The 129935-nt window shown below is 32.4% G+C and overlaps 5 protein-coding genes and 1 long non-coding RNA gene across 7 annotated transcripts; 4 read left to right on the top strand and 2 right to left on the bottom strand.

Moving 5' to 3' along the window:
* The first annotated feature begins 34992 nt into the window (after nt 1–34992).
* Nucleotides 34993–36800, top strand: LOC129877258 (probable methyltransferase At1g29790). The gene is made up of 2 exons (XM_055952749.1): nt 34993–35480; nt 35808–36800. The coding sequence occupies exons 1-2, from the start codon at nt 35075–35077 to the stop codon at nt 36578–36580; spliced, it is 1179 nt and encodes a 392-aa protein (XP_055808724.1). The 5' UTR covers nt 34993–35074; the 3' UTR covers nt 36581–36800.
* Nucleotides 36801–38570: 1770 nt separating this feature from the next.
* LOC129880775 (potassium channel SKOR-like) lies at nt 38571–55153 on the bottom strand. The gene is made up of 13 exons (XM_055954967.1): nt 54337–55153; nt 48194–48418; nt 47882–47945; nt 46943–47282; nt 44224–44519; nt 43398–43478; nt 42619–42717; nt 42030–42251; nt 41631–41819; nt 41108–41183; nt 40735–41029; nt 39541–39662; nt 38571–39138 (listed from the first exon to the last, which is right to left on the bottom strand). Exons 1-13 carry the CDS (start codon nt 54567–54569, stop codon nt 38897–38899), a joined length of 2484 nt encoding a protein of 827 aa, XP_055810942.1. The 5' UTR covers nt 54570–55153; the 3' UTR covers nt 38571–38896.
* Nucleotides 55154–70515: 15362 nt separating this feature from the next.
* LOC129880776 (tRNA threonylcarbamoyladenosine dehydratase) lies at nt 70516–80332 on the top strand. Its single transcript, XM_055954968.1, has 12 exons — nt 70516–70801; nt 71950–71993; nt 72082–72160; nt 72876–73023; nt 74403–74615; nt 75409–75543; nt 76139–76273; nt 76471–76686; nt 77485–77609; nt 78349–78406; nt 78626–78792; nt 78895–80332. The coding sequence occupies exons 1-11, from the start codon at nt 70689–70691 to the stop codon at nt 78734–78736; spliced, it is 1377 nt and encodes a 458-aa protein (XP_055810943.1). The 5' UTR covers nt 70516–70688; the 3' UTR covers nt 78737–78792; nt 78895–80332.
* Nucleotides 80333–94238: 13906 nt separating this feature from the next.
* On the top strand, nt 94239–95941 carry LOC129880777 (aspartic proteinase PCS1-like). The gene has a single exon (XM_055954969.1). The coding sequence runs from the start codon at nt 94274–94276 to the stop codon at nt 95591–95593; it is 1320 nt and encodes a 439-aa protein (XP_055810944.1). The 5' UTR covers nt 94239–94273; the 3' UTR covers nt 95594–95941.
* Nucleotides 95942–97960: 2019 nt separating this feature from the next.
* On the top strand, nt 97961–100336 carry LOC129877270 (uncharacterized). Its single transcript, XR_008763506.1, has 2 exons — nt 97961–98093; nt 100038–100336. It is a non-coding gene; the product is annotated as an uncharacterized LOC129877270 (long non-coding RNA).
* A 9591-nt stretch (nt 100337–109927) lies between these two features.
* Nucleotides 109928–114639, bottom strand: LOC129877279 (glutamine synthetase-like). 2 transcript variants are annotated; one of them, XM_055952761.1, is made up of 12 exons: nt 114517–114639; nt 113097–113136; nt 112887–112990; nt 112740–112788; nt 112410–112516; nt 112059–112146; nt 111493–111621; nt 111249–111323; nt 111086–111139; nt 110947–110984; nt 110599–110758; nt 109928–110416 (listed from the first exon to the last, which is right to left on the bottom strand). In XM_055952761.1, exons 1-12 carry the CDS (start codon nt 114588–114590, stop codon nt 110264–110266), a joined length of 1071 nt encoding a protein of 356 aa, XP_055808736.1. In that variant the 5' UTR covers nt 114591–114639; the 3' UTR covers nt 109928–110263. The 2 variants fall into 2 exon arrangements, with proteins under 2 accessions (XP_055808736.1, XP_055808744.1); XM_055952769.1 differs by lacking the exon at nt 110599–110758 and having other exon boundaries at nt 110296–110356.
* Between the last annotated feature and the right edge of the window lie 15296 nt (nt 114640–129935).

Raw genomic sequence — 129935 nt, forward strand, 5'->3', positions numbered from 1 at the left:
TTGCAAACGTTGCTAATATTACTACTATATATATAAGAGGCTACAAGTAGGGGGTAATATGGGAATTTACGTAATGTTTTATGCTTAAACAATATTGTACTTGACTGCTTTATTATTTGCACTTTCTCATTTATTAGACAGAAAAACCAGTCTATATTTTATTTTTTCTCTAGCCCAGCCGAAAAATAGGCTGATTTTCATGCATGTGGCCCACCTTTTTCCAATTTTCTTTTCATTATCCAACCGTGCAATTCCCTCTCTTTATTTCTGCCACACAACTTCTTTAATTTCTTTATATTGTGGCAGATTAACTTTTTCAAATTTAATTACTCCATCTATTATATTTTAGCTATATACAAAATATATTAGAGGTACAACTTTGAAAAAATTAATTTTTTTAAAAAAATTTAGCTGACTCTTGAAATTCTGTCAATGTTATAATATGAATTTAAATTGATGGAATAACATATATTATTAAAAGTTACATAAAAAAAATACTATAATCACAATAATTAATAACTGAAAATATTTTTAAATTATAGAAAAAATTTGGTTGACTCTCTAATTCTATATGCACCATGTATATTGAAACAGTAAAAGTAACATATTGTTTGAAAATGACGTCAAAAGTTTTAGAATTCACAATAAATTAACAACTGAAAATATTTATGATTATTTACGTGAATTGAAACAGGAGTAACACATATTATTTAAAAGTTATGCAAAAAATACTATAAATCACAATAAATTAATAAAAGTTTGGTTGATTCTTTGAACTCCATGTGTATTACCTTAATTGACACAAAAAAATAACATAGCACTATCTAGTATAATAAGAGGAGTCCTCCTTAAGCATTTAAATAGAAACTTAATTAATATCCACTAAATTTTATATTATCAAGTAATGTTTATCAGTAATTGTAGATAATTTAATTTATTTTTAAAGCGCTCAAAATTTATTTATATTGATGATAATATTTAGTCACTTATAGGTAATTTCGAGTCTTGACCTAGATGTAGTGCAATCGTAAAGCACATATACTAATTGTGAGCACCATTTTTGAATTCACAACAATGTGCAATTCGAATTTATCGAGACTATTTTGGAAGTGACAAAGAAGCAATGAACTTTCACGGAATGTTAAATGAAAGAAAACTCTTTCATCCTAATCTCATGTTCTGGAGATGTGGGTGAACGTAGCACGTTCTTTTTTGGGATACACGTGATGTTACAGGCGTATCAAGAAAAAAGACTTTTCAATATGCGGATTTTCATAATGAAATCATTGCGGGAAAAAGGTACTCCCTCCATTTGATTTTATTTGATCATATATCAAAAATAGATATTTTATTTCACCTGTTCGTTTTAACAAATCGAGAGAATTTTATTACTTCTTTTTCATACTATCCTTTGTATTAAATAACTACTGTGTAAAATAATAGTAATAATCAAATTTAAATTCTAAAACATTATTAATAAAATTAATTTAATAAAAATATATCTTTAATTAAAATTTTCTTAAGGAATATATCAAGTATAACACATGGAAACCAAAACATGATTGAGCTTTTAAATATTCCAATGAGTATTTGTTCTAGCTCCACACTAATAATAGATTTGTACCCATATTTTTAAATATATACAATGAATTCAAAATTAAAAAACTTTTAAAAATAATTAAATTAATAAAATTTAAATTTTGAATCCTGAGAGGATGCCATATTGTCTCCTTCATGTTACTCTTTTTAGTGCTACAAGCTATAGAGACATATATCAAATTTTCAAAAAGTCAATTATCTTTGAGATAATAAAGTGAAGCACTATAATTTCATTGCTACACCACCTAATTCAAGACTTTTTTTTCTTTGGCATCACAGCCTTTTTAGACTTGGACCTACTAATTGTAATTAACTAGAAAGACTTTTATTTAAATAACAGTAGGCTAAATACTAACAAGATGATTAACAAGGATTATATTAAATCCACTAGAAAGTGGGATCATTTACCTAGGTTATTCTCATGAGACATGAATATGGCCTTCCAGGTATATGATTTTATATATTTGTATTAATTTATTATGATTTAGTTGCCTAAAGTCTAAATAGGATTATAATTAATCATTAATTTCCATATGGGTGAATTTGTGTGGTCTAGATTCTAAAAAGAGATGACCACTTGACCAAAATGCACCTACCAACTTTTTCTCTGCGTAAAGCTGCTTTTCTTTTATATTCTATCCATTTCATATTAATTCAATTTCTAGAATTTTTTTTATTGTTTAAAATAATTAATTTGTTCAATATTTAAAAAAAATGTTTAAATCTTTTTATATATTTATCCTTTGCATTAATGAAGTTTTATAATTTTCTATGAGTTAAACTACACTATTTATAAAATTATACTCCAATAAAAAACTATTTGTATTTATAATTTCATGTTTAATTATTTTTATGAGACTGATTAAATAAAAGGAAAATAGAGAAAAATATAATTCAAATTTTGTCCTTAAATATTTTCCTTATTATGTGTGTATTACTTTAAAAATTAAGTTAATATGGAATAAAGGGAGTACTTTTATTTTAAGTTTTTAAACAATTTAATATAACATAACAAAATCACCTAGTATAAATTTTCTTTTTCATGAAGAGTTAAGTGTTAGAATTATGAATTTGACCAATTATAGCAGGTTAATTGTTCTTTTCTTTGGACATTAATTTCACTTGTTAAGGACAATTAATTATAGTTATGTTTTCGGTAATTTAATAGCATACAAAGTATTTTACACATCATTAATGTATATATATACATGGAAACTAAATCCTTAAAAGTAATATGTAATTAAGTACAAGAAAGAGTGAACATAAGTCTTACCTATAATATATTTATTAAATTAGTGTAAACACATAATGTTATTAAATTTTTATTGATGCAAAGCGAAATTATTAGATTCAACCTTTAATTAGGACCTTATATATATAAATAATTAACTTCAAACTTCATAAATCAAATGATTGTGATAATTTTTCAAATTCTAACACATAAAATTTAAATTCTTAATCCACTTTTTATTAAATTATATTGCTATATCATAATGTATGTTGTGTTTACATATGATCAAGACTTAATTAAAATATGTAAATCTAAAAGTGATGACGTGTCATTTTGTCAAAACTAGATAAGATTTATTGAGATGCATGCATGAGAGACCTTAAAAAGTAGTGTCAAAAGTTTCAAGTTGTACAACTATTTATCCTCCTTTATTAGTATCTTATCTCCTCAACAAACTCCTACAAAATTCTCTATATGGATAAGAGTTTTTTAAAGTTATATATATGGATGATACAAAAATTACTCATAGAATTAGGTCACTTATGAGTTATTAATTGCAAAGAAATTTCTTGATAATCATTAATTAAGAATACAATAAAATTATAATTAACATGTTATAACTAGAGGTGGACATGGTACGATATAAACAATTCTGGTTTGGTAATTTTATTTTTTTTAAAATTATAACATTCAAATTAATTTGGTATGATTTGATATTTTGCAGCATGGTAAAACGATAATTATAGTTTGTTTGTCTTTGATTTACATATACTCATATAATAAAGAATTATGGCTTTGACTTTTCAAGAAATATTTCAATTATATCATAATAACATTTTACACGTGTAGAAATATTTGAGGAGGAGAAGGGGGGTGGGGGAGTACAAGCAATTGTCTTTATTAATCAATTACACAAAAAGATATTTCAATTAAGATAAAGTAATAAACGTTTCAACGTTTAAATAATTACTAATGCTATTTTATATATTTGATAGTATTATAATAATATGAATTATATCTGTAACTATATAATTCGGTAGAATATTTGATATTTTGATATTATTTTTATATATACCGATTACAAAAAAAAATTCAGTCCAAATATTATAATACTGGAAATTGAGGTTTAAAAAAAAAAGACTTCCAATATGATAGATATCGAACAATACCAAATATTTATTAATTTTATTGATCGGTCCGCCACCATAACTTAAATCCTTTTAGATAATTATGTGCTTCTTCTTTTGCTTGAGAATTCAATCTCTTATTTTCCTTTCTTTTTCTGTCATCACTACAAAAAATAATGCAAAACAATAATGTAACAATCGACAGATAGAATCAATTTAAAACTAAAGAAAAAATAGGATTCTTGTTTTATTTTTTAAAAAAAAATTAATAGAAAACCGCCGGATTTTAAAAAATTGACGGACATTGGCGCAAAAATATGCAAAATTATAATTTTTTAAAGAAAACAGATGCAGTCCCTCAGTTTTTTTTTATTTTTCACAAAATCGATGGACAAGATCAATTTTTTAAGTGCAAAATTGCAATTCAAGAGTATAAATAAAAATAATAAAAATATTTTATGAAAGAGCAAGTGTGATCGAGTGGTAAAATTGTTCAAAGTCATAAAAGATATCTGAATTCAATTCCAAATAGCTATGACAGGATCGACAGTCCATCAATTTTATCCAACCCTGTTTGTCGATTTCACGAATTAAGGAAGACAAAATTAATAATATACAGTCCGTCAATCTGATGTCGATTTTTCTTAAAAAAATAATGTCCGTTGGTTTTAACCCTCAATTTTGACACATGTTTTAATAGTGTCACACCCAAAAATAAAATAAAATATGAGCATATATTGGGGACAAAATGATCAAAGCATTTCCTAATCGAGTTCAATTTGCTCTTTGCATCTTTCAAAAATTGAATTTATTAAATCTAAATATTAAGAAGTTAGAAGGGAAAAAAAGGAGCATAAATTGGGGGACCAAATGATCACTAGTATAATTAGTTAGATCTAAAAATTAAGAAGTTCTTTATTATTTGAATTCATCATACATTTTAATTTGTGGAATTGTAACCAATCGTTTTTCTTCTCCTTCTATATTTTCACCATGAGCGATTTTCACGAGTGTATTTGGTATGGAGGAAAATAATTTCCAGAAAATGTTATACGATTTTTTTATGTTTGATTTGTTAAAATATTTTGAAAAACATTTTTTCTAAGAAAACAAATTCCTTAAAAATGACAAAAATGATTTCTCTAATGAAAGTAGTAAAAAACAAGTTCTATAAGTGACATTCCAAGTTCATCCTCTCCTCCCCACTCACCCAACATTCCAATCGCCACCCATCACCCCCGAACCCCCGCTCGTTAATCATTCCATTCACATAGTATTTTACTAGATTACATATATTATTATTTTTTACTTGCCAAACATTAAAAAAAAGAAATAAGAAACTCACTTATTTTTCAATAAAATCCGAAGTGTCTTGGATGAAACAACGGGAAGTAATGAAATAAAATGTCATAACGTAACAAATAGAAAGCATCTATAGACCGACAAAGGTTATGATGGAGTAGTAAGTAATCTTTCATCCTTAACTAGAATTCTCGAGTTCGAAATCCACTGAATACGAAATTGCCTTTATTAAGGAGCTCTTTATCCCCAATGTGAAATTTCTCAATGCAAATTCGAATTTAAACTTGCTCCAATATGGCTATAGGACATTGATTGCCCCCCCCCCCCCCCCCAAAAAAAAAAAAGAAGAAGCGTTGTGAGTATAGATATTTCTAAGGACCAGTCTAGTGTTTACATGTATTATTGCATTGCATTTCCCATTACCCTGTGTCTTTGCATTATTATTATTATTATTATAAGCTATGATATATAGGTGCAAGTGGCTTATTATAGAGGATGAATCTAGTGCAAGTTGAAATATTGTACCGTATGTATTTCTGTGCACGAAAGGACACAAAAGAGAAAAATGGTCCCCAAAATAAAAGGCATAAGTACCTGTTTAACACTAATGATGATAGCTAATATACATTAATTATAAATGTATAGATCTAACAGAATTATAAATGTACAGATCTAACAGAGAAATAAAATATATCTATGAAATTCTTTGGCATCTTTGAATCATTCTACTTGTAAGCAATTGGCTTGCAAATATAAACAAAGACATCCGGGATTTGAAGTGTATCATGAATTCTTGCAGCGATCTCAAGTTAATATTACTAATAATAATAATTGAGTTTATGGTTAAATATTTATAAATTTTATGAATTTGCTTTATATATGATTGGGTAAAAATTAATAAGTTCACATGAACCAGTAATCAATCCTCTAGATCTTACTCTCCTTATAAAATGTTGCGGTGAGATGAATATGATTGATCATTCCACCTTCAATAAGAAAGAAATCTCGGGTTCAAAGTATTTGAAACGAAAAAGAGGAATTGTTTTTCCCTTTAATGAATTTTACGTGTAATTGAAGCCTTAAAATAAATAACAAATATAAGGGTAAAAATTAGATGAAAAACTTGGGGGAAATTATCTCAAGAATGAAACAAATTAAAACATAACGCAAAAAGAACGAGGAAAGTATTTTAATTTTTCATCATTTAACTAGTTATAATTAATTAACGACATGTTTGAAATTGACATAAAAGTGACATTTTGGATATATATCATAGAAAAAGAAACGTATAAGCATTCTACTCCTTTGAATTATTATTTTTTTTAAAAAAAGGTTTGCAAATGGAAAAAACAAAAAGGAAAGCAACTTCTAAGGATTACTATTTTAGATCTCCTTTTCAAGATCTAATTTTTTTGTTGTCGTTTGACTTTTTATGACGGCCAGTCTAAGGATAAAAGATTGGCAAATTTTGTCAAATTTTTTAAGCATAATTATTGTATGTGAATATAATTTTTTTAATTACTTATAATGACAAACATAAATTTTGTCATTATATAAATGTTGTAGCGAGTTATATAAAAATTGTAGCGAATTATACAATTGCTATACTCACAAATTATTTGTATATCAAAATATACAAATATTAGTATACATATGTATTTATATATTTGATAAGCGAGATTGAGAGAGAGAGAGGAGGAGAGAGGCGAGCGAGAGGCGAATTGTATATGTATATCTGTCGAATTATATATGTATATTTATCAAAAAATTGTATATATGTAACCGATATACATATGTATTTGTATATCTAGCAAGCGAGATTGAGAGAAGAGGAGAGAGGCGAGTGAGATCAAGAAGGAGGAGAGAGGCGAGCGAGATCGAGAGAGGGAGGAGAGAGGCATATTGTATATGTATATCTGTCAAATTGTATATGTATATTTGTCAGAAAAATTGTATAATGGTAACTGATATATATATATGTTGTAAATCTGACAGCGAGATTTGTCATACCGAGTAAATCTGTTTACTGCAAGCCGTAATTATTTTAAAATATACTCATACCGCGTAATATAGTAAAAAGGTTTGTCATACCGCATAATTTTCCTAATAGATTTTGGTGCATTCAGAATCGATGAAAATATTTTTCGTGGGAAATGTTTTTTGAAAAATATTATTAACGATAAAGTTTTTTCAAAAATTATTTTTAAAAAAAAACTGAAAGGATTTCTTATATTTTCTTTTGTTTGGTAGTAGGTAAAAAAAAATTTAAAATTATTTATGTATAATTTAGATAAATACTATAGAAGGTAGGACTGAGGGTAGGGATTGTGGGGGTAGGGCTACAGGGTTTAGGATGAAGATGAGCTATTTTTGAAGGCTGGATCAATGTGAAATGTTACTTGTGGAACTCATTTTCCTATTTTCACTAAGAAAGTCAATTTTCTTACTTTTAAGAAACTTATCTTTTTGAAGAAAGTATTTTTCAAAAATTTTGATCAATCGAACATGAGAAAAATGAAAAATTGAGAAATTTTTTCCTCTACCAAACACACCCTTTCTTTCTTCTGGAATTTATTTATATTATTTATGTTTGAAGATATTTATAATAAAAAATAAATATAAAATATATTTATATTTAAATATGTTTAATTAAAAACTGTTGTCCAAGTTTTAATTTTGTTTTATTTTATTTTTGTTATAAATTAAGTATAATCCATGCATGTAGATAGATGAATAACAGCCAGGATATTATTAACTAATAAGGAAGCAGACACATAAAGTTAAGTTATTAAACTTATTAATCAGATCGAAAGCCGTATTTAATTTAGAATATAGAAGTAATGCATTGAATGTTATTGAGATTTGGTCATTTTACTCCCTCATCCAAATTATGAGCCCGTTTGGATGAGCTTTAAGTTGGTCAAAATCAATTTAAATCCCCTTTTTAGCTTTTGGATTTGTTTGCCTAATGCTAACTTTAAGCCATAAAGTTCTTAAAGTCAGTCAAAAATGAAAAGTTAGGATTTCTAACTTTTTTGTTCTAAGTGCTTAAAGCCATTTTGTTTGACCATGAAAATTACTTTTATATCCCTTATATTTTAACTAAATTCTCAATCTACCCTTTTTATTCTTTTAATCCTAAAATTCAAACACTTATTTTCAACATAAGCACTTTTATCCAAACACTCAACTGTTTATTTATAAAAATAACTTTCAGCACTTCATACATAAAAGTTACTTTTTAAGCTCATCCAAACAGACTCTATATGTCATGTCTCCTTTTTACACATTCTTTAAAAAAAATATTAATTTGAAAAGGAATTTTAATTATTTGTCTTTATTTATGTCTTAAAATAATTTTATCGCAAATTTTTGAAAGAACAAAATAATTTGATATGATTATTTTAAAAGTTACGATAGATAATTCGAGACAGAAAAAGTAGAATTTAGATCCATATATAGTATCTCTTGTCATTTTCCGTCGGCACCTGTCCTTGTATTTAAGTGTATTTAAACAATTTTACTAGCATTTAATGTACATATTTATGTTTAATAATATAGTCATGAAGTTAAGTAGGAGGAGAATAGACTCCCTTTTTTAGATTAATTACTTCTAATGTGTTGTTATAATCGATGGATTCAGAATTTAAATTTTATAAGTTAAATTTTTTAATTTTTTTTAATTTTAAACATGTTGTATGTATTTTTAATATTATGAATTTAAATTTACTAGTTATTGTAAATTTAGTAGATTTTAACATAAATTAATAAATTTTTAAATTTTTTAGTTTTAAACATGTTGTATGTATTTTTAATATTATGAATTCAAACTTACTAGTTAGTGCAAATTTAGTAGATTTTCACACGGATTAATATTCTATGGTGAAAATATTGAATTCGGATGAATCAATATTATATATATCTCTCTTCATAACAATAATGAACGAAAGAGTTTGAGATCTTTATATTAAAGTGTAAGAGCAACGACAGAATCAGCATTTTTATTCAAAAGAATGTGTCAATTAATATTATTTTTTCCTGAAATATACCATGTATCTAGGTAAATTCTTTTTTTTATGTATATGCACTACTTATTTGTTGAATATATTTTGACTTTTTAATAAAAATTTTAGTTCCATCATTATAGGAATTTATTAATATAAAACACGGGATATTTTTGCAGAATCTTTTTTCATTTCTATAGTTGGCATTTAATACAATATAATACCAGTAATATTTGATTAGTCCCTTGTCTATTCAATTTTGTGTCATTTGTTTGAAAATATATGGTCCTCCACCCTTCTAGAATTCTAAAACAGTGTACAATACAGTTATTAGCCCCTGGTATGAAAAAACCCCACATCATCTATATAGTAGTACACAACCTCTCAAGTCTAGGTTATTGTACTTCATTAAAATAATGCTTCTAAAGACTAATTTGAACACTTTTTTTTTCCTAATAATATCATTCACCGTCCTTTTAACATGTTTCGATCTTTGACTAAGAGCATTCAACATAAAAATCTTGGTATGAAAAAAATCCACATCATCTGACCATTTGATTTGAAATTAGTCTTGAAATTATAAAATAAGAAAAGTGGGAAAAGAAAAAAGGTATTAGGGTCATGGGAGAAAGAGAGATCGATTAATCAATTTTTTATTTGTAATGGTCTTTTAATTGGATTTGGGTCATCGGGCTATGGATATGGATCAGAATTGAATGGGTGAAATTTAATTTTATCTAATAGGAAGATGCCACATTAATAATAATAATAATAATAATAATAATAATAATAATAATAAAAGAAAAGGTTGTTAGTTTCAAGGATAAAAATGAATCAAAGAGGTGGAACGAGAGGTATTTTTAAGCCTAATAAGTGAATGAGAGATATATTTAAACTTTTTCAAATAGTCCAAAAGTATTTTTGGCCATTTTTCAGACAAAGAATCATACGTGAAAAGAAACATATATGTCCCAACATGAATTTTTTTTAAATTAATTTAAAATTAATTTTTCACTTTCATTAGATAAAAGATATACGTGAACCACTTTTATAATGTAGAAGTATATGTGAGCCACTTTTATAACGAGAGATATATCAACTCTAAATGACAAAATTGAGAGGTATATCAGACATTTTTTATAGGAAAAAAGGACAAATATACTCCCGAACTATCGTAAATGGTACACGTATACCCTTCATTATACTATTGAGACACAAGTGTCCTTACCGTCCAAAATGTAGAGCATTTCTATCCTTTATACCAACGGACAACTACATGTCCTAATTTTGTGCCTTTATCCGATATTTTATTAAATTTTAGCCAAAAATAAAAAAATCGCCTGGATTAATAAAAAACCCGCCCAAATATTCCTCGGATAGAGGCACAGAATTAGGACACGTGATTAGGCCTAGCGGGATAATCTCAATTTTTGTCGTCTTTTATGTTGCTTGATTTATCACCTTTTAAACAATAAGAATATCTAGCAAGTTGTTGTCAAAGTTTTACGGAAGCATGCATGATATCTTTTTATAATTTTTAATTGTGAATTTTACATAACATTTTTTAGAAAATAGCGAATCATATTGATATTAAAGAGAAACTAGAAAAATGGACGGCTTCGAAAACTCTAATTTTAGTTATAAAATTAAATAACCAAAAATTGATATAATATAAATTTTATAAAATACCATCTGAATCGTATCATTAACACCCATACTTAAAATATAACCCTACCATAGATTAAAAGACAATCATGATTTCCAATCTCTTAAAGATTATACTTTGCAGACAAAAAAAAAAAAAAACACTCAGTAGGAAATTTTCTTACGTCATTTGGTCAAATGGTCAACATATTTATAATGGTGGGCTTGAAATAGAATTCAACAAACCAAAAAAGATACGGGGCTAATTTCATATATGTATTAAAAAGTTATTAATTTATAAAAAATATAGTCATATTTTTATTTACACAAAAATAGTTAAAAAGAGGTCAGAAGCCGAACATTACAGGGTTCAATTCGGCGCAAGATCATGAGGCCTTTTTTGCTTTCTTTCTTCTTTTTTTTCATTTTTCCTTTGCAATGTTGATTTTAAAAAAATTATTTTGCTGTTTTTCTGTTCAAAACTTTCTTCATGGATTTTTTTCATCTATCAATATTGTAAAAATATGTGTGTATATATATATACAACAATTATGTAGTGTATATGTAATGTATCAATATTGTATAAATAGTTATGTAGTGTATATATAATGTATCATTTTTTTTATAAATAGTCATGTAGTGTATATGTAATGTATCGATATTGAAAAATAGTTATGTGGTGTATATGTAATATATCGATATTGTATAAATAGTCATCTAGTAAATATATAATGTATCAATATCGTATAAATAGTTATGTAGTGTATATGTAATATATCGATATTGTATAAACATGTATCAATATTGTATAAATGATGTATAAAAATATATATATGATGTATAAATAATTATGTAGTGTATATGTAATATATTGATATTGTATAAATGTGTATAATCATGTATACACATTATATAAATAATTATGTAATGTATCGACATTTATTTAACTATCATGCATTTGCACCTTAATAAATAAAAGAATAAATAAGAAGATGTCTTGATTAGTTAACTTAATTAACCCTTCAGCCCATTTAAGAATTTCAAAAATAGGCTAGCAACCTAACTTAACATTAAACCATAAGTTAAAGTAAATTTTTTAGAAATCTTATAGTGTAAGGAACAAATTATATTTTATCCTATTCTTTTGCAATTTACAAAAAATTCTTTATATTTATGATATCTGGATACATTCCAGTCTTTCAGATATATAACAAATGATACATTAGAATAAATTTCTGTTACGATTAAAAAGGAAAAAAAACGTAAAATTGAAGATGAATTCCACAAATCACGCAAATTATGTTGTTGTCAATCTCTTCCAAAGAAACAGAGGGGACCCAATACCCATCTCCTACTCACTCTTCTCCTCCATTGAGAGTACCAAACTTCAATATCCCTCTCATTTGCCAATTCACCACAAAACAAAGCTAAAACAAAACAAGATTCCTCAATTCACATTTTGAAACAGAACCAAAGATCCATTTTTTTGTGAGTAAATCACCTACTCTCATAAACCCAAGAAGTGAATAGCTAGTAAGAAAAAGAAGCATTACGTATCATTACCCAAGAATAGGTATTTAGCGGTAATTATTTTTTCTTTCGCTCAAACCTCTTTCAAATCGTAATAGATTCAAGATTTTGAAAACACTATATGATACATGATTAATATATCTATTTTGTTGAGACATTCGAGAATCTAGGAAAATGAGGTGAATTATGAACGATACAAAAGTAATGAAATACTTGTTGGGCAAACTATTTTTTTTGTGAATCTCAAATCTGTCATTGCAACTGAATTGGAGATCGATTTGTTCAGAAAAAATCTGAAAATTCGATACATCGCATAAGGTAATTCATCTCCATTGATTATTAGAAATGACACGGGAGTAAAACTGTACGTGAAGGTGAAAAAAATGAGTCTGGATTCGCAATGTATCCACTATGCATTGATACAACATACCAAAAGGCTGGAGAGATACATTGTTTTGATTTGTGATCTCGAGATGGATGTATTAGTCATGATACATTGCTATTTCTAAAATATTTAGTAATTTTTTAAGTACTGTAATCCTACCTGATACATTAAAGTAGTAAAGTTTGCCCATAACGTATTTGGTTTAGATCGGTACATTACTATGCAGTAGTTATTATTACGTATCAAAAATATGTAGTGTTGGCTTTTATGAATGTATCATGGACAAAGATTTTCTTGATTTGTATTTTCGGTTTGAATATATTAATCATGATACGTTTCTATTCCTAAAAATATTTAGTAAATTGTTAAGTATTGTAATCCTACCAAATACAATAGAGAAAGTAAAGGTTGTCACTTGTCTGTAATATGTTTGTTTTTAGATTTATGCATTAACGTGTGGTCATTATTAGATATCAGATACATGTAAATTAGTTTTGTGTCATTGTGTGAATGTATCATGATCAAAGAATGGATATGTACTAGTAATTTGTATGAATGTATCATAGCTAGTAATGTGTATCCGATACATGTAATACATATTAGCCATTAATATGAATCAGATACATGTGGTATTAATTAAAATGTAAAAATTCTGATCAAGAAAATGGGCATGATACATACTATTTATCTATCTTGGTATGTTTGTGAATTACTGTAGTTTATTTTTGAGTGATACATGAGATAGTGTTGATTTGAAATGTATCTGATACATATAATAAATTGATAAACAAACTGTGCAACTATGACTTAAAATGTTATTCGGTGGATTGATCTTGAGTATGAAAGCATCTCGTAGGAAAATTCAGATATATTTAGATGTGTTTGATAAATGTTGTTTTTGATAGTAGTACTGTTTAAAGAAAAAATATTGTATATCTGTACTTTCTATCATGTATCGAATACATGATTTAATCGATGTATTACTGTGTTTCATATTTATTATATACATAACTGCAAGTTGTTCACATTTACTACAAATAAAATAAACTCCTGATAATGACATTTATGTATCACAATTAATGTATTTGATACTTATTTGTGTTTTAAAACATGACACTGATGTGTATCAGGTAAATTATTATGTATCAAGTATACGTTATATCTCAAAAGTATTATTATGTAGTTATGACATGTTGTTATGTATCATTTCCTTAGTTGTTCATCTATAATTACAAAAGACACTATGGACAAAATGCAATAACATGGTGTGACTAAGATAAAATATTCAAATTCAAAAACATTAGACATTCATACAAGTTTTAAGAGTAAATACTCAAAAACATAAGCAAAAGTATCTTATAAAAAAATAGTAAAGGTGTCATGACTACACAACTATAATACACAACTATTTTACATTAACCAAATCCTCTTTAGTTGTTGGTATAGAATGACCATTAGGCTTTGATGAATTATCTTTTTCTCTAACATAATCTCCTTTGGCCTTTTTACTACCATATTTTTATAACAGTGTTGCATATTATCTTGTACGAGGATCAACATATTTATAATGGTGGGCTTGAAATAGAACTCAAGCAACCCAAAAGATATATATGTGGACTCAAGTAATGAGATATCATTTAAGGTGATGTCTTGATTAATTAGCCTAATTAACACTTCAGCCATTTAAGAATTTCAGAAATGGGCTTGTTAAGATCCAATCCACCGACCGTGTGGGCACCCATTCTAAGACCTAGGTAGGAAAACCCTTATCCTCTTACATGAAAAACATTACGGAATTTATTTCAAAACTTGGGTAATTAAGCCAGAAATTATAGAATCTATAGTAATACACTTGTACAAAAATAACACGTAAAATCTCTATAGATACTAGTCTAAAACAGGTATAAGAGTTTCTAAGGGTGACAACATAATAAAAGAACAATGACACAGCTTCCACCATAAAGAAGGAAGAATAGAAGCTACGGGAGGATCGCATTCGTTTTCGTCTAAGAGACATAATTGACCCTGCAACCAAACTATGCCAAGTGACATAACAAGAATAGTATCAGTACAAACAACACGTACTTATAGGCATAATCGATCAATCTGATACCCACTATATAGTATATGAATAGAAACGTAAGAGAGATCATAATAATTAAACTTTATAAACCTGTCCATCCCAATCAAATAAGTACACTCTTTTCTCTCGCCCTTAAGGTCTTCACCACGCTACTCTCCAGAGTTACACTACCCACTCTAGTTACGAACTTAAGACCTGTGGATTTTAGGCCCACCATACTATTGTTCATTCACTCTAATAGTCACCACCCCACAACCTTAGCCACTCAATGATTTCACCCAGCCACCACTGGTCTTGATCCAACTGTCTCAGAACATAGAGGCCTAATCATTTCATAACCACACTTTCTAACTAAATCCGGTTCTAGATAACCACTACTACTACCAGATTTACTCGTGGAAACTTCAATGATAACACTTTCTGTCAACACACAACCTCCACCTCTAATCCTATAAATATAGGATACTTCATATAACACATATGTTACATCAAGGTCTAATACGGACCATTCTCTTACCTATGAATAAGTTTATACAAGCTCACAGTTCTTTATAAAACTAACACACCTCACCTTAAGGGTTCCTTCATAGGTCCTTATTCCATGGCTCATTTATCACTATCCTTATTATTACATAAAAATACAGATATCATCTGGTCCTCTCATGGGACCATCCACATACATGTACTTGGCCCTCTCAGGGGATCCAATTCAGTCATATATGTGTCAAAATGTGACACCCGATCTAATTATGCAAACCAATCACAAACTAGCAACAATAGACCATATTATATCACACGAATGATGTCATTACAGAACAAGCCAGCAAGTGATCATTTGCATAAAGTCTAGCATGTTTTCCCTATTCATACACACCTATGCATATCATAAGTAACTTAACAAGCACATGAAACACATACGAAAAATAAACCATCGCCTACATTACCAATCCCTTAAGGTTTATCTCCAGTATCCACTTATTTTATATCTCTGTACATACTACTATGCCCATTACAATTTAACTGTCTATAGCAATAATATCACTATCAATAAACTTTCTCAATCATTACAACGCTTTCTTAACCAGGTCACATTCAAATTAAACACTAATACAATCAAAATTTCTATCCGTGATCCATGACCTACAGCTTAGTTCTATGATTTCTCACTAAATTCCCTTTTATACTACATAAGGGTATAGATTTACTACTCAGAAAGAGAGAAGCCTAGCCTACCTGGGCGCCAAATAACTGTGGAGAGATAATGCGGATGAAATCCTTGATTCCAGATGTTTTACAGGCAAGGCCGGACTGAATTCTACCAGTTGGAAGCCTTCCAATGTTGAGATTCCTTCCCCTCTTCTTCTCAAGCCAAGAACAGCCTTTTGGAGGGTTTTTGCAATAACCCTCGCCTCTAACCTATCCTTGGAAGAAGTGGGGGAATTAAGAAAATCATGACTTAAATTCTGTCCTACATTATCCCGGTCTGGAGACCACATTCCCGCTCTGGAGGCGCCGCTAAAGCGGGACCATCCCGCTCTGACGGGGTGATGAGACCCAGTTGAATAAATTTCTTGCGCTTTCTTCTAATTTTAACTAACGATGATTCGGATCGTTACAGGACTAGCAACCTAACTTAAAATTATACCACAAGTTAATCCTTGAGTCTCCTTTCCATCTCATCAACTTTGTACAATTTTTATTATTATTTTTTTTTTGAAAAAGAGATTCTACTTCTACTAAAAAGTACAAAAAGTTAGATCTAAAGAAATGGACTCACAGAAATGTCCCGAGTGATGCCACAATCCATTTAACGTATAATAATTTGTTGAACTACTTCAACAAGTCTGCGGGTAAAAGGCACAGAACAAACACAAGAAGACAGCATCAAAAATGGTCAGGAAAACCACAACAATCACTTAGATTCATCAACTGATCAACAAATAGTAAATGACAATGTGGAGGATATCTTACCTGAGGAACCACAAATACAGACACCAAAAAGAACTCTCCAAACAGAAAATGCAACATCAAATTTTCAAGAGAAGGAGAATAAACAGAACAACAAAAGTACCAATCAGTCCAGTGTGAACATCAGCAAGACCACAGCCACAAGCAGAGGGGAGCAATCATCTGAGGTACATGAAAACATGGTAAAATTTCAGACCCCTGATCTAAATCAAATAGAACAAGAAAATCAAAATAAAAAATTTCATAACTGGTGGAAAGGAGAGAGACAGAAGGAAAATCAACAACAAAGAATCAATATTACAAACAATATGGAAACTGAGAAAGCCAGCCAAAGAATTGTAGAAGGAACAGACCAGGGGAAGGAATTTCAAGAGTTTAATAAGGAGCAGCAGAAACAAGGAATATCAACAAAACCAAATCTGAATATGGAAAGGAGTAGCAGAGACTTAGATGAACATACCTTAGAGCACAATCTTGAAGCAGCTTTAAGAGCAGGAGATATATCACCAAAATATCTTCAAAGAGGAGGAAAGGAAAAAAAATATCAAGAGAAACAAGTGTACCACCTGGGAATGGAGTACATACAAGAAGGCAAATTAATAAACTCAATAAACCATGATAAATGCTCTTATATGGAATATTAGGTCATTCAATACCATGGAAGCCTTTACAAGGTTGATAAAGCTTAATCAAAAATACCATTTTGGATGCATAGGTTTAATGGAACCATTTCAAGACTCAGACAAGATAGAAGAATATAGAAGAAGACTAGGCATGGAACATGCAATGGCCAATATATCAGGTAAGATCTGGGTTTTTGTGGAAGATATTTTTGACTATCACATAATAATGGATCATCAGCAACATTTAACCATAAAGCTAAAGATCAGAGGAAGTCAAGATGAGATACTAGTAACAATGGTATATGCAAAATGTACTCAAAATGAAAGAATGGAGTTATGGGACTCTATGGAGGATTTAGCTACCTCAATCAACATTCCATGGATGATTGGGGGTGATTTTAATACAATAACATCAGAAAAGGAGAAACTTGGAGGTCTATCAGTAACCATTAATGAAATTATGGATTTCAGAAGATGTATCCAGAATTGTGGAGTAGCAGATTTGGGGTTTAGTGGCAACAAATTTACTTGGTAGAATGGTCAAAATGGGGATGACTGTATATTCAAGAAACTAGATAGATGTTTGGGTAACCAACTACTACAAACAAAATACTCTAGTATTGATATCAAACATTTGATTAGAAATGGTTCAGATCATGCTCCTATGTTAATTTCTTACATAGGAGACAATAGAAACATCAAAAAACCTTTCGAGTTTTTAAACTTTTGGGTAAAACAGGAAGGATTTATGGAGATAGTTAGACAAAATTGGACAGTTGAGTTTATGGCAAATCCTTTCATACTTTTTCATCATAAACTGAAAAAGGTGAAAGCAGCTTTGTCACAATGGAGTAAAGTAACCTTTGGGAATATATTTCATGAAATTTAAACCCTTGAAGAGATTATCAAAGTGAAGGAAACTCATTTTCAGAACAGTCCAACACCTACCAACAGACAGGAATTGCACAAAGTACAAGCAGATTTAAACAGATTCCTACATCTAGAGGAAGAATTCTGGAAACAGAAAGCTGGGATGCAGTGGGTTCATGATGGGGATAGAAACACAAAATTCTTTCATGTACATGTACAAGGGAGAAGGAAAAGGATGCAGATAAGAAGAATACAAGGAGAAGATGGAAACTGGATAGAAGAGGAAGAGGGAATAATCACAGAAGCCATCAATTTTTACACTGATCAGTTCACAAAGAAAGAAGATCCAAAAGACTATAAAATCCTTAACCACTTACCCAAAATGATCTCTGAGGAAGACAACCTGTGTTTTGAAGCAGAACCTACCAAAGAACAGGTTAAGGCAGTGGTCTTCCAATTAAATAGTGAAAGTACAGGAGGACCTGATGGATTTACTGGTGTGTTCTATCAAGCTTGCTGGGAAATCATTGAAGAGGATGTCACCAATATGATGAAAGCTTTCTTTTGTGGTGCAGAATTGCCCAGGTTTGTCACCCATACTAACTTAATCTTAATACCAAAGAAAGATACGGTTAACACTTTCTCTGATATAAGACCAATTAGTTTGAGCAATTTTGTGAACAAAATCTTTTCTAGATTGATCCATGAGAGATTGGTTCCCAAAATAACTGATCATATATCTCTCAATTAAGCTGGTTTTATTAAAAACAAAAGTATAGTGGAGAATATCCTACTGACCCAAGAAATTATCTCTGACATAAGGCTAAGAACTAAAGATGCAAATGTTATAATGAAGTTGGATAAGGCAAAAGCCTATGATAGGGTATCTTGGATGTTCTTAACTAAAGTACTTCGACAAATGGGATTTTCAGAAAAGAGTATAGACATGATCTATAGAATTGTTAGCAATAACTGGTACTCAGTGTTGATAAATAGCCAACAACAAGGATTCTTTAAATCTACTAGAGGAGTAAAGCAAGGGGACCCTCTTTCCCCTACCCTATTTATTCTAGGAGCAGAAGTCCTATCAAGGAGTTTAAATACATTGCATCAAAATTCTCAGTTTAAGGGTTTTGGAATGCCTAAATGGAGTCCAAAAATCAATCATCTTGCATATGCAGATGACATGATTATCTTTACCTCAGCAGATGTGGTGTCTTTGCAAAAAATAATGGAGATTTTGGGAAACTATGAACAGACTTCTGGGCAAAATATTAACATGGACAAGAGTGTTGTCTATATGCATAATAGAGTATCAGGTGACATCAGTATCACAGTTGAGATTGTAACTGGTATCAATAGAAGAGAATTCCCTTTTGTGTATTTGGGCTGCCTTATTTACCACAGTAGAAGAAAGAAGGAATTATTTAATACTTTGACCCTTAAAATCATGAATAGACTTCAAGGATGGAAAGGAAAGATGTTATCTTTTGGAGGAAGGGCAATTCTTATTAAACATGTGTTGCAAAGCATGCCAATACATATATTATCAGCTATTAACCCTCCTATTGGAATTATCAGACAACTACACAAGATGTTTGCTCAGTTTTTTTGGAGCAATACTATTGGGGGAAGAGTAGACATTGGGTGGCTTGGAATAAGGTATGTATTCCAACCACAGAAGGAGGCCTAGGTTTTAGATCACTTCATGATGTCTCATTGGCACTGTTTTGTAAACTTTGGTGGAACTTCAGGACAAATTCTACCTTGTGGAGTGATTATATGACCAACAAATATTGTAGAAAGGATCATGCTATAGTGGTACAATGGAAACAGGGATCACAGACATGGAAAAAAATGCTAGAAGCCAGGGACCTAATAGAACATCAAATTTGATAGCAAACTAGGAAAGGGAATTCACTTTTTTGATTTGATAACTGGACTGGATTGGGAGCTCTATACTATGTAAATCCAGGGAATACCTATGATACAAGAATTCAAAATGTCAAAGAAATGACTGAACAGGGGAGATGGAATAGAAGAAAACTGATGGAAGTACTCACTGAAGACATTGTTGATCACATCATTGACAATATAACCACCCCCAGGGAAGAAAAAGATTGTGATAGACCTTGGTGGATACTAGACACAAGTGGAGGTTTTACTATTAAATCAACCTGGGAGTTTATTAGGTTAAGGGGACCACAAATGAGCAAATACAGTTTCATGTGGATTAAGGGGTTGCCTTTTAAAATTTCTTTTTTTATGTGGAGATGCTGGAATTACAAAATTCCTTCTGATGATGTCCTAAAAAAGATGAACTTTAATTTGGTGTCTAAGTGTTGGTGTTGTATAAATCCTAGAGAGGAGACGATGCACCATTTATTCCTAACATCAGATACTGCTAAAAGAACTTGATCTTATTTTTGCAAGGCTGCAGGAATAAGCATGGAAGGAGTACATCTACAACAATTAATTGTGAAATGGTGGAATGCACCAGTAACTAGCAGATTGAAGCAGATATATGCTACAGTGCCATCAATTATTTTGTGGAAATTGTGGAAGAGAAGAAATGGTATCAAACATGGGCATAGGAAGGTTAATAGCTCAGTAATTTATCTAGTCCTAATCTCTATCCAAAGACTAGTTCTATACAGAAACCCCTCAATTAGAACAATTCCTACTGGGTGGAAAAATTTGGTGCATTTGCTGGAGGAAGGCAAAGCAAGAATGAAAGTAATGCAAGTTAGATGGAATATCCCTCCACACGGTTGGTGTGCTTGCAACACTGATGAAGCTTCTAGAGGTAACCCAGGGAGGAGTGCCTATGGTTTTTGTGTGAGAAATGCACAAGGAAATTTAATATATGCTCAAGCAGAGGAAATTGGTTATGCCACCAATATAGAAGCAGAAATTGTGGCTCTACTGGAAGCCTTGAAATACTGTAAGTAGCAGGGGCTTAATAACATCATTTTTCAGACAGACTCCCAAACTATCCAAAAAATTATAACTGGAAATTGGAAACCTCCATGGAATATAGCAGACTAGATAGAAGAAGTGGAGGAATACAAGAGAGATTTGGATGTCATTTTCAAGCATACCCTAAGAGAAGCAAATAAATTGGTTGATGCTTTAGCCAATTATGCTTTAGATGAAGGACCAATGCAGTGTTACTTGTTTAAGGATTTGGATGTGCACATGAGAAGAATCCTAAACAGTGATAAAAGTCAAATCCCTTATTTAAGAATTAAGAAACACTGAAGGAGTTGGGGAAAAAGGAAAAGGGACACACAGAGAATTTCAAATACAAGAGGAGAAAAATGAAGTTGGTTTCTTATATAACTGTTTGTTCATTTTGCAGGGCTACACAAAAGGACTAAACAACACAAGCATCATGGTAAAAATCCCCCTAAACAACAACAAATCAGATTCTAGACGACAAACAAACTACAACAGAAGAGAATCAGAAAGATCATTTGGTCCTTTCATCATCTTCACACCACAATAAAAGAGAATCAACTGAAAGAAAGAAAAACAAAATTCGTCAAGGAGAAGGACCGTATGAAAATCAAGGAAAAAAACATACATGCAGGGCTAAAAAACTCATAATACAGTTAGATCAGGAGCAAATCAGAAGGGAACCATCATCAATTTGGCCTCTTCATCATCTTCACAAACAAGAGAAACAGAGACGACAAGGAGAAGAAACATCTTTTACATGAAAAACAAGGCAACAAACACACTTGCTGGGCAAATCGGAAGCAAATCAGAAGGGAACCATCATCAATTTGGCCTCTTCATCATTTTCACAAACAATGGAAACGAACAAGGAAGAAGACCTAGAGACACACGGGAGGAAGATGAGCTACAGTACTAGTGGATTGGGCATTTGTGCTGAGGACAAGAAGGAGCCACGTACTTGGCATGTAATAGAAACAAAAATAGTAGTGAACTGTAAATAATGGGTGGACCCCCCTTTTTTTTTATGAAATACAAAAATCTTTTAAAAAAAAAAAAAGTCTGCGGGTAATATAATCGAAATTGAACACACACAACTAGCATAAGAATGAGGCTAATTAGAGGGTTGAGCTTTTAGTGCCAAGTACTATTATTAATCATCATACCATTGTGTTGGTTTGTAATAATTGGGTTTTTAAAATTGAACAAATATATATGTTCATGGAAGAGAATGAATTTTCTGTAATATCATTTCTAAAGTTTTATTAATATAATCACTCTCTAAAGCAGCATAAGAAACATTTGCAAGCATAAATATTGACATTGTTGTATCTCGAAGAAAATTACTTATATTTTTTCCCAATCTGTATATAAGTGATATTTCTTTAACGAAAATCCATTTTTTTCACGCCTCAAATCTTTCTTCTTCAATTCCGATTTTCTATTTACACCTACAACTCGAACTCGATACATTTATGTGTTGTTCCAAGTGTTCCATATGACGATGTTTTTCAAATTCACATATATATTACTTCGATTTAATTTTTATTCCAATATCGCCTTAGATCTTTGCTACACATATATGCAAATTAGAGGAGATTTTTCTTCTTCTTCTTTTTGGAATGTGATTTTAAATATTTCAAATAACGCGAGGCACATTTAATATTTTGCTCATTGAATTTGAGCCTTTGGGAATGAAAAAAATTCCATTGGAAGTATCGCCTTCAAATATGGATACTCCAATGCGCGAATCTAAATTTAATCAAACTCCATTTCAATACCAAATAACAGGTGAGAAACCACAAAAAATAAAACAAACGATATTTGAGTACTACAATTCCTCCTCGAAAAAAGAATAATTGAGAATCTCGAGAATCTAAATAAAAACATAAGAGTGTAACCTAAGCCTCTTTCCCCTCCACTTTCTTAGTTGGTAGTATTACCTTCTTATATTAGGATCTTTAAATAGGCACATGTTATGTGTTCTTAATTTCCTTCCAAGCACTTTCCAATTTACCATTTGGAATTATTTTAGCATTATTGAAAGAGTATTATTGTAATAATTGTAAAATGAACATGACAAATAAAGCAACCATGGTCAAAAAAAAAAGAATAACCTTGAAAAGTTAAAGTTATAGGTTGTGTAAAAATTGTAATGTTATCAACTATTTTTAGGACATTTCGAAGTGAAAGGAGTAAGATAAGTTGTGGAGCCACAACTAAGGAAGGGTTCAACTAAATTCCTTTCTTGAAAAATTGGACAATACAAATTATGTAAAATTAACCTACATATACACTAGCAACACGTATAGAGATACTGATATATTATTCAATTTTGAATTGATATATAAATGAATTGAATCGATTTTTTATTTATAGAAGAAAAGAAGTTATTATGAGGCTTTCCACGAAGTAGTTGCAAGACTTTTCAGAATCTACTTAAAAGTCTGTTTGGATTGGCTTATAAGTTACTGATAAACTATTTTTCATTTTTTTGAGTGTTTGGTTGGCAAATTTAAAGTCATTTTGTGTTTAAAATAAGCCTAAAAAATAATTGGATTTATTTTACTTAGCTTATCTAAAGGGGCTTATAAATTGAAAGCATCTTATAACCCAGCCCAACTTTTTTTTTGACTTATAAGATGCTTTCAGTTTATAAGTTGCTTAAAATAAATTAAGTCAATTGCCTGCTAAGCTACATGCAACTTGTTTGCTTGAGCTATAGTGGCTCCTACTATTATGGAGCCTTCAATCAATATAGCGGCTCATACTCTTATAGAGTCTTCAATCAATTTTGAATTGTCAAAAATTATAGTAAAAATTATTTTTCTCCTATGCAGGTAAGAATACTATTTCTCATCTTTGAATATTGCGTATGTTATTCCACTATCAATCACACCAATGACTTTATGATGAATCGTTGATCCAAATAAAATTCAAGAAATATCCATACGTTCTTCAAGATGAAAATATAGATATAGTGAACATTATCCTCTTCATGGATGTTTGGTAGAGCTTAATCAGATGCTTTGGCTTATGACATGTAAGTGATCACTGCTCTTTCTTCTACATCAATAGTATTTATTTTAGAGAAAAGTGTCACGGACTTAGACTTCATGCTAAGACTTCCGTGCGGCACTTGACAACTTACTCACAAATCTTTCACGATCTTGCAAGCTCAAGTAAGCCTTTATGACTAGATCGCTAAGGGAATGCTAGATTATAAGAAGATAAGATAGCTTTTATGAAGAAGACTTTTTGTATTGCTTTGGAAGAATGCTTGTTTGCTTGATGATCTTCTACAAATGAATGCCCCCTCTATTTATACTACTCCTAAGGGGCCTAAGTATAAATAAAATTTACTATACAAGTCCTTCCATATTTACAAAGAAGTCCCTACTCTAGAACTCTCCACACACTCTAGAGAATTCCAAGTCTTTCAAGACTTCTCTACAAACTTCTACAAGAATCTAGAGTCTTCCACTAACCTCTCCAAGACTCTAGGTTCTTCTACCTTCTTCTAGAATTCTCTTGGACAATCTAGAGCCTTCTATTAACCTCTCCAAGACTCTAGATCTTTCCCCCGTCTTTATGATCAAGTGGCGGGTCATGACACTCTCCCCCACCTGATATGGCGACGACCTCGACGCACTGCTGCTACAAAAGCCTCCGGACTTAGTCTTGAAACTGCCACAAGTCTTCATGCCATTCTTATGTGGCCTCTTCCAGAGATTGTCCCTTCTAGTGGACGAGGAAAATGACAGTGGCCTATTGTCCCTATTCCTGCTTGGTTCAGTCAACACTGGCCTCCGTTCTTTTTGGCACTTTAGAGGCAAGTGTCTTGGCAACTTCTTCGGCATCACGCCCTTCTTCATGCAAGGTGGCAATGCCTCTCTAGCACCATTGTCTTCACTCAAACTCGCAATGGTGTCTATGAACGTCGGTACTCCCTCCTCTAGGCCCTTTTCAAGCTGCATGGCCAAAAGTTGGGTTGGTCCTTCCGTCTTTGGCCCCTTGACTAGGGGCACCATACATGATCCCTCTTGCTCCATAACCATGAGTTGTTGGAGGTAGGAGTCGATCACCGTATGTCATCGCTGAAAGAACTCCTGCCCAAGAATGATATCAAAGATATCTAAGAGAGCGACGGTAAAGTTGGTCTTACCTCGCCACTTGCCCAATGTGATGTCTACTCTTTGAGCGACTCCGCACACAGGTGTAAGGGGTGCATTAACCGTCCTGAGGCAGGCGTCACTTGGACTGTAACTTAGCCCCAACTTCATAGCTGCTGACTTGGTCATTATGTTGGCCTCTGCACCTGTGTCAACCATTGCACGAGCGGGTCGTCCATTGATCATGATGTCTACATATTGTGCGCCATACTCCTTCGACTTTTTTGATTGCTTTGCGATAGCTCCGCATAGTCCAATCAGGCCCAATTGCGTTGTGTCTGAACCTTGCTCTTGCCTTTGTGCATCTTTCCCCTTCCATTCTCGTAGGATGGTACCAAGGTTCTTCAGTTCAAGACACCTTGCATAGCTATGCCGCCCTCCGCATATGTAGCATCCATTCCCCTTCGCATTCTGTGCCTTTCTGTCGGCATCGCCTCATCGTCCAGCCTTCTTACCATCAGACTTATGGTTGTCATGGTTTTTGGGATGAGGTTGTTTCTCTTTACAATCTCCCCCACCTTGGTCATGACTACCTCTCATCTCATCTCCTTTTCCTCGGTTATGCTTGTCATGCCTGAAGTCTGTCAAAGCTTTGGCTTGTGTGATGGCCTCATCGATGGTGCTGACTTGGCGATGCTCCAACTCCGTCTTAGCCAACTCTGTAGTCCATCCATGAAGTGGAAGAGCATGTCTTCATCCGTGAGGTTGGGAATCTGAAGTGTGAGAGTAGTGAACTCCTTCACATAGGCCCGTATGCTACCTGTTTACTTTAATTCCCGAAACTTACGTTTGGCCTCATAGATGACATTGTTGGGGAAGAAGACCTTCTTGAACTCATTTCTGAACTGCTCCCAGGTGTTGATGGTGCATAGACCCTTCCCGATCTCGGACTCCTTGCGCTTCCACCACAACATAGCCATCTCCGAGAGGTATAGCACGGCCGTGTTGATCCTTGTCTCATTGCTCTTCACTTTGTTACACTTGAAGTAATTCTCCAAGTGCCAAAAGAAGTTCTCCACCTCTTGTACATCGCGGCCACCTTTGAACATAGGTGGCCTGGGAGCCTCAATCTTGGCCTCCCGGTCCGCACTGGACGTCATGCATCTCCCAACATCTATGTCTCCTTTGAGTGCAGCTATCTCGGCCTTCATGGTCTCCATCGTGCTTAGCGCATCCATGAGCCGACACTCTAAGGAAGTGATCACCTCCTTCACCTCGTACTCGACAGCCTTGCGCACCTCCAACTCCTTCCGGATGTTGTCGTTCTCCTCAAGGGTGAATTCCTCTAGAGACTTGAACTTGCCGTCGACCTTGTTCAAGCACTTGCCTAATATCTCCACAGCTTGCCGGGCAACATCCACCCTTGCAATCCATTCCATGCCGGGTGTGACGTCTACGGGCTCCTCGCCTCGCTCATCGTCACTCACCTCAGTGGCCGAGGGTGAGTAGGATGTTAGGGCCTCACTTGGTGTAGGCTCAAGCAGCACCTCCTTATTTCTCTTAGAGTTTTTCCTTTCCTTGAGGTGCTTCCTTCCAACATCTTGCTTGACGTTGGTGGTGGTAGTGGCGTTGATGTCTCCCTCACTTGCCATATCCCTTTGTAGAACTTGGCTCTGATACCACGTTGTCACGGACTTAGACTTCACGCTAAGACTTCCGTGCGGCACTTGACAACTTACTCACAAATCTTTCACGATCTTGCAAGTTCAAGTAAGCCTTTATGACTAGATCGCTAAGGGAATGCTAGATTATAAGAAGATAAGATAGCTTTTATGAAGAAGGCTTTTTGTATTGGTTTGGAAGAATGCTTGTTTGCTTGATGATCTTCTACAAATGAATACCCCTTCTATTTATACTACTCCTAAGGGGCCTAAGTATAAATAAAATTTACTATACAAGTCCTTCCATATTTACAAAGAAGTCCCTACTCTAGAACTCTCCACACACTCTAGAGAATTCCAAGTCTTTCAAGACTTCTCTACAAACTTCTACAAGAATCTAGAGTCTTCCACTAACCTCTCCAAGACTCTAGGTTCTTCTACCTTCTTCTAGAATTCTCTTGGACATTCTAGAGCCTTCTATTAACCTCTCCAAGACTCTAGATCTTTCCCCCGTCTTTATGATCAAGTGGCGGGTCATGACAAAAGGCTCAAATATGCTATCAAACTTTGAAAAAAGTCTCATTTATGTCATCCGTTAAAAGTTTGGCTCATCTATGCCATTGCCGTTTGAGAAAAAGATTCATTTATGCGATTATTTTTAACTCCGATTTTGCAAAAATACTCAAACAATTTTTAACACTTATCTATTGTTGTTTTGAATCAAATCTACTCTTTTTGCTTCTTCTTCTCCAAGAACACATGAAAAACATCAAGAACTCTGAATTTTTAACTTCTTCAATTTTTTATGAAATTATCTCAAATTTTAATAGTAGCATTCCTCCGAACTAGATATCAAAATTCAATATCGTTTGAGCTCGAATTCAACCTAACCCAACAAGAAACACTTAAAATTTCTTCAAAGTTTCAAAACTTTAACCTCCTTTAATGGTGAAATTTTCACCACAACTCCAAATTACTTGAAATTTTGAACATATACTCAAAAAATAATATGTTAAAGTTCACTATGTCTATGTTCAAATTTTTAAGTGATTTAGAGTTGTGAAAAAAAATTATATCATTAAAAGAGGTTAAAATTTTGAAGAGATTTTAAGTGTCTTGTTGGGTTAGGTTGAATTCGAGCTTAAAAGATATTGGATTTTGATATCTAGCTCGAAGAGATGCTACTATTGAAATTTGAGGTGATTTTGTGAAAAATTGAATAAGTTGGAAATTTGGAGTTCTTGGTGTTCTTGAAGAAGAAGAAGCAAAAAGAGTACATTTAATTCAAAACTCCAATAGAAAAGCGTTAAAAGTTGTTTGGGTGATTTTGCAAAATCAGAGTTAAAAATTAATGGCATAGATGAGCCTTTTCTCAAAAGGCAATGGCATAGATAAGCCAAAATTTTAACGGATGGCATAAATGAGCCTTTTCTCAAAGCTCGATGACATATTTGAGACTTTTTCCCTTTTTTATGAATTTTTATTTTGCACCGCTTCATACTTTTTAACCTACTTTTTAGGTGTTGAAAGTTATAATTTTGTGTAAGACAATCTCCATATATATATCTACACACACACACACATATATATATATATATAACTTTTGAATCTTTTTGATATAAGAGAAGTTTTCTTTGTAACGATAAAGCTAGTTAAAAATTGCTTTAGGATAAAAGAAGGAAATAGATTCTCTCTCTGAAAATGCTCTCGGCGTAAGTTAGCCTACCTACGCCGGTGTGAAAGCCATGGTCAGGGGTAGATGTAAGGTACGAGGGCAAGCTCGTGGAAGGATTTGTGTGAATGAGGGAGCACAAACCCCAACTATGCTAGATCTAGAAGTAGGTGGCACTTCGCTAACCTCGCACGGAGCGGCTAGGAGATTGCAACTGACTACACCACTAGGAGGCAGTATGAAAGTTCAAAAGAGTGTTGATTTAGGATTATCAGGAAAGGAAGCTACAGATCTTAGTGAAAACATAACTGAATTAGAGAAGATAGATATAATAGTTGAACCTTGGGGGAATTTGTTCAAACAAAATAGAGCTGCTGGAAGTGGTATGGCCCTAAGATACATTCCCCTCAGTTAATAGAAGGCAAAATGGTTATTCAATTAGAGAAGGAGGAGGTGGAATCTGAAGCAGAGAAATGGAAAAGATCTTTAATCGTGTATGCTATTGGGAAGTGCCCAGGTTATAATGCTATGGCGAGATTTGTGATTCAAAATTGGAATGAGCTTGAAACAAGCATCTCCATGCATGAGGAAGGGTATTTCATAGTCAGATTTAATACATTGGCAGACATGCAAGCAATTTTGATGAATGGGCCTTTTACTTTTAATTATCGGCCCTTGATCATCAAGCTATGGAGTGTTGAATTTGAGTTTAGTAAGGAGTTCCCAACTCAGATCCCACTTTGGGTGACATTCCCAAATCTACCTTTAAGCTGCTGGGGATGTAATTCACTGAGTAGAATTCTAGCTCAATTGGTAATCCTAAGTATGCAGATGAGTGTACTACCAAACAAATCAGGGTGTCTTATGCTAGAATGTTGATAGAAGTTGATGTAACTAAGAAGTTGCCAGATGAAATTTATGTAATGGATCCAGTGGTAGAGTTTTTACTCAAACTGTCACTTATGACTAGAGGCCCATGTTCTGTGAAGTATGCCAAGTCATTGGGCACAAATGTGATCCTCAATCCAGGTATCCTAAGCCTAGGAGAAGAGACGAGTGTGCAGAGCAAAAGAAGCTGAAACAACAATGGGTACATAAACTGCCAGATAAGGAGATTACTCATTCTGCTGAGAAAACACTGATGGAGAATCCTGTTAATGCAAGGGGTATGTCTGCTACTACTCCTGGGGTTAAGGAACAAAATGATAAGGGGAAGAATCAAACTGATAGCACTACATTGAATCTCACCAATTTTCCAATACTGGAATCAGTACATGTGAGTAACAGGTTTATGAGCATTCGAGAAGCAGGAGCATCCACAAGTAATCTTCCACCAGATAAAGGAAGACTCACACATTCAATATAACTTGGTTATTTTGGAATGTTCGAGGGATTAATAAGAGATATAAGTAGAAAGAAGTAAAGAAATACCTCCGTAATAAAAGTATTATATTAGCTGGTTTGATTGAGACAAGAGTGAAGCTCCACAATGCAAAGAAGATGTTAAATAACATAAGGACTGGTTGGGGACATCTTCATAATTATCACACTGCTACAAATGGAAGAATATGGGTTATTTGGGATACGGATATCTATAATGTTATACAGATTGAAGAAGAGGGGCAACTAATGCATTGCTTTATAAAAGAGTTAAGGAGTCAGGTGGAATGTCACATAACTGTTATATATGGATACAATACTATAGAGGCAAGGAAAGTTTTATGGAAAAAGCTGTGAAGTATAGCTCAAGGTATTCACAGTCCTTGGTTTTTATGTGGAGATTTCAATGCTTTACTGTACCCACAAGATAGAATCTCCAAGAATCCTATACAATTGACAAAGGTCAAGGATTTTGCTGAATGTATACATGATTTTCTACTTAATGAGATGTCATGGAAAGGTGCATATTACACTTGGAGTAACAAACAATCTGTGATGGATAGGGTGTATAGTAGAATTGATAGGGCTTTGAAAAATTATGAATGGATAATGAAGTGGGGACACTTGACATTAGAGTATGATCTGCCATACATTTCAGACCATTCTCCTATGATATTACCAATGCATAGTAGACAACAACAAGTGAAGGTACCATTTAGATTCTTTAATGCTTGGGCTGATCACAAAGATTTTAACTACATTGTACAGCAAATTTGACACTCAAGATCACCAACAATAAGCATGAAGAAAGTATGGAATAAATTGAAGTCTTTGAAACCTAGGCTCAAAATGATGAATACTGAAGCCTATAAGCCTATTACACAGAAAATGGAGCAAGCTAGAAGTGAGCTAGCAGCTATTCAACAACAAATTAGAATTCAGTGGAGTAAAAATTTGCAAAACCAGGAGAAAACTATTATGCAGTAGTTGGAGAAGTGGTCACTGATAGAAGAGAGTGTTATGAAACAAAAATCCAGGGCAAAATGGATACAATTGAGAGACTCTAATACAAAATATTTTACTGCTGTGATGAAAGAAAGAATTCAAAGAAAGCAAATTACTGAGATCACATCACTTGTTGGGGTAACATTGACTGAACCTAAGGATATCCAAGAAGAAATTATAGCATTCTAAAAAGGGTTGATGGGATCCACTGCACAGAATTTGCCTAGTGTAAATAAATTAGTAATGCAAACAGGACCTACTTTATCACAAGACCAGAGGATTAAACTATTGGCTCCAGTAACAGAAAATGAAATACAAGAGAGCCTGACTGCTATTGGTGATGATAAATCACCAGGAATAAATGGCTTTAATGTTGTCTTCTTTAAAAAATCATGGCACATTATCAAGCAAGGAGTGATTGAAGCTGTTACAGAGTTCTTTTACACAGGTACTATTTATAAGACTATTAACTGTACCACTATTACTTTGGTACCCAAGACTGCTAATATTAGAGAATACAGACCTAATGCATGCTGCTCTATAGTATACAAACTGATCTCCAAAATATTAGCCATAAGAATATAGAAAGTGATGCCTACTATCATATGTGAAGTTCAAGCTGATTTTCTATCAAAGGATACTCAAGCAAGATTATATGTCCTAGATGTCTAATCAAGATTGATATACAGAAGACCCATGATTCATTGGAGTGTCCATACCTAGAACAAGTTCTGGCTGAGTTGGGTTTTTCAACAACATTCATTGGCTGGATCATGGAATATGTTAAGTCAGTGACTTACAGTGTGATGCTAAATGGGGAGCCACTTCCTCCTTTTGCAGCTGCTAGAGGACTGAGACAAGGAGATCCGATCTCTCCATATCTATTTGCAATAGCTATGGAATACCCTAGCAGGCAACTTAACATGCTGAAAAACATGAAGGACTTCCAATACCACCCAAGATGCAGTAAGATGAATATAAGTCATCTATGCTTTGCAGATGACTTATTATTATTCTCTACAGGTAAGCTGAAAGCTGTTAAGTGTCTACAACAGGCTTTTGACAAATTTTCAAAAGCATCAGGGCTACAAGCTAATCTCGATAAAAGTTTAGTTTATTTTGGAGGAGTGTCTCAAGCAATGCAGAATAAGATTATTACTCAATTGGGATACTCTTTAGGAGAATTTCCTTTCAAACAACTCGACGTCGTCGTCACCTGCAAGATAAGATATTTAGGAGTTCCTCTATCTACTCAAAAAATCACCTTTACCCAATGGAAACCACTCATCGACAAAATCACACACAATATTACTTCATGGACAGCAAAGACTCTATCTTATGCAGGAAGGACTCAACTCATACAAACTGTCATCTTTGGGATTCAAGCATATTGAGAACAACTATTCATGCTACCTTTAAAAGTAGTAAAGCTAATTGAAGCACATTGTAGAAGTTTTCTGTGGTCTGGCAGTAACACCATTACAAGAAAAGCATTAGTTGTTTGGGAGAAAGTATGTACTCCAAAATATATGGAAGGGCTTAATATTACCAACATCAACATATGGAACAAAGCTGCAATAGTAAAATAATATTGGGACTTGGAACATAAGGCAGACAAAATGTGGATTAAATGGGTGCACATTTATTACATAAAAGATCAACAAAAAAGCAATGTGCAGGTGCCAAAGTAAGCCTGCTGGATGATCAGGAGGATCATAGAAGCAAGAGCTTATGCTATACAAGTACAAGAAGCTGGACAAGTAAAAATACTATAAGGAAGGTATATTGTCACCTACTTGGAGATCACCCAAAGGTAGTATGAAAAAATTTAATATATTCCAACAAAGCAAGACCACAGGCAAGATTTACTACATGGTTACAATTACAAAGAAAGCTATTAACGGTTGACAGACTCCTGAAATGGGGGCTGGAGATAGATGAGAAGTGCAGTCTATGTCAACTACATAATGAGACTAGAGAATATTTGTTTGTTCAGTGCTCTTTCACTAAAGTTGTGTGAGATAAAGTGTTGAAATGGATGCAAAGAACGCAATATGATTTGATCAATTGGGAACACCATTTGCAATTGGTTATTAAACTATCCAAAGACAAGACTACTCAAGCTCAATTGTTCAAAATGGTATACCCGGAAGTTATACATGCAATATGGAAGGAAAGGAATAGTAGAATATTTGAGAAGAAGAGTCACACACACGAAGCAATAGCAAAGGAGATTGTATATGTGGTATGTGTTAGAGGTCCAATCCAACTGCAATCTGTCATTCATAGCTATGTATTTCCAGTAACAATATTCTTAGGTAGCTCGTAATTGTATTTTCTTATTTTGAGATATAGCTTGATGAGTTGTAACAAGCTATTGATATGTAATTCCCTACTTTGGTGATTAATAAGCAATACTTAACTACCAAAAAAAAAATTGCTTAGGTATCCAAATTCCACTTCGCATTATACATAGGAAATCAACATTATTTTTCATGTATATATAGTAGAAGATTGAATTCTCAGTTCTTTTTTATCTTTATTTTTTGATATTTTGAATTCTTTAGTGAAAATCTTTAGCTCTAAGTACACTTGATTGCAAGTTTGAATTTTCTTAATTCCCTAGTTGACTTGTTCAAATTCCTGGTACAACCATAATATATACACACATACTAACGTATATTCCTCGATCCAAAATTTATGGAAATTGAATGCACAAAGCTCAAAATATTGTACACATTTCTAGAACATCAACAACTATGTCTTGAAAAAGAACAAGTCAATACGACTTCCAAAAAATTGCCACTAGATTCATTACTCCCTCCGTTTTTTTTTATTTGTTAAATTTTGATTTGACACACCTATTAAGAAAATAATAATTGATACAGTGAGTTTATCATTTTATCCCTATTAAATAATAGAGTTTTAAACATATTTATTCACTATATCTTTCAAAGATATTAACTCAATATTAATTGGGGGTATAATAAGAAGAAAAAAATTATTCTGATTTGTCAAAATTGACAAATAAAAGAAAAATCAAATTAGAAAATAACAAGTAAATAGGAATGGAGGAAGTATTAAACTAAACTAATCATGTGACTTAATCCGCAAAATATGCAGCTCAAAATGCGCCACTAAAACTCACACGTTACATTACATAATTTAGTGTATCTATACTTGAAACGAGACTATAGTATTATATAAACACAAAAAAAAATGCATATAAGTCAATCTTAAAGCTGGAAATGTGCTAGTTGCTTTTTGTCCTCTCTTACTTCTCATATTAAGAAACTATAAACCTTGGATTTTAATGATGATATAAGTATTATTTTTTATGAAGTAGGACTTATTGGATCTTCACATTGTGTTGGTCTCCTACAACTAGGTCGAGCACCTGATACACTTATTTATCATTGACTATATTTTGTGGGTCCAAGTAAACATGAAATCAGAGGCAGATCTAGGGAGAATTCTGAAGGTCCACCTAAACTCATTACTTTCAGCTCGAACTAGTTGTACATATGAAAGAAAAAAAGAATGTACCTATTATCAAAAATCCAATTTTAGCGACAGGAGATTTAGCAACGAATCCGTAGCTAATTTCTATTTTGTCAGTGATATATAAGATCACACTAGCTCATTCTGAATTCAGTTGACTTTAGATGCTATTATGAGTGTATATTTAATTTTGCATATCCGTAACACAACTGAGAAGAAAATTTGCACATCCTTCGCCAAATTTTTAACTCCCCACTGTCTTAATTAAGGATGAAAATACTAGTTAAATATTAAGGCAAGAAAAACAATTGCTATGCTGTATATTATATCTATAAGCATATAGATATCAGCTATCATATATTTTGCATCGTCTTAAACTTTAAGGGATCAAAGCATTGATTATCCAAAAGAAAAAACTCATGGACTCACCTCATAAGCCAAGATCTTTTTCCCCTAATCTGTTCTTTTTCTTCCTTCTTGTGTCCTCAAATCTCCTCACTTTTTCCATTTCTAACACCTTTAAGCACTCTTCTTGTTTACTATACCAACAAACATATAATGCCATTGCAGCAACTAGAGATGATGATATTCAAGAATCTGATAAACCAGCAGCTGATTTAGACCTTCCATCTGAGTTCCTTGCTTTCACATCTCCACATAAACTACCATTTGGATTCAGCAGAAACTTTGATTCTGACGAAATCAACCCTCCGGTGGGGCGCCCGTGCACCATGTTCCCGGATTTAATTCGTCGTTACATGTCATATAGAGTCAATGGCTCTTGCCCTGATGATGAGATCCTGGGACAGAAGCTGCTTCTCAAAGGTTTGTCTTCAGAACTAATTCAGAAATTGTTAGTGTGGAAAGAGATTATTCCTTGTAAATATAGGAAACATTTATACAATCAAACCTCTCTATAACAACGTCGTTTGTCCTGATATTTTTGGTTGCTATAGTGATATGTTGTTATATACAACATGTAGTATAACATAACATGAAAAATCGGTTCCAAAGGGAACTTGTCCGTTATAGTGAAATGTATTGTTATAGAGAGGTTTGACTGTATATATAATTCCTATAATTGTGTAAGTAGGAAAAGGAATTAAGTAATTTGTTCCTCAAAATCTCTTCTTTCTCTTTTTCTGTTTACAGGTTGTGAGCCTCTCCCTCGCCGCAGATGCCGTCCTGCTTCTCAACAGGAATATGTTGAGCCTTACCCTCTTCCTGAGAGTCTATGGACTACACCATCAGATTCATCTGTTGTTTGGACAGCATATACTTGTAAAAACTATGAATGTCTCATAAACAGGGTGAAATCTCAGAAATCATTTGATGATTGCAAAGACTGCTTTGATCTCAATGGAAGAGAGAAAAACCGTTGGTTGTCGACAAAGGGAGCTGGCCTTGACTTCTCCATTGATGAAGTACTAGCAGTGAAGAAACCTGGTACAATCAGAATTGGACTTGACATTGGAGGTGGTGTGGCTACGTTCGCGGTAAGAATGAGAGAAAGGAACATAACAATATTAACAACTTCAATGAATCTCAATGGTCCTTTCAATACATTTATAGCATCAAGAGGAGTCATACCTTTGTACATAAGCATTTCACAGAGACTTCCTTTCTTTGACAACACACTAGATATAGTGCACTCAATGCATGTGTTGAGTAATTGGATACCATCAACACTGCTACACTTCTTATTTTTCGACATCTATAGAGTTCTTCGGCCTGGTGGGCTGTTCTGGCTTGACCATTTCTTCTGTGTTGGTGAGCAATTTGAGCATGTCTATGCTCCCCTTATAGAGAGCATTGGATTCAATAAGGTCAAGTGGGTCGTAGGGCGAAAGTTGGATAGAGGCCCCGAGCTGAATGAAATGTATCTTTCAGCACTGTTGGAGAAGCCACTCAAGAATTCTTGGTGACAGTATTAGATGTTTCTTTTACTTTCTTACTTTGTTAGAAACAGAAGAGAAAGGAGGGATCTTTCAGCACTGATGTTTTTTCTTCTTTTTTATTATTTACTATCGATTCGTTTTAGATTACATCTCTAGATATAAACTAACAGTTTGAGGTAACTTGAGTATGAGTTTGTAATGTTTGTGGACTAAACCCTGATTAGCTTTCAAATTTGCTGGTGATGCCAAAAACCAGATTTCATATTCAGAGCGTAAGATTTTACTCTTTTAGTCGAAATTCATGAGGAAGTGATCTCATATGGTCGGTACCAGTGGCGGACCCAGGAATTTTATGAAGGGAGTTCAAAAAAAATTAAACACGCTAATCAGAAAAAAAATGTGCTTATTCGGATTCGTTATTCGGAAACTGAGACAAGGGGCAAAATATTGAACCCCATTTGCCACTAAGCTAGTCCTTTGACTTATGCTCAGGGGGTTCAATGTTAAATATATACACATAACTTAAAAATTTTATCTTATATATACAATGTAATTTTTTAACGAACACGTGGGTCCGCCCCTAGTCGGTACGGTTACAAATTGAATGGAAGAAAATAACCTTTTCAGATCTCTCAAGTGTAAAAATGAAAATCTCTCGTACAAAGGACATAAAACTAAAAACAAATTTGTAATGGGTTATAAAATCAAATCTTCTTGTTCATGGATGAAGCACCCAAGCAGTAATTAGGAAAAAGTGTTTTTTTTTTTTTTAAGTGGAGAGCCAAAGTGGAACAAGGTCTGGGGATTGAAGCGAAAAGCGAGGTGAAGCACACAATTTACAAAAAAATTAAAAGCATCTTACATGTATGGATCTAGTACTAGGTACTATAATAATCAACTCACAATTGAAATAACTAATTTCAGCATCAATGTACAATAATGCCAATACTAATCCAACCCCTCTAATTTGTGCTTCAAAGACTCAGAAGGCTGACGTTTGGATCATTTTGTGCATCATTGTTTGAAGCACATGACTTCACCTATAACCCTCTGTAGACAAAGGAATGACTTTTAACACTGTATATATTATTTTGTCCAAGAAGGAATAACATCAAAGAGTTGGAATTTAGAAAAGGAAAGCTTGGAATTGGGACCACTACACAGAGCTGAATTAGAAGAAAGCTCCACCAGAATTAGTGGGAAAAGACTGAAACCATTTTATGAGCACCAAAAAGACAATAGCATATGACTTAGCACATTGTTTTGTCTATTGGTAAGCTAACCATCACTTTTATGGGGTTGAAGAAATTTCAATCCATGTGGTCAAAGTTTAGTTTGATCATATCATATAAACACTAACAGAGTACTCCCGATCCTAACCCAAACTCAGTACCCGACTTTTGACCTCGAACACGAGACCCAACTCTCAACTCTTGATCCCCAACCCAGCACCCAACAACATGACTCTTGACCCAAAAATCAACCTGACTCCCGACCCTATCTCGAGATCCAACTTCCGACTGTGGCTAGAGTTACTAGGGACCTCATTCCCGACCACAACCTAGGATCCAACTCGAGACCTGACCCCTAAACTCGACCCTGACTTAGGACCCGACTCCCAACCCTGACCCAAACCCACTCCGAACCCCAACCTAGGACCCGAGATCCAATTCGACACCAAATTCTGACCCTCAAACCCGTTTCCTGACCCAACCCAAAACCTGATTCTCGACCCTGACCCTGATCCCGATCCCGACCCGATGATTGCTGACCTCAACTTGAGACCTAACTCCCAATTATAGTATTTTTTCAAATTATAATGTTTTCAGGTTCGGTTTCATATTATTTTTCCAGATTATACCTACATGTTCTTGGGATAATATTTTCTTTCTACAAATCAAACACAAGAAAATAAATAAGAAGAGAAACTATTTTCAAAGAAAATACTTTATATGAAAAGATTTTCCTTCATACCAAACACACCCAGCGTCAATATAGGATTTCTAGACAATTGGAGTAAATAGAAAAATCCCAAATATGGAATCTCAGCTCAAATTTTTGACAACTATAGTAAAACATTGCAGTAATGGCAGATCCTGCCGCAAAAACTGCCTTGTACAGTAAAATTTAGACTTCAGGTTACAACAACAGAAATTGATATTGCAAGGTACATGTACCAAATCACTACAAACAACACTCGAGTTGAGAAGCATAGATTGCTACAGTGGGAAGATTTCTCATCTCAGCAGCAGTGACTAACTATTTATTTTCCTCTTCAACTAGGTTGATAAAATATACAAACTCCAAAGCTGCACGGGGTAACTATGTATAGACGAGATATTCTCAAGTTGTTTCACTGATCAAGTACAACTTCTGACCATCAGATATCATATCTATATCAAGAATTTTACCTGCATCTTCTGATAAAATACAAGAGCCGGATGGGAAATTGAGGTGTTCCGAAGATGCAGTAACAAGCTCTTCCATACTAAAAGGTACCCACAGTAAAACACCATGTTTCCTGAGGTCCTTGGGCTCCCATGGGTGGAAAGGGAATATTGTACACTTACGAGGGTGCTTTTTTCCTGTTATGCACAGAGATTATATGGTTAGCAAGCTTGAAACAGCTTAGCCAATAAAATTTTTAAAAAATGATGATAAGTAACAATCTAGCCAGTGACAAGAGAAACTTTAGTTGAAAAGAAGTTACAGCCCCTGTTGTTGTTGTTTTTTTTTTGGAAGAAGAGTAATGATTCATGACTTACAGGTAATAATGAACATGAAGTTAAAGCTTTTCTTGTTCCTCCTCAAGTCACTTTTTACTGTTTATTGGCATTTGTTGTAGGTCACTAGTAAAGGGAAAGCAAGTGGAGCAAGGGAGTCTCCCAGAGAAAATAAGCAGTGGTACCACAAAAAGGGTATAATTTAATCTCCTAAAGGAAAAATATACTCCACTGCCCTTAGTGACGGCGTTGCTTCTGCAATACCTGAGATCTCGTGTGAAACACTGGGGAATTCCGATATTTGAGCTGATATTGCTTCTTCCAGAAGCTTGATCAACTGATTGTTTCCACTTAGTCTAGCTTCATCCATTGGAGTATTTCCCCATCTGCAACATAACAAGTTTCCTTTAAGTTTTAAGCTGCTAGCCATACTTGCAAAATGAGTACAGATATGCACAATTCAGCTAGTACAATGTAATGTTTTGAAAGAGTAACCACGATGATCTATTCACCTCGAGTATCCTGAAAACTTGAAGGAAAGAAACTACACCAAGCTCAAGAAAAAAATTGACTAAGCATCTAATAATCTCGATATGGAAACAAAACTACCACTGTGACCAATGATCATGTATGATTCAAGGCATTTTCAGCTTGAACTGGGATGGACTTGACAATAATCTCATCTAGGTCATCAACAAGTTTTTTTAAAAAAGAACAGGTTTCACTAAAAGAAAATTGTGTCAGGATTTTCCTCACATTTGAGAAGTCATTCTCATTCTTAATTCGTCTCTATCTCATTTAGTTGATGACAGGAAAAATAGAAAAAGCAATTAGTGCAACTTTGAGTTCACTGATGAGAAAATTCAGAAATTTATTCTGAAAGCATTCATTTTTTACATGAGGCCTCATATTCTCAATATTTCATTCTTAATGCCTAAGGAAAAGGGAAAAGATCTATTTCCCCATTTCACTGAAGAACATAGATAACTTTCTCACATGTCTAAAAATAAGCAAAGTGTTAATGTGATTTCAAATCGATTGGGTATCATATTCAAAATTAGCAAGAGTAAAAGTTAGATATTAGCTGTAAGGATAATCATATATAAAAAGAAGATTGTGACTTTATACATGTCACGTATGATAAAAACAAAAGTTGAAAACCTTCCAACCACAAAACGAAATTTTGAAAAAGAAAAAGAATAAGAAAGGTCCACAGGTAAACCTAATTATGCCTTGGCTATATGAACCCTCACTATCCAGTTCACCCCATTTGGAATCAGATGAAAGATTCAAACAATCATCAAGAAAAAAAACTACTCCCCTCAATGAATTCTCCAAATACTGGTAGCAACAATATAAAGTCAATTTTTATGACAAAGGTTGCTTGCTCTAAATTAAAGATTGCATACCCTTAAGGAAGTGACTACAGTAATATAGCAATAAAGATACAACTGGTACCTGTCCTTTGAGAAAACTGAAGCACCAGCTCCCAGAAGCAATCTCGCCATCGCGAATAATCCTTGAGAAGCCGCTACGTGGAGTGGTGTTCGGTGATCATAGTCGTTGGAGTTTGCATTAATACCATTGGACAACAGCCTTCGTAGTAGATCTGAATCCCCTTTTGTAACCAACATACACAAGAAGCTACCAACATTTTCAATCTTCAAGAAGGCACCTTCCTTAACAAGTAATGAAGCAACACGATCGTGTCCATTCTTGATAGCTTCAAAGAGCGGTGTGTTGCCAAAGTTGTCTACTTGGAAAAAAGCATGAGTAGTAAATATTTGAGAACAAGGAAGTTCACCGGTCAAGTACAGGTTTTAAAACCCACCTGAAGCATTGAGATCGACACCTTCTTTGATAAGGAAAAAGGAGATGTCTTCATATCCTCTGGATGCTGAAAGATGCTGTTCATAAACAAGCCTTGATTAGGAATAAGTTTCCACTCTTTTAAAATTCAGCCTTCTTTTAGGATCATTCTCTTTGTTTATTTTTCTTAAAGACAGAATCAGTATTTTGATGGAAGCAGCATCTGAACTACAACCAATAATACCTGCAGAATTTCAATCTGGAATTCCTTATTTGTTATAACAGCTAAATACTACCAAACCATGCTGCACGATTTACAAATTTACACGCTCAAGAAAGACATTCATGAGCTTGGAAAACAAACAACTCCATATGAACAAAGAGTTAAGGTCCACTCACGGACTGATAAACATTCAAATGGCTTTGATTTCACAATAGTTTAATGGTTACTCAGAAAATAACTTCCTTTAAAATAAGCAACTCGCTGAAATATCAAAAAGTAATGAATCAGAAAAACTATATGTTTCTATTAGTTAAGATCATACCAGAGGTGATCTTCCATCATAATCTTTCTTGTTGGGATCAGCTCCAGCTCGAATCAGACTCTTCAGATGGTGCAAATCACCATGATAAGCTGCACTGTTCACTTTCAAAGCAAGCTCAGCCTCTTGTTTCCCGATATGGAATGTTATATCTGACTCCAGTTGCTTCACACGGATATCAGAATCCTTTCCCTGTCAGTTAATATTGCTTTTAGACCTTTTGAGTGATTAAGTACTTCTAATGCAAAAAGATGCTAATTTCTAAAAGGAAAAGAACAATTAACATTTATGAACTTACTAATTCAGATGTACTTTTCTAGTCAACTTTTGTACTACTGCCAAGAGAGACAGAAGCAATAGGTGGTATGAGTGGAGAATGGCATGCTGCCCAAGAGAGATTACCTCTAGTAAGTTCGTCAAGATTCTTTTCCCGTCATGAAAATAGATCTCCAAAATATTTGAAAATGACTGCTTATCAATCCGTATGAGTCTGCATAGTTCACAAACACGGACAGTATATGGTTGTGAAATGTTGCAAAGAATGGATATTTCTCCGAACGAGCTATTAGGCTCAAGAAGAGCTACTGTCTCTTGTGACCCATCTTCTCCTATACCAACTTCTTCCTGGATCAAAATAATCACAATTAGTCTCACAATATTCGCTACAGCTAGATGCCAAACATGAATTGATAAGTCAGCAGTTGTAAGATCTGCAGAAGTTTCGGAGCAATGGGAAACTAGAGAACAGGTATATTGTATTTTTCTCTCCTTTTCTAGAGTTTCTAATCACACCATCACAGTCTAACAATTTCCTAGATCCGGTTAGAGAACCAAGCCCATAATAGATCCAGAACTAGTGATATTAATATGGTTTGGAGACCTCTAATAGGATATACATTTTCTAAGCCACAAATGAATATAAGCTTATTATAACATAAAAGGTTGCGTCATAGAAAATGCCAAGCAGCAATAATAAAAATAAAAGAATTACCAGGACACCATGACAGACAAAATAAAGTTGGTCAACTACATGCCCCTGTTCCATGATCACTTCTCCTGGGAGGAAAAATTCTTCACGCACTCGAGTTACCTGAAATTTTTTCAGAAAAATCAGCTCCTCAGCGCTAGATTTACTTTTTTCTCTTTGACTGGGACCAGTAGGAACCAAACAGAAAGGTGTGAAGAGGCAAACATCCAAAGGTATACATTAAGAGAGTAGAGAAGAAGAATGCATGTCGAATTGTTTCTAAATTCAGCAGAGTGTGGCAATGCAGGTTGATTTGACAGAAAAGCATGTCTACATGCAGAAAAAACCCATAAAGTTACCTAGGACCATTTCACAAATATGTTCTCAACCTAGGATCCCAACCTTGTATCCTTGGGTGCACATAAAACATGTAAATTCATTAAGCACGTTGAAGAAGTAAAATGTGCTATACAATTTAATTAAGCAAGCGAACTTTAAATAAAGATGAATTATGTAAGCTGTTCACAAGATTCAGAACATGAGCAACTCTGGATCTTAGATTTATAGCTGACTCATTGTGGAACATATGGTGTGGGACTATTTTATTTCCTGCTTCATTAGGATCAATATAGCAAATATATAAGGATCTTATTAGCCATCAGTTTCTAGAGGTTGTGGCAAAAAATCTCATATAGTATCATGGATTTCAACTAGAGTGAAAATGAAACAGATCTCTTCAGGAAAAGGACACAAAGACTGTTTTAAGATTAAATAAACAATCATTGACAAAGAAGATAACTTACAATTTGACTTATGAATTCTGCGGAGCACTCCCTGAAAAGAGGAATATTTTCAATGCAGGACTGATATAAAGTCTGGGATATCTGCAAAAAGGTTGAAGTGCTTGTTACAATATTGCTGAAAAAATGTTATATGCATCAGCAATGAGAAGGAATGGTCAAAACAAAAGGCAAGAAAGATAACGAACTTTAGAAGGGCTAACAAAGATGGTTAATGTCCTTTCTGACAACGAAATATTTTCCCAAGTCAATAACCACCCAACCAAAATAAAACCATGAATACTGATCTTGCTTCTTTTAAAGTCATAATGCGTGATGGTTTCTACCCTGTGACGGATCCAGAGGGTCTCTGTGGGTTCAGCAATCCTATTGCTTTATGCTCAAACCCAATTCACAATTCTGAAAAATAGCAAAACCAAATAATTGTTTTGACAATGAATGCTCTTTCACAATAGAATTGAAGAACTGTAGCGAAATTCCTTGTTGCATAAGTAGTGAGCTGCACGAATGGTGTCAACTGCCCGACCACATACATATACATTTATTTATTTATTTATTTTGTAGATTTATTCTTCTGAACCCACGGCGTGTAGATTATAGGTCCGCAACTTTCTTAACATGTCAGTATTCTCTCCATCAGTAACAAAGGAAAACAAACTTATAATTAACTCCTATGGTCCAAATATAGCACCGTAAATTGAGGAAAACAGAAAAGAAACCACAGTTCAAAGAATTCAAACTAGCTGATTCTAATGTCCCTGAGTATATAAATTTAATGAATATAGAGCAAATTGCACACATATGAAGATTTTTCCTTTTGTTTATTTACCTGGGCACGAATTGAGATGGGAAGGTCCTGGAGAACGGCTCCATCAGTGTAAGCGCATTCATATTGTAATCGCAAGTGATCTTTAATTTGATTACGAATATCCCTTCCGAGTCTATTTCTGTTCATATAGTTCATAAGATCTGTCATTTTGTCCCTGTATCGCACAGTTTTTGATCCCTTGACAATCAGTGCTGTCATGTTACCAATCAAGTAAGCACCAAGAATCATATCAAAAGAGACATAAACCATTACGAATATCATTTCCCTCAGATTGACTGCATGTATGTCACCATAACCTGTAGGACCGAAAGACGTCTTCTAACATTAGTAGGATGTGATAACATATCCAGAAAAGGTATAAAAAGAATGCCATGAGGGGAAGAGAATGGTCAAATTAATAAGTAGCATGAAGAAGGAAAAGAAACCTTCCTCCAAAGCATATGAGTACCGCTTCAAAACAAACAATTTGCTTCTTTTATATATCCTTCAAATAGTTTCTTCTGGTTATAATAATCCCATTACCCAAAAAAAAAACAGTTTGGTCTGTCCATTCACAAAAAAGAATCTTTATGTTAATCCAAAACTATGTAAAAGTAGCATCAACCTTATTCTATATTTATCTGTCTTCAATAGCATCTGTGCTCTCTTCCTATTCTTTTGTTACCTATTTTCTTTTTTATCTTTTTCTTGGTGCAAGGAGGGGATGTAGAAAAGATCACATGCATGGTACCAGTGATAGATTGACGTGCACGGTCAATTATTCAATATTTATGACTACTCATCTTTAAACTGCCAAATTGATCATATGTAAATAAAGATAACAGGAAATCTCTAAAATACGATTGAGATCGAGTGAGTGACATGTATTCAGTTCCAATAATAAGCTCAAAACATGCATAAATACTGGAATAAATGGATAAGGGCAATTATTTAGGCAAATCAAAGGGTATAAAGCTTAGAGCTACCTTTAGAGGATTAAAATAGATTGAAAAGCGTGCACCTAATCTAACAAGCACTACCACTGTTTACTAAACGGTCATCATACTACCAGTCAAACCTCATGATTACTTTGTAATTTGTACTATGTCAGACCTGCAGTTGATGATACGTTTATTATTCAGACATCTGATTCAGGTATTTATATATCCTGAACTTACTCTAGTGGACACAAATTGGAGGAAAAAGGTTTCAGTTCTAGTCCTGGTTATAGAATGCCACATGTTGAATTTCAACTTCAGAGTTTTCTAACTTTATAATTGTCAAATGAATTCTAGAGTCATAACTTATATCATATGATATAAATTATAAAATAAGAACTATCTTGGTAGGCAAAATGTCTGCATCCTTCATTTACAAGTACTAACTAAAACAACAGGTAGCAGGAGAAAAGGACAGAGGCAACTTTTAAAAAAAATGGGGGTAGGGAAGGAAAAAAGGACAGAGAACTTGACAGCAAAACTCTTCACCTTGTTATCCCCCAAAATGGAAAGGCAGAAGTAATCTTATGAAACTTAAAAAATATCTAGGAAAGAGGTAGAGCTGTCAATATGGGCTGGCCCAACCTCTCCGGGCTAAGTCTATACAGGCTTTGGAACTTTACGAGTCCGGTCGGGCTGGCCTATTATTTTGGCGGGCCAAAAAACAGTCAGCCCAACCCACAACTATGTGGGTTACAGGGCGCGCCGGGCCAATCCACTTTTTTTAGAAGTATAATTTTTACAATTTAAATTCTAATTTTAAATGTTAATATAAATATCGACAAGACAATATTACATGGTTTTTACTACTTGTTAACCAAGTCTTAAATTCATAAATTAAATAATCTTGGGAATACTTAATAAGTTTGACTTCAAGTAAAGATTTGGTTGTATGACTTCCATCTGAAATCATTGTCATTTTATGTAAATATTTTGGATACAACCGTATAAGAAAATATTTTTAATATTTGGGTTTTTGAACTTTGTAATATTTATATGCATGGTTTAAGAATTTAAGTTTGGACTCCTCTTGTTAATTTTAGTATTCTATTTTATATTATTTTTTATTTTGACCCATGAGCCAGCCCAACCCACGTTGCTCAGGTCCTACAAGTTAGCGGGCTTATCCGGGCCGGACTAAAAAAGCTCTATGCTTAAATGAGCTCTAAAAATCTTAGCCCAGCCCTATCAAATCACGGGTTGGGCCGAGCTGGTCCAACGGGCCCAACCCTTATTGGCGGCTCTAGAGAAAGGGCAGAGATCCCAGCCATAAAAATCAGTACCAACTTTAATCATGGATTGTTGCTCAAACAGTCACAAAAGACAATTAACTATGAAGAATCGTTTAAGTCATTTGTAACAACTTGTGTATTGTGGATTCCATATTGTTAGAATGGGTTAGAGTCCCACTTCAGTTGGGAAATGGATGGTGGTTTGCTTATATAGACTTAGGCACTTCCCAGTTTGCTTTTGGGGTTGAGTCAGACCCAGTTGTCATGTTGTTCCTTTATTTACATAGTATCATAGCAAGGTTCATCCCAATATGGACTCCCGGTCCACAATCTAACTAGGTCTAAGTGTGAAATGGAGAAGTGGTTTGCTTATATGGATAGACAATTTAGGCTCAGGTGTCATATCTTTACACATATATCATCAATCTTCTAATTTCATCTCCAATATAATTGGAATATATTTTTCAAATAATTACAAGGGTGAAAGTAGAAAGAGAGCAATACACATACCCACAGTTGCCATAGTGACAATTGCAAAGTACAGAGAAGTTATGTACCGCCTCCAGAGATCAATCTCTCTAAAGTGTGAATAACTATAATCGCCCAGGGTCAAACTCCCAATCCATGTGTAGCCTTCTTTCTCTTCCGGCAGAGTAGTTGCCAAAAAGTAAAAGATGCAAGCTGCTGTATGCGTGCAATAGAGTTCAACAGTGATAAGCTTCACAATCCTAGTGAAGAGATAATTGATCCGAATATCTTTCTCCATCTTCTGGAAAAAGTCAGTAACCCTGCGCACCCTGCTTAACCTAATCCATACAAGGTATCTCACTCCCTCTTTTTTGCCAGAAGCCTGATTATTTCATACGGAACAGCATTAATAAGAAAGGCATTACTTGGATCAAGTATCTAACATAAAATGCCGGTATCAACTCATTTAAAATTTGGTCTTCACCAAGGGTAAAACTGATAGGAAATTAAGTAGACAAAAGAGCTGCCACTCCATTGTCTTTTTGGCAAGAAAGTTTTCATTTCTCTTTACTGGGTTTGCACTGAAGTTTATGAGAAAGGAGTATATCAAGACAAGTGAGCTTTATCAATTTATTCAAGAATTTTATGCCTCTGAGCCTCTCAAGAAAGGATGCTTACATATACAAGCTATGAGAATGTGAACAAAAAGAAGTATCAAAACTAGTTGGACAATCTCCAAAAACCTTAAATGGAAGTCACACAACACGAGTTTCCTTCCTCCTTAGTGTTGTTTTTATCATTATCACATTTTCTAACTGCTAAATACTTGTTTGCTTTGCATGTTCTAAAACATTTGGTGGTCTCCAAATTAAATAACAGATTGACTGATTAAATTGTGCTACAAAATTAAAAGCATGATCATTATTCTGATAACTCTAAAAGCATGATGTTAGAGAGAGGATTTAGGAACGAATATAGTACCTTATAAATGTTATCCCACGGCATGCAACTGAGAACATCCAAGATAAAATGAGATTTCAAGTACCTGCAACGAGAGAAATCAGCTAGTATACTTAAAGGCATACATTCTGTTGCACTTTTCTTCAGTGATGAATTCAGAATTTAGATGATGTGTGTTTTGCAAGATATATATCCTACTTTATATATATTACTTGTTTTTTTACATGTATATAAAGGATTTGACCTGAGACACTAGGTTCTGCTGAACTTGCATAGGTACCGCCATTGCCCCTCCTGTGCAAATAGTAAGGTAGAAGAGAGAAGGGGACTAACCGAAGAGCAATAGGGGTTCGTTTATACACCATCTTGTATGTCTGACTATCTCTGTAGGCTACAAAAAACTGTATGACTATGTCGATAAGAAAAGCTATTTGACCACAAATGTCTAAAAGAAATAGTTTCCTGGGCAATCCATTGAAGAATGCAAACTCCACTGGTGTAAAAAAAGTTGAATATATAGCCCAAATCAGGATAAACCTATCCCATAGCTTGTACCACCTGCATCAAGTTTTCTAGATTATCAATTTTAAAACATCAAAGATATTTTCCGGAGAGAGACTTAAAGAAGGTAATGATACGAAACCACTTCTGGCACGAAAATAATTGATTGAGAAAGCAACTGATGATACCAACAAAAACTCTCATAATACAAGTAAATGTGTTCTTTCCATCAGTGAATGACATATTACAAAGGGGGAAAAAGTCAGTTATTTATACATAATTATCAAGTCAGTCCGTTTAACTTTAAAAGTTTACATTTCAACCTAAAAGATAGTAATTATATGTAAATGCTAGCAATAAAAGAGTAGTGGTCTACAAACTAAGATACTGTAACATATTATTTGCACTTATACTGTAAGAAAAAAGTGTTATAATTATAAATAAGTTAAATCTAGAAATTACATTACTCTACTATGATATATTTCTCTGTCAAAATTGAATTTCGTAAACATTAGTATTTTGCACTTAACGACTTTATAGTACCACCTCCAAGCAGCAATGCAACCCACTTTCCACTCTGTCAACCCACTAGCAGCTCCTTTTTTCCTTTCACCCATAAACCTCGTGATCGCTTTCTAATCATTGTTAGAGTGTAAATTTTATGCACAGTGTAAACAATATTTCTGTGCAATCAGAGCATGTTGGGATATATACTATTAACCATGGAATATATACTATTAACCATTACTTTGGATATAGTATTTATTATAGAACAATTGTTTATTCAACTTTAATAAAAATTTTAATAGATCATATATTCTTTTATGTGTCTATTTACTTATATAGTAAATGATTTAGTGTATAGAGTTTTAGCTTATACACAGAGGATTAAATCATCGGTTCTTATAAGTATAAATAATTTTTGTTCACAATCTAAGATGGAAATTGAACAAGTCATCGGTATGACTGTAGCACAAAATTATATATAATTTATCTTGATTATGGGAGCGGTGTAGTTCCAACTTCTTGTGTTAGTGCATTTTGTATGTATTGAATGGGACCGAATAGAGATAGTTGTTTTAGACTAACTGACAAGAACATATTCTCTAAACTGTTAAATGTACTTATATTCTTAATCTTGATATAACTATTATGATCTGTATTTATTAATTATCGTTTTGATTTATTAAGAGGTGAAATTCTGAGATGGATATGCCTAGTAGATTGGATGATAATAATAAATGGATGAAATTACTGGAAAACAATACGCACAAATCACCAAAAGTATCAATTCTTAAACTGGTTTTGACAAGTCACTTATAAATTTTTCCAAATTACCAATCAAAACTTGCAATGAAAGTCATTTATAATTGGCCTTTTGTAACTTGATAAGTGTAAACGTTTTTTATGAATATTTATTCTATAGGAACGGATATGTATATAATATCATATTTAATCGGAACAGGGTTGAATTCAAGTGTCTATTGATTTTCGAACTAAGTGTAAAGGCGTAGATGTATTTGGACAAATTATAACAATAATGAGATTATATGGCCTCTCCCCGTACTGATCTTTTGTCTTCAAGTTTTATTAGTCAAAGTGTACTTGATTTAAAAAGGAAAAATTAAAAAGCAGCAAGAGAAATGACCCAGAAGCCGTTTGAATTGGCTTATAAATTGTAAATTGCTTTTAAGCTATTTTTAGATTTTTTTGAATGTTTAGCTGACCAATTTAAAGTTATTTTATGCTTAAAATAAATTTTAATAAATAGTTGATTTATTTGGATGAACTTATTTTAAGCAGAGTTTATGAGTTGAAAACAGCTAATAAGTCAAAAAATAAATTAGTCTGCACCTACTTTTTTATTTTTAACTTATAAGCAATTTTTAATTTATAAGTTACTTAAAAAAAAAAAATCAATCCAAATAGTCTATAGGTACATTATTTGCAATTGAAACAAAAAAACTTTGTTTTTTATTGATACATTTTTTTCTGGCAACAGCTTAAGCCGCGTACACATGTTCTTGTAGAAATTTTAATTTCATTGAACACGCGACGCATGAGTTATCTTGGCGTTTTCCAGATCAGATTAATTTTATGCTGAAAACCTAGCTACTAATTACATCTAAAAAAATTAGCCTATTTAAGAAAAAATATCTTCTCTTTTTTTGGATAATTTTTTAATTCAAGCTTATTAGTTATTAGTATCTGTAGTATTATAATTACATTCTTTTATATATTATACTTTTTTTTAGTTAATTCTAAAAAAAAATTGATACGATTCAATATTTAATAATAATTTAATTTGAAAATATGTATTTTACTTTTAATGAGATGACTTATACCAATATAAATATTATGACTTATTTTAGACCACAAATTTTTAAAATCTTTTTTTTATTTAAATTCTATATCAACTCAAATAACATCACACAAATTGAAAAAGAAGGAAGTAGTTTGTTTGACATATTAAATACGAAAAAGGGTCAAATATACCCATGTACTATTGGAAATAATTTAAATATACTCTCATTATACTTTTGGGCTAAATATACTCATCATATTATATTTTCGGTTCAAATATACCCCTCTCATTATACTTTGATACAAATATGCCCTTAATTTTAACGGAAGAACATTTGAAAAACAAAAAATTAAATAACTCATTTTCAATTTTAAATATAACCCTAAATGTGAGATGTGTCACGCTAGCAACGTATTTCTTGGCTAAAGAAATTTTGAATCTATATTTTATATCTTATTAATATAGCTACATTAATAAGAGATGTGAGTAATTCTTTTTTAAAATTTTGCGTCTTATCATTTTGTAAGAAAAAAAAGACTCAAATTAGTACTTAAAAATTTCATGTATTAATACTTAAAATTATGCAACGTATTCTGCATTAGCATTTCTAGGGGGAAAAATTCAAATTAGTACTTAAAAATTTCATTTATTCCTAAAAAAATCAGATATTTAAAATTGGAAATGAGTTATTTAATTTTGAATTTTTCAAGTGTTCTTCCATTAAAATTAAGATCGGATTTGTACTAAAGCATATAATGAAATGGGTATATTTACACCTAAAGTATAACAAGAGTGGTATATATAATCCAAAAGTATAACAAGGGGTATACTTAAACTATTTCCAATAGTACATGGGCATATTTGACCCCTTTTTTGGCTTTTCACTTGATATGGAGCTTAAAAAAATAAAAAAAACTTTGAATCTTGTGGTTTTAAATTAAAAATATGTCAAATGTATTAAAATATTCTTTAATTTTGGGGTCTTAAACATATCGTGTGAAAAGTTGAAATTAGAAAGTTATTAAAAAAATCTTTTAAAATAAAATAAAAATAAGACAAATAAATTAAAATGAACAAATATATTTCATGTAATATTAATTATCCTCTGGTATATTGAAAATCTAAAAAGGAAAGTATTGTTAGTAGCAGTTAGATCATCTCCAACCCAACATCAAAATTTACACTAAATACTATATTTCGTGTAAAATTTGATGTTTTGATGCTCCAAAACAATATCAAATTTTGTTGTGAATAGTGTTGCACCAAATTTGGTGTAACACTATTCATCACACCAATTTTGCTTTTGAATATTTTTAATTAACCATAATATAAATTAGATTTTTTAATTAAATATTTCATTATTTTTATGTAATATTTTTATAATATTAATTTTAGATTAAAAAGTTAAATTTTTTTATAAATTATTTTTCTATACATGAATTTTTTTAAATTAAATTTATGTTAATTCTACTATAAATTTTGAATTGGATATAATTATAATTAACCTTCACAAAAATTAAATATGCAAAAATATAAATTGGTGGAAAAATAATTAAATATACTTTAGAATTATCGAAAATAATAACATTCAACAACTAGTAATTGATATACATAAAAATTAAAATATACAATCACTTTTATTTGTGTTATCTATTATTATGTATAAATATAATATTTTCTAGCAATTTATATTATTTTTAAAAAAATAATTTTATATTAAATGGCTATAAAAAAATAATATGAAAATTATTTATAGTGAATATTTTTTAAAAAAAATTATTTTATGAAATAAAAAATAATAATATAAAATAAATTTAGTATAAAATTTGAAACAATGGAATGGCGTTGATTTACGCTAAAAATAGGGCCATCAAATTTGGTGTTTGGGGATTATAATCATCGTCTGTAGCCAAAACTGGGTAATATATACGCAAAATCCTCGCCCGGCCTGACGAATATGACTGAACGAAAATGATTTTCTCTGACACTCAAAAGCGACAAGTCGCCGTAACTTTTTTCGCGCGAAGGTACCGACAATATTTACTACTCCTCCAGTCTTCAGTTGTAAAACTATTTAGAGCCCGTTTGGATGGGCTTAAAAAAAATAACTTTTATGTATGAAGTGTTTTTAGAATTTTAAAGTGCTGAAAGTTATTTTTATAAATAAGCAGTTGAGTGTTTGGATAAAAGTGCTTAAATGAGGAAAATTATGTGAATTTTAGGGTTAAAAGAATAAAAAGGGTAGTTTGGGAATTTAGTTAAAATATAAGGGATATAAAAGTAATTTCCATGGTCAAAGAAAATGACTTTAAGCACTTAGGAAAAAAAAAGTTAGGAATCCTAACTTTTCATTTTTGACTGACTTTAAGAACTTTCTGGCTTAAAGTTAGCATTAGACAAACACGTCCAAAAGCTGAAAAGGGGCTTTAAGTTGATTTTGACCAACTTAAAGCCAATCCAAACGGGCTCTTAATTATTACCGTTTGCAATTTACATCTCTTTAATTTAGGAAAAAAGCTCAAATATATCATTAAATTTTGAAAAAAAAATTATTTATATCATTTATTAAAAATTTGATTTATTTATATCATTTTCGTTTGAAAAAAGACTCATTCATGTCATTATTTGTTAACTGAAATGGTATAGATGAGCCAATTTTTTAACGGATGGCATAGATGAGCATTTTCTCAAAATTCAATGGCATATTTGAACCTTTTTCCGATAACCACGCATATAAAATAATTTTACAAAATGGAAAATATTTCCAGTTAACAAATAATGGTATGGATGAGCCTTTTCTCAAACGAAAATGACATAAATAAACCAAACTTTTAACGGATGACATAAATGAGCATTTTTTCAAAATTTAATGGTATATTTAAGCCTTTTTCCTTTAATTTATGTAAATGTCCTGAGATAATTTTTATGTTTCCCTCCCAATTTACGGGCTAAACACTTCATACAATAAGATATTTATATTAAAATTAATTTAAAAAATCCATTCCATTTTAACCTCGTTTTAGTTCTTTTTGTATTCATTAAAAAATATAAAATATAATTTTATTTATTCTTATTTATTAAATATTTTTTGAGAATTAAATACTATTCGAAAAAAAAGAAGCTATTTTTTTAATGTTAATGTTAAGATATAATTTGAAATCATTATTTCTTAAATATTAAAATAATTATTGTTTTGAAATAATTTTCAAAGTAAAACTATCAGTTAAATAGGACGAAAGCAGTAGATGAAATGTTTTTACACATAAAACTCGAATAATTACTTCTCATTTATATTTTTAATTTTATTCTCTTAACCTTATCGATTCAAGGTAAACAACATTGAGTTCCACTTATCCAACTTCACGTAAAGAAAGCTTATTATAAAATAAAATTATAAATATCAATTTTGTGGTTAACTCAAAATTTCTTTATTTTTTTTCTTATTTGAATAACCATGATATTCGAATTGATTTTGAGGCATCTCGACGAATTTCACAGGCATTTGTCATCTTATATCACCAGCGCTATCAATTTGAATACTCCAAAATTCTAATTTAGAATGAAAATATCTCCTACTCCACCATAAAAACTTGTTGAACTAGAAAGACAGTGAACGGGATGACGAAAACTAATACTTCGAGACAGAGAAAGGAGAAAGCTAGAAGCGTACCTGTCATCGGGATAAATGACGTAACCTTGCGAAAAGTCTTTGAGGCCATTGATGACGTTTTCCCTGCTAAACCTCGAAGGAGTTGAATCAGCTCCTAACTCGTTCTCTATTATCGCCAATCCACTGCTACTTCTCAACGATTTCATACTATCTCTCAAATCGTGCATCTTATACTCTTTTGGTGAATTTCTTCCATTCCTCTCTTCCTCTAATCCTGATCTCCTCATCGACATCTTCACAAACACACTGTAAAATTCACAGATCTCTCACTCTGTCCGAGTGTCCGTTACTCTTCTTCTTCTCACAGTAAACACAAAATCATCAGAAAAATTCGAAAATTCAGCTAATTTGGATTGATTTATCAGTGTGTGCAGAAACTGAATCGATTTTCTGCGAATCTCACTGTATCCGTTACTCTTCTCACAGCTTTAAATACAAAATCATCAGGAAAATGCGAGCAAAATTTGGATTGATTTCTGTGTGTATGCATAAACTGGAATGATTTTCTTCGAATCTCACTCTTTCCGTTACTACTCTTTTTCTCACAGTAGCACAAATCATCCGAAAAAATCGAAAATTTTGCTCAGTTTGATTGATTGATTTTCTCAGCAATGTCAAATCCGTTGAGCGATGATCTCAGCTTCCCTGTAGTGAACTTCTGGAAAATTCTTTGATGTTTGAATGAATTCACAGTAGCTAAAGAGAGAGAAATATACTGAAGATCAGTTAGAAAATATTGATTTCACTAGAAAGATCAACTAAAATTTGCTGAATCTACAGCTATTGGAAATAGAAACCTGAGATCCAGAGAGATTGATTTATCAGATGGTGAACTTTTTTGGAGAACAGGGAGAGAAGGAGAGAAGATATTTATATGAAACTCAAACTCGTCGGGATTATTTATTTATTTATTTATTTATTTTGAATTTTTAATCTTCAACTAATTTAAATTTGAATCATGTAGTGCTTGTGCCTCATTCCAAGGAAGAATTCTCTATTGAGAATTTTTACCCAAACTCGAAATTTGAGATTTTATTCAGTGCCATTATATTTTTTGATAGTTTAATTATTTAATTTTATCTATGCGTTATTAAATAATCTGAACTAGTATTATTAAATTAAAAATTGGTTGCCGTTACGTGTAATACCATACAGCCATAGCTAAGGTGATGTAATAAGCAATACATTTGTACTCATAGAAAAATAAAATAATACGCGAGTGCCTTTCCTATTTTATGTGTCTAAGATGTGATTGGACATAAAAAAAAAAAAAATATATATATATATATAAAGTAGAGATATAAATTAAATTAAATATATATAATACATCAAGTCATCAATGTAACATTGCCCTCGCTGCTAAAAATTAAATGAGAGAGGGTGAGATAGACTTATCATAGTAATTTACTTGCAATTATTTTTTAAATGATTCGATACATTTTAAAACAATGATAATAATTTGTTTGATCAAGCTTTTGAGAAGCTTAAAGTGTTTATTTTTTAAATAAAAAAAATATTATTTTAGAAAAATAAAGTGTGTTGGTCAAGTTTTTGACAGAAAATAAGTGTGAAGCAGTTTTTCAAAAATTTTAAAAATAATTTTTCCCCAAAACACGTTTGAGAAAATCAACTTAAAAACACTTTGAAAAAATTTGATCAAACACTATTATTGCTCAAAAATGCTTTTAAAATTTATTGGTCATATAAAAATTATTTTTCATTAAAAGTACTTTCGAAATAAACTAATTTTAGAGTTTTGTCAAATAAATTATTAAACTCATAATATGATAATATACCTTTTAAAAGAAGGGAAGGTACAAGTGCAATGTGATGGCTCGAGGGAATCAATGCCTAATTTACTTAGAGCCCGTTTGGATGATCTTAAAAAAAGTAACTTTTATGTATGAAGTGCTTTTAGAATTTTAAAGTGCTGAAAGTTATTTTTATAAATAAGCAGTTGAGTGTTTGGATAAAAGTGCTTAAATGAGAAAAATTATGTGAATTTTAGGGTTAAAAGAATAAAAAAGGTAGTTTGGAAATTTAGTTAAAATATAAGGGATATAAAAGTAATTTCCATGGCCAAAGAAAATGGCTTTAAGCACTTAAAAAAAAAGTTAGGAATCCTAACTTTTCATTTTTGACTGACTTTAAGAACTTTCTGGCTTAAAGTTAGCATTAGGCAAACACGTCCAAAAGCTGAAAATGAGCTTTAAGTTGGTTTTGACCAAGCCAATCCAAACGGGCTCTTAGTTATGTTTTTATCATCTCTTTTTACGTATGAATTTTATTCTCTCTCGTGAGCTAAGTACGTAAATTATTTCTAAGTGAAGAGTGATAATAAATCAGCTGAATTCAAGACATACTCTAATATGATAGGAGTAGTTACTAAATTGTGTTATCACCTCATTAAAAGTTCAAACTAGCTGTTAGAAATGTTGCATTTTTATCTACTAAATTATTATTATGTCTTAACTCTTAAATGAAGTATATTAATTTTCATATTTGGAGATTAATCTAATGAAGAATATGACTAGCTAGTAATTATCAGAGTACAGACGAAGTTACTACTAGATCCCAATTTATTTAAAATTAATTTCACAACTGACAAATAGTATCGCAAAATAGTACCTTTTCTATTTTTTTAGGACGTCGTTGATTGGGGAATTTACAATCACTATCTGTTGGATGCGCATAAGATAAATTTTACTTTAGTGTAACAACCTAAAACCCTCACATGAAAGATAAATCGCACTAAACAAGTCTCAGATGGTGAACTCGATCAAAAAAATATGCATATGATTTCAAATCTAAAACCCTATTTTAAAGATCACACATGTTCAATCAAAATTTGCCACCCTTGAGGGTATTTTTTTTAAAAAATTATTATAGATCATTTTGTAGAGTACAACAAACATAATCACATTGGCTGTTGTCTGAATTGCAAACTAAGTTTCCATGAATTGTGTGATAAACAAACAATTAATTGGACCCATAACATGGTTCTTGCTAAATTATATTATCAGGAATGTCTCATCATCAATAAAAATATATAAGACTGCTATAACTGTAATTTGTAGAGAAAGATTTAAGATTTAAAGTTTCTGAATATAATATCTATAACGATCTCAAATTAGTATCACAACAATAATTAAGTTCACAATCACATATTTAATAAATTTCTTAATATAATTATATAATTTGATTAAAAAATAATAAATTTTCTAACCGACCCTCTAAATCCTCTCCTAATAGTATATGTCATGACTACCATGTTCCACATTATTTTAAAGCCAGTGCATTTTAGGATGGCATTTCGTGCTCTAACCTTTAACAAGCTAATTATAATTTAATTAGTCACTTTCAAAGAGACGTTTCTTTCTACTTTATTTAATATTTTTGGCCTTTCTTAATATGCGGCAAACCTTGTTTATACCTTCAAGTCAAAACCCAAATTTATTCTTGATAATGTATAACAAATGTTATGATACGCGTACATTTTGATATATATGCTTATCAACCACTCCATAAGATGATGATTACACTTCTCATTTTTTAAAATTGTGCTTGTTGTAATGTTTCGATAAGTCCAAATCATGACGATAATTAATCCCAAATATAATATTACTCCAGTATGAAGGTTTGAACAGGGATTTAATTGGATTGATTTGAAAAAAAAAATGTAAATCTGGCGCCATATACTAATACGATCACAAATATTTCGTATAATTAAAGTATGATAAATTAATCCGATACGATTATTAAAACGAAAACACTGGTAAAAATGAAAACTGTAGGCTAATTATTAAGCACCTAGCTATTGACTTTTTTTCTTTTAATTTGCCTTTTTGGTTCAAATGAGCTTGTGACAGATGTTCGAGAGGTTTTATTATATTGGGAAATTAAATTTCCTCATATGGACTTACTCTATAAAAAAATCAATAAGATTACGAGACACAACAATGGCATGTTTCTCCTTAGACCTACTTGTATAATCATTTGAATATTGATAAGAGCTAGCAAATCACAACTCTGGAGCCCCCCAAAAAAAAATGGGTGATAGCTGATTATAGTCATGCATCTATTAGTAATATATGGATTAGGTATGCAAGATTTAGTTATTCATTATTACATTCTCTATTCTGCATAAATAATATATAAATTCTCTCATAACTTATATATACATTAGTTATGCAGGCTACTAAATTGCAAAATCAAACACCATAATAATTTTATAAATAAATAATTTATCTTCTAACCATACTAAACATAATATCACTTATGCAAGATTTAATAATATCCGCACAACTCATCTTAAAAAAACTACCAAACGACCTAGCTAGGAGCATAGAAATTTGGGAGTTCATGTGATTGTCAAAAGCTAATCCAACAAAACTCATTTTTTTTTCTAGACTAGCCTTCAAAAATTTCTAGGGTTGCATTGATTCAGGCACAAAAATTAATCTGCTCCAGAATGACTACTTTGCCTAGCTTATCTTTCTGTCCGCTCCCAATTCTTTATGCTTGATTCCATAATCATTTCTAAATCCATCTAATTCGTGGAAGGTTCAATTATGCGCTATATAATTATTTATTGGTGTTAAAATATGCTTGACCGTGAGGCTGGTCCAATCCAATTCTTAAATTAAGTGAGGTTTTGCTAAAAAATTTCAGCCCATTTAGGAACGAGACTTTTTAGGCTAGCTACATTTGGTTCGCCGGCCTCATAGTCTTAATCCCCAAACCTTAGAGACCAGCCCGTGGACCGTGAATTTTAAAAATATTTATTATATATATTTTAAGTAGTGTTTTATTTTGTCAAATCTTCAGCAACTAGACGATTGAAGTTATTGTAACTATTAATTTTTGACCTCTTTTATTTTTGTGTTTATGCCTGCTTTTTCGTTTCTCCTTTCTTGTTTAGTTTACGAAAAAAAATAATTATGTAATGTATGCTGTTCTGATGAATCCTATGAATGTTGACTGTTGTATATTGTTTATTCTGTTGTTTTGTAAGTATTCCTCTAAAGTGTGTGCAACTCATGGACATGTGAATTTTTGACATATTGATGATGTGTTCATCAATGTTCGATAGTCTTTCTAAGAGGTCAATGTTGTCCATCTTTTGATTGAAAGGTCAATCCGTTCCAACCCGTAGCCTGCTTAGAACTGGATTAGGTTGCTATTTTATAGACCCTTTAATTAAAAGGATCAGTCCATCCTAACCCATTTAACTCGCTAGCCCTTTAGAATTGAATTAGGTAAACTCATTTTGACAGTTCTATAATAAATTACCTCGATATACAACATAATTGTTGGATATAAGGGCGAGTATATTAATTGACATATATATCTTGGACAAAAGTGGCTCCACCGCTAACCAATGTGAGGTTTAACATTCAACTTTCAAATACTTTTTTAATATTATTTTTTAAAAGAAATCAATCAAAATTGTCCAAAGGCCTACTTAATTGTATCAGAAAGAGGTCAATTTTTTCATTGGACTTCCTTTTTAGTTTTTGTAAAAACTGAAATATTTTTTGAAAATTTTATTTTGACTAATGTCATTAAAGAAAAGTTTTAAAATCCGGGCAAAACTGAAACGTTACTCCAGACGTAATTTTTCAAGCATGTTAGCGATTTTAAATTAAATGTACGGCATATTATTATATATATATTTCACTAACATAGCCTAATAGGTGTGGTGACATGATTGGAATTTCTCCATTCTTAATTAAAAATTTGAGATTCAAGCCTCTAGAAATAGAAAAACCTTATTAAAATACCTTGTAACGTGTGATGGTACCCCAACACTAAATAAAAAAACTAAAGTGGACCAAAACTGTAAATTTTGGATCCATCTACTTGTGAAACAAACAGAGGCCTCACACAATTATTGTCGATTGTGTATCATTTTTGTCGTAATACGAGTAAAAGGTTGTACAAAATTAGTTTATGTGGTATACATAGAGAAAGTTCAAATAGATGCATTCTCAAATGGGCCATATATGCTACTAAGGCTACATCATGTTTCAATAAAATAAAAAAATCAGAATAGAACAAATTATAAAAGGATATTGACGTGTTTGAATTTCAAAATTTTTATTTATAACCTTTTTTTTGGTGCATTTAGATAAATTTAACTCCATTTAAGCCTTCATATAGTGGAAGATGATGTTGGATTAATTGCATGGATACAAAACAGTGCCCGTCCATGTCAATTTTTGTTATCAAATAATGTTTCACGCAGTTGAACAAACATATATCTTCAACCTAATTCAAGACTAGTGTATAATATGCTTAGCTTTCTTACGGCTATATATATATATATATATATATATATATATATATATATATATATATATATATATATATATATATATATATATATCCTTTCACAATCAAGTTCATGCCACGTATTTGTCCGTTTTAGCTGATAAGCTGGCTTTTGAATTGTGCCATCATCAAATTAAAAGTGCACCTATCATAAAAAACTTGTTTTATATTTCACAGAACTCTTTATTTTCTCTTCCTTTTTTTCTTGAAGCCTACTAGTCTTTCTCTGTTACTCGCCTTTATTGGTCCGATCTTCGCTGGTACATACACACTTCCATCGGCAGGATTCAGTGGCCACGCTGAAGTTTGTCCCACTATCATATAAAGATAGTGTTCAGTTTTGATATCAAATTTATTACGATTCAAATTCATGATACATATTGTCCGCTTTAGCCCGATAAACCTCACAAATTTTTCCGTTGGACTATACTATGATCATTGAACCCAAAAGTATGCATACCATGAGTACTTGTGCTACCATGACTTATAAAACTCTATATTTCCCTCTTCCTTTTTTCTAAAGTCTTGCGGCCTAGACCTTTTTGTCATAAATGTCATATATGAAAAATGAAAAGTCAACAAAGGGAGCATTTCAACAATTCAACAAAGGCTGCAACAAAGGGAAAGCAGCAATTGAAATGCAAAAGTCAAAAAGGTAAAAAGAAGGAAAAACGCGTATGCATTTGAAAAGCAAAAAGTTGACAGAAAACACGTAGAAAATTAAACGCGTAATTTCTTACGCGTTTTCACCCGCCTATAAATAGAGGGCCTCGTGCCCTCATTTAATCTCATCCCAGAAAGAGAGAGTAAGAATCCAAAGAAAGTTATACACCAAGATAAATATTTTAGTCTTGAGTGTCCTTTTTAGTAGTTGTTCCTTTTACAAGAGAGAAGTGTTAATTGTTGTTTTCTCCTTGTATTTGAGAGCAGTGTACTCCATATTTTAATAGTGAGATCATTCTACTCTGTGGTTTTTTCCTTCTATCAGTTAGAGGGATTTCCACATAAAATTCTCGTGTCCAATTTATTTTCATATTAATTGTCATATCAAACTTTAGTTGTGGTGCTTCCTACCCCCAACAGTGGTATCAGAGCCCTTGGTTATTCTATCTATTTTATGCGAAGGTACTATTCGTGAATAGTACTATTCAAGTGAATAGTAAATTTCGGTGATGGTACAGTTTGTCACGATTATTCGCAAAATATTCAGAAATGATCTAGATTGGTGTAAAGCAAATAACAATGTCGAGTACAACAAAGTTTGACGTTGAAAAATTCAATGGGACTAATTTCTTATTGTGGAAAACTATTTTCGCAACTTACAACAATGGATTGCAAAATAGAGGGGACTGAACGTGCAGAGCTTCTACTTTAAAATCTACCTGACTCGTATGATCAACTCATCATCAACCTAACGAACAATACAGACAGTCTAGTTTTCGATGAAATTACAACTGATGTCTTAGAAGAAGAAAATCAGCGCAAAAATAAAAAAGATAGCAAGTTCGCAGCAAGATGAAGCCTTGATGATGGTGAGAGGAAGACCAATGGAACGTGGCCGCAGTGGGAGTCACAATCATGGTAGATCTCAATCAAGAAGTAAGAAGAATATCAACTGCTACAACTGCGGTAAGAAAGGGCACTTCAAAAAGATTGTCGGTTCAAGAAGAAGAGTGAACATCCTAAGCCATCAAATGCTCAATGGAATATTGCATGTACCTCGGATGATGGCGATATTTTATGTAGTGAAGCACTATCAAATAATGAAGGCAGAAAATATTTCACTGATGTCTGGATTATTGATACAGGAGCAACGTGGCACATGACGTCCCGGAGAGAATGGTTCCATCAATATAATCCTATCTCAAAAGGATCTGTGTTCATGGGAGACAATCATGCTTTGGATGTTATTAGTATTGGGTCCATCAAAATAAAAATATATGATGACACGATACGCACCATCTAGGAGGTACGACAAGTCAAGGGGTATCGGTTGTGGGATCCCACAGCCCGCAAGGTGGTAATCAGCAGGGATGTTGTATTTGTTGAAAACAAGATACAAGCAAAAGAATGTAGCACTTCGAAAGAAAAATCAGAGACTACTACAGTTGAAGTTGAAGAAATAGAAGAAGTTCCACTTTCTTCTGAAGCAGCATCAGAGCACGAAGAACAAGAGCAAGTTGAGATCGAAACTTCACAAGTTTGACGGTCAACCAGGGAGAGAAGAGAACCAGCTTGGCACTCAGATTATTCTATGGAGAGCAATATTGCATACTGTCTATTAACAGAAGATGGAGAGCCCTCAACTTTTCACGAGGCTATGAAAGGCCAAGAATTATCTCTGTGGATGGCAGCAATGGAAGAAGAAATTGAAGCTCTTCATAAAAATAAAACATGGGATCTTGTTCAATTACCACAAGGAAGGAAGGTCATTGGAAACAAATGGGTTTACAAGATCAAATACAATGGTAATGATCAAGTGGAAAAGTATCGTGCAAGATTGGTGGTGAAAGGATTCGCTCAAAAAGAAGGTATAGACTTCAATGAGATATTTTCTCCGGTGATTCGACTCACAATAATTTGAGTGGTCCTGGTGATGTGTGCTATATTTGACTTGTACTTAGAGCAGTTAGATGTTAAAACTGCATTTCTTCATGGAGAACTTGAAGAAGAAATTTACATGCTCCAACCAAAAGGTTTTGAAGAACAGGGAAAAGAGAACTTGGTTTGCAGGTTGAACAAATCTCTATATGGTCTCAAACAGGCGCCGAGATATTAGTATAAGAGATTTGATTCCTTCATTATAAGCCTTGGATACAACAGATATAGTTGAGATCCTTGTGTTTATTATAAGAGATTTGGTGATGAAGATTTTGTTATTCTACTATTGTATGTTGATGACATGTTAGTAGCAGGATCCATCAAAGATCGTCTTATAAATTTAAAGGCACAGTTGGCTAGGGAGTTTGAAATGAAGGACTTGGGACTAGCAAGCAAGATTCTAGGGATGCAAATTCACCGAGACAGAAATAATAGGAAGATTTGGCTTTCTCAAAAGAACTACTTGAAGAAAATCTTGAGACGCTTTAAGATGCAAGATTGTAAGTCAATTTCTACCCCACTTCCTATTAATTTCAAGTTATCCTCAAGTATGAGTCCTAGCAATGAAGCAGAGAGGATGGAGATGTCTCGAGTACCGTATGCATCAGCAGTGAGAAGTTTAATGTTCGCCATGGTATGTACAAGACCTGACATTGCACAAGCAGTGGGAGTGGTTAGTCGATACATGACTAATCTTGGTAAAGAGCATTGGAATACTGTTAAGAGGATCCTGAGATACATCAAGGGTACCTCAAATGTTGCAATGTGTTATGGAGGATTAGACTTTACTATTAAAGGTTATATTGATTCAGATTATGCAGGTGATCTTGATAAAAGCAAGTCCACCACAGGTTATGTGTTTACTCTTACTGGAGGAGCTGTAAGCAGGGTTTCAAAACTGCAATCTATCGTGGCTACATCTACGACGGAAGCAGAATATGTAGCAGCTATACAAGCTAGCAAAGAGGCAATATGGATGCAGATGTTAGTGGAAGAGCTCGGGCACAAACAAGAGAAGGTTGCTATGTTTTGTGACAGTCAGCGCTTTGCATCTTGCAAAGAATCCGGCATTTCATTCAAGGACAAAGCACATACGAGTTCAATAACACTTTGTTCATGAGAAGGTGGAAGAAGGTAATGTGGATATTTAGAAAATTCACACTAATGACAACCTAGAAGATATGTCTACAAAGTCAATCAACAGTAACAAGTTCATATGGTGTCGATCTTCTATTGGACTAGCAAAAACGTAACATTGCAGTAATTGAGTAGAAAGGATGGTGTGAAGACTTAATTGATTCTCAATTAAATCTTCAAGTGGGAGAATGAAAAATGAAAAGTCAACAAAGGGAGCATTTCAACAATTCAACAAAGGCTGCAACAAAGGGAAATCAACGATTGTAATGCAAAAGTCAAAAAGGTAAAAAGAAGGGAAAACGCGTATGCATTTGAAAAGCAAAAAGTTGATAGAAAATGCGTAGAAAATTAAACGCGTAATTTCTTACGCATTTTTCACCCGCCTATAAATAGAAGGCCTCGTGCCCTCATTTAATCTCATCCCAGAAAGAGAGAGTAAGAATCCAAAGAAAGTTATACACCAAGATAAATATTTTAGTCTTGAGTGTCCTCTTTAGTAGTTGTTCCTTTTATAAGAGAGAAGTGTTAATTATTGTTTTCTCCTTGTATTTGAGAGCATTGTACTCCATACTTTAATAGTGAGATCCTTCTACCCCATGATTTTTTCCTTCTATCAGTTAGAGGGGTTTCCACGTAAAATTCTCGTGTCTAATTTATTTTATATTAATTGTCATATCAAACTTTAGTTGTGGTGCTTCCTCCCCCTAACAATATACACCACCACCCTCTAAGGATTCAAGGTATTCATTGAAGTTCGCCCCCATAAAAAAAGACTGAAATGATAAAGTGGATGCACCTTGGTTTGCTCCAACTCGCAATGGAGTCTTCACCCCTACATGTGCGCCATATTGAAAGGAATGCACCAAGAAACTATTTGACCTCATACATCTGTAACAATGTCAATGGTATTATCGAAACTTACTTGAACATGAATAACTCCCTTTGGTATTCTACGTGCACCCTTACGTCGAGATAATAGTTTCTATGGTAGGGCTAACAAGATTTCTTTTACTTAAGGCTAGGCGTATAAATAGATTTCTGGATCTCGAGATTAGTTTAATTTCTCTGGCTAGGAATAATTAAAAAAACTATTAGACTGATCCCCTTAATTGAATCTCCAAGCCTGCCAAAGACTGTCCACTTACAAAATAGGCCTAAGACTATGCCAATAGACTCATGACATCCATGCACTGAGTCGTCAAATGACGTACGTTAAGAAGACCAGAGCCTACATGCACGGCCCCATCCCACAAAGTCCTACAAATGAAGCCGTTGCGCTTTAGTGCATCCCATTTCTTGCTAGGGCAAGCATGAGGTCTGGTTCAAGGCTAGTATAGCTTAACGGAATAAAAGAGAATTAGTGTATTAAGCAAGTACGGAAAAACAGTCAATTCAGATACCATATTTGTTATGATTACACACGTATTGTACGCTTTGACCCAACAAGCCTCACATATTTATCTCGATAAGCTTGATAGATTTGTCCCTTGGACTATGCCATGTGAACTTGCATTAGAGCTCTCGACTTTCCTCTCCCATTTCTGCTATGAGATTGGCCTAAAATGTCATGTGCACCCCTGCTTCAAAAGTTTGTCAGACTAGAAGCCTATCCGTCCTCCTACGTGATCTGTCCTCATTGGTCTGTTCCTCTATCATAGGCGTCACATATTCCACTTAATAAAAAAATTTATTTGCATCAAATGTTTATGCTAAATCACTAAACGTGAAATACCTGTCTTTCATACCTATATTTTTCACTCAACATGGTTAACTAATTAATGTTGTGTACCTTCACTTTAATTAATTTTTATCGGTTAAAAGCAAAATGTCTAATTTGATAAATATATCGTATGTGAATAAGTATTTACCATATACGCTACATAGTAAAGGTTCACAAAAGTACTATACAACTTACAAATTGAAAGATAATGCATACCAAAAAGTTTTTTGTCGAGATAATTACACTTTATGATCTCCTTTAGCATGAGCCTCACGCAAATTTAAATGCTCAATTGGCACTGCCTTTTTTTCCACATGTTAACTGTGAAGTTTCTTACAAGTTGTGAAATCATCTTCCCAAGTGGCATGGGAAGATATATATAAAGTAACGAGATTTCAAGTTTTAACAAAGAAATGTCTCAATTATTACACGAGGCATCCATGTGACTGTGATAACAATTTGAACTTTAAAAGTACAAAGAGTGAGACTCAGAGCCCGTTTGGATGAGCTTAAAAAAGTAACTTTTATGTATGAATTGCTTTTAGAACTTTGAAGTACTTAAAATTATTTTTATAAATAAGCAGTTGAGTGTTTGGATAAAAGTGCTTATGATGTGAATTTTAGGGTTAAAAGAATAAAAAAAGGTAGTTTGGGAATTTAGTTAAAATATAAGGATATAAAAGTAATTTCCATGGTCAAAGAAAATGACTTTAAGCACTTTGGAAAAAAAAAGTTAGGAATCCTAACTTTTCATTTTTGACTGACTTTAAGAACTTTATGGCTTAAAGTCAGCATTAGGCAAACACGTTCAAAAGCTAAAAAGGGGCTTTAAGTTGGTTTTGACCAACTTAAAGCCAATCCAAACGGGCTCTCAATCTATATGTTATGTGATAATTGAATGACTTAATTTCCCATGGCGGAAGATCTAACGATTAGAAATGCGTGTTTTTTCGATCAATGCATATTCTAGTGCATAATAACTATAACAATAATAATATAATTATTTTTGAATAATAACTGATTACTGTGAATCTTGTGATGATATAAGTAAATTCTTAGAACTTTGGAAAAAATTAGTCTTTGCTTTGCTTTAATTTATTTTGGAACTAACTAATTTATATACAACTCTTCTGGTTGTAATTTTATTATCTCTTCTTATGCTTAAAACAAACCAAAACAACAAAATGACCATATCAAGTATATCAATTTTTGTTTATTATAGTATCAAACTAGTTTCTTGGCCAATCCATTTTCTTTCACTTTTTTGTTTGCCATTGGCAATATTCTTGATAGTTGACCCACAGTTTGTTAAACAATATATATTGACCCACAGTTTGTTAAACAATATACTTCTTTAGTTTTAAAACAAGTGTCACTTTAGCAATTAAAAAAATTCTCAATATAAATGTCACTTTAGAAATTTAAGACAAATATAAATATGTTTTTCCAACTATAAGGACAGTGGACAAAAATGACCTTGTTGTACCTCACCTGGATCTGTTTTTTTTTTTGGAAGAGTATGCCAATATGAACTTAATGAGGTGCGAGACTTTGCATCTGACATTCATTGGGCTTCTCTCTTTGGAAGTCTGTGCCCACCACTACTAGAAATAATTGTTTTTTCAACCGAGAATAATTGAAACTTTGTGTTATAAAACATAATTTACTCTACCTTTTCATAGAAATTCTACCTTGTACCCTACTTTTTTTTGTAAATTTATTATTCAAATCATGAATGTGTGATATTATGTAACGATGGAGAATAATATAATCTATCCAAATACTATATTCATTAAAATAATATAATACGATTCAATACAATACATTATGAAACAATAAGTGAAAACCATCCGAACAAAGTGTTAGGAAGGGTGTTGTAGTCTCCTAAGCCTCTGCCTACCAAAATAAAATTATAAGATTTAAGGTGTATTATTAGTTAATTGATAATAAGAAAGTGATCATTATATTTTTGGGTAAACCTATGTAACCATTAATATCATGACCCATCATTAATTAAAGAAGAGATATGTACATTAGTACGAGTGTTATTGAAGGACTTCTCAAGTCTAGACAAAGAAAGTCATATTGGTGATCGGTGGCGGAAGCAGAATTTTTAATAAGGGAATTCAAAATTTGAAAAAGTAAACACACGAACTAGTCAAAGGGGTTCAACATCAATTATTTATACATAAAAAATATTTTAATTATATATAAATAATATAATTTTTTGCCAAAGGGGTACGGATGAAACCCTGGACTGGGTCTGCCACTATTGGTGATGGTGAACAAAAAGACAAAAAGTATGTTCATTTTACAGCATTTTCTTATCGTTATACAATACCTACAATAGCTCTTAAGTTTTTTGAAAAAGGGTGTTTAGCTTACATGAAATTTTTGACTTCATTGTTATTGGTAGCCAGTAAGGATACTAGTAATATTTTCAACCAGAAAGGTATGTTGTGAGTTGAACTAATTACTACCTGATCAAGGTACTCTGTTTATTTATTTTAAACGAAAAATGCTCCAATATGTCATCGAATTTTGAAAAAAAATTCATTTATGTCATCCGTTAAAAGTTCGGCTCATTTATGTCCTTATTGTTTGAGAAAATACTCATCTATGAGTTATTTTTTAACTCTAATTTTGTAAAACCACTCAAATAACTTTAACACTTTTTTATTAGAGTTTTAAATCAAATATACTCTTTTTGCTTCTTCTTCTTCAAGAACATCAAGAATACACGAAAAACACCAAGAACTCCAAATTTTCAACTTCTTCACTTTTTCACGAAATCACCTCAAATTTCAATAGTAGCATGCCTCTGAACTGTCAAAACTCATAATATTTTAAGCTCGAATTCAACTTAACCCAACAACACACACTTAAAATTTCTTCAAAATTTCAAAACTTTAACCTAGTTTAATGGTAGAATTTTTTCCATAACTCCAAATTACTTGAAATTTTGAACATAGACATAGTGAACTTTAACATAGTATTATTTGATTCTATGTTCGAAATTTCAAATAATTTGGAGTTGTGGCAAAAATTTTACCATTAAAGGAGGTTAAAGTTTTGAAATTTTGAAGAAATTTTAAGTGTGTCTTGTTGGGTTAGGTTGAATTCGGACTCAAAAGATATTGGATTTTGATGTCTGGCTCTGAGGGATGAAATTTGAGGTGATTTTATGAAAAATTGAAGAAGTTGGAAATTTAGAGTTCTTGGTGTTCTTCATGTGTTCTTGAAGAAGAAAAACAAAAAAGAGTATATTTGATTCAAAAGTCAAATAAAAAAGTGTTAAAAGTTGTTTGTTGGTTTTGCAAAAATCGGAGTTAAAAAATAATGGCATAGATGAACATTTTTCTCAAACGGCAATGACATAATGAGTCAAAATTTTAACGAATGACATAAATGAGTCTTTTCTTAAAGTTTGATGACATATTTGAGTCTTTTTCCTATTTTAAATTTTAGATAGTGATGTGCGTAAGGATGAGATTAAATATTGATAAAGAGCCAAAATTTGTTAGTTGAAATTTCATTTTCTCAAACTAAATGTAATAGACAATTAAGAGAAGGAAGACATCTACAAATTGGTATCCTCCTCCTTTTAGCCCATACAAAATGTTCAACTTTAGGACCCTCTAAGCCCATGCAAAATATTCAATTCTTTAGGAATAATTTTTTACTTTATTAAAAAATATCAGTTAATGATGAAAATTTCAAATCTAACTATAAATTATATTTCAAATTTAAAGCTATATTTAAGTACATTAATATAAACATTATTTCAAATATTTTTCACAAAAAGCATAACAACTCCATATATTTCAGATAAATACTTAGAGTGTATGGCCAAAACACAAACTTAGTATAAAGGGAAAATGACACGAATTAACAAACATATACTAGTTAATTAATATACATAGCTACAGTTTAAGTCATTTTTTATTCGTGGAAAGCCTTTTCCAGTAATTAATATACATAACTATAGTTATCCAGAATTTGTATAATTAAGCACCAAATTGTATGAATTCAGAATTTGTTTGTATAAATTAAGAATTTCCTAATTGAATAAATCCAGAATTTGTATATGCTTACCCTTGCATGTATATAATTATAATATTGATACATTTGATTTGTATAAGTTCTGAAAAATTCCTAAAATATATAAATACAGAATTTGTATATACTTATCATGTTTGTATATTGTCAACGACTTATACAAACGAATTTGTATATTTGCAGCGAATTATACAAACAACTGTTATAGCTATAGTTATAAAATATAATTATCTAAACTGTAACTATTTTGGCCTTTTAAGATTTTTACAGTAGCTATTTGTGAAATTTTCACTAATATATCGAGGAAATTTCACATTTGTCCTTTGCCTTGTTACCCATATACAGTAAACCCATTTCTTCAGGCCCAATTGGGCTTCGTCGGTCATCTCCAGCTCCCTTATCTATCCAAATGAAATCCGAATCCTTTCACTTCTTCACTAGTTTAACCTAAAACTTTGGTCACCAGAATAGTGAAGGTGGCGGCTGGGCTCCGGGAACGAAGATGGAAGAGAAAGTCAAGATTTTAACATTCATCGGAGCTGGAGCTCTATTGGGTTCTGCTGCTACTCTTGCTATCTCCAAGCTTCTTTCCGATCCGCTGCCAATAAACAATCAGTAATTTCTAAATCCATAGAAATTAGTTTTAGTTTCTTCAATTTTTCAAGTTAGCATTTTTATGTGTAATTAGATAGAAAAGCAAACATACCCATTACATTTTGCTGCAACTGTGTTGTATGTTTGTGTGTTGGAAGTATTTGAAATCATTTAGTAGATTTGAACTAATTATTGATGTGTGTTACTCAAAAGAAGTAGTGGGTACGGTTGTACTGTGTGCGTGCTGGCTTAAAATTCTGGATTCGCCGTGTAAGAAAGAGGGTGTTTTTGGGCAACAGATCAAGTTAGAATCTTTTAAATTCTGAATTCGGCTCTGTTTGAAAGAGGGAATATTTCGGCAACTGTTGAGGTCAGAGTATTTTTAACACTGGATTCGTTTTTGTAAGAAATAAGGAAGTTTTCAGAAACTGATGAAGTTAGAATCTTTTTTATTAGATAGGAGGGTTTGGAGGTTGTGGACTAGGGTATAAAGTTAGTTGGTAGTTGAGTGTTCTCTCCCTCTCTTGTGGGTTAGGCTTGTCGTACTTGGACTTTCTTTCTTACCATTGGTATTAGCACTATTGTGGTAGTTTCTTGTTTTACGGTTTTGGTTATCAATTGTTTTTTTTGTGCTTCAGTTATCACATTATTTTGTCATCATTACTATTCTTTCCTTAATATTTTGTATATTGCTCTTCATTTAACATCATTTCATTGTTACTTGCTTTCATTTTTGTATCTACTTTTTCAAATTGCTTGAAAATGTTTTTATTTTAAGTCGAGTTGTATTAGAAACAACCTCTCTATTTCTACGAGGTAGGGATAAGGTATACTTTACCCTCTCCATATCCCACTTAGGTGTGTTGTATTTTTCAAACATATTTTTGAAAAAAAATATTTTTTTGAGTCTATCAGAAATAACCTCTCTACCCCACAAAGGTTGGGGTAAGGTTTGCCTACACCCCACCCTTCCCAACCCCCCATTGTTGATGAAGTTGGGATCTTTTTAACACTTGATTCACCTCTGTAAGAAAAAGAGAAGATTTCGGCAACTGATGAAAGTTAGAATCTTTTCAACATATTTTAATTATCTTGCGCATGGGCTTTGGCTCTTTTCTACTTAAGAAGCTAGGAGTTGATATCTGATGACTGTAAACTTTCTTTTGCAGAAGTGTTGGAAAAGGGTATACAAGTGAGGCAGTAAAATCAAATGGTACATTTCTATTCTCCTTGGTTTGAAGTTTATGCTTGTTTAGTATTAACATTTCTGTTCTCTTTGGTTTAACATTGATTCTCTTCAGGGCTTCCTGGATCCAAATATAATGGAATGGATACTCCAAACCCGTTGACTGATGAAGTAGTTTCTGAACAACTGACCAGGTAAGCCATATTTTTTTCTTTTTCTTTTGAATTATATGAAGGAAAGATGATTTTATTAATGAGGAAAGGAGTACAAGGAAGAAAACTAGCTGTGACCAAGCCAAGTAAATGGCAGTTGCAGTAATAGAGAATAGTTTTCTAGTCTCTAATAAGATTGGTCAAGTGAAATATCATTGGAAAATGACCTATATCTCTATTGTGTAGAGGATAGGAAGACAAGCTCTATATCATATATGATGTAGCATGAGAAACTAACCTTCCTTTCTTTCTTTTCCTCACCATCATTCTATTGGTTGTTGGTTCTCTTTAGGTGTATGTATGATATGCGAAGTAGGGGAAAATGGAGCTATTGGGGTACTGAGAATTGAATGTACTTTTTTCTATTTTTAACCTTAGATTTGATTCTAGAAGATACAAGATCTACTAAAATATGCATTTCAGTTGACGTAAATATTTACGGAGGTACTATTAAACAAAATATTTATGAAGACAAGTTTATCCAAAGTTGGACTTGTTTAATATATGATCTCAGTCTCTTAGAGAGCTCGAGGTCAAGTCGTGTGATAAATAAATAAGCTGAATGCTTTTTCAACAAACAAAGCTCATTTACAGCTCTATACATCCATGCAAGACATTGTTTCCATTTGAGACATTGCGCTAATGGCTGTTGGTTATGGTGACACTTGCATTTTTGCACTCTTTTCTGGCCTCTTAGGAATATACAGTTCTTTGGCCTTGAAGCCCAACAGAAAGTGACTGCATCATATGTTGTGGTAGTTGGTCTTGGAGGAGTTGGAAGTCATGCTGCATCCATGCTCCTGAGGTCAGGAGTTGGTAGGCTACTTCTTGTGGACTTCGATCAGGTATAGTCTTTAATTGCAATTCGATTCACTTATATAATACTCTGCTGTAATCTCTCGCCAGTTATATTCTATTGTCACAAAATATTCTAACGTATCATTGTGTTTAATTGTCCCTTATCCTGTTTCATTTTACAACGCTCCCTTCCTCTTTACACCATTCCTTATTCATTAAAGCAGGATCAAAGTCAATAAACATGAAATTCCAGATTTCAATTCAACTTTTCCTTTGCCTGAAATTTAGATATGTGTCATATAGTTATTGAACTGCAAGAACTATAGATTATTGACATTCTACTAGAGACTTGGATATGATGAAAAATTTAAGTCAAATTGTGTGCCATAGTACCATACCTGATCATTTGATCCTTGAAGTTAGACTGCTCATTTGTGCATGACTAGGAAGGGGAAAAAAGGGAGGAAGGGGGGGGGGATTGAATATGCCTTCTGCTAATGTAGATATTTCCTTTTTGTTTCCCATCTAAAGTTGATCTATATGGTATGGATATGGCATTGATGTGGGGGCTATCTATCAAGGACATGTGTTCTGCACTATTGATAGTTCTTGATTAGGAGATAAGGCAGTTTTTTGTTGTAGTAATATGAAAGTGGAATCTAATTGAATCTTTTGCTTAGCTCCCTTTAAGCTGCTCTCTTCTTCATGTTGGCTTAAGACATGATATGGATGTTTGAATATATGTCTAATTTGCATATTGCAATGCAAGGAACTTACAAAGATTTGGAATCCATGGGATATTGCATACAGTACTTAGTTATACTAAGTGCCTCTACATTTAGAATAGGATGCGGCATCTCAAAAAATATTTAAAAACATTCCACTTTGTTGTAGTTCAACTTAATTGCGAGTAGTACAAGCTGGCATCTCCTGATATTTTAAAGGCTATAGAAAATCACAATACTATTCATTTAAACCTTCAATTTTAGGCACTAAAATTTGAATGCTAAGTTGTAGATTGTGTTATCTAATAGTGTGATTTTAGGCACTAAAATTTGAATGCTAAGTTGTAGATTGTGTTATCTAATAGTAGTGTGATTAGGCTATTCTGTGGAGATTCTGTTGTAATGTTTGTGATCACAAATCATTAAGTCTTTGGGCCCAGGGAACTAGCTGTATTTTGTATTTGCTCGCATCCACTGGATGGTTATCAATGAAATCCTTTACTTTATTGAGAAAATATATAAAGGAAAAGAAAAAAGGAAGTCTTCATGGAAAAGAAGGACGAGTCTGAAGAATGAATTATTTCTTCTCCATGCAGTTGAAGGGTCATTGTGTGGACATGATTTGCTTTAGCTATAAGTTCCCTAAAAGAAATGTTGCCTCTATGTTTCTGAATATCTGATATCTGCTAATTATGTTGAAGGTGTCGGTCTCCTCATTGAATAGACATGCTGTTGCCACAAGAGAAGATGTTGGTACCTCAAAAGCCTTATGCCTCAAGAAGCACTTCCAATCAATTTTCCCAGAGTGCCATATAGATGCTAAAGTTATCTTATATGATTCATCGTCTGAAGAAGAAATTCTGTCTGGCCACCCTGATTTTGTCCTTGATTGCATTGATAATATCGATACAAAGGTAGGTTTGTTTATGTGTTGCTTCACTCCTTGTTGCTGCTACTCCTTTTATGTAATAATTTCTTTATCTTGGCTGAAACGGGAAACAATTTATGAAGTACAATATAGCATTACTGGCCTATTATGATCTTTGAGAAACCTGCATGTTGAGTTGAATAAATTGTCAGTTTTTCAATTTTATTGCCTCATTTCCTAGGCTGCCTTGATTTTTATTCTTATGTTTTTTAATTAAATTAGAACATGCTACAATTTTGGTCTTCATCACCCCCTTTCCCCCTTGTGGAAAGGGATGATGAATTTTTCTTTCCATGTTCTCTATTTTTTTTTAAACATAGTATGCAACCAATAAGGTTGATCTTAATGTTCTTTCTTCTATGAGAGCAACTTTTCTATTAATGATTTTCCAGAGCGAATTGAGTCCAGTAACAATTTGGAACTTTTTTGGAATTATAGCAATCTCATTGCTTATTTGGATTGAATCGTATGATCCCCGTTGAACCATAAGTTTCTTTTACACTGTCTTCAATATGAATTTTTGAAAAATAGAGAAGAGCTTGGCACTTATGAATATTAGTTTATGCAGTTTTCAATGGACATTGTTAGTTTCTTTATCTTCTGTCTTGGTAAGTATTTGAGAAAGCAACTGTGTGATGCATATTATGCTTAAGCTTTCAATGGAATTATTAAATCAAGGGCATGGCTATTTTAGTACTTGTTTCTAATTAGTTATGGTTCTATACAATGCCTTTTGAATCTTCTTCGGTTAGGAATCGTTGCTATGTAATACTTTGTAGGTGGCACTTCTCGCTGCATGTGTTCGAAGAGGTTTGAAAGTTTTATCTGCAACTGGAGCTGGCGCAAGGGCTGATCCAACAAGAATTCGCGTGGCTGACTTAAGAGAGTCTACCAATGACCCTCTATCTCGAGCTGTAAGTAATTTTGTGGAGCTTTTTCGCACTATACATGCAACATGTGGAATATTTTGATTTTTTAGCTCCACATACTATAACTGATTCAATTTTTTATTGAAAGGAGCGTTGACTTCCTTTATCCACCAGATTATATAATAGATAACTTTGATTCCTTCAAACTCTCTTGGTTGGAGATGAGAACAGTTCATCTTCCAAACATTTGAAGCTAACTGAGCATCTTATGAAATCACTTGGCTTACTGCATAGCACAAAATACTTCTACAACTCTTATGTTTGAGGACATGAATCTCTCCCGTAATGGGACTACTTCTCCATATATTGGATGTATTTTTAAAGCTTGTAACAATAGTCTACCCTGATATTTCATTCACTTGAAAACCGATACATTAAAAATACTATATCTCGCATTTTTAACCTGGGCTACATGCTGTCCACTGTGTTATGTCAACAGAATCTTGATGACTTTTTTAATCTTAGGAATATTCAGGAATCACAGTTGGACCATGCATAACAAATGGAAAATATTGTTTTTAGTATTATCCATTTCTCTTGTTTACTTTGAGTTGAGTTACTTCGAAAACTAATTGAGCAGGTAAGACATCGGTTGAGAAAAGATCATGGTATTGATGGTGGCATTCCGGTGGTATTTTCTCTTGAGAAACCAAAGGCAAAGCTGCTTCCCTTTAAAGGGCCAAGCGGAGAAGAAGAAAATCCTTCAGATTATCAAGTAAGAATTTAACCTTTTTGAACTGCTAAATTTGGCAATTGCTATAATTTATAAGGACGTTATGAGAATAGTTACATTTCACTAAACTTTAAACTGTATAAGAAAGTTACTCTTTCCTACATGTTACATAATATTCATCTCTTAATCTGAAAAAATTGCTCATTGAGCATTATCTAAATTTACAATGTGGATATCAGATAGTGCCTGGATTTAGGGTCCGCATCATTCCAGTTCTGGGAACTATACCTGCAATTTTTGGGCAAGTCATGGCTTCCTATGTTGCGACTCAACTAGCTGGATTGCAAGTCCATATGGAACCAGTGGTGAATTTTGATATGGATCACTACGAAATCCTCCATCAACGCCTTATTGAGCATGAAGAGTTGCTATATGGCACATCGATGCAAGTGGAGGTATTAAGTCCTGAATTTGCACTTTCTATTTGCTTGCTTGAGTCATCAAGTAAGGAGCTGCAATGCTAATTCTCATAGTTTGCTTTTTATTTTTATGGGACATTGTTTGTGGAAGCAAACATTGCTATTTGTATCTTAAAGGAATTAACCTGCAGACTGATAACATTAAAACAAAACATGATGTTAAAGGATGTGAAGTTCTAATATCTATAGTTCTCCTACAATTTTTATTTTTTGGGTCCGGGATGGTGTGTAATGCATCGTATGCCTAATCTATTTTCTTCGTAGCAATGGATTCGGCAATGCTAGAGCGTATTATGCAATGTTTAATCCAGTGGCATGTCTTTTTTAAGCTCCCCCTCTAGCCCGACCAGAAAAATGAAGTATTATAGATTCAAGTATCATATCAAAGATAGCTCTCATGTGGATTGAAGCTTCCCGTAGCAGTGGCTCTGTTCAACTTCCACTTGATCTTGTCTTGTTTCCTTTATTGCTTGCAGATACTTCCATCTCGCTTTCGTTTTATATGTGAGTCTAGGCACGTAATAAATTGAGGCTCATGTTGTAGAGGTGTGGGATTAGGCATGCTAGTTGTCCTTAAGCGCCACTGCTGACCTTAATGATGATAGCTGATCAATAGTTGGATGGAAGATCTGAATATACTGAGTTCCTCTTAGTAGTTTTTGATCAGTAAAATAAAAATATTCATTTTTTCAATTTTTCTTTTGCATGCTATTTCAGTTTTTGTTAGTCAGCATTGTGAAACACATTTTCATCCCTGTTTTCTCACTCTTAAAGGTAGATGTTGAAGAAGTTGTGTACATTGCCAAAGAGTTGTGGCATGGGAGAAGTGCAAGGGACCTCTCTATTAAAGATGTAGGGCGAGCAATGTGGCGTTCAGTGAATGAGTTGATGCTTGTGAGGTATGGATGCTAAGCCTAATATGATGCAATGCAGATGTATTTACTTCATTTCCTGAGATAGGAAAACACGAGATCTTTTTAACTATGACAGATGGCCTCATAATATTTTTTCCTTTGATAATGTAATATTTATTGGTAATTTGGGGTAATGAAACCCCATATACTAGTATACCAGAAGTAGAAAGTAGAAACACTTATGTTTCTGTAAAAAAGACATCCAATCATCTATATGCCTAGTCACTATTTCGTTTTTGTGAAATATGATATTCATGATTATGGAGGATATAATATGTCAATTTCTTTTATTAATGTGCTGAAAACAATTAGTCTAATATAAGATTGTCACATACTATATCTTCTTTTTGTTTCACGAGTAACTAATAAAGATTTTTCACTCAACTAAAAATGGGAAATACTGAATACAAGATGTATATTGGTCAAGTGGACCACACAAAATATGTTCCACTAATGTTATCCACTCATCCATGCAAGTGTATGCATATTAATTGCTAATTGTTTGTTTGAAGTTGCTATTTTTAACTTGATATTATGTAAGGGATTGCCATTTTCACCCTATGAAATTCATGATTACTATTTTATTTCCAGATGCTCTGTCATTGCAGAGAATTTCTTAAGCATCATTTTGTAAAGTGGTCGTCATAACTATTTACATTTAGCGATGTCTGTAGCTTTTTGCCTCTCAACTCATAGTGCATTGCTTGCTTTGACACCCTTTTAGGTGGGATAAAACAAAGTCAGCCTCAGTTTCAAATCTAATCCTGCTAAGATTCAAGGAGGTATGTTTCTTGATTCATATTCACTGCATGTGTAAGTAGACAAACATTCAAGATGCTGATGTCATGAAGTAGTTCTCTGAACTTATGCTACGTATCCCACAAAATGACTTGTGAAACTGGATACACAAAGGAGGTGCTTTGATGTTTAATGAAACTATTGTTATTTTTTGTTGTATTATAAACTTTGATAGTCTTCCTTTTGCTATTCTCTGGTTCAAGGCCGACGAACATGAGTCAAGGTCACTGGAAGATATAAAGCAGGAAGAACCAGAATTTTTTGTTAGGGTGACAACTGTGCTGAAGCGAGCAGAACTGGAGTTTGGCTTTTAAGAGGCACACGTAGTCCACCGGCTACAAGAGTAGTCTGATTTAGAGATTCATTTCAGGTATTTATGCTCGGATAGGAACATTTCACTTGGCTCCCTTTGCCAGCAAGTTCTTGTGTTACAACTCCCAAGATGTCAATAGAGCACAATTTTGTTTCGCAGGAAACCTGAAAATTCACACACTTGCAGAAGTAAAACTCAAAAGCTGTCTGAAGTGGAAATCATCAAGGTTTTGAGCCTCGTTTCTTTCTTGATGATATTTAGAATACTTCAAGGAGCAAACGACTTGGAAGTAGCTGAACACTTTGACCATATCAAAAACTTATTTAGGGATTTCTTTTTGTTGTTGCAGAGGAGTGGGGGTGATGGTAATGTGGGATATAGAATTATTTCAACACTTCTATTTTTGGTATATCCTTCATCAATTCCAAATGTCAATCCTCAAAATGAAGGCCAATTTTAAAGAGTTGGAAGTTCTTAATTTAGGAGACAATCACCTCAATGACACATTCTTCATGTCGTTGAGAACTCAGCCAGAGCTGCAAGTTTTAAGCTTGAGATCAAATAAATTGCATGGATCCATTAGAACTTCAAGAATTGAAAATATGTTTCCCCAACTTTGAATTGTAGATCTATCTTACAATATCTTTTTGGAAAACTTATCTACGAGTCTGTTTCAGCATTTGAAAGTCATGAAGTCAATTGATCAGACAATGAAATCACTAAAATATCTTGGAGAAGGAAATCACCAAAGATTGGACAACAGTTGCAATCAAGGGACTTGAGCTTGAACTTGTTTTAATTTTGACTGCTTACATCAATATTGATCTTTTAAGTACTAGATTTAGAGGGCATATTTCAAATATTATGGGAGATCTCATTGTAATTCACGTGTTGGATACATCTCATAATGAATGTAATGTCATATACCATCATCACTCGGAAACTCAGTCGAGGTTAAATCTTCGAGTGATGATGGTATATGACCTTGCAATTCACTATGAGATAAAATTAATACGTGAAGTGCCATGAGATCTCCCATAATGTTTGGAATATGCCCTCAAATTTGTTACTTAAAAGGTCAATACTGGTTTAAACAGTCAAAATTTTGACATTTTTAAGCTCCAGTCACCTGGTTAGAATTGTTGTCCAATTTTTGGTAATATCCTTCTCCAAGATAAAGATATTGTAGTGACTTCCTTGTTTGATCAATTGACATGACTTTCAAATGTTGAAATAGACTCGTAGGGAAGTTTCCCGAGAAGACATTGTAAGATAGATTTATGATTCGAAATTGGGGAGACATGTTTTTCATTCTTGAAGTTCTAATGGATCCATGCAATTTATTTGATCTCAAGCTTAAAACTTGCTAGCTCTGGCAGAGTTCCCAACCACATAGGGAATGTGTCGTTGAGGTGATTATCTCCTAAACCAAGAACTTGCAGCTCTTTACAATTGACTTTCATTTTGAGGATTGATATTATTCACCTCAGAAGTTTATTTGTTCCAAAAAGATGTTTTTGTCATGGTTAGTGTGGTGCTAAGACACTTCTAACTTAATTATCTTATGTAAGATCAATAGAAGTAATTTTTTAAGGCATTTGATGTTTTATGTTTAAAATATGTTCTTTGTTTTGAACATGTCAATGAATCTTCCCTAGTAGGATGTAGTAATTTGAACGCAGAATTAAGTTTCTGATTAGTAATAACTTTCTAAATTCAATATACTAATATTTAAGTTGGTTCTTGTTTAACCCTCTGTCGATGGCACCTATATAGTGGAACATTACCCCTTGCAATGCTGGAAGCCAAACAAGGGAAGGAAGTTGGTGAGATATTGTTGTCAAACAATAAAGTACTATTGCCTATTTGTTATTTAGGACAAATATCTTAGGGACTCTACCTTGTTTTATAATGTTTATGTGATAGCTTTAGATAGGTTTTTTGGCAAGAGCATGTGATTGTTGCATACAAATTTATGAGTGAAAACTGTCATTCCTTTCAACTTTTTGGCTGTCTCAATTATTTTGACCTAAGAGGTCTTGGATTTGAGCTCCGGAATGGAAGAAGGTTTTTGGCAAGAACATGTGATTGTTGTATACAAATTTATGAGTGAAAACTGTCATTCTGGTTGTCTCAATCATTCTGACCTTAAGAGGTCTCGAATTTGAGGTCCGGAATGGAAAAAGGGTTTTGGCAACAACATGTGATTGTTGTATACAAATTTATGAGTGAAAACTGTCAGTCCTTTCAACTTTTTGGTTGTCTCAATCATTTTGACCAAAGAGGTCTCGAGTTTGAGTCTCGAAATGGAGAAACAATCTGGTTTAGATTGCTTCTTGTGTTAATTGGCCCTACATAAAACTGGATTATTTGACCCCAAATCGGGTACCAAAAATCTGGTGGGAGACCCCTACCCCTCAAAGAAAAGAAAAAAACATGAGAACTGCATTATTAAAGCAACTTCATTTCGAAAAGCATAAGCTATTCATGAACTTTTCTAGTTCAATTGTCAACACAAGTGTCAAGTTGTTATCTAAAATATCCTTCTCATGAAAATGATGATGGAACAATTATGAAAAGAGAACAAGATATTTCATATAAACTCAGAGATGCAATGGTTAGCATTAGCAAGATTTTATGGATTAGAAGAGTCATAAAAGATTTGATCTTTTTCTTGGGACATAAGTATATAGTTTCGAATCATAATATACTATAAGTTATGCCATGCACTCTTACAGCTTGTTTGGATGATGATTTTTTGTGGTATGGTTTGATTTCATGGTTTTGTAACCATGAAAACCCTCAATTTTTGAAACCACCAAGTTGGTGGTATCTCATTGTTTACTTAATTTTTTTTCAATTATATTTTTGATTTTAAATAATTCTAATTTAACCTTTATTCTTTATTAAACATTACCTTGATATATTTACTACTTTCACTGTCGTATACTCGTATTACTCATTCTCCTCCGCAACAATTTTGAATCTATTAGCGCTCGACTTTGTATCAGGTAAAATTTCTTCATGGTGATGCTACAATGACTTCATGTGGAAATCACAACAAATTCTATTGGTCTTTGGGCAATATCTTTTTTCTGGTCTGTTTTCGTTGAAACCTTGAGCGTGTTTGGCATGTAACTTCTTTGTTCACTGTCGTATTACTCATTCTCCTCCGCAACAATTTTCATAAATTTATCAGTTACGAAATAGTATCATATAGTCAAACCAAACAATAAAATTATCATTAAACAATAGCAAATCATACAGTTTATCCAAACATAGTATTATACCATACATTATGAAATCATGAGAAACCACCATTCTATCAGAGTGTTAAAGAACTTATGCCTTGTTATACATAAGTTCAAATCCCAAAAAGGCAAAAATTAAATATTAGTTCACTTGAAGTGGCAAAAATTAAAGACCAGTTCATTTGAAGACCAATCAGTTCAACTAAATGAAATTGTAATACGGAGTATAAAGAACATTGGAATGACCAGACAATGCTCAACAAAATAAGATATTAATAATTGTTGAGGAAACTTTAAACAAAATAAATATTAAATATAAAGAGAGCACAAAATGAATTCTTTTAGAACAATGTGTAATATATTATAATATCTAATACATCTGCACATCTTTTTCGTTCAAATGCTTCAAATTAAATTGTCTATCTTCACTAATTCGATGCGGAAAACAATCATCATATTGAGAACCTTGCCGACGACTTCCTCTAACAATTTCTTTCGGAATTGTCTACTCATGATCGATGTTTCGATTATCGTACGGATCGAATATAAAAGACAATAAATTCAATAATTTTTTGCGTCATATCTTCTAAAATCAAAAGTTATATATCCTCTGGTTTGTAACTTCTACATGCGTTTACGATATTTACTATATTTCATATGAGTTATCTATTATAGAGAGTTTTATGATATTTTTCTCACACCATATTTTAGTATCTGTACGATTCAATGAAATTCATTAATCGAACATACTCAAAACCCCATCCCCAATGAGGGCCCTCTTGAAGTAGAAGGATAAGCATTGCATAAAATACATTTATTAATATATTAATATGAGAATGGGTTGATAGAAAGTAATTATAAATGTGGTCCAAAGTGATTAAAATTATTTAAATATTTATATTAATTAAATAATTTAATCTTAGTAAGTACTATGAATTAAAATGAAAATAACGTTTTTTTTTGTCATGAAAATGAAAATAACTTATCTGCACGCAATGTTAAAACCAAAACCAATGGATTCAAGATACTTGTCTTTCGTATACATATTTATGGCTTAACCATAACTAAGTTATACATATTCTCATTTTAATTGTTTATAGCTAATATTAAATTATTTGATTTGATATAAATACTAGGCGCTACGTATTTTACTCTCCTTTCTAACTGTATATTAATTTTAGACAAAAATGAACTGCTGTAATTACCACAGACAACCTCGATTTTCATTTGTCGCAGAAAAGAGAAAATAATAGAAATATTTTTTAATTTAAAAATGTGAGAATACAAATTTGATGTTCTACAAATAGCCTTTGATACTTCATTTTCGGTGTTTGGATTCACATTGAGACTATCAGACTGGCCTAAATTTTAATTCGCATATTGCAAAGTTTATTTCTGAGAGTGAGTACTTTCACATGATTTTTTTAAATTCAAAACTCAAACCCAAAATTTTTAACTAAAAATAAAAAAAATTCAATCGCTCGAGCACTAACTAATGTCTCTTTGATACTTCACCTTAATTAGGTTTTCAACTTCTAACTCTTTGTAATGTAGCACAATAAAGACAAAAGCATTGTGTAATTATGTTTTATTTATTTTGGGAATCCAACATCAAATATGACAAGAATCATAAGAATATTACCTTAAAATCTATGACATCCACACTAAATATTTCTCACTATGTGCTTCCCTAGATATTATAGGGTCCCTACAATAGACAAGAATTTTTTGAGAATATTGTTCATTGAACCTAGATAAAAAGATGTAATTAAAAAATATTTTCTTCTTATTATATAATATTGTATGAAATTGTTAGACAATACCACAAGCATTCTGTGACTTTGTCTAAAACATTTACTATATTATAATATAGCAGTAGTATATATTCTCAGGATCAAAATTAATTGTTGATAGCACATGAATAACTTCCAAGATTTTATTGTTAAAATATTTCTTGCAGTTGCTTTCTTTGGCAGTAATTAATGATATGCAACCCAAAATTAGATGGGATTTATTAGGAAATTAAATTCCATTCTCTCCTGATGCTGATTCAATGCACCAATTTTGTCTTCATCACATATATTCTCAATATATATAAGATATCGAATATACTTTTTTTTTAATTCATCCATATTTTCTTTTTTTCCTCAAGTGTGAGGCAAATGACACCCTCCGACTTCCTTGGTTCATTAGGTTGTGGTGCACTCCCCAAATCACTAGGGTCTACTTCTGCAGGACCCAATTATAATTTTTCCATTACTCAAATCGTTCGAGAAATAAAATTAACTCTTCTTACATTATAAAATCGTTAAAATTCTAAATTCATCATCACTTACCGGTCAAAACTAGTCAACTTGGTTAGATTTGGGATCTAATATTCAAACGACTAGAAATAATGGCATTATTTGATTGATGTCTCCTATAAGGAAGGCAATAAATTGAATGCATACAAATGAACCTGCCATAGCTTGTTGCATGCATTCATTTTCAAATTTAATGATTGCAACTGTTGATGATCATTCCACAAATGATTAAGTGACATCTGGCCACTTCAACTAATTTGATAGTATGTACATCTTTTGACAAACAAAAAAAATAATTTTAAAAAAATGAGACATTTCGTACTACATCTATGATGAATTCTTTCTTTTTAAAAATAAAATAAAATTGGGGTGAGGAAAAGAAAAACAGGGAGGAGATTATACAACGTGAAGAATTGAATCTTTCATCAAATACAATAATAGTTTAGATAATCAATCAACTGAATTATTAAGATTTTCCATCTATAATGAATTCCAATTAAGTCTTGATCATTTTTTTTGTATAACCAACTAATATTCGATACTCACTCTTGATTAATTCAAATTTGTACATTGTAGAGCTTATAAAAAAGAGAAACATTTTTATCAAGATGTTTTTTATTTTTAAAACTCAAACTCAAGATCTTTGATTAAAACACAAAGATTTCATCCATTCTACTAAATTCTCTGGTGATCATGAAGCTAGCATTTAGCCATAAATTTAGTTAATTTTTTTAAAAAAATAATATGAATTTTTGATGTTTGCTGCAAAATGATATTTGAAATCTGAAGTTATGTTTGAACATGTATTTTTTTTTTGAAACTCCAGGATAACCCGCAGCTGTTACAACCTCTGCCATAGCCTCTATCCTTCGGGTGAGCACTCTGTGGTGAGCACTTTGTTCGTACTGGGTAAATCTCCCATTGTGTAATAGCCTGTAAACCATATAGGAGATGTAAATCGCACTAGGCAAGCCTTATGCGACAGGCTTGACTCAAAAGACATTAAAGAGGGATCGATTCCAAGTCATCCGTATGAATGACCACCCTTCAAGCCATCCCGAAGGACTGAACATGTAATTTACTTAAAAAAGAATAGAAGTTTTTTAATTGAGAATTGTTGGAAATTTAGAAGTTTTGAAAACAATTTTTCAAGAATTAACCAAATTTCAAGAATCGACAATCTTTAAGAAAAATTGAGAGCTACCAAAAAATTGAGACCCTGAATCATTGTTTTAATGGTCTTATGATCGAATTGACCACATAATATGAACCCAAGGTAATAGGAAAATTCACTCTCCGGCGGCTAAAAAATTTCCACGTGTTTCCCTACATTGAATTCAAGACATTTAAAAGAATCAAATGTTGGAGAGTTTTAAAATTAATTGTTACATTATTATTAGTGGAAGAAAGCTCGTGATAACTTGTACTATGGTGACAAATAGATGGTGAACAATTATTTATCCTTTGCAAACACTTCAATTGATTTTGCAACTTCCATTTTATTAGTACTTTTTTTTTTCTCAATTTATGATAGAGCAAATTTCATAAATAGCAAAGAGATGAAACTTAATAAGTCTTTTTAGCTATAATTTACCTAATTATGCTCTATAGTTATAATTCCATTTCCTGTGCTAACTTCCATTTGTAAATCTAGCTTTTTAAAAAAATATGATACTTGATTGAGTACTAAGTTGAAGAACATTTTTAAAAAAAAAAAGAATTGGTCTCTAACAAACATATAAATGTTATGTGACTACAAATCATCACATTTAAAATAAAATGAGGAGTTTAAAGGTTAATTAATTTAAAATACAAAAGGAAAATAATACTTATATTTCAAAAAAGAAAAATATTTACCCTTAAATGTCCCATTACTTTCATACCTCATTTTTATTTTAAAATGACATAAATTTATTTTAAAATTCGCGCACTGATGTCATACTGACTTCACTGTCCACCCACATGATACCGATAGGATATCAATATACTGACGGAGTATCACAGAGGATTAAGTTTAGTCCTATATGATACCAATATGGTATCAATATACCAACAAAGTATTACAAAGAATATATTTACAAATTTAGAGTTTAATAAATAATATTGTGATTTAATAATTCTCTTAATTTTTTATTTTTATTTCTTAAAAAAAGAGATCAATCCTATATGATACCAATATGATATCAATATATCTATGGAGTATCACATACGATTATTTCATAGCAGTGATGCGCTAAATTAAAAGGGAGAAAGTAAGGTAAGAGGATAAATAATTTGCGCAATGACTCTATTAAGGGTAAATAGTTCGGATTGAATCCAATTTAGATAAATAGTTTCACAACTGGGTCTATTTTATATAACTTCCCCCCCCCCCCCCCAAAAGTATTGTATTATTCTTTTTCTATTTAGCCGACTAAAAAGAAAATAACATCACTAGGATTTTGAACCATTTGAGAATTTTTGATCCTTTATATTCAATATGTAGGCATAAGATATTCAGAATTTTCCCTTTAATCCTATGATATATAGTGATATATAGGGGTGTGTAAAAATCGAATTGACCAATAAATTAAATCGAAAAAAATGTTATTGGATTATTATTATTGGGTTTTTAATGATTTTATAAAAAAAATTATTGGGTTATTGGTTCGATATTGGTTTTTAATATTGAGTTATTGAGTAAACCGATAACCCATTAAGACAATAGTAATTTACTACTTTATCCCTAAATAAATATTAAATATTAATATCAATATCTTATTGTCTTAGTTCTTTTATTTGTGTTACACTTGAAGAGTTCTTTTCATGCTAGTCACTATTGTTTCTATTTTATGAGTATTCCATAAAATTATATTATTGTCTTGTCGGGTCAAATTATTGGAGGAGTCATATAATTATTTTATGAGCATCTTTTTATTGGTTAAACTAAAAACCGAACCGTTAAAAATCAAAATCGATAAACCGAAAACCGATAAAAAATATCTTATTGATTTGTTATTGATTTAACATATTTTAAAATCAAAAATTGATAAACCAAACCGATAATATATAAAATTGAACTGAATCGATTGATGCACACCCCTATTAATAGAAAAGGAAGGAAAAGAAAATTCAAATATAGCTGCACGAAGTGAAGTTCGATAATGATGATTGGTGTCTATTAAATTCACTCAAAGTACTTTTCGACATCGGTGGAATTTCTTTACTCTTAATCATATCAAATTAGATTTCAAATTTGAATTCTTGAGAATAATTTTTTTTTGTTAGAATATTATCCTAAGAAATGCACTTTACAATATACAAACTTAAATTTAATTGAATTTCAGTATAAATATCAAACATCATCGGCCCAAAAAAAAACCATCATCAAGATTAAGTTGATGTAGTAAATAGTTACGAAATTTTATTGGGAGGAACCTTTTGTTACTATTTCAGAAATGACTATTCGAGTATGATTTCTCTGACTCGTGTTTCTTTTTTCTTATCTAGCTAATTTTAATTTTTTTTTTTGTGTACAATAAGTAAGGTCAAAATTAATAGTGAACTTATAAATTAACGAGCTATTCTAGAGTTTGGGTGTAACGTATAAACACTATTTAATTTTATTGATCTCAAGATTATCTTAATTAAAGCATTTAAAATAAACTCATTAACGAGCTAGTCTAGAGCATGAGGATGACATACACTGCTTAATTATACACTGCTTAATTTTACTAATATATGAAGATTTTCTTAAAGCAATAAGATTACGATTTAATTATGTGGAAACAAATCAATACAATAAGTTAAGGATGAGCTTACTCTAATTAATGTGAAATTGAGACGTAATTGATTAATTGATTGATACTTGATAATACATCATAATCAATCAGGTAATCACGCTCTTCAAATTTATGTAAAAGGGTCGATATAAGGGGCGAGACACTTAATTTTTAGCGTGAATTCAAATTTAGATTTTTTTCAATATTTTTTAATACAAAAGTTATATATTAAATGTGTTATTCCTGCAAAGAAATCCAACAAAAAATTACATAAAAATGTATAAGTTAATACAGTCAGGGGTCGTTTGGGATAAGGGATAAAAATAAATAGTTCTACAATAAAAAAATAGTTCAGGAGTAAAATTTTGATGTATTGTTTGATTGTCAAATTTGGGATAACTTATCCCACCATTTATACCATATTGATGGGATAAGTTATTCCATAATCATGATGGGATAAGTTATCGCAAAATAGCTAATCTCAGATTAATTAATATTGGATAACTTGTTCCCAACCAAACGACCTCTTAATTTTCAAAATATAAAAAGCACCACTTAAAACTAGAATGAGCAAAAGAAAATTTTTATTTGTAGGTAACAAAATTCATCCTTAATCCTATTTAGTGATAAATTAATGATAAATTATGTTAGCTACAAGCTAGTTAGCACCTGATAAAGTTCGTAACTATTCAAATCTTTTATTTATGTGAAATAGAATTTGAGAAATCACAGCATAAAAATATTTAATTTCATTAATAATATATCTCCACATAAAATAAGACAGAGAGATCATTAATATTGAAGAAGAGTTATATAAGCTTCATCTTTATTTAAGAAATATTATAACAAATAGATCATTCTAGAGTCTAGAGGTTTTTATGTCCACTAATTATTTAAATTAAAATTCCACACATGATGTTAGATTTGCTACTTTAAAAAGTCTAAAACAAGGAATGGCAAATGATGATATTGTCTGTGAATGACCAAACTACCGAGAATGGACCATGTGTAACTACTTTTTAATTTTCTATTATGTACTATACTACTACTACTACTAATAAATTATTATTATTATAGACTATATAATTTAGTGCCAAATTATGTGCACCAACATGTTTCAAAAACTTGAATCCAAACCATGTGATTGCAGCACAAGGTCCCACTATTTGAATTAGGTCTCGTGAATTGTGCTGGAAAATAGTACACACCGAAAACATTTCAGAATCTTACTGCTTACACGAATTATAAACAATAACCACAAATACATATCACATATAAAGTATGTTGGAAATTAATTCAAAAAATACCTCTTAAAGCGTAAACAAATATCTTAAAGCAAGTCAGACTTCAATTCTACGATCTTCTATAGTGATTCCAAATGAACTCTCTCAATATTGGGTGAGCAAGTATCGTATAAAAAACTATTTGTCTTTAATTTTAGGTCAGAAGAATTCCTATTTATAGAGATTTCTTTCCAATCTAAAAAGGAGAGGAAAACCACGGTCTTTTTCTTTCAAGGAATAAAACACACGTTCCTTTTTCTTATTTTTTAGAAAATAGAATTCTGAGTTCTAGTTAAATATGAGCATTGTAGAGACTACTGAATTAATTACTGAGGCTTATTATTGTGAAAATAATTCCAAAAATTAATTTGAATTATTCTTACCATAATAAATTATAAATCATTTCACTAGAAATTCGTAATTGCACTCCTCTATTTATATTTCAAAATTCTCCATTAAACACTTATGTAATTCCTCATGTTAAGATTACAGATACTAATCAATAAATTAAATTACTGATGAATTTAATTCAATGATTAATTTTCTTTAGAACAATACTTAACTTATTTCATGTGGCAGATTCATAATTCTACCGGCCGAGTTTGCACATGAAAACTTATAAGCTTCTCATAAAAAGGTGTATCATCAATTTTTATATTGAAACATGGATTTCATCAACGTAACTAACTAATTATATCATCAATATATATTACTATCATCCAATCTACCAGGTATATTGACCCATCTCAGAATCTCACCTTTTAATAAATCAAAACGATAATTAATATATACAGATCATAATCGTTATATCAAAATTGAGAATATAAGTACATTTAATAGTTGAGAGAACTTGTTTTTATCATCCAGTCTAAAACATCTATCTCTACTCGGTCCTGTTCAATACATACAAAATGCACTAGCACGAGAAGTTAGAACTATACCATTCTCATAATCAAGATAAATTACATTTAATCTCGTGCTACAATCTTTCTGATGGTTTGTCCAAAATTTCATCTACAATTGTGAACTATAACTTTTAACTTGTAAGAACTGATGATTTAATTTTCTGTGTATAAGCTCAAACTCTATACACCAAATCATCTACTATAAAAGTTGAAGACACATATACGACAAAATGATCTATTTAATGTAACACTTTATTGAATTGACTAAATAAATAAATAATTGTTCAATAAATAATACTATATCTAACAAATTGGACAATGATATTCTCTCCGTCCCAAAATAAATATTATCTTAATAACAGTTATATTTATTAACATATAATTTATATAACTATTTTTATTTGATAAATGTCTCTTGAAACATGAATATTATTAAAAAAATAAAATATAAAAATATAATTAGAAACATATGTTGATTTTTATTTTAAATTTCGAAAATGTCATTTAACTATTTTGGGACAAATTATTTTTATTAAAATGAGATTTATTTTGCGGCGGAGGAGTAATTAAAACACTAAGGATATATATGTTTGTTAGGGACGGAAGTATTTTTCTATTTTCCCGTGTTTTGTTGGTCGAAAAAGTTTTTAAAATATTTTATCTAGAGAAATAACTTCTCTTGTGAAGAGGTGGGGGTATAAGATTTAAATTTGATGACTTTCTAAATCTTAGAATGGCAGTACAGATGTTAAAAATTGGATTTTAAATTTTATTTTCATACATACTTAGTAATTTTTTTTACAAAAACAAATACAAAATCTAAACTAAAGATCGATACTTTGATCGAACCTGTCGAGTTCTAATTTTGAGGCTGAGGTAACTATCGTCGCATAGCTTTCGATATTTTTTTTATTTTTTTTTAACTATGACTCATCCTAGTAATTAGTGATTCTTTAAGTCTTCTTCATTTTAACTTCTAAAAACAGCTTACCCCCGATAAAAATAGAGAAAACATGTTTCATAAGTGATGTTTCATGGTGATGGGCTCATCTCACCCTCTCTTTCACCCCATGACCTGTTAGGGTTTGCCATTACCTAATTATTTGGATTTTAGGATAATTGTGTTTCACTTCGAAAATGATTTCTCAGTGGAAAAGGACTCTAATTTCATATCTACCTTTTTTTTGGAGGAATAATTTGGACTTCTATAAATTAAAGATCAGTATTTTTCATAATAACATGATAATATCCACAATGAATTTAAGAAGCCTTACTTATGAGAAGATTATTCTGCTAATATTGTTTATGCTTTTTATATTAGTTTTTTCGATATATAAGTTAATTACTTGATCAAATCATATTAAATATTATATTTCTTTTATTATAATTTTCTTTATAGTCTGATTTGTCGTCTTTATTAAAATTTACAATTATTAACTTCCGCATTGCATCATTTTATTTTAATCCCAACAACCCCACAAATATTTGTCTACTTACCTACCAAATATTAAAAGCACGTAAAAAAATCACTTATTTTTCATTTTTAAATAATAATAATAATAATCATAATAATAATAATAATAATAATAATAATAATAATAATAATAATAATAATAATAATAATAATAATAATAATAATAAAAAGGAAAGAAGTGAGAACAGAATATGACTTTTAGAGAAGAACTTATGAGAAGACATTTTGCTGTACACCACCTTATATTATAATTTTAAGATTGAGTTCCACTCATATGCTTCATAATAATAGTTTTTTTAATCTTTCTTAATAAGAAAGAAAAATATAAAAAAGTAAAAAGTTAAAGACAGCCAAAAGACGTGTGTTTGAGAGAAATGAATGTTCTTTTTGTTGAAATCGATTACCCATATTTTTATTTTGTTCTTAGAAGATTCCATTTCTTGATTAGGTGAACCGCAAAGGATAACTTTAGTACATAATCTAATAAAAGTGCTCAATTAAGTATCTTTGTAAGTTTTTTCTATTAAGTTGTATACACGAACGATATAAAAATAGGATTATTGTAGTTTAATCTATTATAATAAAGGAAAAAGGTTTAAATATGCCATTGAACTTTGAGAAAAAGTTTATTTATGCCATCCGTTAAAAGTTTGACTCATTTATGTCATTTACGTTTGAGAAAAGGCTCATCCATGCCATTATTTGTTAACTGAAATGGCATAGATGAGCCAAACTTTTAACAGATGACATAGATGAGCATTTTCTCAAAGTTCGATGATATATTTAAATATTTTTCATTTTAAATAATAATTTAGTTAATGACGTGGCCGAATAATAATTGACCACGTGTACAAAATAGTTTTGTAAAATGAAAAATATTTTTAGTTTACAAATAATGGCATGGATGAGTCTTTTCTCAGACGAAAATGACAAAAATGAGCCAATTTTTTAACGGATGACATAGATGAGCCTTTTCTCAAAGTTCGATGACATATTTGAACCTTTTTCTTAAAATAAATTAGTATGTGACACTCATGATGGAGGACGGATCAATAAGTGTTGATAAAAAAAATGATTAACTGACTTCTAGACTGACAAACTTTTGAAGAAAAAATGCATATAACATGCTAGATGAATTTCACATTGAAATGAAAATGAATCGAATTTTAAAGACATATAACAAATTTATATAATGTACACTTTTTTGGGCTCGATGCAAGTATAATCTAAGAAACAAATTTGTGAGATCGGTTCGACCAAAACTAACAATATAAGCCTCGACTTAGATTGTGACAGATTACAAATTAATATAGGATTTTCTCTATAATTATAATTTTTTTTATATATATATATTATATATTATTTGTGCAAAAAACTTACTCTCTCAGTACTACCACATCATTTTGTATTTGTGCATTACGGGAGGGGAAAAAGAAGAAATATTGAAAGGGAGGTGCCGAAAGAAGGCAAGAAAATAAATAAATATGAGAGAAATAGGACAAGAAGGAAATGGGGTCAAAAGAAATGAGAAGAGAAATAACTAAGGGAATTAAAGAAGAAAATAATAACTAGAGGACAAGTTTCATATGCTAATTAAATATCTTAATTTATTTGATCTCGAAAATCTCCTTATCCACAAGCCAACTAATCATTTTTCAATTTGTCCTCCAATTTGATAGAATCCTTTCATTTTTAATTAAAAAGTTTTAAATTGAGTCGAAATTAAATTTAGAGGCATGATTACGAATTTGTATGAATATAGTAATTTTTGTCGACCAAATATATATATATATATATATATATATATATATATATATATATATATATATATATATATATATATATGTGTGTGTGAGAGAATTTAGTTATTATTATAATATTACTCGAGATCATCATAGGAGCCCATAAATATCAAATATTGACTCCATTTTTTAGAACACTTTCTTCTTTAGTGATTTTCATGCGACACAAATTCAAATATATCGAGATCTCACAACAAATATTGAACATTCGGTAAAAAAATTCAAAAAGGAAAAAACCAAAGGGCAAAGCTAAGAAACTAGAACTCCCTCTGTTTCAATTTGTGTGACATATTTTATACTATGGTCAGTATAAAAAAGAACGATAAATTTTTATATTTAATAACAATTTAACTTTAAAATACTCACTTTATCCATAATAAAATAATTTGTATTCCATAAATATCTATGACTTATTTTAAACTATAATTATTTAAAAAATTCTATCTTAAATTTCATATAACAAGATGATATAAATTGAGACTCAGAGAGTCAGTAAGTCAGTACTATTTTGGTGAAAACGTAGCCAGTGTCTCACCTACAGCTCACTAAGGAAAAGTAGTTAACTGTTATCATTACAACCAGCTTGCAACCAACTAAAAGCCCTATTAAAGAAACCGCGTTTTCCTTTTTTCTTTTTCCCTTTATTTCCTCTTTGGATTTTCCTTTGTTTTTTTTCCTGACTTTAAATCCATATAAATACCCATCGATATACTCACATTCTCACCTCACTTTCCACCAAAATCTCCTAAAAAAAAAGAAATGGATTCTTCTTGTTCAAAAAAATTCCTTCTTCTCTTTGTTACATTGTTGAATTTTTTCAACATTTCATTAGCAAAAAATGCCCCTTTTTCTATGTCATTTCCTCTTACTTCAACACAATTATCACATAATTCATCATCTAAAGCTCTTTTTCTTTCTTCCCTTATGGCTACAAAAACTATGCCTAGAGTTCCATCTTTGAATTATAAATCAACTTTTAAATATTCAATGGCTCTTATTATTACACTTCCTATAGGGACACCACCACAAAATCAACAAATGGTATTGGACACTGGTAGCCAACTTTCTTGGATTCAATGCCACAAGAAAATTCCAAAAATACCCCCTCCAACGACTTCGTTTGATCCTTCTTTGTCCTCTTCTTTTTCCGTCCTTCCTTGTAGTCATCCTTTGTGTAAGCCAAGAATTCCCGATTTTACCCTTCCAACATCGTGTGACCAAAATAGGTTGTGCCACTACTCGTACTTCTATGCTGATGGTACTTTGGCTGAGGGCAATCTCGTCCGTGAAAAAATTACATTTTTGCGTTCCCAAAGTACCCCTCCTTTGATTCTTGGTTGCGCGACCGAGTCTGATGATGCTGAGGGTATTTTGGGTATGAATCTTGGACGATTCTCTTTTGCCTCCCAAGCCAAGGTACAAAAATTCTCATATTGCGTGCCGATTCGACAAGGTAACCATACCGTGAAACCTACCGGAACATTTTACCTAGGTCAAAACCCAAATTCTCGTACCTTTCGATATGTAAATCTGTTGACTTTCCCTCAAAGTCAACGCATGCCCAATTTAGACCCTCTAGCATACACTATTGGTATGCTAGGGATAAAAGTTGGCGGAAAAAAATTGAATATCTCCGCGAGGGTTTTCCGACCGAATGCTGGTGGTTCCGGCCAGACGATCGTCGATTCCGGCACGGAATATACTTTCTTGGTGGAAGAAGCGTATAATAAGGTGCGAGAAGAAATTGTTAGGTTAGTTGGTCGGAAATTGAAAAAAGATTACGTTTATGGTGGTGCGCTCGACATGTGCTTCGATAGCGCCCATCCGATGGAAATCGGACTATTGATAGGTGACATGACATTGCAATTTGAAAATGGGGTTGATATTTTGATCAATAAAGAAAGGATGTTAGATGAAGTGGAGGGTGGGATCCATTGTGTGGGAATCGGACGGTCAGAATCACTTGGCATTGCAAGTAATATTATTGGCAATTTCCATCAACAAAATCTATGGGTTGAATTTGATTTGAGAAATCGAAGAGTAGGTTTTGGGAAAGGAGAGTGTAATAGGCAATTGTAATGGGCATTATTAATTATATACTACGGTACATATTTCATGAGATTGTTATAAGGGAGAAATTCGAGCATCGACGAGAGATGTGTTCATTCAATATATATTGGATGATAATATGGAGCTGGCCGAGGCTTTAAGTCCTAATTGCATGTTCGAGGCTCAGATCAGTGACATTACGATTCGAGTTATATGATACTTTAATCAATGGTCTCGAGTTAGAGGAGAACTTAGGTCTTGTGCAGAGTAAAATAGTAATTTAGTAATAGATGATAATGAGAACATATAATATGTATGATATGTATATGTACTTGATTAAATTTGCAATTCTTTTATTATATAATATTGTTTTTCCAACATTTAAAGTTTTACTTAAATTTCGTTTGATCTTAGTTCACTTGTAAGATATTTTATAATTTCGAATATATATAAATAAGCTGCGATCAATATCTGATCGACGCATATTGCTTCATGTTTTGTTATTTCGACACCACTTAATAAGTTCGTATAATGATTTTAAAAATTAATTTTCTTAAAGAATAATGCAAAGTAAATATAAGTATAAAGTCTAATTAAAATTTAAAAGTCTAAGAGGATGTTTAACTAAGTTTATTAATTAGCTTAAATTATTATTAGCACTTTTAGTTTGATCAATCTTGTTTTTTTTACAATTTTATCCTAATATTTTTGTAGTCTCTAAAATAATCTTACTAAGATATAACTTTTAATTTTCTCTTTATTCTATTTTCATCCTTTTTATATCTATACAACAAAATAATAACAAATCCAGTAAAATTTCAAATGTAGAATTTGAAGAGCATAGATTATATGCAAATTTGTTTCTATTTAGTGGAGATGAAGAAACTGTTTTCAAAAAACTCTAATTATTTTCGAAAAACTTTCGGATTGATTATATATAGCATATCATATTCCTTTTTATGTATATTTAGGTTTTTTTTTTGGTTGATAAATATTCATGGCAAGATATTTTGTCTCAATGGACAAGAAATTAAAAGCAAATACCAAATAGCCATGTTGTGAACAATGTACATATGCATGCACGCTTTCTGGTCCATATCATTATTTAATTTGTGGGACAGTCTTCAACTAGTGGACTGTCTTGCCGACTACTGACTCATTTTTTTTCTTCTAGTTGTTGGTAGGAACATTAAATTATTGCAATTAATCATAGTTTACTAGATTAGAATGAATAAAGATAATTATGGATTGTCATGATGTTCAACGTGCTAAACACAAGGATTAACGTGAAAATTATCTTATTTTGTGAAGTAGGGGCTAGAAACAATCATGGTCTGATATAATATAAAGAAATAGATCTTGAATTTAACTTAATTTCAAAAAATAATTTAAAAAATAAGGATTTTACAAGCCATATATATAAAGAGACCATACAATCTATAATTAACTAATGTGAGACTTCTTCAACAGAAATAAAGGAGGAGAGTGAAAAGTTTTATAAGACATCGTATAAATAGACATGGTATGCACAATTTGGTGCTCGATAATGTCCTAACTGATTGAGGGCGACAAATTCGTGAGGTTTTGTAATATCCCGGATTTTTTTTTGCAAAGACTCGAACACTTCTCCACGTGTGGGTAGACTCGAACCGAAGGACTTGTAATTTTATATATGAGATAGGATTAATTCTGAAGTATTTGAAGTGTGTTAGATGTGTTTAGGGGTCACAAGGGATCTCTAACACCAAGTCGAGTCCAAAGAATTAGTTTCGACTAAGTTTTCGGATGAGTTAGTATAAGGGTCAACTTCAACGATCATGTCTCCTAAAATAGGATGAATTGGGTGTCCTATGACCTATCAAATTAAAGGTCTTTGAGTCTTCTTTCCAACGCCGCCAAGATTGTAAATTTTGGAGTTCGGAGTCAAAAGTTATGACTATCCTAAGACGGACTAGTACTGCCGGAATTTCAGGCCTGGGTTGTGACTGCAGGAAGCCTGGGCTTGGCTCCGCAGTGGCGCGACGCGCCACTATCGCGCCAGGAACAAGCCTCAGTAGTTTGGTCCCTGGCGCGGCGCGCCATTATTAGGCTTGCAGGGTTTTTAAGCCTATTTTTCAGAACCCAGAAAACTTAGGCTTGGCGTTGTAAGGGCGCGACGCGCCACTATCGCGCCGTAAAACAGCCTCAGCAGTTTGGCCCTTGGCGCGTCGCGCCACTATTAGGTGTGCAGGTTTTAAGCCAATTTTGGCTTGGCGCTGCAGTGGCGCGACGCGCCACTATAGCGCCAGCAGGAAATTTTGCCCAGTTTTCCAGATTTCAAGGAAGGGCAAACTGGACTTTTCCCCTAATTATATATACTCTAGCCTTGGATGATTTGGACCATATTTTCAGTCTTGTGCCTCTCTCTAAAAACCCTAATCTCCATTCTCTTCTCTCCCAAACATCTCCAACAAGATTTGTCCTCAAGAGCTTAAGGATTCAAGATCTTCAAGTCAAGTCTTGGTTTCCGGTGAGATGATCTTCAAGCAAGGTATGTAAGGCTAACCTAAAATATGGATTGAGTTCTTCCATATGCCCATAGATGTGTTAGGTAGAAGTTGTGAAAGATTTGAACCTTTTATGAAGATTTTTCTTAAAATATTTCTAAACTCTAGAATATTTTTATGTACTAGAAATTGATTGGCGATTTTCATGACTTAAATTCTTGAATAGTTATATTTCATATTATTGACTACAAATGAATTTTTTTATATAAATTCATATGTATTGATGGTGTTCTTGAGTTGAGTTTTGTTGAGAGTATGGATTCATGTATTCATTCACATGAACCCAAGATGAGATTTCTTTTTGGTCATAATTTGTCTTGAGTTTGAGATGGATGGTTTGTGTATATGTGTTGATTGGAATGAAAAGAATGAATTGGAATAGTTATGAATGTGAATGACATAAAAAGGATTAAAACATCGGTAGAGCTAGAATGTCACTTTTGTTGCTATAAATGGAATGTGGAATTAAATAAGAATTTTAGAGTAAATGTTTGATGATGATGTGATGACGATGTTTGATGGTGATGTGAATGATGATATTTAAGGATGATGCGATGATGGTGTTTGATGATGATGTGAATGATGATATTTGACGATGATGTGAATGAAGAGGTTATGTTGATGAGGATGTTGTGTGATGAAGTAGATTGGAGTCTAATGTGATTATGTGATATGTGATTTGCATAATTTGATTTAATTGGAGTCTTATGAGCATTTTGAAAATAAATAATCTTTTGAGAAGGAGTTTTAAATAAATGATTGTGAGCATTTTTGCATAAACTATTTATATACTATTTTGAGTTTTAAAGAATGATTATTTTCATCTATGATTTAAAAGAGTTTAAGCATGAGTTGAGTTTGAGAAGTCTTTTAATTATTTTTGAACATGAGTATTTGGAGTATAAATGAGTTGAGCATTTTTACTTTAAAATGTCAATTTTTGAGATTGAGTTGAGATTGTATAAATTTTAAAGAGAAGAGTTTGATGATTTGAGATGAGTCGATTTGAACGAAGGTCCAATGAGGCCAGATGTGATTGAGTTTTGAAAAGAGTCCAATGAGACTAAATGAGTTGATTTGAAAGGGTCCGATGAGACTAAATGAGTATTTTGAGTATTTTACTCACTTGATAGATATGAGCATATTGAGTCTTGAGAGGAGTATCGAGCACTGAATTGGGTAAGAGTATAGTCCATACTCGAACCAATAAACTACGTCGCCAAACGTAGGAGGGGATGGAACCGTTAAAGTCGGATGCTTCCCCAAAATTATTGTCCTGACATTATAGGACTTGGTTGGATTGGATCCATGATTGGTTGATTCGTCCATACCCTGGCAAGGTATGAACGGATGCGGCAACGACGTCAGTTTGTTGTACTATCACTCGCTCATATGGTGATGGTTGTCGGTTAGATAAACTCCCAAATTGAGTGGATTGTGCATGATATGATTGGTTTGATTGAGATTGTTTGATGATTGAGTTGGATTGTATAACATTACTAAGTTCTACTTTGCATATTTATTGAGTTGAGTCCTTTGATTTGATTGTTGAGTTGATTGTATATGATCGGATTGGGTTAGATGCATTGTGACTGGATGGTACATGATTGGGTTGGATGTGTGATTGGATTGGATTAGATGATATGTGATTGACTTAGAGTTGATGGCATGTGATGGATTGGATTAAATGATATATGATTGGATAGTGTATGATTAGATTGGATTGGATGGTTTATGATTGGTCTCTGTCTAAACTATGTTCTTACTTTAGACTTATGACACTTTGATTGAGTCTCTCTTATCTTTCTGATTTGAGATATTTGAACAGATGTTATTCTTCCTTGAGGTATGTTTCATTCTGCCATATTACATACTCGTACATTTTATGTACTGATGTCCATTTGGACCTGCATCATTTCATGATGCAGCGACAGGTTTAAGAGATCGTCAATAGGAGCACCATTGAGGATCTATTCACACTCAGCGTATTGGTGAGTCCTCCCCTACATTCGGAGGACACCGCTTATGTTATTCTTGTGTCGAGTTAGCCTTTTTCATTTTGATTTAAGGTAGCCATTAATATGTCATTGACACCAATTAGATAGTAGTGATAGATTCTTCATAGACTAGATAGTGATGGATCGATTGAATATTTTTATTTCCTTGAAATTATTCTTGTCAAACTATTTTAATGTCAAAGATTGAAGTTTGATTTGTTGGCCCATGACCTTTCTTTCTTGAGTTAGATTGTTGATTTGGGTTTTGTCCACCAAATATTCTCTTTATTTTAAGTCTTCCGCTGATTGAATGAATGAACGGATGTGTGATCAGGTTATGTGGTTCGCTTGGGAGCCAGAAATGGTTCCTGAGTGCCGGTCTCGTCTAGGGTACCCTCTCGGGGCGTGACAGGTTTGTTGCACCAAAATATATAATACATGACATGAGCTTATGTTATGACTAGAAAATATTATTTCCTTCGTTTCAATTTATTTGTTCTATTTTTTTAGTTATTTAAAAAAGAACGCCTTTTTTTTACAATTCATTAAGTTTAACTTTTTACATGACAATATAACATGTTTAAGATCATATGATTAAAGAATAATCTGGTACATTTGATATATTTTAAATTTAAGTGATATATTTTAAATTTAAGATCACATAAATCAAAAGTCTTCTCTATTGTTTTAATCGTATCAAGTCAAAACAAGACAAACAAATTAAAACAAATGGAGTAGCTATTCGGCCACAATTGAATTGCTTTTAAAGCTCAAATTTTCGAACGGTGACTAAATATAAGTCTTAAAAGTTTGATTGTCGTACATTTTAATCTATGGCAAATCTATTTTTTTATAAAATATATTAAGTGAATGAAAAACTACCATACAACAATGACACTTGAACACATAATATAAATATTTAAAGTGGTATGATAGATAGCTAAACTCTCTTGGACAAAAGTAGGCCAGCCCCTAATAATTGTAATGTGACAACTAATAATTAATTAATGAACCAGAAAATATTATTTATATATTTAAATCTCAGGAAATTAAAATATCATAAAACTGAAATTGTGGCTATGAATTAAAGTTGCAGTAGGACCAATCTAATATATATTGGGAATATATTAATATGAGTAATTTGATTTTTTTTATGTGTTTGACTGAAAATTAGATTTTACAAATTGTGGACCGCAATCTTATGATTAAGATGTTTTAGCTTGTAATTTTTAATTCAAATTAATCCCCTTTTTTTCTTTTTATTACCTTTGCACGAGTCTAATTCTGTTAACGTCACTACAACTACAATGGATTATGCTGGAGTTACTTAGTCACAATAATATAATTATTATTATAGTATATTTAGTGATAATAATATATATAATATGAGTATATATAACAAATATTATGTATACATCATTTTTAACTACTCTAAATGTAATAATATTAACTTAATTATTGCTAAATATTTTTGCGGCAATAAACATTACAACTAAACGAAAACATTATTACTACTAAATATCTCATTTATTATAATGCGTTATTATTATGAGAACTTGCTTGAACCACGTTTATATTTTGTTAATTCTCGTTCTTTTATAATATAAATTATTTAGCATATATATATATATATATATATATATACATACTTGTTTTCTGAAAATAATAGTGTACTTATAATTTTGCTATAGTAAAAGGATAGGCAGAGTAGATCAGGACTTCCTATAAATTGATAACTTCCTATTTATTATATACCTGAATTTTATGTTGTCCTAATTATTCCTTTTAATTTGATAATTTAGTATTCACGATCCTCTTAAACACTGACAATTCATGGAAATGTTGACACATGTGCTGCTATGAATTTTATTTTGTTCATATGACATTTTTAGGATAAAATAATTATTTATTTTATAAGTTCACTAATTAATTAGATTAACTTTTTAGGATAAATTATTTTTTTAAAAAATAATAAAAATAAAATCAAAAAAACAATATTTTGACTATATATATTTTTGTTTGTCTCAAGAAAATATTGTTCTAATCAAGCTATTTTTACATATTTGGTCAAGAAAAAAAGAAATAAAAGAACTTAAAACAAATAATCATTGCATCTAATGAACAAATAAAAGAAAATTTCAAATCAATATTTTACGAATTTGATGGAAAAAAAAGAATAATGTAAAGTTAAAATAAATAGTCATGGTTTGAAAAGAAAACACAATTTTTTTCTCATCGTTTGATGTTCATTATTATGATTAAACCTTCTTTTCGTTTGACTAAAATAAATAGAGCTTCGACTAAGTTTTGTAGATTTTGATCCCAAAAAAAAAGAAATGATATCCATAGCTGAAACAAATAATACCTATTGTATCTAAAAAAAAAGGAAGAAGAAAATAATATAATTGGATGAATTATGCGATGGATATTTAGAAAAAAATAAAGAGAAATATAATTGAAACAAAGGTGACAATTAATAGTTGAAAATTATCTCACACAAAAGTGACAATTAATAGTTGAAAAATATCTCACTTGGAAGCTGATATTTCTTTCTTCTCACATGCCTTACAGAGAGTATATTCACATTCCCGAACTCTTCGAAAATTAGGGTGTTAATGATACGGTTCGATTTGCCATTTCAAAAAATTGCACCATATTAATATTTATTTAATTAATTAATTTATTTTTTTGCTTAAGTTATTTAATTTATTATGTATAATGAAAATTAGACTTACGAATTGTTCATATTGTCTCAGTTTTTTTCCCCGGTTTGGCTTCAATTTGATTAATTTTTGAATGACCTACGCTTCATATTCCATGTTAATTAGAAATCACGGTTCAAGTTATTGAAATACGATGTGTTTTAATAGGAACGCAAAACATCGATTAATACTCCCTCTATTTCATATTAGTTGAATTTTTGAGAGATTTTTCATTGTTCAATATAATTGAATTGTTCAAAGTTCAAGATGGATGTTTGAAACTTTTTTCATATTTGCCCTTTCTTTTATTGAAGTTTTATATTTTCTAGGAGATAAATCACACTACTTGAAAAGTTATATTTATGATTTTACAAAAGACAATAGTGGAAAATATGATTCAAATTATGTCCTTGAATATTTTTCTTAATATACACGCATTACCTCGTAAATTCAGTTAATATGGAGTACATGGAGTAATATTTTACAAACACATATTCATATTAATTGAGCCAGTAACTCCTCATTCCGGAGAGGAAAGAACAAGGGTGAAGGATGATTATGCTGAAGGATAAGGTGTGTTAAAGAGTCAGAGAAGATAATTAATGTGAAATATGATTTTTCTATTTTATTTTTTTGAAAAAAATATTTTTTGAAATTTTGCCTAATCAAATATGAGAAAATATTTTCCTTTCTTATTGAACACACTCTGAAAGGGAAAATATAGTTCCCTCAGCTTGAAGGCAGTATAAATTTTGCTTTTCTAATATATATCGTGATTCCAGCTTCTAAGTTTTGTCAATCTAATCCTTTCTAGTGTTTTGGTCGGTACTATTAATTTTGCCAACCTAGAAAAGATAAGTCAATCACTAAGATTTAGACTTTTAAAGAAAAAAATTCAAGGTTTAAAACATATACTTATTTTGGTACAGAGATGTGATAAATAAAAATATTTCATGAAATTATTCTATCTCATATTAATAATTTCATTATGTTTATATAAATAATGAAATAAAATAATCTCAAAATATGTATTGAAATATGATTAAATTTGAATTCGTGCAATAAAATATCTATTTCTGACTGCAACACTTTCAAAAGGATATTTTTTTATTCCTAAAAGCTAGAATCTAAAATTTCTGAATAAAAATAGACGGATCTCAAACTATTCTACCATGATTTATGTTTTCGAGGTTGAGCAATCTCACAATCTTGTGATTCCCACTTTTAAGATTAGTCAACTAATCCTTTTTAGCGTTTTGGTCGGTGCTTATACTTACTATTTATTTTTGCCAACCTAAAAAGGGTGAGGCAATCATTAATAATTTAGACTTTAAAGAAAAACTTCAAGCTGTCAAAGATATAATGGTCTTCTAAGTCCTAATTATTATGTTTTGGTACGTTGGAAAATTCTAAGTCCTAAATAAGAAACACGACGATGTTATAACTATTATCACATCATTATCCTTTGATTCTTTCCAAAGCTTTTGACGTCTATTTGAATTTTTTTGTTAAATAATGAACTAAGGATGTGTTCGGTACTAAAAAAATAATAATATTTTTTACTGTTAGGGAAGTGAGAAAAAAATATTATATAAAATCTAACAAAACATTCTAGGAGTAGAATGGAGTTAGTTGGACCGGTGAGGAAGAGACAATGAATTTATAATCTCAGTTATAAATTTGTTTTCCAATTTCCAAAGCCATTTTTCTCACAGGAAATTTATTTTTCTATAGAAAAAGAACAATTAAACCTGAAAAAGTTCAAATATTTTTTGAAAACTATTTTCCTTCCAACTGAACACACACTAAAAGTATCACATATGACTTTACATCAAAAAATGTGTTCAATGAGAATTTATACAATCAATTTAAACTTGTTTGAGATTGAGACGTAACTAATTATACATATCAGATTTGAATTTTGAAAATACAATATAATTTAATAAAGAATGAGAAAATACATTATGAAACATAGATTTTTTTACTATAAATTTTAAATTTTTGCTTTTCGATATATTCTAACTTCTAAGTCTTGTCATTAGTAATCATTTTGAGTGTTTTGGAACTTATATAACTATTTACTTTGCCAGCCTAAAAAGAATGAGGCAATCACTGAGATTTAGACTCTTAACAAAATCTTCAAAGGTGTAAAAGTATATACTTTAATCTTTTATCATCTATGTCCTAAATAAGATCCTTATTATGTACTCGTCTGGTTTGCGGATAAAGTTATTCTGAAATTATAATTCTTATCTTGGATAAAATAAACTAACATCAAATTTAAAATATAAATTATCCTGAAATTAGTTATATCTTCAACCAAATAATATACAAATTTAATCTCTAAACTTAATCTTGCCACTCTTCTTTTTAATTTGTTAAAAAGTATGACAACTTCTAAATTTGAAAATAATTAACTTTATACTTCTAATTTTAATCTTAATTAAAGAATTTATGGCCACATAAATTTTATATCATATTTAAGGCTAAATTTGAAAGTTTTATAGCCACATAAATGCTCTGACATGTTTAATATCAAAATTTTTTAAAAATATTCTATTTTTAGAAAAATTAACGACGATTTAAGTTATATCACATAAATTTAAATGGAGAAAGTAATATTTAATTCTTTATTAGATGACAACAACCTGTCGACTGGTTGCTAAATCTTATTTCGACCTTTGCCTAATTACTTAACTAAACAATATAGTATCTTTGTTGACTAGGTTAGTCAAATCATCTCTAATTTTTTAGTAATTTCTTTCACTACTCTAAATTGTTGTTTAATTAAAATTGGAAAAGAAGTGGAATGATACATCTTCGTTTTGTTTCTGATGTTCGATATTTATATTGAGGTACGATCAAATATAAACTTATATATTACACGACCTATTTTTGAAAACGAAATTTCAAATGAATCTTTTTCATTCTCAAAAATCTAAATTCAAAATCTTTAATTAAAAAGAAAATTTACACAGTAAGACCAACATATGGTATATATTTACTATACACCATTATAGTTTGAAATAATTACCATTTGCAGCTATTGCTTTATAAATATAACAATGTTGATGCCCCCTCCCTCTGTCTCTGTCACCCCTCCCCCCCTCTCATCTCTCTCTTCTATCTTCCCCCTCTCTCTCATCTCTTCCTTCCTATCACATTGCTATACAAATACAAATGGTAACAATCAATGATATAAATATAAATGATAATACAAACACACATGGTAACACATAAATACAATACACAAGGAAACAGATAAATACAAATGCACATGAATACAAATATAATTTGTTATGAATTACAATCATGATACAAATTTATTTGTTGATATAATTGTATTCGTCGATACAAATTATATTTGGATACAAATTGTATTCGTTAATATACCTGATACAATTAATTTGTATCAACGAATTGAATACAATAGTCTTTGATACAATTGTTTTCATTGATACAAATCAATTGTATTCGTGACACAATTATGGGTCATATATACAATTATCGATCAGATATACAAATCAATTGTATCTCTCTCTTCTCTCCTCTCTCTCTCTCTCTCCCAGATCTCGCTCGCCTCTCTCCTCCTTCTAGTAGCTAATTTTTGATACAAATCAATTGTATTCGTGGTACAACTATAGATTAAATCGATATAAAAATCAATTGGATCTTTCTCCTCTCTCTCCCAGATCTCACTCACCTCTCTCCTTTCTCTGCCAAGGTAGTTCACCCTCCCTTCTCCTTATGACATGTAGCTAGGAATCATAATTAAATAAGCTATAATTAATGAGATTAATTATATTTCTGATCTTAACTATTTTTGAAATTTTCTCAATTAAAAATGAACGGATCCTAAACCATTCCTCTACGGTAGTTACACCATTGTAAAACAAGGCTGGCTAGTGGAAAAAGGAAGTACCAAACCAAAAGATGTCAACATCCAAGGACATTAGTTGGCGCCAGACCTAATATCATGTAAACTTTACGAAACCTACTTACGTACGACATGTCTGAGCTTTTTGTTTGATATTTTCAGGAGTCATGTGCTCGTCGATTGGAATTATGTATTAGTAATATATAGATTAATTATTTTAGAATTAATATATTATTTTATGTATAGATTAGTTATGTTGGATTTACTTATTTTTGTTATAAAGTCATGCTATAACTTAATAGTTACAAAGCCCCGTGTCGAGCTTCAGCTCCTACGAGTTGATCACGAGGTAACCTATTCTACATATAATAATATATAGATTTCTTTATGACTTATACATGTATTGGTTATGCGAATTTATAAATATCAAACCAAACACTATATTAATTTATACATAAATAACTCCCCTATTAACTAACTATCGAATGTGATATTATTTATACAAAATTTAATATATGCATATCAGCTACTAAATGATCCGTTAGTATTTTAATTTATGTGACATAATTGGACTTCATAGAGAATTAAATTTAAAAATTACAAGATTTATAAGATCTGTTATCAAGCATATCTTAATATTTTGAAAAAATTACATAGTATATTATATTTATCTTTCGTAGCTATAGGGGAACCTGGTGCACTAAAGCTCCCTCTATGCGCAGGGTCCGGGAAAGGGCCCGACCACAAGGGTCTATTGTACGCAGCCTTATCTTTCGTAACTATATTTTCAAAAAATCATATTCGTAGTTATGCTTTATATTTTATAGCAAATATACATCCAAGTTCAGACTCAGATCTTTGCCACTTTTGGGAAATTTCATTGAACCTAGTCTATGGCTGGAAAAAATTATAGATCTCTGTTCATGGCTGGGAAAAATAATAGTTTTGTAAAATATTTCTTGAACCTTGTCCATGACTGGAAAGATTGAATAGGGTAATCTGTTTTGTATTTTGAGGAAGGAGGAATGTTTTGACATCGATTTTCTATTCGCATATTAGAGTAGAAGGTTAGTAGGGATAGAGTATTGTTTTGCCTTGCGAAGGTTTAGTGTCGTATGTAGGATTAGTCGTATCCTTGTAGTTCTTGTTATATGTTGTTTATTATATTTCAATTATCACTCTATTTTGCTATTATTATTGCTTTTCTTTTCTTATCGACTGCTATGCTTTCTCCATTGTTTTCTTCTTTTTTTACTTGGGTTTGATGCACTTGAACCAAGAGTCTTTCGAAAACAACCTCTTTACCTCTACGAAGTAGTGATAAGGTCTGCGTACACTCTATCCTCCCATACTCCATTTTGTGGGATTTCAATGGGTAAAGTGTTATTGTTGTTGTTGATTTTTTTTATTGTATAGATTTGACACTACACCAAAAGAACTACTTAGTGACAATATATTTTTTCATTTAGTATTGCCGTAAAACTATTTAACGACATTTAGTTAATGACATTGCATTCACAGTCATTAAAGCTTTTAGTGACATTCATATAGAGTGTTGGTTATAATATTCATATTTATTATTATCGTAAAATATAATATAACGATACTATTATTATATTATTGCCGCTAAATAATTAGCGTAAAATTCTTTATTTATTATAGCGTGAGATGTATTTTTGTGTTTCGTCTGTACTTTTGTATGACCAAGGGGGAATTTTCAGATAAATCACTATATTTTTGTATTTGCTTTGATTGTATATGCATTTTAGTTGTTTGTATCCTTGTATACATTTTCGTATTTTTGTATCCTTGTTTGACTACATTATTATGGATGTATCTTTGTTTGATTGTACTATTATGGTTATATATACACTCACATATATAGCCCTATATTTTTGTTGTTTGTATCGTACACTCGTTGTTTTTATATTTTATCTTGGTTAAATTTGTTATTCGAACAAATACAATTGATACAGGCCGTGTTCGTTGCGCGAACACATGCGTAAATATTGAAACAATAACTATATTTGATATAGTGATTTATGCAAATTTCTCTAATATTTTTATAGTTATATATGTTTTGAAAACAGATGACTTTTAATACTATCAAATACATAAAAGAAACTCTATTACTATTCAGATACACAGAATGAACCTATCATATATATTTAATAATTAAGTACATATTAAATATATAAAAAAACTATATCATATACATAGAAGGATAGTTCAAATACACAAAATGAATAGATTAGATATATTTAGTCATTAAGTATATATCAGATACATAGAAGAAACTATATTAAATAAATAAAAAACATGTCAAATACACAATGAACAAATCAATACACAGAAATCCATATTCCGAAAGAATTTGCTGATGCTCCAAACAAAAAAAAGAAGGATTTCAATTTTTTTGAATATTTTAGGAGCCGTGATACGACGGATACTCCAAAATAATTATACTTGTGATTTCCTTCTTAATTTATGCCTTTCGGTTATATTTCTTATTTGAATACACTTAATTATATGTGTTTGATTAACATGTATCCGAGCGCCAGATATATGTATTTGCAATGTAAATTATAATAGGATTGATAAAATTACAAACTTACCAAATATGAAGATAATTAAATTCTAAACGAATGAAATTTGTGATGTTTGCCCTGAAAGTTATCCTAGTGGACCACATCAGGAAAGTACAATGATCTTGTGATTCTTGTCATAGATGGCATAATGGTCAAGCCGCTTTGGATCATCCAATGAAGGGCTAGATAGTTCTCAAAAATTAGCTCTTTAGTTCACATGTAATCCTTTTGGAAGAAATTCCAAAGGACGATAGTTCCAAAGGACGATAGCACAACTAAAATGCTTCGGGAAACATGGGTATTGAAAAGGGGATAGTTCAAGTAGAAAAAGAAAATAAGTTATAATAGGCCTAATCAGTTTTGAGATGTATTTTAATATATAGATGATGATATTTCAGATAGGAAAAACGAAACAACTGATAATTAAACTGTGAAACTCCCCCAAAAAAATGATAAGTTAGGTGTGTAACTATTAACTCCAGCATCATAATGTAAGAAATTTACAATATCAATATAATTTAACATGGTAAGTTTATAATCCTATTTTTCATGAATCATGTATATTAATCATGCTAAAAATAATTACATGTTGTCAGGTCAATTTTTACTCAACTCATAAGCAACATGAAATAAGTCAAACCAATAAGAATAACATAGTTATTAACAACATTACCAAATCATAGGCAGTGAATTCAGCCTTTGATGAATGCATTGTTCAAAGAAACAACAGAAGAAAAATAAAATAGACTACCTTAACTAAAGAAAACTGAGGGAAAGGAAAGGTAATTTCCCATAGCTAGCTAGGCCATAATGAATTTATTGACACAAGAAACAATAATCCTCCAAGATAGCTATGTTGTCTGGGCTCTTCAAAAATACCGTAGAGTGTGTCAGATCATCCAAAAACTATGCATTTTTAGAGAATCGGATATGAGTAGGATAAAATTTTTAAAGGATTCGAGCAAACATAGGAAGACACTTATGAACGGCTTAAGGTTTCCAGACGATGGTGGTCTCAGCAATCATGGAAGTGACAATGTACGGGTCCATGTTCGAAGCAGGCCTTCTGTCCTCGAAGTATCCCTTCCCTGCCTTCTCTGTATCTCTGCCTACACGAACGGAGCAGCCACGATTGGCAACACCCTGGGAAAACAAATGTAGCAACATAAAATGAGACACTGGATACGCTTGGCCAAATAATTGTAACTGAAATATTACGTTTGATTCTCGAGATCAACACCGCAATAGAATTGTAAGTGAACACGAAATGAACGAAAGAGAGGGAAATCAACGACAATTTAGTTGAAAAACGATAGTTTACTTACCCATTTGAAGGAGTTGATATCAGCTGTTTCATGTTTTCCAGTGAGACGACGTTCATTGCCTTCACCGTATGCAGCAATGTGCTCTTTGTGCCTTAATCCAAGCTTCTCAATAGCCTTTTTGATGATTTCATAGCCTCCATCTTCCCTCATAGACTTGGTGCTGAAAGAAGCATTCCGCGTCAATACTCTCTCATAGAGAGAGGGCGAGACTAGAGGAGGCAAGGGAACAGGGAAGGGGAGTTCGATGAAGAACTTCTATCCCAACACATAACTACTTGTTCATAAAATCAGTTTCAACACTACATGGGGCTCATATAATATAGTAGAATAAAAATGTCATTCCTCTACCTGTAGTTTGCGTGAGCACCAGCACCGTTCCAATCACCCTGACAGTAAATGGGAAAAACATGATGTAAATGCAAACCTCAGAGCAAATCAACCCGACATTAAAAGTAACAATAGAAAGATACAAAGAAAAAAAGCTCACAGGGATAGGTTTCGGGTCAAATGAAACAACAACACCAGCAACCTCTGCAATCCTCTGTTTAACATCAATACAGATGAGCAAATGTAAAAATCAAACTCCACATTATAAGAGTTAACTTAAACTATTAAAATGGTAAAAAGTTTATAGCAGCCAAATATTATACCTCGAGAATGTAACGTGCGGTCCACACCTCATCACCAACTGAGATACCAACAGCAGGACCAACTTGAAATTCCCACTGCATAAAATTACAGCCTGTTTAGTGAGTTTGAACTATGTATACATACACAAAAATAAATTTGAATTGTATACATATATATAATAAGATCATACTCCAGAACGCCCTGACTCTATATCTTGAATTCGTCTCTGTCTGAAAAAGAATGTGGGATGGAAAAGCATTATACCTGTCCAGGCATCACTTCCCCATTGACGCCGCTGATGTTAATCCCAGCGTAAAGACATGCCTTATAATGTGAGTCAACTATATCGCGTCCGAAAGCATTGGCAGCTCCAGTTCCACAGTAGTAAGGTCCCTAAATTCAGTAACAAAATTCTTTAGAAAATTACAGGGGAAAGTAGCAGAATTGGAACAATGCCACTTTTGGGGGAAGGCAAGGGCGGAGATCTAGCACTTGAGGTCGTTGTTGTAAAATTCAGAACTCATAAAGTTGAAATTCTAGCTCCACCTCTAGGGGAAGGCAAGGGCCAGAAAAACAAACAATTCGAGCTTTTGAGTTTGCAAAGACGGTGTTAAAAAAACGATTTCCGAACTCAAAACTTTCAAATCTTGAAAATCAGCAAATTTCCTCCATACTCACTAATATTATGATCTGTAAAAATAATTTGATGATCAAGATACTAAATGTCGAAAAAAATAATTCAAACTCAGTTATTCAAATCTGCCAAATAGTTAACACAATAATTCAAAATCTCCAAGAAAAAAAGAAGTTTAAGGTATTAACAATTGTACCTGAGGTCCGGGGAAACCTCCAATAGGCCATCCTAGAGGCCAATTAACCTCTTTCTGCAGCAAAGTGTACTCTTGCTCGATACCGTACCTAATTGAAAAATTATTCCGACAATCATAAAATTGCAAAAACGACAATATCAACGGTATAACCGGTGTAATGGCACAAGTGGGGTCTAAGAAGAGTAAAATGAACGCAGACTTTAGCCCCACCTTTGTGAGGTAAAGAGGATGTTCCCGAAACACCCTCAACTCAAAAGAGAAGAACAAAAAAACTTCTAAACAAATACACTAAGAAATAAAAGACCAATAAAACCTTTTTACGTTAAAAATGTAAATAGAGTTTTTCGATACCATGGTTCTTCAGCAGCAACAACAGGGTTGCTGAAAATCTTGGCTGCATTGTGCCTCTTGTTTGTTGGAATGGGATCACCAGCTGGAGTGTAAGCATCACACATGACCTTAAGAAAACAAAAGACGATTAAAAACACACACATTTACCAAATTCCAATAAAAAAAATCCCAACTTTAGGCTATGTTGCCTGTATTCATCAAAAATGCTGACAGGTGAGTGTTGGATCCTCCAAAAACAATGTGTTCTTGTAGGATCAACACGGGTGCGCCTAACCTTTTTGGAGAGTTTGCACAATATAGATAAATAGGTACAACAACAAACCAACTCACCAAAATATTGTTGCCCCTCCTGAATGGATCCTTGAAAATTGCTTGAGGACTATTTGAAATTTCATTTTAATATCATCAGATGATTCTATTCAGAAAGTAACGAAACTTGGCAACGTATTTTTTTTTGCACATTAAAGGAAAACTTACTATAGTATCACTTCACTGTCTTCTCCAGAAGCTTGCCCGGTGCTAGACCCATCATAGTTCCATTTCGGAAGCACTGAAGGATCTTTAACAGGACCTGAAAGAGTCTGTAAATTATAAAAACAAAAACAATTACCAAGTTAGCAATCTTCAATCACTCGAAAACGAAATAAAAATTGTTAGTAAACAAAGTATTAATAATTGAAGTAATACCCTGGCTTTGCTCCTAAGATCCGTGCCTGATCCGCCAATCCTGGTAAAAAGAAAACAAGAAAGACACACTATCATTGTGTAGAACTAAAACTCAACAAAGAAACGACTATTATGTAGATGTTGATGTACTACAAATAACTACCTAGTGAAAGAAACTATAAACGCGAAGATCAAAGATTGAATCTTTCTCCCTACGCTATCTCGCATTCAGAAGAAAATTATCAAAATATTAAAGCAAACATTTAGCAACAATACATGAAATATTTTCTAGACATATATTATGTTAACTTTGCAGTTTTGTTACAAGTGCACTCATAAGGATTCTGGACCACAATTCATTTTGCATTTTGGGTTCTGGATTCTGGAAAGAATATTGGTAAATATTAAATAATTTGTTTAACACAAATAATGGATTCAAGTCAAAGTTATTGAGTTCTACGAACCTGTGACCACCATTGTGGCTCCATTATTGTGTGTCGTTCGTTCACACAAGTTTATCACTTAACCATGGTCAAGTAATAAGCTGCTAAAGTTAAGTTTTTGTTTTATTTGGTGTAAACAAAGAGTGCATATCAACTTTACTAGTGAAGGGGAGCAATGTAGAAACAATAAATTTATCTCTTTGTGACATGCAAGTTACGCATTCGAGCCGTAAAATCAGTCACTAATACTTGTTTTAGCTGCCTATATTACAACTATTGGGGTGCCATCCTTTCATGCACTTTGCGCAGACGCAAAAAAATACTTCATGTACCAAGCTGGCCTCTTTTGGTGTAAACATCAGGTGCATTTTTCTTTACCGTATTAGATCCATTTTAAAATGAAGCATTTCGTGTAATTTAAAATGCTAGATCCAACTTCTTGAAGATTCAACGTCTACTATTAATACATATCAAATAGTTTTAACTTAATATATAAATGGTGTGATTTTTCAACCAAATGGAATTCAAATGAATCACTTGACCCTCGGGCCAGTAGCTCCTCCCTCGAGGAGAAATAGACTTTTTAGAATGTCCTTTTTTTCTTCTTTAAGAAAAATATTAAAAACACGACGAAATTACATAAAAATAGATCTAATCAATTCACTATAAAACACTTCCAACAACATACCAAAAATATACGAAAAAACAGATCATAAAACACTGCAAAATTCTGATCAAACAATTTAAACCTATATTGCTTCGATTATCCAAAAATATTGTTGCGCCCGTATGTCATCCTTCTATATACTACTTTCACTGATGGGACATGCATCCTCTTACATTTTTTTTAAGAACCCGAGCAACATAAATTAAACTATCAAATAAAACAGTGACACATAAAACTATCAATCAGAAGAAATAAAACACCATTTCAAGAATCATAAAAAAACAAAATTAAATCTAAAGGGAATAAAAAGAGAGCCAAAAAATTTACTAACCATATGTATTCGGCAATAATTTTCTCAGTGGATTCAGATAGATTGAGATTGATGAGATCTGAAATAAGAGACATAATGAAAAAAAATCAAAATTTTGTCAAAAAAATTAACTATTGATTTGTGTGTATGCAGAGGAAGAAAAGAAGTGTTCTGTTTTTCTTTTTATATATATAGGTTGTTTCAAGAGGTGTTAATTCTGTAAATCAATCGGCAATAATTATGGATTTTTCTTCAAATTTAATTTAATGAATTAAAAAAGAATATGATATGGTAAATTAACAAATTAAATTAGTTTTTATTACTATCTTCTTTTTTTCCTTAAAAGAATTTTTTGTAAATAGGGCTATTTACGATCTAACTGTATTTTGATTTCAAAAGGTAAAAAGTCTCATATACCCCATCGACTTTGTGATTTAGAGTTGATATATCACTTGTTACAAAAGTGGTAAACATATTTTTCTACTATTACACAAATGGCTCAGATATACCCTTTTTGTCTAACGAGAGCTTCTACGACTGTAGAAGGGTCTACGGACGGTAGAAGGTAACGTAGATCCAACTTGAGCCCCCCCCCAACACCTTTTCTACGAGCAGTTTTTATGATCCATAGAAGGGTCTACGGACCATTGAAGGTCCCGTAGACAAAAACTTCAGAGACCCATTATATTCTATTTCAATTCTTTTCCGATTTCACCATCTTCATTATACTCGATTTTTCTCTTTGATTTTGTTGATGGTTGGTAAAATTGATGATTGAGTTTAAAAATAAAATATAATGGTGGATTTGTTGGTGATGAGTGGTGGGTGGCAAAGAGAGGGAATTGAAGGTGGTGAAAAAGAAGAAGAAATTGATATTGATAATGGTGGTGGTAATATTTGGTGGTGGGTTTGTACCTTTTCATGGTGATGAGTTTGGTTATGGGTATTGAATTTTATGGTGATTCTTTATAATTTTTGTGGGGATGATGATGATAGTGTGATTCCGATGATGAGTTTGTGGCAGCTAATTTAATTTTTGATAGTGAAATATATGAATTTGGTACTAATATGGTAGCCATGGTGGTGTTCATCGAAGAAGAAATAATTAAATAACATGGAGATTTTTTTTTTTGAAATCAGATATGACATCTTATGTGGTAGTGTGATGACATTGATGTGGCACGGATTTGATACACCTCCCATTGTGAGAGTGGTGTTATACGTCTCAGGGGGTAAATAGATTCACTTTTAAGTAGTATAGGTGTGTAATAAGTCGCCATGATAGTTTAAACGTGTAACTGACTTTTCGGGACAAGTGCAAGGGTGAATTTATGTCTTTCCCCAATTACTCAACTAGGGTTCATGTGAATGTAGACATGAACGACAATTCCAAAGCTCAAATCATGGGGATCATCATAATAAACTTATATAAACAAAGAACCCAATGAGGAATTATATAGATAACTCAAGAACTAAGTTTAATGGGATTGAAACTCAAACTCAAACTCATACTGACTCAACGAAGATGTAGGACACGAGGACGAACTCAGTCCAACGTTCTACATACCTTAAATGATGATTATTTGAGCAAAACTCAAAAAACTTGGTTAGATTGCTTGAACCCTAGCCTTTCTCCTCTCCAATTCTCGCTTTCAAAATATTCTAAGTGTTAATTAGAGAAAAGCCTTATTGGGTACTGATAAGGGACTTATTTTAGTCCTAAAATGTGAGGATTTGGTTTGGAAAATATGGAAAAAGACCAAACTACCCTCACTTAAAACTGACTCTGAGCCGCTACGGATCTTCTACGGGCCGCAGAAGACCCTTGTAGAACTAGTTTCTAAAAATTGGATCTCACTCGTTTGGGTCTTGTTGGGTCTACGAGCCCTCTCTATGGGTCGTAGAACCTTTGACGGCTCGTAGCGATTGCTCGTGAGATCTCATTGAAGAATTAGGGCTTGGGGACTACAAACCATTCTACATTTTGTAGAACTTATTAGGGTCGTAGGACCCTCTTATGGAATTCAGTGCACATTTCAGTAGCTACTGGAATGTGATAAGGGTCTACGATTGACCCTACGGGTCATAAGGTTTTATACAGATTATTACTCTGATTCATAACGATGGTCTTGACAACTGAAAATTCTACAAAGCGTTACGGGACCTTACAAGTCATCCCTACGGCTCGTAGAAGTTTCTATGGGTCGTAGGTGGAACCCGTGGTCTATTGATACAGTGAATTTTCTCAAATTTTCTCGAGGCTCTCGAAATTGATCTAAGTTAGAATAGTATGGGGTGTTACAAATTGTTACTTAGCAGGGGCTAAATTTCCCTTTCTTCCCAAATCTCGCAACATGTTTCATGGGGTGAAATCCTCAAATATACCCAATCATTCACTTTAAACTATAAATCTCTTCGCCTAACATTAGTGTAGGACTTTTGTCGACTTTGTGCGATTTTCAACCTTTCTTGGATGATCTTCACTTTCTCTATAGCTTGGCGAACCATGTCTTGCCCTATCAACTCAAACTCACCTACTTCAAACCAACCAATTAGTGATCTACATCTCCGCCCATAAAATGCCTCACAAGGAGCCATTTGAACACTTGAGTGATAATTGTTATTATACGCAAACTCTATAAGAAGCAAGTGGTGATCCCAATTACCTTTGAAATTATTGACACAATCTCTTAGCATGTCCTCTAGATTTTGAATCGTACGCTCTTAGACTGTCATAATCCCCAACCCGCTGTGACTGACACCCACATTAACCCTTCGATAGAAGAACTATTACTACAGCCTAACTGACAACAATAACAAGATATAAATAATTTTAAATATACGAAAGCAGATTTAATCAACAAAACATAGGTTGAGTTCCCAAAAGCTCAGAATTATCTAGTTATCAACCCAAATATGCAAACAATTATCCTAGGAACTGAAAGTCAATTGTACCAAAACTCTAAACAACTAAAAACTCTAGAAAGGGACGCAACCCCGAAAGAAACATAATAGTGTGTAAAGTCTAAGTCCCGAAAGAAGGACTAGGAAAACATGAGAGTCCACGAAAGCCTGAAAGAGACAGCTCACCCTTGAACTCAAACACTATCACTCCTCTAAGTGAGGTCTCTCCGTATCCAGCTGAATATGCCTTGTACTCAACACAGACTGAGCAAGTGTAGTATCAGTACACAAAATCAATAGTGTACTGGTAGGATCACGCGGCTAGCCAATAAGAGAGATATGGATAAGTAAACCCCACACAATAAGCATATATATACAGATTAACTTAACCATTTTCATCTCCAATAGTACTCAACAAGATCATAGTTCATTAATCCCAATATCATGAAATTTCATATAAGGGTCCTCTCATGGGACCTGTAAACACTTATTTTGTGTTGGATTGTGACACCCGATCTAATGTTTATGTTAGAATGTAACAACCGATTCAAATATATGTCGAAACGTGACACCCGATCCAATTATATGTCAGAACGTGACACTCGATCCAAATATACAAAGCAATCACAATTTACCAACAATAGTCAATATTATATCACCAAGAACAGGTTCATCATAAAACATGCCAGTAATGATCATTTCACATAGTTCATAACATGCTTCCCTATTCATATACATATATGCATACAATGAAGTAATTTAGCAAGTACATGAAACACCTATGGAAAACAAAACCATAACCTACCTTTAATTAGAGCTTCAACAACTCTAAGATGCAAGAGCTTTTCCTTTTCAAATTCGTTCCGCTTGTTCTTGATCTAAAAATAGTAAATACATACAAAAGATCAACATAATAGTCTACTTTACTTGAATTATTGTATAATTCCCCTCCTAAACCAACCCACGATCCTAATCCCACCTAGAGATAATTTCCACCATTACCCATAGGCCAAAACCCTCCCCCAATGATCACCCACCATACTTCATGGGTTCTAAAATTCAAATTATGAGTTTAGGGAGTAGAAATCTTATCTTTTAAGTGGAAATTCATGGAAAAGTGATAAAAAGTGCCCTGGGTCGCCTCCTAACATCTTATGAACAGTTTCTGGGTTTTTACCCCATAATAAGTCGCGACTATTCCACCACAGCGGGACCATCCCACTCTGGCGGGTTACACGGAAATAGAGAGCTCAGAACTTCATCTCCAAACTCCCATTTCACAGCACACCCTCATCTCATGATATCTTAAATCATACCTTTCACGCTAAATCAAATTTTGAGAGTTTTACTCACCCAAATGCAATTCTGTGAATTTGTAAATGCTCCGTATCATATTGGATATTAGCTAATTTAATCGAATCACCGATTCAATCCCCCACTATCACCAGGTCACCCTAGACCTCTTTTGACTCAGGATTCATCCAAGTCTGGCTTAAGCTAAAAAAAATTGAAGTTACTATCAGAAGTTTTCTGATCCAAATTCCTTCCCCACTGGTGTCACGCCCGGGAGGGTACCCTAGATGTGGCCGGCACTCAGAAACCATTACTGGCTCCTAAGCAAACCACTTGGCGTAGTCATACATCCGTTTATTCATTTAATCAACGGAAGTGTTACAATAAAGAGACATTTAGGTGTGCAAATCCAATCAACAATCTAACTCAAGGAAGAAAGGCCATAGGCCAACAAATCAAATTCTAATCTATGTTATGAGAATTGTCTGACAATAACAATTCAAAGAATAGACATACTCAATCAACCCCTCACTCTAGTCTCTGAATCCTCTATCAACTGTCTAAGTAGTGCCAATGACAGGCTAATGGCTACCTCAAATCAAAATGAAAAGACTAAACTCAAAGTGGGAATAACATAAGTGGTATCCTCCGAATGTAGGGGAGGACTTACAGATCAGCTGAATGTGAACAGTGGTATGTCGGAAAAAAGATGGTTTAAAAATTAATTTCAACTTTATAGAGAAAAAAATAATTTTAATAATAGAAGAGTCGCCACTTAATTTTTTTAAAGAAATTAAGAAAATTAATTTAAAAGACCCTAACAGATTTAAGTCTTAAAAATTTAGAGAAAAATGTACGAGGTTCATGTTACTATTTTAAGAAGGTTTTAGCACTTAAAATAGACGCTAACATGCAGTTGTCCGACGATATGAAAATTATTTGATTAATTTTGAGAAAATGTGTTTTAACAATAATTGAAGCATTAAACAATTTGAAAGAAATATAAATTTTAAAATATTTAGGATAATTTATAAGAGTAATAGACTTGGTATAAAAATAATTAAATAAAAAAGGAATAATTTAAAGAAGTTATTTAAACGAAACAAACGATCATAAAAATGGTTTTTCTTCAAAGGATTGAATTAAGTTAAACTAAATAATTAATACATGATAAATTAATATTATTAACTAATTAAATAAGAGTAAAGACAAACAAAATAATAGAAATTAGTGATGCCATAAAATAAATCATTATGATTTTTTAAAATATTAAACTACCAAAATATATACAAAAGATTATTCAAGAGTAGGCAGGACAAAAATATTTATGTACTCATATTCTTCGGATCAGCGCCATCTTGTTAATCGAAAGACAAAAATATAATTTTTTATCATTTTTCTACTCGGATCGACTTCCATCATTTCCGAATGACCTATCTACCCCTACCCCTCTTAAGTTTTGTTTTCTTTAAGTGAGTCAAATGATGACATCAGCCACGTAAACTTCAATTTCCTTGTGAATCATATCATTAAAAATAATCGTAATGGCTCTCATGTAAGTGGCCCCAGCATTCTTGAGACCAAATGGTATTACTCTATAATGATACACACCCCACGGTATGATGAAAGTTGTCTTTTCAGCATTTTCTTCATTCATTAGAATCTGGTGATAACCCGCGTAGCAATCCACGAACGACTGCATCTCATGCTTGGCACAATTATCAATGAGAATGTGGATATTTGGTATTGGAAAGTTATCTTTAGGGCTAGCTTTGTTCAGATCTCTATAATCAACACAGATTATGATCTTGCCATCCTTCTTAAGAACTGGAACAATGTTGGCTAACCAAGTCGGATACTGTGTTACTTCCACAACTCTGGATTGAATTTGCTTGGTAACCTCTTCTTTGATCCTCAAACTCAAATCCGACTTAAATTTTCGAGTCTTTTGTTTTACTGGACTACAATTTGGATTGATCGACAATTTATGAGACACGATGTCTATACTCAAACCTAACACATCATCATAAGACTAGGCAAATTAGTCAATGTACTCTCTAAGAAAACTGATAAGTTCCTTCCTCTGAGCTTTTGTTAAATGGACATTGATTCTGGTTTCCTTGATACACTCATCATCTCCTAGATTCACAGCCTCAGTTTCCTCTTGATTTGGATTGTATTGCTCCTCAAATTGTTTCAATCCCTCAGTGAGGTGTTAGGGTATCGTAGCCTCTTCATCATAATCCTCGAACTCATCCCATCTGTCTTATTTTGTTCATTTAGCTTGTGACATGACATGATATTGACAGGTTTTAAGTTATTTTTACTGAAATCATAAGCAAACAAAGTCAGATAAGTAAAATATAGACCAATAAGCAAATGATAAGTAAATTTCACAATAAAAGAGGTCTTCATTTAAATCAAAATAAATACAAATTTTGGCCATGATCGTGGGTCAATATGCCTTTTTTCAAACATCACAAAGGTAATTTAAAGCATAACCAAATAGAAACAACATAAAGGGTAGTTCTCGGGCCTCCTCCAGACTACCACCGATTTAAAAGTAAGTAGATAATATGTCTTTATCTACCAAGATGAGTGAGGGGCTAAGAGAGGGGTGTACATCCAATTAGATAATTTCTCCTCTGGCTCAACATCACGGATGCCCGATGTCCCTGTTTTTCCCTCCAAGATTGTGTCAACTTCCTCAAAAAGATTCTAGATTCCTTTTCCAAAATCGCCATCGTTGACATGTTCCCACATGGGAAATGACAAATACAAGTGAGGTATTGGCCTAGACAACACCCGATCAACACTCCTGCTTGTCACATTTATCTCTTCTTCTTCTGTGGGGACATATCCCAAACCATACTTCAATCCTCTATCGAGAATCTAAATAGGCTCGATGATTCCTTGTAAATGCTTCTCCAATCTGAATCCTAGCTCAAAACCAATTCGGAGCATGACAATGGCTATCATTTTATGGATAGAAGGCATATGAGGCTGTGGATCTAAATCATCGCTAGTGGCATTTACCAGCCCCACTGTGCAGAAGTCGATACCTCTAGTAATATCATCAATAATTGGCGTGCAACCGTTTGAATGACTTCCTTCACCATAAATAACGACCTCACGGTCATTCTTCACGAACTTTATCTTCTGATGGAGAGTAGAGGGCACGTCTCCATCCATATGGATCCATGGTCTTCCTAATAGTAGGTTGTAGCTGGTGGTGATGTCCATCACCTGACACTCTACAACGAAATTAGTAGGACCTACCTGAATACCCAAGTTCACAGCTCCTAATGTATCTCTTTGACCCCCATCGAAAGCTCTAACCTTAACTTGGTTCTGTCGGACTTTTCCCAAATCAAAGTTCAACTGTTTTAGAGTCGACAAAGGACAAATGTTAAGACTCAATTCATCATCGATCAATACATGATTCATGATCTTATCCCGACACTTAATAGTGACTTGAAGAGCTTTGTTATGCATCACACCTTCAAGAGGCAACTCTTCATCGCTAAAACTGATGCGGTGTCCTTGAACAACTCGACTCACCATAGCAGCCACATTTCTGTTATGTCAGAAAAAAGACGGTTTAAAAATCAATTTCAATTTTATAGAGAAAAAAACAATTTTAATAATAGAAGAGTCGCCACTTAATGTTTTAAAGAAATTAAGAAAATTTAATTTTAAAGACCCTAACAAATTTAAGTCTTAAAAATTTAGAAAAAAAGGTATGAGGTTCATATTACTATTTTAAGAAGGTTTTAGCACTTAAAATAGCCGCTAACATGCGGTTGTCTGATGATTTGAAAATTATTTGACTAACTTTGGAAAAATATGTTTTAACAATAATTGAAGCATTAAACAATTTGAAAAAAATATAAATTTTAAAATATTTAGGATAATTTATAAGCATAATAGACTTGGTATAAAAATAATTAAATAAAAGAGGGATAATTTAAATAAGTCATTTAAATGAACAAACGATCATAAAAAAATGGTTTCTCTTCAAGGGATTTAATTAAGTTAAACTAAACAATTAATGTTAGAATTAATATAGGATAAATAAATATTATTAACTAATTAAATAAGAGTAAAGACAAACGAAATAATAGAAATTAGTGATGCCTAAAAGAAATCATTATGATTTTTTAAAATATTAAACTACCCCAAATATATACAAAAAATTATTCAAGAGTAGGCAGGGAAAAATATTTATGTTTCAGTGAGACACCTCATGAGGTTGGTGCGGAAGTTATGCTTGGTGACCAGACCATCCAAAAGAAAGGTAGTTTCAAGTACCTTGGGTCTATAATGCAAGGCAGCGGGGAGATTGACGACGATGTCACACATCGTATTGGGGCAGGGTGGATGAAATGGAGGCTCGCTTCCGGGGTGCTCTGTGATAAGAAGGTGCCACCACAACTTAAGGGCAAGTTTTACAAAGTGGTTGTTAGACCGGCTATGTTATATGGGGCAGAGTGTTGGCCAATTAAGGTCTCTCACGTTCAAAAGATGAAAGTAGCCGAGATGAGAATGTTGAGATGGATGTGTGGGCATATCAGGAGCGACAGGATTAGAAATGAGGCTATTCGGGACAAGGTAGGAGTGGCCTCAGTGGAAGACAAGATGCGGGAAATGTGACTTAGGTGGTTTGGGCATGTGAAGAGAAGAGACACAGATGCCCTAGTGAGGAGGTATGAAAGGTTGGCCATGGATGGTTTCAGAAGAGGTAGGGGTAGGCCAAAGAAATATTGGGGAGATGTGATTAGACAAGACATGGCGCAGTTACAGCTTACCGAGGACATGACCTTAGATAGGAGTGTGTGGAGGACCCACATTAGGGTAGAAGGCTAGTACATAGTCGCGTTATCCTCCCCTATTAGTAGGCGCATTTGCGCACTATAATTTCCTTTGTGGAGGACTCAGATTAGGATAAAAGACTAGGTGATTCATCCTTTGCACCATAGTAGTTGTAGTTCTGCTCATTGTTTATTGCCTTTTGATTTCTGCATTGTATTGCTGTTTATAGTTGTGGCGCCGTTGTACTTTGACTGTCTTATATATCTTATCTTATCTTATTTATTTATAGTAGTTAATACCTTTTTCTTCCCGTACCACTCTACCACGACTTTCTGTTTTTGCTATTCCTATTTTCATCTTGTTTTCTATATGCTTGCTCCTATCTGACCTTTTATCTTGTCCTCTCTTAAAGTCGAGGGTCTTTCGGAAATAACCACCCTACCTTTCAAGGTGGGGGTTAGGTCTGCGTACACTCTACCCTCCTCAGACCCCACATTATGAAATTATAATGGGTTTGTTGTTGTTGTATATTCTTCAAAATGCAGGATAAGGTTGTGTACAATAGACCCTTGTGGTCAGGCCCTTCCCCGGATCCTGCACATAGCGGGAGCCTTAGTGCACCAGATTGCCTTTTTTTTTATTCTTCAAATCAACGCCGACTTGTTAATCAGAAGACAAAAATATAGTGTTTTGTCATTTTCTGCTCGGATCGATTTCCATCATTTCTGAAGGGCCTATCTACCCCTACCCTCCTAAGTTTATTTATTATTATAATCCTAAAGCGATCTAAAAGAAATAATAAAAACTAACGTCCTAAAAGGTGTCTAACGTCCCAACTTATTATCCAAGAGGCATTGGGCGTACTATTAGAGTAGGTTTTAGACTAAAGAAAATATAGGCATCCTAATTAGACAAATCGTCAAACAAAACAGATAGGACAAGCAGTCAACACATAAAATCTCAAGTAAGCCTCTAGATTAATTAATTAGCATTCTTGAAAATACAGATAAATAGTGGAAAGTCATAAAAATTACCATATGTGCATACACAATCAGACGTATGTATCATAAATATAGAAACTTGAATAACATGGAGACAAATTTCATTATTTAGACATATGTGGGTAATTTCGATTACTAAGGTGATTGTAATAGAAGAAGGCATGCTTGACAGTTTTAGTTATTAACTAATAGTATTTATATAATCATATTAACATGTTTTAGTTAATAGCATGCTGAAAATTTATTAAAATACCATAGATATGGTTTCTAAATATTATGTTGAAAATTTATTAAAATATAGACATGATTTTAAAAAATAGAATAACATAATAAATATGTATTAGAACCCTATAGGCATGGCTTCTAAACATAATATTATGAAAAATATTTATGAAGGCCTAATATCTATTTAATTGGCATGTTAGAATTATAATACCTATAAACATGATTGTTAAATGATAAAATATATTATAAATATTGTTAAGTCCCATGGACCTAATAGGCTCAAAATATTCTTACCGGCATGATTTCTATATTCTTGAAATAATATTAAATCCTATAAACATGATATCTAAACAATTAATGTGTTGGGATTATTATATAAAACATACATACATGATTTCTATGTGAAAAATAATATCGTAAAAGTATTCATTACAACCGAATAACATGCTGAAAACATTAACAAGGTCTATGAATATGATACCAAATATTTAACTTGTTAGAATTATTATATAGTTCCTATAGGCATGATTCCTATAGCATAGAAGTGATATTACGTAAGTTTACATGCTAGAAATTATTTATTAATGACATCTAGCTCAATTAGAAACTGTAACATGATATCAATAAGAATTAATATAGAAATTTATTTATTTTGATCCTACAGACATGGTAGTTATATGAATTTATATGCTGAAAATTAATCAATAGAGGCCTATAGATATGATATCTAAAAGAAAAATTATAATACAAAATTGATCCTTGAACAAGTATTTTATAACATTATGACAGTTTAACTCCACTAAGACAAAAATAATTTGTTAATAAAACATGTAGCATATAAATCCCTCCCCTCTCTTAAGTAGTTCCCCAAGTAATTTCATTATATAGTATTGACAAATTTATTACAACTTAAATGAAAAAGTAAATAAAAAATAATATGAATAAACAAAGACATAAAACAAAGTAGTAGATTCTCCGACCCAAGCGAACTCTTCGCGTCTCGAACTTTGAAGTTCAAATCCTGCTAAACTATAAAGAAGATACAAGCGGTTTACGAATAATATAGAGGTACATCATAATTATAATTATATTTCAACAGAACAAACAAAAAAGACAAAAATATTTTAAAAATAATAAACTAACGTATAAAGAGAGGTTGGGACTAACCTGGATACTTTAGTTAGGAAGAATAAGTAAATAGAAATCTGAACTGTGATGCCAAGCTAGAAACAGAATATTAAAGTATGCTAGAAGCTCTTTTCTTTTTCTCTTTTTTTTGTTTGAGGTATTTTAAAAATATGAAGTAAAATGTTTTCTTTTCTTTTCTTTCTCTACTCTTGTGTTTTTGTTCTCGTCTTTTTCTCCCTTCTCTGTTTTTTGTCTCTCTCCCACTCTAATGAAGATGGGAGGTCTTCTTTTATAATGATCAAAGCAATTATGAAGCAAGAAAATCAACAAGCCACTATTTTAGTAAGACTTTTTCTCGCAAAATAGTCAATAAGAGGAGCCCAAATTTCAAAATAATTATCAAATTTCAACAACAAAATCCCAAATCATTTCAACAACAAATCTGTCAAGATTTTTAAGAACCAAATCAATTATTGGTTTGGTCAAACTTAATCAAGCTTTATTTCAAAATTTGGTGAAAAAGTCATGAAACACAATTAATATTGTCATAAAAGTCCAAATATCACGCCAAGAGGGACCTATTGTCAATAATTATAGCAAAAATTATGCAACTCAATTTAGAAAAAGTAATTAATTATAGGCAGAAATAAAGCAATTTCATAATCAGAACAAGTGAGAATCCAAAGAAAATCCGAATTAGAGTTGTTCAAATTTCAATATCATTTATATCAAATATATCTACTGTGAAAAGAGAACTTGATAAAATAATAAAAAAAGAACATCTTACCATAATTATTTTCTAGAATCAAGTAATCAGAAAATTATACCACAATTAAACTTTTTTTGCTAATTTAAATATGCTACGAAATAACAAATTACCAACATTCTTTGTAAAAAATCAACACAAGGACTTTGAATAGACAATGCTAAGCATGTAAGGCTCAAAATTCAAAAGTAAATCATGAACAACACACTAATTAATACATTTAAATGAATTAGAGGAAGCCGGATTTAAGCATAAGAAAGCAATATTAATAACAAATACATCATCGATAATGCCATAAGACAGATCACACAAATACTCAATACATCAAAATTTTACACATAATGAATGAACCAAATCTATGAACCCGAAATTAGTGATTTTGGAGAACAATATAGAATTAAATAGATGTGTGACAATACACAGTTTAGAAGGACATTGACGGACAAATATCAACCAAAACTTCACAGTAAAATCAACCAACAATAAAAATCTTCTAATCAATAAACAGGGAACCAAAATTTGAAGTGATGGATTTTGAGATTGAAATGAACATACCCAGATGGATTTGTAAAGATCCGTCTTTGACAAACGACGAGCTTGACCTCTAGTTTTTGATCAATCTAGCCATTTCAATGGAGATCGTCATCACTGTTGCTTCGGTCTAGAGCTCGCTGATGACTCGTCGGCTTCAATGGAGAAGAGCCTGCGACGTTAAGGAGCTGCTGTAGCGTGTTGGTATTGCTGATCCTGCGTTGCTCGCTGCAGCTGAAGGTTGCTGCTGGTGGCTGTCCCGCTGCTGGCTCGCTATTGGAAATGAGAGATGGAGATGGGTTTTTTTGATGGATCTCCATCGGAGCTCTACGATTCTCAAAGAGAAAGTATGGGCGGTTGTTGTTGATGAGTTGCTGGTTGCCGGTTGCCATCGATGTTATTGCCACTGGTGGTTGCTGCTGCAGTGATGAGGGAGATAATGGTGGTGACGACGAGAGAGAGATAATGATGGTAGCGAGCAGTGACGTTAATGGAGGTTGTTCCCTGGTGGTTGTGTTCGCAGTTGCAGTTGTGCGTCGTGGCTTTTGCCTTTGTTGTGCGTCGTGGCTGCTGATGGTCTTCCATTGCAGCTATTGATGCTACTGTTCGCTACTGCTGGAGGCTGATGTTGCTCCTGTCTTCTCCAAACAGCAGCTCGCGCGGAGTGCAGCCATGGTTACTGCATGTTGTAGCTGTTGGCACGATGGTGGTTCGCTGTGGAGGTTTGATCGACGGTGAAGAGGAAGACCAAGGGAGGGGAGGCAGCAGTGGTCTTCTCTTTTGAGAAGAAGAAGACAAATAAATTAGGGTAAGGGAGGGTAGTAACTAGAAATAGGGAAATAAAGAGGGATAAAATTGTGGCCATTGATTAAGATGTAATGGACGGTTGAGATTAAAATTGGGATTTACAATTAGACCACATTGAATTTAATTAGGCTAGAGTTGAAATGAGTAGGACTATTGTAGCATCCCCTTTGGGAGGATGCCACTTAGGAAGAAAAATATAGTTTTTTCTTATTTTATAATCTCAAATAGTCAACATATTTAGAAAACTTATTTTGAAATTCAATTTCCAATTTAACACCATTGCGGGTCTATAAAATACACAAAACTCAAACTAATAATTATCATAAAATTATTATCTTCCTTTGTGCATAATGACAAGTCAAAGTATAAATCCAGCACATGGCATGACTTGAGTTAAAAGCACACTCCAAAAATAGCAAAACTAGTCACCCTGTTCAAGTTACAAGCATCTGATTTTGTTTTCACAAGCCTTCAAAATTTCATACATAAGTGCTACGTGTATCCTGTACAAGTCCCCAAAATATTTATAAAACTAGATGTATATGCAGATGTGATCTTCACAAGGGATCCAAAAGTCTACTCCAAATGACCATCTTCACATCTCGTCCTACACATTACCTATGATAGAAAACAACTATCGCTAAGCATAAAGCTTAGTGGTGTATAAACTTTGGTCTTGGAGCCATTAAATTCTTCAATTCCCTTGTTCGTCGTAGGTGGTTCAATAAGGTAAAAGTAATCCCAAGTGAATAAGTATATCAAAGTATCGAATACAAACCTTGAAGAGTTTCAAAATCAATATCAATATTCAAAGGCTCAAGTATCAAGAAACTTATAATTCAATTCGAAAGAGTTGTCAAATAATCAATTTTGCCCAATAGGTACGTCATGCCTTCACACTAAATTTTGCCCAATAGGTATGTCATGCCTCAATGAAAGTTATAGACATGTGTCTTAGGGTCGCATACAATTTCGAATCACCCCTACAGAAATTATGTACAAAATGATATACCCAAAATACCTACAGAAGTCCATGTAGAATTTCCCCAAAATAAAATCTGGGCAGCACCTCCCCTATACTTCATCACCCTTTTTCGAGCAGAGAAAAGCAAAACTAGATTTTAGAGCCTAAATGAAAGTTATAGACCTATGAAATAGATTTCCAAAATATCTTGAATCACTTGAAACGAAGCTTTATACAAGGAGTTATACTAATATTACTAACAACAGTCCCATCCAAAAATGGGTTTGCAAAACAAGGTTTATTCCCCCACTTTTGACAACAACAACGTATCAACAACATCAAAAATAATATGATTAACTTCAACTCGAAAGGAAAAACCTTGTCTTACCAAAACTCGACCTCGAAAGCTCCTTAATCGCGGCTGAAAACTGGTGGCTGCTCGTTACCCTTGCTTGCTATCCCAATCAGCTTATTTACGTTATTAAACACCTCCATTTGATCAAGGAACACGTTAGATAATTAATTCATGGAACGAAATTGGAGGGCTTACCTGTTTTCCTTATTGCTGCCGTAGGTACTTTCTCTTATTCTCTAAGTTTTCTCTCAAACTCTAAGTGTAATTTTGCTGAAGAAATATCTTCTTAGTCATCTTAACATACCTATATATGCTCCCTTAAAGTGTGACACATGGCAATCCCTAGGGGTGATACGTGTCCAGCCCCTATAGCGCCACCTCATCCATGCGTCCAATCTAAAGCTGTCACGTGGCAACATGGGGTCCACCCCAAGTAGGTGTGTCACCTACTTGGTCCAAGTAGGTGCATCACCTACTTGTTTCAAGTAGGTGCTACGCCTTCTTTTTCCTCTTCCATGGGTTCATAATCTCGTCTCACTTTAAGAACTTATGTAATCCTTGTTACTTAAGCTCGATGTGTACTCAAGTAGATTAATTATGTAAGACATCCCAATTAATAGCTTACGCAAGTAGGTTGATTACCACGACTCATTA

The sequence above is a fragment of the Solanum dulcamara genome, chromosome 2, assembly GCF_947179165.1.
Source record: "Solanum dulcamara chromosome 2, daSolDulc1.2, whole genome shotgun sequence".
NCBI classification, from domain to species: Eukaryota; Viridiplantae; Streptophyta; class Magnoliopsida; order Solanales; family Solanaceae; genus Solanum; species Solanum dulcamara.

Bases quoted from the DNA above. Each gene is read 5' to 3' on its own strand.
- LOC129880776 (XM_055954968.1), top strand. From the start codon at position 70,689: ATGGAAGAGAAAGTCAAGATTTTAACATTCATCGGAGCTGGAGCTCTA. The intron at 75,544-76,138 runs GTAAGTAATTTT...CTAATTGAGCAG, and splicing joins ATGACCCTCTATCTCGAGCT to GTAAGACATCGGTTGAGAAA. The intron at 77,610-78,348 runs GTATGGATGCTA...ACACCCTTTTAG, and splicing joins AATGAGTTGATGCTTGTGAG to GTGGGATAAAACAAAGTCAG.
- LOC129877258 (XM_055952749.1), top strand. From the start codon at position 35,075: ATGGACTCACCTCATAAGCCAAGATCTTTTTCCCCTAATCTGTTCTTT. The intron at 35,481-35,807 runs GTTTGTCTTCAG...TTCTGTTTACAG, and splicing joins ACAGAAGCTGCTTCTCAAAG to GTTGTGAGCCTCTCCCTCGC.
- LOC129880775 (XM_055954967.1), bottom strand. From the start codon at position 54,569: ATGTCGATGAGGAGATCAGGATTAGAGGAAGAGAGGAATGGAAGAAAT. The intron at 47,283-47,881 runs GTACTATATTCG...TGAAATAATCAG, and splicing joins CGTGGGATAACATTTATAAG to GCTTCTGGCAAAAAAGAGGG. The intron at 41,820-42,029 runs GTAATCTCTCTT...ATTAACTGACAG, and splicing joins TCTTGACGAACTTACTAGAG to GGAAAGGATTCTGATATCCG.
- LOC129880777 (XM_055954969.1), top strand. From the start codon at position 94,274: ATGGATTCTTCTTGTTCAAAAAAATTCCTTCTTCTCTTTGTTACATTG.
- LOC129877279 (XM_055952761.1), bottom strand. From the start codon at position 114,590: ATGTCTCTTATTTCAGATCTCATCAATCTCAATCTATCTGAATCCACT. The intron at 112,517-112,739 runs GTGAGTTGGTTT...TGTTTTCTTAAG, and splicing joins GGAGGGGCAACAATATTTTG to GTCATGTGTGATGCTTACAC. The intron at 110,759-110,946 runs GTAGAGGAATGA...TGCTTCTTTCAG, and splicing joins GGTGCTCACGCAAACTACAG to CACCAAGTCTATGAGGGAAG.